The 138,491-nt window shown below is 52.1% G+C and overlaps 6 protein-coding genes and 1 non-coding gene across 33 annotated transcripts; 3 read left to right on the top strand and 4 right to left on the bottom strand.

Moving 5' to 3' along the window:
• The first annotated feature begins 2,306 nt into the window (after positions 1-2,306).
• ZNF512B (zinc finger protein 512B) lies at positions 2,307-32,349 on the top strand. Of its 2 annotated transcripts, none has more exons than XM_051802836.1 (17): positions 2,307-2,444; positions 6,475-6,597; positions 7,592-7,671; positions 8,433-8,561; positions 8,912-9,084; positions 9,249-9,502; positions 10,253-10,324; positions 11,901-12,035; positions 13,240-13,364; positions 15,748-15,840; positions 16,692-16,790; positions 17,515-17,805; positions 18,385-18,576; positions 24,791-24,892; positions 25,882-25,944; positions 27,800-27,898; positions 28,271-32,349. In XM_051802836.1, exons 2-17 carry the CDS (start codon positions 6,477-6,479, stop codon positions 28,562-28,564), a joined length of 2,322 nt encoding a protein of 773 aa, XP_051658796.1. In that variant the 5' UTR covers positions 2,307-2,444; positions 6,475-6,476; the 3' UTR covers positions 28,565-32,349. The 2 variants fall into 2 exon arrangements, with proteins under 2 accessions (XP_051658796.1, XP_051658797.1); XM_051802837.1 differs by having other exon boundaries at positions 2,364-2,444; positions 17,515-17,685.
• A 1,385-nt stretch (positions 32,350-33,734) lies between these two features.
• UCKL1 (uridine-cytidine kinase 1 like 1) lies at positions 33,735-55,883 on the top strand. 3 transcript variants are annotated; one of them, XM_051802702.1, is made up of 15 exons: positions 33,735-33,815; positions 41,327-41,520; positions 42,057-42,163; positions 42,367-42,537; positions 42,786-42,857; positions 44,368-44,557; positions 45,296-45,357; positions 50,542-50,561; positions 52,846-52,944; positions 53,281-53,374; positions 53,673-53,735; positions 54,092-54,214; positions 54,524-54,631; positions 54,796-54,952; positions 55,512-55,883. In XM_051802702.1, exons 1-15 carry the CDS (start codon positions 33,766-33,768, stop codon positions 55,586-55,588), a joined length of 1,587 nt encoding a protein of 528 aa, XP_051658662.1. In that variant the 5' UTR covers positions 33,735-33,765; the 3' UTR covers positions 55,589-55,883. The 3 variants fall into 3 exon arrangements, with proteins under 3 accessions (XP_051658662.1, XP_051658661.1, XP_051658660.1); XM_051802701.1 differs by lacking the exons at positions 33,735-33,815; positions 50,542-50,561 and adding exons at positions 37,361-37,686; positions 46,665-46,681; XM_051802700.1 differs by lacking the exon at positions 33,735-33,815 and adding an exon at positions 37,361-37,686.
• Positions 33,828-37,173, bottom strand: LOC127477784 (uncharacterized). 2 transcript variants are annotated; one of them, XM_051802703.1, is made up of 2 exons: positions 37,077-37,173; positions 33,828-36,281 (listed from the first exon to the last, which is right to left on the bottom strand). In XM_051802703.1, the coding sequence occupies exon 2, from the start codon at positions 35,419-35,421 to the stop codon at positions 34,276-34,278; it is 1,146 nt and encodes a 381-aa protein (XP_051658663.1). In that variant the 5' UTR covers positions 35,422-36,281; positions 37,077-37,173; the 3' UTR covers positions 33,828-34,275. The 2 variants fall into 2 exon arrangements, with proteins under 2 accessions (XP_051658663.1, XP_051658664.1); XM_051802704.1 differs by having other exon boundaries at positions 37,106-37,120.
• An 8,195-nt stretch (positions 55,884-64,078) lies between the features above and the next one.
• On the top strand, positions 64,079-65,783 carry LOC127477785 (translation initiation factor IF-2-like). Its single transcript, XM_051802705.1, has 2 exons — positions 64,079-64,766; positions 65,219-65,783. Exons 1-2 carry the CDS (start codon positions 64,146-64,148, stop codon positions 65,633-65,635), a joined length of 1,038 nt encoding a protein of 345 aa, XP_051658665.1. The 5' UTR covers positions 64,079-64,145; the 3' UTR covers positions 65,636-65,783.
• Positions 65,784-67,693: 1,910 nt separating this feature from the next.
• On the bottom strand, positions 67,694-99,687 carry DNAJC5 (DnaJ heat shock protein family (Hsp40) member C5). 9 transcript variants are annotated; one of them, XM_051802660.1, is made up of 7 exons: positions 99,033-99,401; positions 91,314-91,407; positions 83,873-83,935; positions 78,921-79,057; positions 76,413-76,626; positions 75,184-75,355; positions 67,694-74,465 (listed from the first exon to the last, which is right to left on the bottom strand). In XM_051802660.1, exons 4-7 carry the CDS (start codon positions 79,025-79,027, stop codon positions 74,362-74,364), a joined length of 597 nt encoding a protein of 198 aa, XP_051658620.1. In that variant the 5' UTR covers positions 79,028-79,057; positions 83,873-83,935; positions 91,314-91,407; positions 99,033-99,401; the 3' UTR covers positions 67,694-74,361. The 9 variants fall into 9 exon arrangements, with proteins under 9 accessions (XP_051658620.1, XP_051658621.1, XP_051658618.1 ...); XM_051802661.1 differs by having other exon boundaries at positions 91,336-91,410; XM_051802658.1 differs by having other exon boundaries at positions 91,314-91,410.
• A 309-nt stretch (positions 99,688-99,996) lies between these two features.
• TRNAE-CUC (transfer RNA glutamic acid (anticodon CUC)) lies at positions 99,997-100,068 on the bottom strand. The gene has a single exon. It is a non-coding gene; the product is annotated as a tRNA-Glu (tRNA).
• Positions 100,069-102,809: 2,741 nt separating this feature from the next.
• Positions 102,810-118,836, bottom strand: TPD52L2 (TPD52 like 2). 15 transcript variants are annotated; one of them, XM_051802671.1, is made up of 10 exons: positions 118,650-118,821; positions 118,101-118,213; positions 116,782-116,930; positions 115,899-115,958; positions 114,366-114,425; positions 110,415-110,516; positions 106,541-106,567; positions 106,119-106,160; positions 104,788-104,836; positions 102,810-104,574 (listed from the first exon to the last, which is right to left on the bottom strand). In XM_051802671.1, exons 1-10 carry the CDS (start codon positions 118,666-118,668, stop codon positions 104,479-104,481), a joined length of 717 nt encoding a protein of 238 aa, XP_051658631.1. In that variant the 5' UTR covers positions 118,669-118,821; the 3' UTR covers positions 102,810-104,478. The 15 variants fall into 15 exon arrangements, with proteins under 15 accessions (XP_051658631.1, XP_051658630.1, XP_051658632.1 ...); XM_051802670.1 differs by having other exon boundaries at positions 118,101-118,240; positions 118,650-118,819; XM_051802674.1 differs by lacking the exon at positions 102,810-104,574 and adding an exon at positions 104,583-104,706 and having other exon boundaries at positions 118,101-118,240; positions 118,650-118,836.
• Positions 118,837-138,491: the final 19,655 nt, after the last annotated feature.

A 138,491-nucleotide genomic window follows, 5' to 3' on the forward strand; every position in this document is an offset into this window, starting at 1 on the left:
CCAGGTGTCTTTACCAGTCAGAATTGACCCTTGTCAGGGGTACCTGAGATCACTGCTGGGTCAGTGTGGGAGTCATTGTGCTGGCTGCATCCCAGCAGGCATGGGGCAGCTCCAAGGAGACCTTCTGTTCAACGCCACCACAAGAGGCTGGAGAAGCAATGTCAGCAGTGTGTGTAGGATGGCAGCACCTCGCTGATCCTGGCTGTGTAATTGTTTTTTCCCCTATCTCCTCTTCCTGGGGTCTGTATCAATTTAATTTACATGCTTAATGGCTTGGACTGCTTCATCCCTGCTGCCAACCACCTTCTACAGTATTTACAGCCACAGTCTCTGACGGGCTGCTGCTCCTTGGCCTCCTCCTGCCTCGAGTGGTGGGAACAGTGGGAATGGTGGCCCAGGGGCCAAAGCACTGGGGAATCACTGTGTGGCCCCCTCCTCAGCACCGTGCTGGCCTGTGAAGGTGAGCTCTCATCCACAACCCGCCTCTGCAACAAAGCCACGATGCAAGAGGAGATGTGATGGTTTCCTGTTAGCACGTGGAGGAAAGCAGCGCTGCTGCCTCTGCTGCTCTTCCTCCTCCTCCTCCTCCTGCCCGTCCCAGCACAGCTCTGCATGTGAAACAAAGCACTCCTCAGCATCTGCTCAACATTTGCTGTTCTTTTCAAGTCCATTCTTTGGCCCCCTTTGCTCAGTAGAGCCTGAAAATAGCATCAGTGGGTGCCTTCATATTGCATTATTTCAGAGTTTCTTACCCATGGCCAGCCACCCTCCCTGCCCCTGCATAATCCCAGGGTGGCCAGGCTCCCCCATCTCCTCTCACCCTCATCCCATTCCTGGAGATGCAAAATTGTGCTTTATGGACGCAGAAAATGAACATGGTGGCACTTCTGCACTCGTGTGTCTGGAGCAGCTGTCAGGAGGCTGCAGAGATAAGCGATGGGTGATAGGCACTGTCCACAGCGAGGAGAAGACCTCGAAGGTGCTGCCTGGTCCCAGTGGGCATATGGAGCTGGGGAATAGCCCCCCCCAGCCAGCTAAGCTTTCTGGGCAGGCAGCTCCCTGGCTGGGAAGCGAAGCTGCCTCGGATATGCCTCATTTTATACAAAGAAGGTGGGTTGTGCCTGTCCCTCCCACCCCGCTGAGCACCCTCCGCTCCACCGATAATCATACCTAGCAATTACAGCAAGCTTTCCCTGCTCTCTGCAGACATTAATTAAGCTCTTTCCCCGCAATGGAGACAAAGAGGGGAAAACCGCGGGGAAACTCCCGACTTGGGTTGGGCTTTTTTGTTTGCACGATGGTGCCACAGGGCCTCCCAGTTCCTGGCAGCACCACAGAAGCCACGAGCTGGCGATGTCAAGCAGGGTGGCCCTGGAAGCAGTGGTTGCTCTGGGTTTTGCTCTCACCTGGCAAAATTTGTGGGTTTTTCCCACATTCTGGGCTATTGCTGGGTCCTGGTGCGGCTGTTTATTCCCAGTGCTAGTAACCGAAGCTGGCTCTGCCCTGTGGTACCTACCTGTGTGCCATTGGCTCTGCAGGGGCGACACCCCAAGCCTGAGAGCTGGGAAAGGCAGAGCGTCCCATGGGCATCAAGACAGCCTCGCACCTAGCATCATTCCCAAGGGCTGGGTTGGTTTTGCAAGGGACCTGGAGCACCGCAGGGTTAGATGGATTGATGGGTGGTGAGAACACTCTCCCTTGCACCTCGGAGGGCAGGACGATGGGCAGGACACCCTGGAGGGGAAGGCGACAGGCAGGGCATTGCCAGCACTCTGGAAGGCAAGATGATGGGCAGGATGTCCTGGAGGAGAGGATAACGGGCAGGGCAGCTTGCTGAGCAGCACAACAGGCAGGTCAGCCTGCCTGCACCCTGAAGAACAGGATAACGGGCAGGGTATCCCGCCTACAACCTGGAGGGCAGGACATCAGGCAGGACACCCCGGATGGGGAGATGACAGCCAGGACACTCACTGCCTGCACCCCGGAGGGTGCGACACCCCGGAGCAGGGGATGGCAGGCCGGCACCCTGCCCGCATCCCGCACGGGCAGCGCAGCGCTGCCCTGCCCGCACCGGGGTCCGCCCGCACCTGCGCAAGTCAGGGCGGCCCGGGGAGCGCTGCCCCGTCCCGCCCTCCCGCTGCCGCTGCCGCTGCCGGTGCCGGTGCCGGTGCCGCTCCCGGAGCCAGGCGAGGCCGGCGCGGGCCGGCGGCGGAGCGGGGCGCGGGGCGGGCCGGGCCGGGCCGGGCGGGGCGGGGAGCGCGCATGAGCCGCGGCGGCGGCGGCGAGGGGCGGGCGGGAGCGCGGCAGCGGAGCGCGGCGCCGCCGCGGGTGTGGGCGCGCCGGGAGCCCCGCACGGCGGCCCGGGGGCGGCGGGCGGCACCGCCTGGCCGGCCGGGGGGCGCGCCGGCCCCTGCGCGCCCCGCACCGCGGCCCGGCCCGCCGAGGTAAGCACCGAGCGGCCCCCGGCCCGCCCGGCCCCGCGGCGGGGACCCCCCGCGCCCCGCTCCGCTCCGCTCCGCTCCACCCGCCGCCGCGTCGCCATTTTGCCGCTCTCTCTTCCCCTCCCGGAGCGCGGCCCGGCCGGGCCCGGCCCTCCCGTCCCTCTCCGTGTCGGCCCCGCTGGGCCCGGCCCGCGGGGGAGCCCCGGCCGCCTCCCGGGGATGGGGCAAGGGCCCGGGGGGTGACAGGCCCGGGCAGTCGTGACAGCGGGGAGGGGCTGGTAGGGGACGCGGGTGGCACGGCCGGGGCGGGAGGTGACAGGACAGAGGTCCCCGCGCCCCGGAGGTGACAGCGGCGCCGGGCAGAGCTCCCCGTGCCTCGGAGGTGACAGCGGCGCCGGGCAGAGCTCCTCACGCCCACTGACCCCCGGACAGGGGACACCCCAGTCCCCCCAGGCACGGCGAGGGTTCATTGTCTGCCAGGCACGTGCGGGTTCTTTTCCCTTCGTGTCAGTGCCCGGGGACACGGAGGAGACGGATGGGATAACGTGCCTCGAACAGAAACTTTATACGCTCAGAAAGCCTCGTCTGCGCCTGGTCACAGCCATGTGCGGCAGGAGTGGCGGCTGCGGGTGAGGCAATTCCCTCCTGGAGAGCCTCGGGGTGTCAGTCGGTGTAGGTGATGGGGATGGGATGCTCTGTGTCCCTCCGGAGCTACCCGGCCGTCAGCCGTGCCCAGGGAGGCAGCGGCTGGCAGGGCTTCACCTGCCACATGCTTCCCTCCCGGGGAAACCTCCAGCAAGGGTGATTGCGCTCCCTCCCTAGGAAGCCTCTCCCACCGCTTCCTTGTCTTTGTTCCCTGGAAGTTTTTCCCAGCGACTCCAGTTCTGCCTGGAGTTCACGGGAGAGAGCACAGCTCCTCTGACAGCAACAGGAATGGCAGTGCCCTTTGGCATCCGTTGTCTGCGCTGGCCTCATTGCGTCTCTGCTGGCACATGGCTTGTGCCAGGGCAGCAGCTCCCTTGCGTTTTGGCATTCCCTGCACTGGAACTGTTGGTAAATTATTGATGATAAGTGGAGTGGACCAATGGGTGACCAGGCGGTTGGTGCATGACACGGTGCCTCTGTGGGGATGGGACTGGGGCGGGAGTCCCGGCAGGAGAACTTGCGGTCAGGACTCGTGGGTGATGTTCCCCCTGGCAGCCATAAGGATGTCGTGGGACTGTAAGAGGATCACAGCCGTCCCTGGCTGCGTGCATGCTCCTGTGGGCCTGATCCAAAGGCAGGCATTTCTCCATGGAATTATTTCCGCTTTCCTGCTTTATGCCCAATTTTCAGGCTGTGCCCAGCCCTCAAAGCCTGACAGCTCTGCAGGAGGGATTTGTCACAGTGGGAAAAAACCTGTTGGGACTGCCACTGGCTGGGATGTGGCTGTCCCTTGTCACATCCCACAGAGAAGCTCATGGCCGTGCCGGCCAGGCTGGGCTGCTGGTGGCTTTGGAACAGTGCCTTTGGTTCCCAGACTCCACTCCCCCTTCCCACAGCCATGGGTTTCCTCCTCACCCTTGCTCCTAGCAGTGCCAATTTGACCTCTACTCATCCTGCACTGGCTTCTGTGTTGATAGAGGGTTTTTTTATGTGGAGCTGGATTGGGATGCTTCAAAAATATTGCCACAAACTTCTAAAAAGTTACCTAAAAAGAGCTGGAGGCTTCGTAAGATGCTACCAGTCCCAACCTTCCCGCACCATATCCCAGCCCTGCTAATGGCTAGGATGTGCCAATACCTTCTCTTTCCGTTACCAGCAAAAGGGTTCTCACTTTTGGTGAGAAAAACCTTAAGGAAAGCGTGGAAGGGCACGGGCTGTTGCCCATTTCGGTGTGTGTTACTCAAAAATGAGTGAGAAGTTTGGATATTACAAAAAAACCCCACAATGGCTTTTGCTGATTTTTGCTCTCTTGCTCTGGGACAATTCCTCTGTGATCCCTGGGGTTGTATCGGTGGCCGAGGAGCAGAGTTTGACTCTTCCTAAATGGTTTATAGGATTTTTATCTTTCATTTAATCAAAAACCAAGAGGGGGAAAAATTCAAAGAAGTATTTGGTGTGGAAAAACAAAATATTCAGAACCCCTTAAGCTGGGCAGAGAGGGTCTCTTTGAGGGGATGGATGTTTTAAGGGGAATGAGAAGCGTCCAGCTGCTGGAGCTGGGCTGAGCTGGGCACTTTGGACATTTTGGGAAGGGAGTGTTGGTGTGATGCTCAGTGGTGTGTGGTGCCACAGGGTGTTTGGGGTGCAGGAGGTGGGCCATCAGCAGGGTCTGCCCTGCCTGTCACATCTTGCATGTCACCTTGAGCTGCCCAGCAAGGTGGGCACAGAGGTTTTGTGCTCCGTCACCCACTGCATTTTGGCACTAGGATAAAGGTGTCCCTGGATGCATAAAGTTTCAGCTGTGCGGGTTTCCCCTTGGTTTTCACCTGTTTTGAGCACAGAGATCTTGTCTTCAGCTTTCAGTTCTCTGGTCTTTTGTGAGTCTCTTTTTTTCCCCTGTTTTCTTTGAGCAACTTGATTAAGGATTGCTTTGAGGTGCCAGGAGGCAGCATGGGAAGGAAGGGGACTGGCATGTTTATCCCTGGAGAACTGGGGACAGTAGCAGTGCCCACATTAGTAGGAGTGGAGCAATGATTTGGGAAGGGGCTGCAGGGAACCCTCTCTTTGCCTGCTCCAGGAAGGAGCCGCTGGCAGTCAGGCTGCAGCTCCTTCCCAGCTCTCCCACTGAAAGAGCCCAAATTAGCTGAATCAACGATGCCCATGTTCAGCACCAAATGCCACAGAACCTGTTGCCAAGGCTGGAATTTCTCACTTGATCGGATTAACCTTTGTGTCCATGCAACCAACCACATACGTGTCACCAGCTGAGCTTTTGCCAGTTCTCTTCTCAGAGCATGTGGGATGCATGCGATGTGCAGTCCCTGATCCCACACGGAAAGTCCCTGGGGGCACCTCAGAAAGAGCTGCTGGACCCTCATGTCCCACTTGGTGGCATGGCTGGCAATCTGGCTATGCAGGAGATGCTCCCCTATTCCTCTGGGCATGAGAACAGGTGGAATGAGTCTGGATGCTCTGGGAATCGACTCTGTTGAGTTAAATGACGCTGAACATGATCTTGTGGGAGGAACTGGGAGTGACAACTCAAATCCATGTTTTGAAAAAGCCTGTGGGTGAGCATCAGCATCACGTCCCAGCCAGGGTATCAAGGCTGTAGTGGTCTGGGCAATCGCTTCCCAAGGAGCTGATGCTCTCATTGTGAAGGTGTGGAGAACTTCTTTCCCCCAAATCCTTATGTGGCATCTCCCGGTGCAGCCCCCATCCTCTGACATGTCTTTGCTTGTGCTGTCGGGAAGGGAAGAAAGAACCTGAAGCCAGAGACAAAGGCAGTCATTCCGTGGGCTTCTTCCTGGCACCACCAAACGGAGGGGTGTCTTGCTGCCACTTCCTTCAGGAGCGAGAGTGGGCCTTCTGCGATAATTCCTGATGTTCATTATTTATAGAGAAGCCAAATTGAATTATTAATACAGAAAATTCAGATAACATTAACAATTCTCAGTTTATAACGGTTTCCCATTAATAAGGAAAATTGGAAATTTATCACTACATCTGTTCATTAAAACTCACTATTTTTTTTTTTTTGTGCTTTTGGTGTCTTAAATGAAAGCAGAGAAATAAACGAAGAGGGAAGGCCATTTATTCACTACTTCTCTGGGCAAAGTCAGCCCATAATTTTTAATAAAGTCTTTGCTGTTGTACGTGGAGGGGAAGCCAGGCTGTAATGAAAGCGGCTTTCCAGCCATGTCTGTGGCTTTCCTTGACCGTAGAACAAATACTCAGAAGCACGTCTCATTTCTTCTCTTTGTGGGAATCTTCAAGCTGCGTGATAGTTTGCTTGTTTCCCTCCCTCCCCAGCAGCTCTCCTTGCTTTCACCATGTGTTGTTCCCGGCTCCGAGGAGTGAATTTTAACGCCTCCCCTGCTTCTTTCAGAGATGGCGGATTCCTATACCTGCAAAGGTGGAAAGAAAGCTGCAGGCTCTAACAAACCTGCTGCCAGCAAAGAAAGCAGGACAGAGACAAGGATAAACCCACCAGCAGAGCTGCCCAAGCTGGGTAAGGAACTGGTTTGTGCTTTCTATGGAGGCAGATGGGGCGGAGGGGATGAACCCAGTGGCAGGGGTTGGGAAGTGGCTGCCAAAACAAGGGGGTGTGGATGCACTGGGTCTTGGGGTGTCTCTTTCTCACTTTGACCCACCAGCAAGAGCTGTGCTGGCCAAAAAAGCCCCAGGTCCTGGGATCTGTAGGGAGCTGGTCCTTGGGAGCGGGAGAGGAGGGATGGAGGTGGTCTCTCCCTTCGGAGAGGCGTGTGTCTGGCTTAACGAGATGGGTGTCTCGCCGCCTATTTATCGTGTTGGTAGCTAAGTGTTACATCAAAGGATGGAAAGGCTTAAATGAGTTCAGACCATCTGCTGCCTCCCGTGTCGCGGCCCCCGGGATGGAGGCTTGCGAGCGTATGAGCCCCGGGGGACCCTCACGCTAAGGGCTGTCACGCTGATGGATGGCTGATTTCTCTATCCAGGAATCTCCAGGCTCAAGGAGATTTTTTTTTCTTCTGTCTGTTTATTCTGGGCAGATCCCCTCTGCAAGAGGCTCTCACTGCCTTTACCTTGCTAACAGCAGCCCCAGACACCGAGGGGTGCCTGCACCGCAGGAGAGGGTTGGACCCCAGCGATGTATCTCAGACCAGGCTCCCAGAATCAGTGGCCTTGTGGGGAAATGCATGTGCCCTAAATGTTTCCCAGATGCCACTCTTACCTTGAGGGGATTGAAGCCATAATTACTAGCAGAGGAGGATAATTTATTGCTAAGGGGAATGAACTCCAGCTGTCCATAGCGTGAACGCGCCTGTGTTCAGGAGAGCGTTTTTCCCTGTGCCACATCTTATCAGCACTTCAGTTGCAGAGGAGCTGGCCTTGCCTTCCAAAAGGGAATCTCCATCCTTGCCAGGGCAGGGAGTGGCAGCCCAGAGCTGAGGGCTGGGCACCAGGATTGCCAGGACAGCAGCTCCTCCAGCACGGCTGGTGATGTGTGCTCCATCTGTTTGCAGAAAATGCGACCAGTGACAAAACTGAAGGCAGGAAGAAAGGACGACCCAAGGCCGAGAATCAGGCACTGAAAGACATCCCTGTAAGACCCCTCCCCACCCCAGTGCCCCTCCCTGCTTTGCTCCCTCTGACTTACCCTGCACCGCATGCTCCAGCCAGCCCCACTCTGGGGTTAAACCTGCCTTCCTGGTGGTTTAATCTTCAGAGCAGCCTTGTCTTGGGCTGAGCAAGATCTTGTCCCCTCAACCCCTCCATGCAGGCATCCTCCAAAACAATGGTTAGAGAATGGTACTTCCCTCCAGCCTCACCTTCCCAGGGCCATGCCCAGGTGAGCCACATCCTGTCACAACCGTGTCAGATTTGGCTAATGATCCAACAGCAATGGCAAAGGGGTGATTTATTCCCTGCAGGGTTGTGCAGTTTAATTCCTGCCCGTTAGCATGGACAACACACAGAGCAGTTTGTCATGAGAGCACGGGCATGGGGTGATTTACAGACTAGATGAAATGTGGGGTGATTAAATCACCCGGGCGACTTCAGGCCTGATTTATTCCCCAGCCTGGCAGGGAGTGTGTGTGTGCTCTGGGAGGCACAGCAAGGTAAATCCCTGGGAGGAATCATTAGCCTGTAGAGCCTGCAGCATCTATCCCAGCACCTCTCACTGGGAGCATCACTGCACTGAAACACACCCCTGGGTCCACTTTGTGGCTATGTTGTGGGAAGGGATTGGATGTGAATGGTCAGAGGTCCCATGTGCCCTCCAGGCCCCCTTGGGATACACTGGTACACAGCTGGGCACACGGTGCTCTGAACTCAGCTGTCTCTTGTCTCTCCTGTTCCCAGCTCCCCCTGATGAATCAGTGGAAGGATGAATTCAAAGCCCACTCCAGGGTGAAATGTCCCAATTCAGGCTGCTGGCTGGAGTTCCCCAGCATTTATGGCTTGAAGTACCACTATCAGCGCTGCCAAGGGGTAAGCAGACCAGAGAACTGCCTGTCCTTTCCAGTGACCAGCTCTTCCATTACCATCTGCAGGCCAAAGCCACTCTCAGGCCTTAAAACCCAGGAGAAATGTGAGGTTAAAATGGGGAAATGGGGAGGGCAGAGATGGGCCAGGAGCAGTTCATGAGGTATGTACAAGAAGGACTGGGGTCCCTGCGGCTCAGCGTGAGGTCTGGCCCAGGGGGACTGTGGACCCTTGATAACTGTTTGGAGGGGCAGAAGGGTATTGCACAGGGTTTGTGTTCGTGTCCATGCCAGAAAAAGCCTGTCTCTTTTATGATCTAGCATCCGTGCTCACCTACCTCTCCCTGCTCTGCACAGGGTGCGATCTCGGAGAAGCTGACCTACTCGTGCTCGTACTGTGAAGCTGCCTTCACCTCCAAAACCCAGCTGGAAAAGCATCGGCTCTGGAATCACTTGGACCGGCCAGTGCCAACCAGCAAAGCAGAAAACAAAGTGCCCAAGGCCATTGGGAAGAGCAGTGGAAAGAAAAGGTGCCAGGCTGTGGCTGGGCTGCATGGCAGTGGCATAGGGATGGCTGGGAGAAGGGGAACGTGCCTGCCTCCGTTCCTATGACCTGGGCTGGAGAGGGGGGAGAGGTCTCAGGACACTTGTCTAACGACCCCTCTTTAAACAAGTCTTCTGTGCTTTGCCCTAGAGCTGCTGAGAGTTCAGCTTGCCCCACCATCCATCCCAAACAGCCAAAGACGGAAAAAGCTGTGGCCCAGGAGCACACGGAGAATGGCGAGTGCCCGGCGGAGAGCCGGGAGAGCAAGGAGTTCCAGATCGCAGCGGCCGAGGCGATGGCGGCCGCCACCCCCACGGCCAAGTCCTCGAGCGGGAAGGACGCCGGGCAGCAGCGGGGCAGCCAGGCCTCGCTGCAGGAGGAAGACCCCGAGAGGATGAAGCACAGTAAGATTAGAGCCCGGGGCTACGCTGGCTCGGGAGCCCAAAGAAGTGTCCCACAGGAAGGGGCTCTGCTCCTGCCAACACTGCTGCAAGTACCTCTCTGAATCCAAGAGAGATCCAAGTCTTGATTTAACATCCTGATAGTTTCCCCTCACCTCAGCCCCAGTTTCCTGCAGTTTTACTGGGAGTTGAAACCTGGTTGTAGCTGTGGTAGAGATTATTCCTATAGGACCTGTGAGACTGGAAATGGATTGGATTCCTGGCCACATAGCAAGCTGCCATGTCAGCCTGTCTATCTTCACTGCATGTGGCAGGTTAAAGCAGGATGGTTCGGATAAACTCATTTTCCTTGAAGGATTGGAACAGCGTGAGGAAGCTCACTCTGTCCAGGGCCACTGCAGAGCTGGCAGACAGGGCCATGGTTGTCCCCATCACTGCATGGGGTTCCAGTGCTTGCAGCACCAAAGCAAACCACCACAGCCACTGTGGCTGCTGAGGTGTGGAAACTGCGTGGCTTTCAGCACTAGACAGAGCCACCACTTCCACTCATTGAACTAACCCTAAATAACACAGTTATCCTGGTTTTAGGGGGTGGGAAGCAGCAACCTGTTGGTGTTTGGTAGGTGGGTGCTTCATCCTGATCCACTCCCGACACAGAGTGTGTGCTCACTCCATGCCCCAGAACTGATGAATCCCCCTGGCAGTACAGTTATTTGACCAAATCTCTCTCTCTGCTTCTCTCTTTTGAGTCAGGAAGGAAACAGAAAACTCCTAAGAAGTTTACGGGGGAGCAGCCATCCATCTCGGGGACATTTGGACTGAAAGGTAATACAGGGACAACTCTGGTCAGCTGTAGGGTTGTACCTTCTCCCTGGGGCATTGCAGGGAAGCCCCTTCTCCAAGAACCCTCCCTGTGGTGGAGCCAGATGGAGCTTGAGGATATCACACTGGGAAAGCTGGTGCTTTCTACCATAAGAGTATCATAAAGAGAGTGGAAGGCAGCAGCAGAGCTGGGACTGATAACAACCCTGTCTGCTCTGTTCTGGAGCCTGGCGCTAGGAAATGAGGCAAGAGAGAGGAAAGGATCCAGGAATGTTCAGCTGTAACACAAGAGTAACGAGCTGCTGACACAAGCGAGATATGAGAAACATCGTTTCATCATCGTCCCACCATCCTGGGATGTCGCAGTGTTTCCAGTGGCATCGGGAAGGATTTCTGCTGCGTAGAAAGGCTGGTGACGCACCCACCCCTCAGACACCATCCCCACTGCTGGTCGCCCACATTGAAGGGAATGAATCCAAGGGAGAAGAGACGTGTGTTGCTGGGATGTTTTCTGAGAGGGAGCTCAGGAATTTGCTGCTGCAGCCTGACAAAGCAAGAGCAAGTGGGACTGTGGTCATGCTCCAGCAGGGCTGGGAAGGAGGGGGAAATCCTGGAGCATCCCTGGTACGAGTGCAACTGGATTTAGTCTGGCTATGAAATACGTTCAGTCAGGGAAATAAAAAGCGGATTTCCAGGCACTGTGGGAGGCAGCACCTTCCAGTACAAGGCACTCGGGGGAGAGGCACTAATGGCTTTGAAGGAATTAAACACCAACAAGCAGGCTGGATGTGGTCTCTGTGATTTCCTTTCCCCTGGCTCCTGGGAAGTCTGGGCTTGTTTCCCTTAACTTCCCCGCAGAGGCACTGCCATAGATTGAAATGTCTGCGGTAGGTTCCTGGAGAACAAGGTGCCTCCATGACCTGCTGCCTCAGGTGGAGAGTGAAGAAGGGGCACGTGTTCCCCTGTGCCCCCCATGTTAGATGTGACAGTCACTTCCCAAAGACAAGGGTGCCCCAGCCCATCATGGGGTGCTGTCTCCATTCAGACCCTGGGTTTTCAGGAGGATGTGGACCCTCGTGGGGCAAGTGTGGATCTGACCCTGTCACTAACCACGTTGCCTCCAGCACCTTCTGTGGAAGCGCAGGCACAGGGCTGAACTGCACATGGATTTGGGGGGGGTGGACCCAGGGGAGTTAAACAGCTTTTCCAGTGCAGGAGCATCAGCAGGAACATCACTTTTATATCCTGAATTTGCTGTTCTAGTTCCCCCCTCCAGTTTCCTGCAAAACACCCTATTCCCTCCTCCCTGGCCTGTCTGCCTGGCTAAAGGCCTCCTACCTCACTTTGCCATGGTGTTTCCATAATTCCTAAACTGACTGGGTTGGGGGAAATGATGCTATTTATAAAACACCACGATCTGTTAGGATATTGCTTGTCATAATCATGGACCTGACCGTGCAGCCTTGGCAGACCTACAGCCAGCTCAGTGTCCCTGGGTTAGAGATTTTTTACCTGCTAAATGCAAGTTGCTCTGAAGGTATTAAAGCAAGTACTGAAGAAGCATCCTCTTTCTCTACAGGTCTTGTCAAAGCAGAGGACAAGGCAAAAGCCCACCGAGCCAAGAAGTTGGAGGGAAACACCAGTATGGAGGAGCTGAAAAAGAAATCTCCAGGAGTTGCTGTGAAGAAGGAAACTGCTGTGCACCTACCAGCAGGTGAGGCTGGAGGGTACAAAGCACAGGCAGCAGCTTTGTGTGCAGCTTAGCTGCTTTCACGTGCTCTGCTCAGTCCCCACCTTCACCTGCAGCTCATGGTCCCTGCACCCCTCCTGGCCCAGCGGGTTGTTTGCTAGGCCAGTTTTCTAGCAGGTTTGCCAGGAGAAGCAGCACAAAATCAGAAGTAGGAGCACACTTTTGAAGCGCAGCACAGATGTGGGAACGGCCACTGCTCCTAAAACATTAATGCAGGCACAGTTTACATCCTGAGGGGCACCTTACCTTCGCTTCGCTGCCAGGTCAGCGCGATGGAAGTGCTGGGAGTTGAGAGCCAAGTTCCAGCTGGTTGCACTGTGACCACAGTTTGGGTCAGCATGTGGGATGATGGCATTTTTCTAACATCATCCCCATGAATGACACCAGTGCATAGCTCTAGGAATGATTGCTCCTTCTCTGAGATGCAGCCTACATCCCAGGCACAGGTTGCTTGCTTTCCCTGGGAGCTCTGACAGCAGGAGGAACGCAGGATGTGCAAGATAAACACAGCTGCAGTGCCTTACACTGCTTTCAAATTCAAATAAACGACTCTCTGATCTCACAGCCGTGCAAGAGCATCCAAATAAACAGACTTGGTGGATTTTATTCAGCCCAGGCTTCCCTTGCTGGAAGCCCAGCGCTGTTTTGCTGAGAACGCGACGTGAACTCTGGACCTGGGAGCAGGTTTTGGCCTCATGAATCTCTTATTTTAAGCTTTTTTTAAGCTGGCCACAGTCATTAAAATAAACAGATGCCTGGAAGCCAGCAGTCCCCTAGCTACCTCCATGTCTGCCGGGAAGAGGATTGCCAGGGAAGTTTTCCAGGCACACGTCCGGATGGAGCCAAGACGCTCACCTTTGTTTCGCTCCCTCTAATTGTTTCATTTGGCAGGGGGAAGTTATTGCAAGCAGGGCAAGATCAGGTGGCCAGGGGCATTATCCTTTTTTAACTCCCGGTGTGCAGGATACCAGCAGGGTTGGAAAGGTGAACCTCTTTTTCCCAGGTCAGCAGGTCTGGTAACTCCATGTGAAGTCACCCAGTGACCCAGTTTGCTCAGGCAGCTGCAGGAGTGTGGGGCAGGGAGAGCTTTTCAGCTTACCAAATCAAGGCTTAGACAGGGCAGTCCTCTGCCCAGCCAGTGTTACACCTCTCTCCTCTCCCTTTCCAGCAAACCCGGAGGACCAGTGGCAGCGGGAGATCAGCGAGAAGGGGGAAGTCTCCTGTCCAACCTGCAGTGTTATAACCAGGAAAACTATTGTGGGGCTCAAAAAGCACATGGATGTCTGCCAGAAAGTAAGGCCTTGCTTTATTCAATCAAACACACGGATTTTGGAGAGGAACGGATGTGTACATGTGCCATTCATGTGCATTGCTGCTCCTAAAACCAGTTCAGGGCTGTGTTTGGTAGAACACTTGCTGGTCAAGTTCAGATTGCTGGCTGCCTTGCATCAATTCAGAGGGATTTGGACACTGATTCTCAGCAATCCTGAATCCTTCTGTGGTCTGGGCCCCTGGCCCCAGTGTCTCTAGCAGAGTTAGGTATTTCTAGTAGCTAAACAAATAGTTTTAAGGCTGGAGGGATTGTTGGGATTGTCTCTAATCTGGCCTCCTCCAGAGCTCTGGCTGTGGGGTTTCACTGTGTGCTGTGCAGGCCAGATAAATTGTGGTTGCATGAGAGCATGTCTTGGGGAGACTTCGAGCCTGGATGTGCTCAGGCAGGCTGTCAGGATGCAGGAGTTCAGTAATGATACAGTGAAAAATTGTCTCTCTGCCACACCACCATCCATCAGAGCGCAGGATTACGTCTTCATCCGTCACCTGGTGCGGTGCAGAGCCGTCGCCACAGAAAGCCAACGTGGGATCGATGCCTCCTGCTTTGAAAATATATGGCTGGGCTTTGATTCCACATTCATTTTCTGTAAATGCTTCCCCAGCCTTTGCTTCACTATTTATATAGCAGTGGGAGGCTGCTCTCCCTTTCAAACCCTGCACTAGAGTGATGCTGGGCAGAATCCTGCCTGTTCTGATATGCTCCTGGCCTCAGCAGAGTGGAGATCTTGACTGTCGCTGGTCACACCTGCCCTGTGGAGCATCTCCCAAGCCAAGTTGGCTCCATGTGGGATGCATGGCTGGATGACCTGCCGAGCATGGCTCTGCTGGAGCAGTCAGTGGTGTCTTCCCTGCAAATAGACCAGCAGGTGTTCAGCCAAGGAATCAGGGCTCCAGCCCTTGGAGGGAGTGTTCTGTCACCCTCCTGGGAGGGACAGTCCTTGCCGGGGCTGGCTGTGCTGCTCAGGCAGCTGGGATGCTCTCAGAATCCCAGCCCAGGCAGGACAGTCCCCAAGCTTCAGGTGTGTAACCACAGGTCCAGCTTGAAGCATTCCATCCCTGAAATGAACCTGTGGCATGTCCTTAGTGAGGCCGCACTGCTACAGGCACATCAGAAGCCACCCTGGAGTGCAGGCATCCTCTGGGCTTGCTCTCTGCTTTAATGACTGGTAATGGGGAAAGGATGTGCAGGATCCCAAAACTCTTATAAAAAATGAAAATTGGTTTATCTGTTTGTTGCTTGTCACCAAGCAGTGTCTACCTGTTTCCTTTGGTTTTGGAAAGGAAATAAAGGATGGGGAGGGTTGCAACATGCTTGGGCCTGAAAGAGACAAGGGCAGGTATATTCTCCTGGTGTCCTAGGTGGGAGGGCTTGTTGGAATGTGGACATAGCATGTGCTAAATTGCTGACCAGAAGAGTAAACCCCAAATTGACTGTCATTGGCATCTGATGGGTCAGGGAGCTGTTAGTGTCCACCTTGTTAGGATCAAGTGCTTGGGTCTGGAACAAGATTGACTGCTGGGAGCACAGGTACCAGTGAGTCACTCCCAGCTGGCTGCAGTGAGTTTATTCTTCATTTCCCCAGAGCTCCAGGATTAGGAGGGATTTGCAGCTCTGTCTTCATTCTCTCTTCAGCTTTCAGTCCAGGCTTGTTTGAAGGGGAAGTGGTGAAGGTGAAGCACCAGGCGGGAGAAGCAGGAATGCCATCCAGACACTGGCTCCTTGTCATTCACCTCCTCAGTCAGTAAATTCTGGTCCCTGCCCCAGCAAAAGTCAAGATCTGTTCATGCAGTCTGCAAGTGCCCCTTGTAGCTCAGGGTGTGCAGATAATGCATCTCCCCAGGCACTCAAGAGGCCGAGTTGGGTCAAACAGCAGAGCAGTATGAGGTAGGAAGGATTCTGCTCAGATTAAGTCCATCATTTCATGCAGCCCAGGCACCCAGAAAGTGCACTGCACACCAGCATCTGTCTTAGTTAACAGGGCTGCAGAGCACAGTCCGCTGACATATTGGTAGATCAAAGCTTCTTCTCTTTCCTAACCCTTTAACAGGAAGACCAAGACACCAGGTCCAGATGTTTCCAGCCAGTGAGGCTTTAAATCTACATCCAAAGTGGAATGTTTTCCAAAAATTGGGGCATATGGGTTTGATAACAATATGCAGGACAACAGAGAGAAAGCTTGGACCTGCAGGAAGGGATGGGGAGGCTGTGTTGGCTGCTGGGTCCCACCACTGGGTATTGCTGCAGCAACAGCCACCCACAGGGTTGTTCACAGGCAGCAGCAGCCCTTGGGAGGATGAAGGGTGGGCTGTGGCCTCCCTGGTGACATGTCTTTAATTCCTTCAGCTGCAGGATGCCTTGAAGTGTCAGCACTGCAAAAAGCAGTTCAAGTCTAAAGCTGGGCTGAATTACCACACCATGGCTGAACACGTCAGCAAGGTAGGGGAGGTGGGCTGTGCTTGTCTCGTGCCTTGTTTCTCCATGCAGATGCAGAAGATGAAGCCATTGGCAGTCCTATTTCCATGATCTTTGTAAAGGAGGCATCACAGCACCATCTTTACAGCATTTCACACACTGCTCAGCCCAGACAGCGGCCTTCCCCCTTCCCTGCCAAGCAAAGCTTTCCCTTCCCTGGTAGTGAGTTAGGCTCATGTTGATTTTGATAAGTAGAGCAGAAGACTGAAAAAATAAAACAGGATTTCAGATCCCAGCATGGGGGAAGATTCGGTGAGTACGGTGAGGTGGATTTTGAGTGGCAAAGCTCTGCCTCCAAAACCGTGCCCACAAATCTGGGACTGATGGGTTCTGCCTTGCACGAATCTCAAAATCTGGTCTTTAGCTCTCCACCGTGCGTGGGAGAAGCAGCCACAAAATTTATCATTAATAAAATTTTGCAGGCATCAGTTTAGATGCTGTTCTAAAAATCTGGTCGTGTGCATCTCCGGGATACCAGGGCAAGGCATAACCACATATTTACAAGTCCCATGCTTACCAGTTGTGACTTGTCTTTTACCTGTGCCATAATCTCCTGCTCTTCAGTTTGGCTGGTGAATCCTCCGTGCAGGAACTGCTCCTGGGTTTCTCAGCTGACCCTTTGGGTGTAAACACAGGAAAAGCAGGAGCAGATCCACCGCATAACAGCAAAGCAGTGGAAGATCCAGCTCTCCTCAGGAGAGGTTCCCTCCGGCCCAGGGCAGCTCCTGGGAGGCAGGGGTTTACCACCCACTCCTGGCACAGAGGACATGAATAAATGGTTGACTCTGTTGCTTCTGTTACTTCCTTGTTTCCAGCCTGTTCCTGTGGAAACCACTGGACTTGGTGAACAGGAAGAGCGGGAAAGGCTGAGGAAAGTGCTAAAGCAGATGGGAAAACTGAAATGCCCCAATGAGGTACGAGAAAGATTCCTGTTTCTCGTTCTTTGAGAAGGTGGAAGGAGTGAGTCCTGTGCAGAGGGGGACATGGCATTCTCCAGAGGGACATGCGCTCTCCAGGCATCCCTTGGCACATGCTCGACATTTCCACCTTAGCTCAGCCATTCCAGTCCCCATCCCCCTGGCTCTGGGTGCTCTGGCGACAGGCCAGCCTGGCAGGAGGGTGGGCACAGGGCAGGCTGAGGAGCACTGGAGAGCAGGCTCTGCCTCCTGAAGTCAGGAAGGGGCACAGCCGGCACTGTCCCGGGCACAGCATAAAACCAAAGCAAACCACTCCGAAAACAGTGCCAAGCTGGTTGCAGACAAGTCACGAACAGGTAAGGGGGGGTGTGTGGCAGAGGTTTGTCCCGTGGATGCTTTGCTCTCCGTGAAGGCAGTGCCTCCTCAATGCCTTCCCCTCCCGCTGCCCACCATGTGTCTGTCTGGAGAGCTCTGTCCATGTGGTGGGGGCAGGGAGTGCCAGGGGCAGAGGCTGCTTCCCCCATCCCTCCAGGGCACTGTTATGTGTCTTTGGGGATTGTCAAATCCCCCATCACTCGGATGGGATGGGTTGGTGAATCCACTCTGCAGAGCGGGCTCCTCAGGAATATTCCTTCTTGGAGCAACAGCATCCCAACCTTTTGGAAATGGGCACATGAAGCCCCAGCCCTCCTTAACCTTTCCCTTCTCCCCATCTCCATAGGGCTGCGTGGCCAACTTCTCCAGCCTGATGGGTTACCAGTACCACCAGAAGCGGTGTGGGAAGCAGCTCACTGAGGCCGACAAGCCTGTTTTCAGCTGTCCACACTGCAGCAAGAAGTACAAATCCAAGGCTGGCCACGACTACCATGTGCGGTCAGAACACACGGCCTCGGTGAGCCCCCCGGATGCTTCCGCAGCCCGAGGAGCCGGGCCACCTCCCCCTGGGGGGGACTGCAGAGCTGCTGTGGAGCCCGTGGGCAGGACAGAGCCGGGCAGGGCCGGGCCGGGCAAGGCAGGTGCAGACGTCGGGCTGATGTTGTTTTGTCCCTCACATCACCACACACGTGTTGTACCCTGCGATGTTGGGGGGAACAGGCTGGAGGCCCCTCTGCCCCTCCAGAAAGGCAGGATGCTGTCTTTACAGGAGCGGAGCAATCCTCAGTGTTCTCTTTCCCCAGTGCCCACTGGGCTGTGCTCCAGCCCACCCTGCATCCGTGCTCTGCAGGGAAAAAAAACAGAGCTCAGGCCACTCCCTCACAAGCACCAGCTGCTTGCCAGCGCTGGGGTGGCAGAATCTGTCCCTGGGGAGCATCTCTTTCTGTTCTGTTGATCCCTCCTGACAGTGCATCCAACGCTAATCACTTCCTAACTCTAATAACTGGAGACATTTACACACGCGGGACACAGTCGGTCTGTCTCCTGGCTGGCTGCTGGGCTGAGGGGGTGGGTGCTCCCTTCATTCCAGTGCTCTGGCACAGAGACACAAAGCAGGTCTGGAAACACACAGCCCAAATCCCAGCATCCCCATCCTGGGGCCGGAGAGCTCGCCTGTTCTCTTGTCATGCCCTTCCTGACTCTGTCTCTCTTGCAGCCTCCGGAGGAGCCAGAGGTGAAGCAGGAGCCTGCTCCCATAGAAGATTTCGAGAGGACCCCGAGCGGCCGCATCCGTCGGACGTCAGCCCAAGTAGCCGTCTTTCACCTCCAGGAGATAGCGGAGGATGAGCTCGCCAGGGATTGGACCAAGCGGAGGATGAAGGATGACCTGGTGCCTGAAACGAAGCGGGTGAGCAGCCTTTAGTTCTCCTTTTGTTTGTACACAGAGATCCCGGGATGCTAGCCTGGCCCCAGCTGCACATGGAGATCCTGGGATGATTGCCTGGCCCCAGCTGTACACAGAGATCCCAGGATGATTGCCTGGCCCCAGATGGCTGAGGGCTCACGTGTCTCCCTTGCTGTGTCTTAAATTAATTAGCTGTGATGGCAGATTTATTGCTGAAGAGCCCACCCAGCACAGGCTGAGCCCCTGTGGTCTGGAGGCTCCCAGCTGCAGACAGCTTTGCCCTTTCCCACTGGGTGGAATGGAGCAAAGGGTGGTGCTTTGGGGAGAAATCAGAGTCCAGCCCAGAGGATGTTGTTTGTGGAGCAGGGTCAGTTCTGGTCCGTGCTGGCAGCCAAGAGGAGCATGTGAAGAGAGCAGAGATCGAACCTGAAATGATCTCTCTTGCACTGTCAGAGAGCAAAGATGCTCCAGGCAGAATTCCCTCCCTTCACATCTCTTCCTTAACTTCTGGGAGATGCTTTTCTGGAGGTGAAGGGCCTGCAGCATCCCAGAGCAGTGCTGCTGCGAGCAGAGGAAGGTGGAGAGTGGAGGCAGGGCTGAGCTGAGCTCCAGCAGCGATGCACTCGTGGCCCGATGCTGTGGGGTCTGCATGGGGCTCCAGGAGGTTTGAGCTTTGTGTAGGCATTGGTTAAACCAAACCTCCCTCGTGGCTATAGGAAGAAGTGATTATTCCTGGGAGCATCCCAAAGCTGAAATTCCCTCCAGGTGCACTCCTTCTGGACTGTAAAAGGAATGAAGCAGCAGCAAATCGTAAGCCTTTTCAGTGTAAAAGAGGAAAAAAGAGAGGGAACCGGAGTATTTTCGTCTGCCAGAACTCGATGCAGAGCCATCTTGCAAGTCTCTGTTTGAGCTGCAGCCTGTTTCCTGAGCAGGCAACTTTGCAGTTGGGTGCCAGGTCTATTCCTTGCTCTGAACAGTTGGGTATCTCTTGTCCAGAGCTCCAAAATTCACGCTGTGCAGAATATTGGGCACATTGCAAAGATGGGAGTGAGGATCAGAGGGCATCAGGAGAGCATAGTCCTGCAGAGACCCAGAGGAGCTCAGCCTGGCTCAGATCCCAGTCTGCACGTGGCAGGCAGCTGGAAAACCAGCACAGAAACAAACCAGCAGCTTCTTTACCCACCTTGGCATCCTGGTGAGGCACTGGCACAGAAGGGGATCCAACCACAGTGCTACCACAGAGCAGAGCTGGGGGTTCTAGGGCCAGAACTGGTTGCAAAGTTTTTATTTCCCCACTGCTTGGTGTTGCCATTGTTGGTTTCCAGATGACTTCAGCTGCAATGCATTTGTAACATAAAAAAATCAAGCCCAAAGTAGCTGTTTCATTTCAAATACTGCATGAGGAGAGGTGTGCTGCTCTCTTCTCCCCCCTCCAGCCTCAGCTCTTTTGTTCCTCTCTTTCCTTTTGGAATTGCTTCCCTTACTCATGACTTTGGATATTTTCTGTTTGAATTGAAGGAGCAGCCAGGACCCCAGGCCTGGACAAGGGACACATGTTCAGGCTGACATACAAAGGCATCGTAAAGGTCTCAGCACTGCTGTAATTGCTCCATGAAATGCTGGTGGGGTTTTTTTATGAGACATCTCTTGTGTTCAGAGTCTAATTGTTTGAGTTTAACTGAGCCCCATCTTGGTGCTAAAAAGCAAGGAATTGCTGTGAGGTTGGCAGAAGCAGTTTTGCATTGAGGATGGGCAAGGGGGGAGTTGGATCAGCTCCCAGGTGACAAAACAAGGATCGGGATCTCAGGCCCTGCATGAAATCCTCCATGGATTTTGGAGGAAATCAGTGCAGTGGGTGAATACATACGTAGCTGTGTGTGTGCCTGTGGGTACATCTTGCAGTGGCTGTCACGTTCCCTTGACAACACTCCATAATCTGCTCAGTCTATGACATTTTTTCTCGACGAGCAGTGCTGGAAGGAGGTGGGAGGCAGGTTCTGCCTGGGGAGGCTGGTGGGAACTTGCTGACTTCAGCACGCTCTGTGTTGCTCTGCTGAGCCGTCTCGCATTGCTCAGGACCCCTCTGGGTTTACAAGTTGCTTCAGTTCAGGGCATGGAGAAAACCTCCCAGCTGTGAACGCCTCAAACATGCCACCAAGTGCCCAGTCTGACCCTGTTACAGCCCCGAACAGCCCTTCCCTCAGAAGTGCCTTTAGCTGTGCTGGCAGGACAGCCCTGTGCCATGTGGGAGGCTTAGAGCAGCAGGCAGTGTCCCCATGTCCCCATGCCACTGCCCCACCGAGCGTGTGTGGTGTCTGTCCCCGAGGGAGCTGACAGCCCACAGCCACCGGAGCAGCAGGAAGAAAAACACCAGTTCACCGTGACCAGCGTGGCAGGACTGATGGGAAATGGTGGAATTCCCAGAAGAGCCGCCACACCGCCACCTCTTCTTCCCTCTGAGCCTTACCCAGCCATTGGGAGTATGCTACTGGGTCTGCAGACCCCCTCAGTGGACCTGGGGAGAGGTGGAAAGTCAGGGATTGGCAGCAGATTTCAGCTGCTCCTGCCTCTTGTCAGCAAGCCCTGGGGATTTCCGGGATTCCTGAGGGACAGATGAGTCCCAGCTCTGATCTGTAACCAGTGGTGGATGGATACACCCAAACGATGCAGCTCCATCCCTGAACTCTTTGAGTTCCACACCAGCGGTCCCAGCAGTCAACATGGATTCCAAGGAAGCTGATGAAGAAAGCCACCCCTCCTCTCCATCCCTTCTCCAGGCAGCAAAACTTTTTCCCAGGGGAAGGCACAGCTCCTCAGCAAGCTGATGGGATACAGAGGTTTGCAGCCTTCAGCAGGCACAGCCCCACTGCAGCCCCTGTGCTGTGGCCACGTGGCAGCTGGTCCCAGCCGGGGAGAGGGACGCTGGGTCTGGATCCCGTTGGTGGCCCATGGTGGGACGCATTCGCCTTTCCCCGGGAGAATGGATTCCTTCACACCAAAGCAATGGCATTAGAATAAACGATTGCTGCTCGATCCCAGGCCCTGCGCTGCCTTCGGTCTGCGCTAACCAAATCCAGCATTTCTAAATATACACTGGAGTCTTATTTTCTCGCTCCGATCTTTATTTGCCTCCGGATAAGCTGAAACAGATGGGGTGTTTCACAACAGCCGCTTGCTGGGCTTGTCAGATGGGGAAGGGCACACCCCTGCTGCTTTTCTGGGAAAAATCCCCTCTGCAGAATCTCCGTGAAGATGCTGCCGACCCTCTGACCTTCCTCTGGCCTTTGCTGCCTGTGGGCAGCCTTGGGGCTGCCACAGAAGGAGTGAGAGGCTGCAGGGAACACCCAGCTTGGTGGCATAGGCAGGCAACAGTGGGCTCTGGGGATCTAGTGGGAGATAAGAAACAACCTCCTCGAGCAGAGGGAAGAGGAGGCAAGAGGGAAGAAAATGCCATGGAAATCCCACTGTTTCATGGTGTGATGCCTTCCTGGTGGTGTTACTTGCTTCGAGGTGCTGGAGATGGTGTTGGGCTCCTGCAGCCCAGGCAGCCACGATCCTGCACAGGGAGGGATGCAGAGCTCCTCTGTGGGATGCAAGAACACCCCATTCACCTCCCCAGGGCTCAGGATGTGGTGCTGTTACGGGGCTGAGGGCAGCCGTGGATGCTGCACATCCCCATGGAGCCTGGATGCTGCGGGGTGCCAGGGGTTCAGAGCGAAGGACTGCTGTGGGCCAGTCATAAAACTAAAGGGGAAAAGGCTTGAGGTTTTATACTGGAACCAGGATAAATTCCGGAGCAGAAGAGGCTGGCTTGGGTTTATCCCCCAAAACAATGGCCCTGCGATCTGGGCGGGAGCCAGGCTGAGCCCTGCAGACTCGTGTCACTGGTGGGCCAAACCGGATCCCAGCTCCAGCTGCGGGGCCGAGTCCGCCCTTCCTCCCCTTGCTCGGCAGCGCTGGCGTGGTGTGACCCTCCTGTGGGACCTGGCTGCCATCCAACACCCTTGGGTGCATTTTGGCTTCACCTCCAAGACAGCATCACCCACAGCTTCCATGGGGCCCTGGGAGAGCCGTGCCTCGTGCTGGGGACCTGGGTGAGGCTTCCAGGGGCACTCCTTGGCTGAGACATCCCACATGGTTCTCATTTACTGTGATATATTTTGGGGAAGGGGAGAGCTGTCTAAGGAGCAGAGAGGATTGAAATATGAAAGTTAATTAAATAAAACCGTCAGTCAAAGAAAACAAACCTTCCCAGCCCAGCATCCTTCGACTGTTCAGAAGAGATGGGCTGCAGCCAAAACCAGTTGTAGTCGTTTAATGATTTGGCCATGAAGATTTTCACTTACAGGCTGTTTGAGGAAAATAAATGGAAAAGAAAAAAAATATAAAATATTCCATGCCTGGGGCTCCCTCTTAATAGAGACATAAAGATGACTTTGACATTCCCAGAACCGCAGCGCCCCAGGAAGACATGGGATTTGCATGTTATTGTGCAGGGCTGTTGGAGGAGAGCAGGGAGGGATTTTTCTCTGGAGTGGGAAAGCAGAGCAGCAGAGTCCACATCTCTGAACATCCCCCCTCGCCTCCTCCCCGGGGACGTGCGGAGGGAGAGGTTGTTGCTGGGGCTGTGTGCGGTTACCATTAATGTTTGCTCATTCATGGGATTGATTGGGTTTTAATTATGGAGGCTGTTTGGCATCCCGGCTCTCAGTATCAATGGCTGAAAGGGACTCCTGTGTTCTCCCCTGGAGGTGACATTGCCTCCCCCGGGTGGGGGACCAAGCGCTTGGTAGATGCACCATCCCAGAGCTTCAAAGAGCTCTGTTGGCATCTCCCCCAGCCGCGAAGCACGACAGAATAGCAGCACGCTGGGGCTCGGGGGAGTTTTCCACATCCACATCCGTCTGTACCAGCGTTCGCGGCGCCGTTTCGCAAGGCCCTGTGCCCCTGCCCCTCTCATGGAGCCCAGCACTCCACGGGCTCCCTGCTCCGGCCGTGCCCTGCCACGTGCCAAGGGGAAGGCAGCAGGGGCACATGGATCACTCCAATTTGAGCGGAAATGAGCGGTTGGCATCTGAGCCCTCCACATCCCAAGCTTCCCTTTGCAGGGAGGTTTGGGAACAGCTGGGGGGAGCTGGACAAAGGCAGATTTGCAACTTTATCAGCATGTTCAGGAAAAGTCACAGCTGGAAAAGAAATCCAGCCAGCTTCCCGCTGCCTCTGAACCACCAGCCCCGGGTCCTCAGGGAACCTTTTAAAAACAGCTCCTGGGTTTGCACCTCTGCGAGCACTGTTTGGCTCTGCGTCCTCTCCATCCAGGGATGCAGCCATGGCCCATGCTCAGAGGTGCCCATGGAGAGTGGCACGTGCTCAGGTACCTACACCTGCACCGTGTCATCTGCGGGCTCACCCAGCACTCTCCCACTTGGGGCAAGTTTGGGGCTTGAGACCCAAACAACATCCATTGGCTCTGGCAGCGCTCACCGGGGTGGGCTGGGAGTCGTGCTGTCATGGCTGTGCAGGCTGGTGTCCCCTGCAGACCTTGGCACGGTGGCACAGTGTCAGGCAGGGACCAACCCCACAGGTAGGGCCAGGCACAGCGGCCAGGAGGCCCAGAGATGCCCGGAGCTGCAGCCTTGACTTGTGCTGAACATGCAGAACTGGGGTTGGGAAGGCCAACCCGCTATGCTAACCCTCAAAGTCGTTAATAAAGTGGTAATTAAAAGCACTTGGAAGGAGGAGCCCTGCCAGAAGGAGAGGCAGAGGCACAAGAGCCTTTCATTGTTTGACGAGTTGTGCCCATTCATCCATGGAAGGCAGCCATGGAGGCTCCTGGCATCGTCCCCTCTGCCCAGTGTGCAGGGTTGTTTATTCCCCTGGTTATGAAACACGGCAGAAGGGCTGTGCCGACACCGTGCACCGAAAACGCCGGGTCTGGGCCTGGCCCTGGTGCCAGCCATAGACCTGAGAGCAGGAGCAGGAGCCTCCCCTCTCCTGTTTGCTGGGGACTCCTCACTGGTGGCACAGCAGAGGGCAGAGCCACCCCCATGGTCTGCAGTGCCCGGGGAGGGGAATGGCATCTCCGGGGGAAGCCTCACAAGTAGTTTTCAGCTCCGATTCACTTCGGATGGGGACAAGACCCGTGTGAAGAGGCAGGATTCCACCACAGACCAGGCTGGGGTGTGCAGCTCTGCTAATCCTCTGCTATTGTTCACAGCTCAATTACACCCGACCAGGGCTTCCAAAGCTCAATCCCAGGCTGCTGGAAAACTGGAAGAACGAAGTGAAGGAGAAGGGCCGCATCAACTGTCCCAACAATGTAAGGACTGTCTCTGTTCTGCCACAGGCCGGCTGGTCTCAGTCTGCAGGAGGAAGGGGGAGTTTCAGGGGCAGAAACCCACCAAAGCAGGTTCTCATTGGGCCTCAGATGACAGTGATATTCAGACACTCATTTCACCTCCTTTCCCTGGGCTTGCTGCCGTGCCTCATTAAAGCATGTCCCACCTTTGGGATCCTCCTGGTGTGCTCACCCTTGGGGACTGGGCCACTCTTGGGCTGATGGTTCAGCATTGCCCAGTTCAGGCTCTGGAGCTGCCTTTGGAAAGCAAGGCTCCAGACGGAGCAAAGGCTGTGCATCCTGTGCTCAGGAGCCTTTTAATGCAGAGAACCTGCTTTTCCCAGAGTTGAGCTGGGCTGGATTTAAGCCAAGCTTTTTAAAGCCTTGCGACAGGCAGCAACCTCAGGGCATGGTGCAGGCACTTCATCTCTCTGTGAAACACAGTCTTGGCCTGAGCTGGCAGGGAGGTGAACCCCACCCTGGTGCTGGGCCTGGATTTATCATCCCAAACAAAGCCTTGCTAATGGGAGTTCTGAAGGAGGCTGTTCCCACAAGGCCGGGGGAGCCGGGCTGGCTAATTAATGTCATACACAGGCACTTGAAAAAGACGTTGCTCAGAAACTGGTCATGCTGCTGCCCGGGTGATTTGTCCTCTCTGTTAAGCCTCCACTGTGGCTCCAAGAACTCCTGTAGCCCAGCAGGACCTCCCGACAGCTCACAAATGTACCGTTTTCCACGGAGACATTTAGGGGAGACGTTTTTCAGCCTGTTGCAGAGGGATGTGGCCACATGACTCCCATTAGCACTAATAGGAAACGTGTGACCAGAGCCCTCGGCGCCTCGCAGAGCATTAACCTCACACTGCTCAGCCTGGACCGGTGGCTGTGCTGGCTCAGCAGGCTCCTGGCCCTGGCTCAGAGGAAGGCAGATGAGGGGGATCGTGTCTAACCCTGCTTTGTTTCTTCCTGCAGTTCTGTGAAGCCATTTACTCCAGCGTCTCGGGGCTGAAAGCTCACCTGGCCAACTGCAACAAGGTAGGTCCCTCCTTTTACACCCTGGTCTCAGAGGTGTCTTTGGGGTTTGGTTTTCTCTTCCTCCCCAGCTGCTTTGGAAGGGACAGGCCAAGGGACAATGCACAGGTTAAAGGATGGTGGCCACTGGCAGGGCTGGCCAGGCAGTGCTGCTCGCAGTGAGTTGTCAGCAGGCAGATGGAGGCAGAGAGGCTGGAGCAGAGCAGATGGGATGGAGGGGATGTAGCTGCCATCCCAACTGTGAAGCAGAGGTCCCATAACACAAACATCTCCCTCAAGAGCCCAGGCCTCTAACACATGGAGTGTCTCAGGGACACAGCAGTGGGACCAAGCCATCCTGCCTCGTGTCCCCCCATCCCTCAGTAGCCCTTGCCCAGCTGGTTCCTGCAGCCCCCAAATCATTCATGAGCCCTCGACTACCCAACACTGCTGTTGCAGTGCCTCCTGGGATGAGCTGAGGCTGGAAGAGGTGGCCGGTCCATGCAGAGACCAATGCCCTCCTGCCTGAGGGAGCAGCCCTGAGCTCCAGTGGCCTGCAGCTGCCACAGGGGAGGGATTGGGAGCTCAGCGTAGGTCCCTCAAATTGGAACCAAGTAAGAGCTGCTAAAGCTTTATACCCCGAAACATTTCCAGCTGCAGCTTCCATTGAATGGAGCTTCCAGGAGGCAGCTCCAATCCATATCCCATGGTTATTAAAAACACCAACTCCTGCTCTCCTCCAGCACTAGCTGGAACAGCAGCCCTTAATGAGATCATTTAGAAAATGGGCTGCAGAGATCCAGCAGGAGAAGCTGGATTTATGCAGGATAAAAGAGCAAACACGGGAGACTGGGGCAGCTCCTTTGCTGTCCAAGAGAAAATGGAGCTGGTTTCTGGCTGGTTCCATGCACAGGAAGCAGCCAGGATCTGCATGAGCATTTCCATGAACTACAGAGCTGCACACTCGGTATCTGGCACAGCTGGGGCTGGGTGCTGGGGGTCAGCACTGGGGGAATTGCTGCTCTGTGGCCCCCACACTGCCATCAGTTGGATTCTTCCCCTTACTGAGGATTTAGTTTGGATACATGTGCCACCAAATTGGGCATAAATAAATCACTACCCTTCCAGAGCTGACCTGTGATTCCTACTGTAAAATCCTGCAGAACTGGTTGCAATATGTCAAGCCTTAGTGAGAATGGAGGCTGCTCCCAGGCAGCACCTCATCCTCAGTGGGGATTGATGCACCAAGATGATTTTGCACGAGTATTCCTGAAGCCAGTCTGTAGTGGGGCCAGCCCTGCCCTCTCCTGAAATGAGAGACCCATCTAACTCCAGATTTACGGCTACAGAGAAATTCCCAGGGAGGAAATATATTGCCTGGAGGGGCCCATCCATAACCCCCTCGTCAAGAGAGAGCACATTATCTCCCGCATGCCGTGACCTGCAGCAGAGCCGGGAGATCCGTCATCCCACCAGGGCTCTGTTGACAGGAATCCAGCAGTCACTGTGGCTCTTTGACAGCGTAAAAGGAAAATTAGGTGAGTGTTGGACATAAATCTGATGGTGGTTCAGTCCCGGGAGATCACAGATCTGTTGACAGTGAGGACACAGGGCAGTGGCCCCATCAGCCCCAGGACACACCTGATGTCGCTGGTGTTGCTGGGGACACACAGGCTGCAGCACGGGCTGAAGATCAGAGAGAAGATGTGGCTGTGAGCTCCTGGCCTGGCACCGAGGCCAGCAGAGATCTGGTGCTTTAGACACGAGTGTTTATTTTGTGTCACTTTGAGGTCACAGGGGACTCAGGGCCGGGCTGGGGCCGGTGAGGCCACCCCTCTGGGCCACTTTTGGCTCTGCAGGAGGCTGCTCTGTCTTGCAGGGAGACCACTTGGTGGGCAAGTACCGCTGCCTCCTGTGCCAGAAGGAGTTCAGCTCCGAGAGCGGCGTCAAGTACCACATCATCAAGGCTCACTCAGAGGTAAGGAAGCAGCTGGAGCTGGGCTGGGATGGTCCCTGCTCCGAAGTGCCCATCCTTGGGCTGTCCCTCTCCATCCATCCATCCATCTATCCATCCATCCATCCATCTATCCATCCATCCATCCATCCATCCATGTCTGCCAAGAGCAGAGCTCAGCAGCAGCTCCCAGCAGCATCAGTGATGCTGTGACAGCCTGGGGGGGGGTGTTCCTTCCTATCCCCCTTGGTGTCCCCAAAACCCCCAGGCTGAGCACTTTGTCCTGGGGAGGTGATGCCTGCGGGGTGTGGGGCGGCCCCAGCTCGGGTTGTGTGTGCTGGTGCCAGTGCCTGGCCCCTGGACAGTCACTAACCCCGTGTCACCCCACGGACACAGAACTGGTTCCGAACCTCCTCAGAGGCCAGCCGGAAAAAGAAAAACAGGGAACAGCTTTCTTCCAGCAAAGAGGAGAAAAAGAAAAGCACAAACGGGAAGAAAAGAGGGAGGAAACCCAAGGAGAGGCCTCCAGAAATGTCTCCAAAGGGCAAAGAAAGCGTGGCAGCAAAGACTAATCACAAGAAAACCCTCGAGCACTGGGAAGGCTCCCGGGGCAGCCCCGAGGGGGATGAGCATGTCCCCAAGCCCCCAGGCCAGCGGAAGGGAGGAGCCAGCAAGATGCCTGAGAAATGAGCAGCTCAGAGACTCATGTCCAAGGATTCGTTTACAGCCCAGGGTAACAGGGTGGGGGTCTCTCCCGGTTTTATGTCCTCTCCTTCCCATTCCACCTCCCTTCCCCCCACCCTCCTCACCCTCTTTTTACAAAAAGAAAGGAAAAAAAGAAAAAAAAAAGACAGAAAATACCAATTAACCACTTTAAACAAGTCACGGACCTTGTTTCACACTGGAAAACAAACAGGATCAAGGAAGCTGGACCGTTCCTCACCCCCTGCCTCTGTACATACCCCTCGGTGGGACCCCGCTGCCTCCTCCAGCCCGTGATTCCCCTCCCCTGCGCCAAACTGGTGACTCTTGAGTGAAAGAGAAGTGCAATAGCAGCGGGTCCCGTGGATGGGGACCCTCTGCCAGCAGCTGCGTGCCGGGGCAGGGAGCTGCCTGCCTGCCTGGCAGCCTCCAGTGGGCCCCAGCCTTCCAGCTCCAGGGCAATGTTTCCAAAGATGTTTGACCTGGTCGGGCAGAGGGTCCAGCAGTGGATGCCGGGGGGGTCGGCAGCACTTTCCCTGCTGCCTCAGGTCGAGGGTTAGGGTTTGGCAGGGATCGGCTCCGTGGGGTGTCGGCTTTGCAGGGTTTGTCTCAGCAGCGCAGGCAGAGGAGGGAACAGGGAACGTGGGCACGGAGTGTGACCAGGGCTGGGGGTACGGGGGGCGAGAGCGGGAGGTGGAACTGGTCGGGTTGGAGAGTTTAATGGAAGGTTGGGGGAATGTTGTGGGCACCGTGGAGCGGGGCAGTGCGACCAAGGAGGGGGCGCAATGAGGGAGCTGTGCTCGGATTGTGTTTGCAAACGCAGCTGGCAGTGCCGGGGTCAGGGGGAGATGGCAGCCATCAACCTGCCCCCCCAGCCTGGGGGGGCATCCAAGGGTGGTTGAGAGTCCCATTGGCTCTATCCAATCACACTAAAGGGAGGAATGGGGTCTCGGTTCCCCAGTTGCAGCCGTGGGAGGTGTGTGATGGGGACAGGGGTAGCATCAAGTGACAATCACGGGTCCTGCTTTGGGGTGAGCCCGGCCGCTGCCCAGGCACCTCCCACTCCCCTCGTCCCTCGGGGCCGGGAGCCCCTGTAGGGGGAGTTCCTGCTCCCAAAGATGCATCTGAGCCCCCGATCATCCCCCTCGGGATGGGAGGTCCCTGTGGTGCCGTCCCTGCTTGTGCTCTTCCCCCCGGGCTCTTCTTTGCACCTGTGCTGACACGGTCATCACACCTCGCTCCAGCCCAGAGGGAACCCTCCCTGGACCAGGACGTATCCGTCTCCAGACAAAACCAGGCTACCTCGGTCCTTGGGAAACAGGCACGTTTCCTCTCGGTAACAGAACAGAAAACCTTAATTCAAATTTTTTCCCTATGAAGAGCCAGGAAAGTGGCATCGGAGCTTCTGCTATTGCTTTAATCAGTTCAAACCTCAATCCTCGCTTTCCCAGGAGTCGCTGCTCCTTGCTGCCCGCTAGAGGCTTGGTATCATTCCCTGGCTTCGAGCAGCGGCTCAGTCATAATTTTAACATCCTCCACTGGCAGGTTATTCCAGCCGGGCAGGGAGGGGGGATGGTGGTGGCTGAAGCCAGGGCTTCTCGGGGAGCCCGGTCTCCTGCTCTGTCCACGGCTCCAGCCCCTGGATCCACACTGCATTGCCCGGCGAGCTGGGCACGTGCCTGCGGATGAGGGAACGTGCTGGAGCGCTGCTGGCTGCGCCGGGCCTCGAGGCAATTAGTGAGAAAGCTTAATTAGTCACTGCGGCGCGGCCTGGTCGCTGCTTGCTCTTCACTGGATCTGTGTTTGGATGCTGTCACCGGGGCAGATCCTGCCTCCCCGGGGAAGGGGGAGAGCTCCAGGAGGTGTAGGATGTGTGTGCGTGGAGCTGCTCGCTCTTTGTCACGACAGGGACGTTGGGGTGCTGTCCTGGCAGTGGTGTTCTCTGGTGCTGAGCCCGTGTGCCCTTGTCAAAGCCACAATGGCTGGGAGGGCAGTGACCCCCCCTCATCCCAAGAGGGCATTTGGGAGGCACGCTGGGGCTGCTGGGGAGGCCAGCAGCAGCAGGAAGGGGACAGCGGGCAGAGATGGGGACCTGGCACAGAAATCTCTGCAAAGGGGCAGAGGGAGCCACTGCATCCCAAAATCATGTCCCACCACCGAAGAAAGCCCTCGGGAAAGCTTCATGTCCTGACCCAGGGAGGGGTGACCCAGGTGGCCCAGACTGCTGGCTCAGATGGTCACCACACAATCCCCACCGCCTCCCCCCGGGCAGAGCCCAGGGCTCCATTCTCATTAATGTGCAATTAATTGGCTTCTCGTCGATTAAATTAAGAGGCAGCACTGTGCTGCATCTGGGGGGAGCCCTGGGAGCTGCTCAGGGCGAGGGAGACCCAGGAAGGGGCCGGCTTGGGGAGTTGTCAGGGAGTCCACATCAAAACCCAGTGTCTGCTTCCTTGACGAGAGTGTCTGCAAAGAAGCATCCTGAGAGGAGCAGGGACAGCTGTGGTGACCTCACAGAGTGACACCAGCCTGGAGGGGACCCAAGAGACCATCTGGGATCTTAGGGTCAGCAGTAGGAGCAGCAGTCCTGGTGCTGTCCCTGTCACCCTCAGACCTGGGAAACACACACAGCCCCGGTGAGGGGAGCACTGTGGTCAGTTGGGAATTTCCATGAGAAAATGAAATCTTCAAGGGTTTTTTTTTCCCCTTAAAAGGTGTTTTCCCCACTAGTCATCACTCAGAGAGGAACATGTTCCCCCACTTTCTCCATGAGACATCCTTAACTCTCCTGCTTGTCCAGGGAAGGTTCCAGAGCGATGCTGGGACTCCAGCAGCTGCCAGCGAGTGGGCAGGGCTGAGTGACACCACAGTGGCATTGCTGAGGCCAGCAGGTTGTGCCCCTTCAGGTGCTCCCAGTGAGGCAGCACCAGCTGGGAAACCACCTGGATCCAGAGGGATGGGCAGAGGCTGCAGGACCAGATGGGGGGACAAGGTGTCCTGTCCCTTTCTATCCCCTCATCTGCAAGGTTTGGGAGTTTTGTCACCCTGGGGACAGTGACACTGTGGTCCCACACCTCTGCTGTTGTGGAAACCCACCATCCCGTCACCCGTGTCCCCAAGGAAAGGGCTAAACCTCTGTGGGAGCAGGGATGGACTGCAACCCCATGGGAAGACCTCATGGAAAGCTACAGTCACGGGGGGCTGCTGTGGCTGAGGAACCCCTGGCACTGACACCACACCCCGGTGAGGGTGGGTGTGCTGTGCTGGCTCCAGGCGGGAAGGGAGGGCCAAATCCAGCCACTGTGGATGGAGCTGCCTGGGCCTGGAGCATCTCTCACACCCAGGAGCCTTGGGAGCGTTTTGTTCTTTTCTTTCTCTCCTCGTGACACCCATCCCACGGCATATCCGAATGTTTCTCGTCGATGCCAGTTATTAGTGCATAAGTGTATTTTGGGGAAAAAATGAAAACATTAAAAAAAAAAATAGGAAAAAAAAAAGAATTTTCAATTTATCACTTGTAACCATATATATAAATATATAAATATATATATTAAAAAGTGTTTATTTGCAAAAAATAAAATCGTTTTAACGGTAAACTATCTTATAATAAACTCCCGATTTGTGACGATCTGTTCTTTTGTTAATCATTGACAAATCCTCAGTTGGAGAGTACTGTCCGAGCAGCTCCGAGCAGCTGAGCCCCTGCGGAGGCGCTCCCTGTACTGTATGTATGAAACAGCTGTATCGAATAAATGGTTATTGATTTTTTATTAGCACTGCTGTCATCGTTATTTGGCAGTTCGGAGGGAGGGTTGGACATGGGATCCGATGGGTTCGGATTTGTCCTTCCTGAGGGGACCTCCCCGTCCACTGGGGTTTGAGCGCATGGTCCCTGGCCCAGGGGTGCGCCCAAAACCAGAATGGGAAGGCTGGGGAGAGTGAGGACTAGGGATGCTTCCTGCACCAGCACTTGGCACAGCCGGCAATCCTGGTGACAGGAGGATCTCCAGAGCCAGAGGATCCCCAGTGCCCACAGCCCAGTGCCCAGCTGCCCACAACTCCCCTGTTTTAGGAGTAGAAATCCCCCTAAAGCTGCTCCCAATCCACCCATGCCATCAGCAGGGTCCAGTGTCTCCCAGCCCCAGGGTCTGCATCCAGCCCAGGACCTCTCCTCCCTAGGGAGCTCTGCAGGACCCAGGCCCCACCTCCCCGTCCTCCCAGCGTGGGAATAAATGCTCTTCTGCTCCCTAATGGTTTTATTGGCACCGAACCCAAGTCAGGGACAGATTTAGACTGATCTCCCTGCTGGCTGAGAATCCAGCCTTTCCCCATGGATGCTCTCAGCTCCCCAAAGGCGGGATGTGCACCCCAGAAGCAGCACTTGCCATGCCCCAAACATGTGGTACCACAAACCTCTGCTCTGGGGGACCCCAGACACAAGATGGGAGCACAATGCCAAGGAAAACCTGGGACCCCCACAGGGCTGGGGTCCCCCCAGCTTCTCCACTCCCCTGTGACCAGGTCAGGGCCTGGGACCACCCAAATCCTGCTGCCCCCAGTTCTGCTGGCAGCAATAAGGGGTGGGGGGAAAGGGGAGGGGGGTTTGCTTGGGCATGGGGTGCAGAGCTGCCCCACAGCACTCACCCATGATAACAGCACTTATTGCATCCCACAGCACCCACCCATGCCCAAAACACCCACCTGCACCCACTCGTGCCCACAGCAGCCATTCGTACCCAAAGCACCCACCCTCCTCACTCCACGGCACCCACTCGTCCCCAAACCACCCACCTGCACCCCACAAACCCCCCCTTTGTGCCCTACAGCGCCCAGCCACGCCGAGATCACCCTGCAGTGCTCACCTGCACCCCACAGCTCCCACCCATGACCACAGCACCCACCTGTGCTGCAACACCCACCTGCATCCCACAGTGCCCACCTACCCCCCCAGCACCAACTCATGCCCAGAGCACCCACCCACACCCCGCATCACCCACCTCTACCCCACGCTACCCACCTACCGCCCCCCACAGCACCCACCCGTGCTCCCACCACCGCACATCACCCCAAATCACTCCCCGCTCCCCCCTTCCCGCTCCCTCCCGGTCCCGCACTACAATTCCCGGGCATCCCCGCGCCAGCGCCGCCCCCGCCGCTCCCCGCCCGCTCCCGCCTCTCCCCGCAGCGCCATGGCCGCGGCCCCGGTGCCCGAGGGGGCTCCGGTGGAACCGCACGACAGGTAAGATCCCGCATTCTTTCCCCCGGGATAATCCCTCCGGGACGGACCGGCACCGCAGTGCCCGGAGCCGCCGGTTCCCCGTTCCCGCCGCGTCCGGGGCGTTGCGGTGCCGGTCCCGTCCCCCACGATGCCACTTCCGCGAGTGGGGCCTCCCCGAGCCCATCGCACCATTAAAACCCTTCGCCCTTCCCACCAACCACTATTTTTTCCCACCCCCACCTTATCCCTTCTTTATTTTCGTCCCCCCCCCCTTTTTTTTTCTTCGCGTGATCACCTTTCTCCTTATTTCCCTTATTTTATGGGTTTTGCCCTTAATTTCCCAGCAGATAAACCACAGCTCCCATTTTCCAAGCTTGCTGGTACATGCATCCCCTCCATCAAGCACGAGGAGTGGGACAACCTAAACTTTTACACCCAAAAACCCCATCCAGGGCAATTCTGACAACACACACACTCTCTCTCATGTTTTCCCTCCATTTTCCACCCCCTTTTCTATCTCAATCCTCAGGGGTTGAGGAGACTGACTGCTCCCAAACATCAAATGCCTGGGAATTGGATTTGGAGTATCAAATGATGTGTGGCAAATGATGTGGTAAAGCTTATAGGGATGGAACATCCCTGCATCCCTAGTTGTAGGGTACCAACACCCCACCACACCAACCGACTGACCCCAGAGTGAGTGCCAAACCATCCCGCGTGTTCCAGGAGCTAAATCCACTGCTGGCAGCTGCCTGTGCCTTTCCTGTGAGTCAGTGGTGGGTAGCAGGGAGGATGAGGATGAGGATGGGAGGAAGGAGCCTCCCCGAGTCGTGCCAACCAAGCGAGGGATGAGTAACTGGGTTGTGTAACAGAGCCCCTTCCACCGCGGCTCCCGCTCGGTATAAATAGCAGCAGATAATTGAGTTTGAAGAGGGAAATGTTTGTCCTTTTGTGGTGAGGGAGCAGAGACTGTAATGGAGCTGGAAGGAAGCGTGTGTGTGTGTGGAATTGCTGGGATGAACCATCTGGCTCTGGGTGGCTCTGGCCAGGGCAGAGGTTGGTACGAGGCTGGGTAAACGTGATGGGTTTGCAGGATGTGCATGGATATGGCACGGCATGGGCACGGCACGGCGTGACCACCAGGCAGTGTCTTGGTGCCCCTGGATCCCCACTGGCAGTGGGGTGGCAGGCAGGTTCCTCCATCCCATGACCGGGTTCCTCCATCCCGTGTGCGAGTCCCTCCATCCTCTGGGCAGGCTCCTCCATCCCACGGCTGAGGTCCTCCATCCCTCGGGCAGGTTTCTCCATCCCCTGGACTTGTTATTCCATCCCTTGGGTGGGTTTCTCCATCACATGGGTGGGTTCCTCCATCCCCTGGGATGGTTCCCCAGACAGGCAAGGCCCATCCAAGGGCTGATATACATAGATCCAGCCCAACAAAGCCCAGCTCAGTGATGGAGGAAGCAGGTTTGGCCTCCACGCTCCTGCAGGTGCTGCTTGCAGGGTGGGATCTGGGAGCAGGACCCTCTCCCAGGAACAGGCATCCCTCTGTTTTGGGCTTGGTGTGTCCACATCTCTTGCACCTATCCAGTGACAATATGCATGACCAAACCAGGAAAAGCCACATGCAATCCAGCTTCCATCTTTAAATCCTATGGGAAACCCATCGCTGGGAGGGAAAGGGGATCCTGGTCTTTGTGTCTGGTTTCCTCTTCCTCACAATTTTAAGTCCAGCTCTTGAAGGCTGATTAGAGGAGGGATTTGCGCTTAAAAATCATCTAGAAGGAAAAAAGGCCAAAACCAGGGACTTTTGGCCTGTGTGAGAGCTCAGCAACCGTGAGGGGACTTGGGAAGCAGAGGAGATTTGCAGAGGAGCGTGTGCCAGGAGGAAGGCTCTGTCGCTGCCGAGGTTTGGAGGCAGTGCAGGCGATTCCTGTCCCACCTGGGAATCTGGGATGTTGAGTGGGATGCTGGGAGAGTTGCTCCTGTCACTGGGACATTTTAACAAAGGCAGGAAAAGTGGCAGCAGGAGCGTGCGATAAGGAACAATATCCCTGGGCGAGGGCTCCTCGCGCCGCGTCCCCCGTCCCTTTGCTTTTTTGCTTCTTTAATGAGAAGGAACAGAAATGGCTCCGGAAGAGAATTTTATTTTTAAACTTCTGAGAGAGCTTTTACAGCAAGAGGAGAGTCTGGGCAGAGATCAGAGGTGGAAAAGTTCCTTTGATCATCGCTCGCTTCCCTGATGTCGGGGCAGCAGCTGCGGCTCACACTGGGGACAGGTTACCCCAAAACCCTCCTGTCCCTGTCCCCTGCTTCAGGACCAGCCCCTCATCCCTGGTTCCCATCAGGTCTCCATCTTTTGGGGCAATGATCTCTGCAGGTTCTGTTGGTGAGCAGGAGCAGGAGGGGGCTGATGCCCCCCTTGTTCAGGAGGGGTTTGCTGAGGACACTGGAATGCAGTGTGTGACCCCTGCTTCTGGCATAGCCCTGGTGGCTCCAGAAGATGGAGGAGGGGGAAAGAGTCTTTTTCCACTTCTGGCCCCACCTCCAGGTGTTGGTGCTAAGCAAGAGGGAGCACCCACCCCAGACCCCCTCAGCTTAGAGGCCGAGGTCCCATCTCGGGAGGCTGGAGTCTCACTTGGTGACCATGGAACATCATTGGGATGCTCCATGTCCCTGGCAGAACCTGGCTGCCCTCAAGGTGTCCTCTGCCACCTTCTTCCTTCCTCAGCAGCCAGGGGTGGTGGGGTGGGGGCTGCTCTGCCCCAGCCCCTGCACACCAGGGCTGGCTGGGATCCCCCTCCTGTGGTGCCAAACATCTCCCACTCTTGGCATATGTCTTGCCTGTCAGAGGGTGCCTGGCCGGCCAGCCAGCCCAGGGGGGGCAAGGGGCAGCTGGCAGGGGGTGCTGAGGGAGCGGATGGCCGGGCACAGCAGCCAGCAGGACGTTATTCTTAGCTGCCCGCAGCTCCAGGGTGTTGAGTTTCACCCACTTGTTTACTTCAGGGCTGAGGGGACAGTGAGGGGCAGCTCTCGGGGAGCTGAGTGACCAGGGGTGGGGAACAGCTGGACCCCCACCGATGGGAGCTCCGGGAGGGGGATGAGTCTTGCCCCAAAAAGCCGGGCACAGCCAGCAGCCCCCTGGCCCTGAGCCCCAGCTGCTCCACCAGCTGCACGTGGGGTGCTGTCTGGGTACCCCCTCCATCCCTGCCCTGGGGCCATCCCCTCCTGCCCCCCTGCAGACCCCTCCCCACCAGTGTCAGGAGCCCACTGGGGACTCACCAGTGCCCGTGGATGTGGATGTCACTCACCAGGTGCCCTCCCTGCTGAGCCCCCTCGTCCAGGGCGGTCAGACACCCCCGGTCCTGGGGAGCAGAGGCGCCGGGGGCTGGTGTTTATTGCGTGTGCTGGGGGCGGTGAGGGGAGGTGTCACTTCATCCCCGACCCCCCCGCTTTTTTTTTAATCAAGCCAGTGCTATTAATATCAGGTAATGAACGTGATCTGGAGGTTAAGCTATCCTCTTATGCTGCTGACCGCTGCGCAGCTCCCAGACGCAGACACTCCCCCGGCTCTGCTCGCTTCTCCTGCCTCCATCTTCCAGCCCCCTGGATCTGCCGGGGGTCTGTGTCAGCCCGGCCTCTCGGGACCCCGCAGTCCCAGTGCCGGGGGGGTTGCTCCGTGCATGGCTCCGAGCCCCGAGGCTCGCCCGGCTGCCTTCCCACCCTGGTAGTACCAGAGATTGGGGACAGGAGCCGAGGTGCAGGCAGGGACAGGGAGTGACACCCTCTGTCCAGGACCACCCCCAGCTCGGCGGTGGGGGGAGATGAGCAGCCCCCCAGCCTTCTCCAGCGTCCGCATCTCAGGCTGCTGGGCCCTCGGGCCGGATGGCGGGTGAGTTTTGCCTCATTTTTGAGTGCATTTTACTGGTTTTCACCTGTTTGCTTGCTGGAGCGAACCCTCAGTGGCCGCAGTCCCAGTCTCCCAGCTCCAGTTCCCATCTTCGTGATGACTGAGGGTTATGAGAGTGCAGGCAGCAGCCTGGAAAAGATCAGTTTCCCGTGGGACATGGCTGTGGCCAGCTGGGAGCCTCAGCAGGCTCAGGGGGCTGCTGGGGGGTCCTGAGGGCTGGGAGCTCAGTCGGTGGGTTGTTTACTGGGTGCAGAGCCCAGGACGTGCTCTCCTGTCCACTGCCAAGTTCAGGTTTGGGGCTGTGCCATCTTTCCTTGCTGCTGTAGGCGCTGCTGGGACCTGCTGCCTTTCTCAACCTGGCCCACCAGGGATCCAGGGTGGTCAGGGCTCTCTGAAGGCAGCGGAATGCAGAGAGCTGAGCACAGGGCACAGGGCTGGGGATGGGAGCACAGTGGGGAAGGAGAGAGGTGCCTCTCACACCTCAGTAAATCCATGCTTGGACTAAGCAGGAGCAAAATGCTTCCTTCATTAGTGCTGGCACAGCAGCAGGGCTGGAGAGCCCTTGTGGGGAGCAGACCCCCTCCACCAGGCTTCCTCGAGGAGGCTCCAACGAGGATGCACCAGCTGCAGGGAAGGCAGAGCATCCCCAAAAGCTGGGGACAGCCTGTGGAGAGGCCTTCCAGGTAGGCTTGACAGGAGAGGGGTTACCAAGCCAGAGTAATGTTTCCTTTCCTATTTGCCTGGCTGTGGTACTGAGCTGCTGAACCCCAGCAATCCACAGCACTGAAGAGGGTCCATGTGGGACAAGGAATGGCATGGACTCCAGCTCTAAACAGGGTCCCATTCTCTCAGGGCTCTGCAGGTCAGGACATTGTGGGGGCTTCATCACTGCTACAGGAAATTTTAAAAGGGGATAGGGAAGAACGGCCAGCGGAGATGGCTTGGATCAGCCATCCCTTTGGAGCTGGGAAGAGCCCCTTTCTGGCAAAGGCAGAAGTGAAAAACATCTACAAATCTTGAAGTGTAACATTAGGAGAAAAGGCATGACCTTTGGAGAGCTCTGGGACAGCCCCGCAGACCGCCCCACAGCCCTCCTTCTCCCACATAAATCATGGGAAACGTGGATTTGAGAGCTGTAGAATATCTGCCTCCTGTACAGGCACCAACAGTGTAGATGTTATCGATAGAAATGTGTAGAATTTTGGTGAAAGCCCAGAAATATTTGGATGAGATGAGGCAAAGCACCAACTCTTGGAACAGGATTAAAGTGCTGCATCCCAGAGCAGCCCCAGGTGTGTGTGAGGGGCTCTGTTCCTCTCCCAGGGGTGCATGTCCCTGCATCCCACAGGAATGTCCCCTCTGTGCCAACACCCTGGTGTGCTGTGGGCACCCAGGAGAGCAGAGGGGAGGGGTGACACTTGGGAAAACAGGATGGAGCTGTGGCCATTGCCTGTAATTCTGGGCACTGCCACAGCCATCAGGGTCCAAAGCTCCCTGTCCCTGACAGGAGCTGGATGATGTCGATGCTGGTCAGAGGCACCGGTAGCAGAGGTGAGCCTTGCTCTGAAAAACAGAGCTTTGCCCAACTCAGAGTCACTTTGGGAATGATGGCCTAGGTCAGGATCTGTGAGCAGGCACAGCAAAACTTGTCAGTGTGTGACCCCAAGGAGCAGAGCATCCCGACAGGCTCGCCTGTCGCATGGAGACCGACGTGCATTCCCAGAGGAAAACCAGCCGAGCAGCCCACGGCGCAGCGCCAGTGGCAGAGCTCTGGAGTAACCACAGTCCCAGGAGAGGGACCAGGATGCGGATGAAAGGAACCGCTTTATTTTTCTGGTAAACAACTGTGGGTTTGTCATCTCTGCTCTTATCAAGCCAAAGTGACTTTGTTCATGCACCAACACCGCCGGCTGCTTGTCAGCCCCACTCTGGCAATAGCACCACTGGGAGAGGAGACCCATATATCCCATCTGGGTTTGCTGCTCCTGGTGGACAGAACCATTTTGGTAGACACCCCAGAAGGTTTCCTGATGGGTCTCACTTCCTGAGGTTGCTTTTTAAAAGTGATAGTTGGGGTGTTCCTGGCTCCCGGTTGAGCTAGAACCCACTTGGAGCTGGCTGTGTGTGCTGATGGCCTCTGGCAGGGGATGGGGTATTGATGGCTTGAGGCTCTTGTGGGACACTCTGTGGGTGCACACCTTCAGGTAGGTGTCGGTGGGAGAGGTCTTGGTGCAGGGGCAGGAGCTGCAACCTGCCTTTTGTTAGCAGGAGTTCAGCAAAGTCAGGCAGATCCCTGTCTCCTTGCCCACTCCGCAGGGATGTGCCAGTGCAGGAGGTAGGGATGGTTTCCTGGGGGGGTCCTGCCATGCCCAGGGGGTTTGCCAGGGCGATCCCCACTGTGCCCAGCAGGTTTGCTGTGTCACTTCACGCACAGATGACCAGTCTGAAATTTTGATCTTTATCTAAAATTGTTCTAAAAGGGGCTCAGGGAGGGAAGGGAATTAACCTTCATACCAAAACAGCTTAAAATCGACCCAAAATCTGTAAAGCCCTGCAGTTTAAGCCCTTTCAAAAGCAAACCATAATAGAGCAGCAGCAAAGCCCTCCTGGCTCGGCTGGGCTGTACCAAATAGTGCTGGTTTGGAGCCATTGGTGCCCAGATCTCTTGGTTTCCCTTCCAGCCCAGTCATGGCTGAGGAGAAGAGCAGCCTGAGCAGGGAGGAACCCTTTGCACCTTCTCCCAGGGAACAGACATCCCTCTGAGGTGGCGGAGCACAAGCAGGGAAGAGAGGGCACTGGTATAAATAATCCTCCCCGTGCCCATGCTGGCTGGGCAGTGGCTGTAGCTTATCTCCTGGCCAGAGGCCACTTATCATTTCCCAGCCACTGCTCTCCCGCTGCCAAGCTGGAAAGGGCTCAGGAGGGTGTGTTGTTCCTCTCCCTCCCCGGGGCTGCGGGGCTGTGGTGGGAGGGTAGATAAGGGAGAGGAGCCTGCTCCAGGGCTCCAGGTGAGCTCAGAGCTCACCCAGCTCCCAAGGCAAAGCTGATGCCAACATCTTGGCAGTCCCACTGCCTGGCTCTGCCCAGCTCACAGGCTTGTCCCCAGGGGCTTCAGGACAAAGGAGTGGGAGAACTAGAGCTTGAGTTGGAGTGCAGTGCTCAGAGTGGGGAGAGGAATGGAACTGGGGGTGGAGGGGATGAGGGCAGTTTAGCTGTAGCCCGTGTGTTTGACTTCTATCCCCAAGAAAGGTCCCTTGGCACATCAGAATGGGTTGTTGTCCTCTGTAACACACCCCTCTGTGTTTTGAGAGCTCAGTGGGTGGTTTATTTCACACAGACCTTCCCCAGGCAGCAGGACTTTAGGGAGGAAGGTTTGCATTGAGCCTGTTCCACGTTAAAACTGCTCCTGTGTAAGAGTTCCTCAGGGTTGGCCATGGCCCGGGGTCACAGAGGTGTGGGTGCTGGTAGTGATGCAGCAGGGCTGTGGCTGCCTCTCCCCCTCTTCCATTGCATCCTTCATCCATGTGCTGTGGGATCCCCTCAGGACCCTGCTCCCGCACACCGGGAACGCGTGTCCTTCCCTGCTCCCAGTAACTGCGCTCCTTCCTCTCGCCGTCCCCAGTAACAGCAGTGCTGAATCCCTGGACCGGCTGTATCCCACGGTGGGCTCCACCAAGCCCCCCCGGAAGCGGACCACCAGCCAGTGCAAGTCTGAGCCCCCACTGCTGCGGACCAGCAAGAGGACCATCTACACAGCAGGCCGGCCACCGTGGTACAACGAGCACGGGACACAGTCCAAGGAGGCCTTCGTCATAGGTAGGACACCTCTGCACTGCCCAGGCAGCATCGCTGCCACCTGCCCTGTGGGTCTCCAGGAGATCGTGGGGGGATTCCTGCCATATCGCCTCCTTGGAATTTTGAGGTTGGCTCCAGCCCGAACAGGAGCAGGGAGAGTCCCCTTGGTTAGCCCAGTATTGACTGTGTGGGCTGAAACCAAGAGTGTGCAGAGGGGCTGGTGGATTGCAGCAGACCGGAGTCTTTGTTGTTCCCTCAACTCCTGTTGCCTGGGCTGTCACGAGTTCCCAGGGATTTAGTCTGGGCTGGTTCCCATGCCAGCTCTCACCATGTTACACAACCATCTAGTGAAGGGTTTCCCAGCTTTTGCTGGGCATGTTGCTGGCAGTTCCAGTACATGCCACTTGACTTTTTCAAGGATAATCTCTTGGAGTGCCTATAATTTCCTTCTTTGAAGGTTCCTCCAGCTTAGTGCAACAGTGCAGGACCTGGGCTCCAGCCTGTGGTGGGAAAGGCTGTACCCGGGGTTGATGACTCCATTCCCTTTTCCCTGGCAGGCCTGGGAGGAGGCAGCGCCTCTGGGAAGACCACAGTGGCCACCATGATCATTGAGGCTCTTGATGTCCCATGGGTGGTTCTGCTGTCCATGGACTCCTTCTACAAGGTGAGGCTACACATGGCCCTGGCCAGGCTCCTCAGGCTGCCATGGCCCTTGGCATAACCCTTGGGTGGTGGGGCCCTGACACAGGTTGCCCAGAGAAACTGTAGCTGCCCCATCTCTGGAAGCGTTCAAGGGAAGAGGTGACTGGGCACAGCACTGGGGAGGGAAGTGCACGGCCACGTGCCCTAAGCTCTGCTCTGTGGCAGGTGCTGACCAAGCAGCAGCAGGAGCAGGCAGCCAGCAATGACTTCAACTTTGACCACCCCGATGCCTTTGACTTTGACCTCATCATCGCCACCCTCAAGAAGCTGAAGCAAGGCAAGAGTGTCAAGATCCCCATCTATGACTTTACCACCCACAGCCGCAAGAAGGAATGGGTATGGGACACTGAGGGGGGTGGGACAAGGTGGGGGACGGCCAAGGCAGGGGAGAGGGAGCCAACTGCACCCCTCCAGCCCCTGCCCTTTGCAGTCAGATCTGTGCTGTTGCCCTCTGCCCTGTGCCTGGCTCAGGGAGCATTTTTGGGTGAACTGTCGCAGTCACTCACAACCCAGAGAGGTTCCCTGGGACGAGGCATCTCTGAACAGATGTTCTGTGCTTAACCACATCTGTTTTGACTCCACAGAAAACCCTGTATGGCGCCAATGTGATTATCTTTGAAGGCATCATGGCATTCGCAGACAAGGAGCTCCTGAAGGTGAGGAAGGATTTCTAAGCAGTTCTGGCAGGAGATGGTGGGAAGATGCTTTCTCCTGAGGTCCAGCAGGAGGGAGGTGACCTTCCTTTCCAGGTTATACCAGCTGCTGTAGAACTTCCCTGTGCAGGAGAAATAGGCTTTGACTCTGCAGCAGCAGGGGAAGAGCCCTGGCAGAGGTCAAATGTTTCAGTAAATACCTCGATCTCAGCCATTTGTGCCCAGGAACCAGGAGCTGTGCTGAGTGGTGACCTGGTTCCTGGCAGTGCTGATGCATAAATACAACTAGAAATAGCTCACCTCCACACTGCTGCAGCTTGCATAGCCAGAGGCAAAGTCTGCTGAACTTCTAGTGCACAAACCTGGTGTTCCTAGCACGGACTCATCCAGCGGTTCAGGCTTTCTTGGGAATTATTTGGACACATCACAGAATGGTTTAGGTTGGAAGGAATGTTAAAAGAACATACAGTTCCACCCCCCTGCTATAGGCAGGGACACCTTTCACGAGACCAAGTTGATCCAAGCCCCATCCAACCTGGCCTTGAACACTTCCGAGCATGAGGCAGTCACAGCTTCTCTGGGCAACCTGTGTCAGCACCTCACCACCCTCACAGAGAAGAATTTCCTCCTAATCTCTAATGTAACCCTGCCTTCTGTCAGTTTGAAGCCATTCCCCCTTGTCCTGTCACTCCAGGCCCTTGTCCAAAGTCCCTCTCCAGCTCTCTTGGACCCTCTTTAGGCACTGAAAAGAGCTCTAAGGTCTCCTCAGAGCCTTCTCTTCTCCAGACTGAACAGCCCCAGCTCTCAGCCTGTCTCCATAGCAGAGGTGCCCCAGCCCTCAGAGCTTCTTCACAGCCCTGACAAATGCTCCATCAGACAGTGAGCCATGCACAGACTTAGCCAAGCGCTGTCTAAAAAGTTCTCTCCCCTGCCAAACAAGGCTTGGGTTGCACTTTTCTGGAGCAAGGATGACCTCCAGTGGACAGCTGAGTGAATCCCCCAGGAAACTTTCCTCAGCATCCCTGCTCCTGCCTCTTGCAAGTAAGGGCAGAGTCATGCACTGCCCTTCTGTGCTTTGCTCCTTTCCAGTGTTAATTCCCTGCCTATAGAAGGGGCTTGGAATGAGATGATCTTTAAAGTTCCTTCCAACCTAAACCATCCCAGGATTCTATGATTAAGAAGCCAGTGCTCCTGGGTGGACCCTGTTGGTCAGTGTTGTGGGCAGTAACTCCTTTTGTCTCCTTGCTCCTAAATAAGATCCAACCAGTGTGTTGGAGCTGGTCAGTAGCGGGGACAGGGTTTGGAGCAGGACAGGTCTCAGAGGGCACAAGAGTAACGGGCAGGTGGCAGCAAGGGACTCACTGGAGCACCAGCCAGCTTCCAAGGAAAAGCTCCTCCAAAGCTGGAGCAGAGCCGGGCACTGTTAAACATGAGCTGTGCTGAGCACGGGGGGAAGGTGGGTTGAGTCACACACCTGGCCCAGTGGGGTTTGTTCCCTCCCCTCCCACTTCAGCTGCTGGATCTGAAGATCTTCGTGGACACAGACTCGGACATCCGCCTGGTGCGCCGCCTGCGCAGGGACATCAGCGAGCGCGGCCGGGACATCGAGGGTGTCATCAAACAGTACAACAAGTTTGTCAAGCCCGCCTTCGACCAGTACATCCAGCCCACCATGCGCCTCGCAGACATCGTCGTCCCCCGAGGTACCTGCCCAGGGCTGGCCTGACAGGCAGTCCCTCAGAGACCCCGTCCCTCTGCCCTCAGCTCTGCTGGCCAGTCCACCCCCCTCCAGCTGGCGAGGGCAGAGTGGCTGTCCCATGCCAAAGCAAAGGTCCCTCCAGCCAAGTGTCTCCAAACACTGGTCAAACACAGGTTCCATGGGGAAAGTCTGGGCTTTTCCCTCAGCCAGCCTCCTGCCCTGCCACGTCCTGGCAGCACAGCGATTGAAGAGCTGGAGGTGACTTGTAGATATCCAGTAACAGATTATTGAATAAGGGTTTAATAAAAGCAGGAATGTCTCCTGCTTTGCTAGGAAAGGGTTCTTTGGGGAAGCAGGGGCACAGTGTGGTTTTGAGCACAGTGGGGAATTTGAGGAAGAAACGTGGAAGAAAATTGGTCCTGACCAAGGTGACTCCTTTTTCTGGTATTAATTGACAAAAGGAAAGGGCCTCAAGTTGAACCAGAGGAGTTTCAGATTGGGTATCGGGGAGAATTTCTTCACCAAAAGTGCTGTTAAGCCCTGGCACAGGCTTCCCAGGGCAGTGGTGGAGTCACTATCCCTGGAGGGATTTAAAAGATGTGTAGTTTTGGCACTCGGGGACATAATTTAATGGTGGGCTTGGCAGTGCTGAGGGAGCGGTTGGACTTGATGATCTTAGGGAGCTTTTCCAACCTTCACAATTCTGTGATTCTATAATTCTTTTGCTTTTGGTTCACTCCAGGGAGTGGAAACACCGTGGCCATCGACCTGATTGTTCAGCACGTCCACAGCCAGCTGGAAGAGGTAAGAGATGCTGGGTGGTGAGGAAGGTTCACAGCCTTGGCTGGCAGCGGTGGCATTGCTGGGAGCTGTGCTCTGGGTGCCCAGGTGGGAATGGCCTGGCTTCCTTTGTGCTCCAGGTGTGGGAGTCCCTGTGAGCTCCTCCCAACCCTCTGCCTCACTCCAGTGAAGGAAACTGCCTTGTCCCTGTGTTCTGATTAGTCATGGCTCCTCTGCCAGCTGCGTCCAGCAGCAAATTCCTTCCCTGCCTGGGAGAGCACATCATCAGGGGACAAATCAACCATCCTTCTGTCATCCAAGAGATGTGCCCCCTTGCCTGCAGCCCTCCAGGGGCAGCATCACCCCAAACCCTCCACTCCTTCAGCTCTTGGGCTTCTCCTCTTCCCCTCTGTGCAGATGCTGCTGCACAAGTCTTTCCAGTCAGGAGTCCACTTTTCCACTTCTGTGACCCTGGATTTCAAAACCCAAAGTCTTATCAGTGTTTGAGCCTTGATCCAGACACATGCTCCATCACTTCCCCACCACTGGCTTTAACAAGTCTTCTCCCTTGTCCCAGGCCAGTCCTGACTGGTGGTTTGTGACCCTGTGATCAGCTGATGCCGTTGTGTGTTGCTGTCACCGAGCAGCACAGCCTCCTCCCACCCCACAGCTGTAGCTTTAGTGATATTTCAGTCATGGAGATGCTCAGAGCGATCTCCTGGGAGGTGGAAGAACCGTGACCTGGAGATGGATGCGCCTCAAAGTAAAGGGCTTGATTCCTTCAAGTCTTTTGGAGGTCTCAGGTGGCAGGAGCTGCTTGGCCTTGGGATGGGAGCCGGCACACCACAGCATCCTGCTTCCCACGCCTGCTCAGGAGGGACCACTCTTGAGCAAAGGTGTCTTGGCAAGTTCCCCCTCCTGGAGCACCTGACTGCCTGGATTCACAGCATTAAGCTCTAGGAGGTTGGGAATGTGGTTGGTCACAGGAGGAAGGATCAGAGCCCTGGCATTGGTGCTACCACTGGGCTGAGGAGCGCACCCAGCCATGGGGCACAGTCCAGGGGAGGGGAATGTCTGTTTTCCCCCAGCCCCTGAGATCCAGCCGAGGAGTATCATGGCAAACCCAGCAGCTCCCGTGGGTTCCGCTGCGAGCCAGACAAAGGGTTGGCTTGGGGGAGGCTTTCACAGACTTGGGGAGGGGAAGAGGGGTAAAAGGCTACATATGAATGCAGGAAAATATTCCTATTTTTCCTTTTTTTTTGTCTTGAAACGACCCTGGTGTTGACAATGCTTAATACCGGTTGCATTGTGTCTTTGTGTTGCTGCCGCAGCGTGAACTCAGTGTCAGGTAAGAGCCCTCACTCTGTCCTGTCTGTGCAGCCGAGGCATTTCCAATGCCAGGCACTGCTTGGCCTCACCCTGACCTGCAGCGGGACTGACAGCTCGTGTAGCACACGGCCTTGTCACGCTCAAAGGTGACAAAAGGCCACCTTGTCCTTGGCTTTGGGATAGCAGGGACAAGGCTACTCCCCAGGGATGTACCACCAGCTGGAGCACAGATCCCTGAAGCTGGGGCAGGGCCAGGTTTGTAGCTGGGGACCCCCAGTCTCTGCAAGAGGGGAGGCTTTGCACCCTGAGATGCTCTTTTATTTCTCTTCATCCTCTAAGATGAACGATTTTCAGAGCAACTCTCCATCCCTGATGATTAAACATCATTATACATAAATTATTAGATTAGCCAAAGCATCTTAAAAATAAATAAAAAAATTGGTGGAGAGTGACATTTTACTTGGGCAGATGGTGATAGGACAAGGGGGAACCACTGTAAACTAAAGGAAGAGAGACTTAGATTGGATATTAGGAAGAAATTCTTCCCTGTGAGGGTAGTGAGGTGCTGGCATGGGTTGCCCAGAGAAGCTCTGGATGCCCCATCCCTGAAAGTGTCCAAGGCCAGGTTGGACAGGGCTTGGAGCAACCTGGACTAGTGGAAGGTCTGAGGGTTGGAATGAGATGAGCTTTAAGGTTCCTTCCAACCCAAACCATTCTGTGATCTTGAGGGTGGTGGGAGCCCTGGACCCCTCACCACACACAAGTGCTGTGCCTGATGGCACCCAAAGGAGCGTAGCAGCTTCACATCACCAGAGGTACCCCCTTTCCCACTGCACCCAGAGGCTGTACAGCCACTGCTGGAGGACTGAGAAAATCCTGCTGCCCAACTCCAGTAGGATTTCTGATTTCTAGGTGTCTGCAGGTAGACGTTATGACATATATGTTGATTTACTTAACCTCTTCAGCATGTGCCTCCAGATTGGATTTTGGCTCTCTTCCTTCCATTAAGGCTTTCAGGTATTTTTGTAGGAAGCAGAGGGAATGCATTACTGCAAATGGGTTTCCATTTAGATCTCCATCATTGTATGGAGATGCATAACTCAAGTAGCCCTAAAATTTACCTTTGGCATACAATGTGCTTTTAAAATACCTGAGATGAACAGGCAAGAGGCCCTGCCTTACTTATTTCTGCTTCAGCCAGTCATTTCTGGACTAGGGCAAGTGGATGTTTTATTTTATTTCTCTTTGCTTGTGTAACACCCTGGGGCCTGACATTTCCATACAGACACCTAAGCTTCCCTCTGTGTCTGGAGGTCCAGGTGGGAAGATGCTGTTTAGTATGGAGAGAAATCTGTTACTTTAAAATATGGCAGGAATAACATTAGCAAAGGCACTAATGTGTGTGTGGGGAGGTGTATATGTGTGTGTATATATACATATAAAATTATATGTATATACACAAATAAAATTTTATATATATATATATATATATATATATATACACACACATATGCACAAATAAAATTTCCTTTCTCTCCAGGGAAAGGGGCACTCAGTACAGGTGATCTTTTTCTGCACCTTAAAAATCAGGTATTTAATATATCCATAGAGTATTAATAGTTTTATGAAAGCAAGTTTGGAAAGGTAACCCTGACCTCCAGAAACAGCTCTGTGATCATGACAGCCACAGCCAGTTTTATGTTCCGTTTGAGGCTCGTGGTTTCCATTTATGCCTTTGACGTAAAATCTGGAAAAAAATTCCTGCAAAAGCCCAAATATGTTCCACTGCTGGAACCTCAGTGCTTTACTGCCACTGCTGTTTCCCCCAGCCCCTCTGTGGCTCTGCAAGAGGAACCAGGTGGATGGAGAGACACAACGAGCGAGATGTGCCTGGCGAATATGGGCTTTTCATCACAAACAATTCCCCATCCTCTTGTCTGGAATGACTTCTTCTAAATGTCACGGTTGTTGTTCTGATGTCACCACTGTTTGCTGGCGGTGGGGACGCAGGGAGGGCTTTGTGCTGGGAGGATAAAACCTGGATGCTCAGATCTGGCCCCAGTCCGAGGTGCTTCTGGAGGCTGTGCTCCAGGGATGCCTTTTCTGACCGAGGGGCTGGCTGGGACAGGCAGGGAGTGCCTTTCCCCCATCAGATGGGTGAATTCTGGTGAGTTTAAAGGAAGTGGTGGCTTCCTTGGACCTACAAGGCTTGTTTTCATCCTATAACCGCTGGCTGCTGAGGAGCTTCATTGCCTTCCCAGTTATTCCCTCAGAATACAGGTCAGACCTTAGCATCCTTGCTGCTGGGGTATTTCTTGTCCAGCTTCCCCTGTGGAACTGTGCATGTGCTGGAGAGGTAATTCCATACCAGCACTCCCATTCTATCCATGCCCAGGTGGGTGTTTCTCCTGCTACCTGGTAGCAGGATTTGGAGCAGCCAGCCCATGCCCTCCAAGGCACAGTGCTCCCAGACCAGCCTGTTCTCCATCCCTCCTGCCACACTCTCAGCATCCAGCCCTGTTCCCAGATCCAGCACTCTTTCCAGCCGATTCCCCTCACCAATCAATATTCCCCACCCCCGAGGTCCCGATCAGCTTGGCGTGCCCTTTGCCAATTGTGTCTTTAAATATCAACCCGTGGCGCAGTTTAATAGCCCTTGTTTGAAATGTCAGCACTGAAAGGCAGCCGTGTACGTGTTTGAAATGCCTTGACTGCATCAGCTCCTTTGTAGCTGGATGTCTCTTGTCTGCTTCCTGCTCGATAGCATGTTCCACAAAGAGCTGAGGATGTTCCCTGAAGCCTTCCTGGGAGATGGTCACCCCTTTCTCTCTCTCTCTTTCTTTCTTTTTCTTTCCGGGGTTTTTTTTTTTCCCCTTTAAAGCTTTTGTTCTGAGGGGGAAAAATTGTTTCCAAAATAAGACATTTTCTTGACGTGCTCATGGCTGCTCGTCTGGATGTTCCGTCACAGTCCTGCCTGGCAGGAAGGGACAGGAGGCATCAATGCTCCCTCCTTCCCTCCTGGGATGAGCAGGGGGTGGCATGGGTGGTGGGGTGGCTGCCAGAGGGGCTGAGCTCTCCCCTCAGCCTGCAGCCCTTCTCCAGGCATGGTGAGCCCAGGGCAGGTCCAGGTGAGCCCGGGGGAAGGAAGATCTTCCCAGCGGGCAGTGATGTTCAGTTCAGAGGTGGGTTTCTCCCCATGTTCCCAGTGCTCTTGGCTTTCCAGGCTCTCCAAGGCTTGAGCAGATAATCTCTTCAGCATGCAGGAGGGGGACACCCCTGTGAGCCCACAAGCAGTTTGCCTGGGAGCAGGGCAGGCTGGATGAAGGTTTTTCAGATTGGACAGAGGTTTTTGGTTTTGAGTGCCTGCACTTGCTCTGGGATTGCAGCGGAGCCCTGAGTGAGGGCTGGGCATGAGCCCTGGAAATTTTAAAGGCCAGGCTGGATGGGGCTTGGAGCAGCCTGGTCTAGTGGACCTGCTCATGGCAGGGAGGGTGGAACAAGATTATCTTTAAGGTCCCTTCCCACCCAAACCATTCTGGGATTCTATGGTTCTATGCCCCTCCAGGCTCCAAGGGCCTCTGTTGCAGTGTGGTATTACCCAGGACAAAAGTGGGACCATATCTCTGGAGCAGTGGAGCCAGTGCTGTGAAGAGCAGCAGTGACATGACTTGGTCACAAAGGGAGGAGCACTGGTTCTGCATGGTGATGGCCTGGGCACCAGGCAGGTCCAAGAGTCGTTGATCAATTAGGGGATTTTTTCCCCCTTTGACTAATGAGAGTGCTTTCTCCTCTGTTCCATGTCCTGTTTGTCCCTCTCCCCTTAAACTCTCATGTCTCCTGTCTTGTCTCCCCTGAACATCCCTCCCACCGGGTGACCAGAGGAAGCTGCGCTGGGATATGTGAGGAGACAAACGCTTATGGCAGTGTTTTGGTTGTGACACTAATGGCGGGGAGTGGGCAAGGGCTGTGCAGGGTGAGCCGCCTCACTAACCCGGGCTGGGGGTCTTGGGGCAGACAGCTCATAGGGTCCTGCTTTGCTGGGGCTGTGTGGACCAAACAGGGGTGGAGGCACTTGAGAGAGCAGCTTTATCCCAAAAATGGGACCTGTTCCCCCAGAAAGTACTATAGGGACCCCCACAGCACTGACTGGCTTTCAAGCAGGATGGCATCCAGACCTCCCTGTCCCTGCACTGCGTGGGTGTCACAGGAAGGTGCAGAAAACTCGGTGACAGAATGCTGACAGCATTTCCTGGGGGCCTGTTGACAGCTCAGAGTTCAGGGGCGGTGTTCCCACCGCTCACGGAGCTTGGAGCACTCACTGGTATCTGCAGCAGGGAGCAGGAGCCGGGCTCACACCAGGGCAGGAAAGGGGCTGCCCATCCCACTGGCATGGCAGAATGCTGGTACATAGACCTGGCAGTGATGGAGGGGAGAGGTGCCAGTGGCAAGCTCATTCCTGTGCCCCTGGGTCACCTGGGCAAACCCAGCGGGGGCCATGAACAGGTATGTGGCTCTGTGTTGGGGGTCCCATCTCTGCCCCCCTAAAGCAGGCAAACAGGCAGCCCCTGTGCAGGCACCATCTGCCCAAAGCAGGGCTCATGCCCTCACCCACCGTGTGGGCACCCTGGGGGGCAGGAGGGGTTTAGGCAGGGCTTTTCCCCCAGGATCTGTTCCCAGACCAGGTCTGGCAGGAGGAGGGAAGGGAGGACTGTGGGGGCAGAGCTGTGGGTGCTGCTGGCAGCACAGCCCTGGCGTGAGAGTGGCTCTGACAGCAGCAAATCCGCGGGACAGTGACTAATGGGGTGAGCTCGCTTCACTGACAGCAGGCCCGGGGCCTTGAGGGCTGCTTGTCCCAAACCAGTGATGGGCTCTGCAGGCAGCAGGTGAGCCCACGATGGGACCACAACCCATCCATGCTCCCCACATGGCTGCCAGCTGTCCTGGCTCTCCGGAGCACTCCCTGCATGGGGGCTCCTGGCTGCTACACAGGACTGGAGCTGGCAAAAGCAAGAAGGAGCCCTTAAGTACCCACAGGCCTCAGGAATGTCTCGTTTGGTGTTGGTTGGCCAAGACCAAGAGATGGCTTTGTGGATGGAGGCCTCAAGTTGCCTAGCTCTGCCCTCCTCCATGCCTACCCATCTTCTCTGTCCTCCTCTCTGCTTGCGTGCCTCTCTGTGCCATTAATCCAGGTTTCTGCTTGATTTCAAATCTTAATCATGCGATGCTTTCGTTTGCTCTCTTCTCCACCTCCCCAACATCTCTCTGACTGGGATGCAGCTGCTGGCACGTGTGTGATCTGACGTGTGGCTTTCGGACCCCAGCCTTCCTCCCAGACAAAGTTGCTTGTCCATCCTGCCCAGCCTTGTGGAAGCCAAATGTGTCCTTCCTCTCATTACTGCTGCTCTCACAGGGAGAGGTGACTAATGGGGCTCCATTGTGCGCTTCTCCAGGAATGGTGTTCCCTTGATCCAAGAATAGCTCCCAACCCTGTTTGTTATGTGGAATGAGTCACACAGAACCATTCCTGTCCAGCCATAAAGTCTTGAAGCTGTTCCCAATTTGGAATGGGCAAGGTACTCTCTAAAATGGTCACGTTCCAGCACGTTCCAGTGCAACACCTGGCCCTTGTAGGACAGAGACAACCACAAGAGCCCCTCCTCACCCCATGAGTCCAGGATCCATCACCAAATAAGACTCCAGAACAGGAAAAGGTTTTGAGGTTATTTTCCACTTTCTTCCCAACCAGTGAAAATCAAGATGGGCCAACCACCTTCAGAGAAGCTGTGGCTGCCCCATACCTGGAAGTGTTCAAGGCCAGGTTGGACAGGGCTTGGAGAAACCTGTTCTAGTGGAAAGTGTTCCTGCCCATGGCAGGGGGCTGGAACGAGATGATCTTTAAAGTCCCTTCCAACTCAAACTATTCTATCAACCACGGGTCAGCTGCCCAGCAGGTCCTTGGGCTGCGAGGTCCCACTTACTCCAGTGCTCCCCATTCATGGGAGCAGGTCCCTTTGCCATGGCAGGGGACCAGGCAGGGCTGGCTGCTCGCTCGGCTCAGCTGGATGGGCTTGGTGTGCGTTTGCAGTGTGAGATGACATCTGGGAGGATGGCTCTGGCCGTGTGCTGTGCTCCAGCCTTCGGGCAGCCTTCCCCAGACCTTCTGACCGTGTGTTTGGTTTTCAGGGCCGCCCTGGCCTCTGCCCACCAGTGCCACCCCCTTCCTCAGACCCTCAGTGTGCTGAAGAGCACCCCTCAGGTGAGGGGCATGCACACCATCATCAGGTAAAGCCCCTACCACGGCTCCCAGGGTGGGATGGGGCTCAGCTGCCACTGGGGTGGGCTTGGTTGTCTTTGGGCTCCCCAGTCCTACTTCTACCTGTCCTCACAGCCTGGAGACACAAGGCAGGGGTGGTGGCCCCTGCATCGAGGAGCTGTGCAGTTAGTGCTCAGTGGTCTTGCCAACAATTTTATGCTTTTTACCTTAAAACCGACACCACGGTTCCAGGCTCAGATGGTGCAAATGAGCCAGAGAGGAGCAGGGGCTGCCTCTGAACTCTGCCAGCATCTCCAGGGGCACACTTTGGTCCACAGCTGATGCTACCTTTCCCTTCCCTCTAGAAACAAAGAGACCAGCAGAGACGAGTTCATTTTCTACTCCAAGAGGCTGATGCGGTTGCTGATTGAGCACGCGCTCTCCCTGCTCCCATTCCAGGTGGGTTCAGGGCTATAGATGCTGGGTTTCCTCTCTAGTTTCTAACCCAAAACTGCTGGGGAGCCAGGACAGTCCTGGTAGTGCTCCTCCAACCTTCCCCATAGATCAGCCCTTTCCTCTGGATTAAAAAGCACCAGGGCTCCCTGAAGCTGTGCAGTGATGGTGTGGCCATGGGTGACAGCTCTTTGTCCTGCCTTGGTGTCCAAGGGTCCAGCCCAGCCCATGGCTGGGTGACTTCAGGGCTCCTCTGAGAGCTGTGTCAGAGCTGCTGGTAACACTTCTCACGTGGTTTTTGTAGAGTTGCACAGTCCAGACCCCTCAAGGACACGATTATGAAGGGAGGACATACAGCGGGAAGCAGGTAAGTGGAAGCCAAAGCACTACTGAGACCTGCCCTATGGCGGTTCACTGGAAGCCCTGTGGGTACAGGGAAGGACCCCCCTGGCTGCCATCAGGCTGGGTTTGGTGCCTGCTGTCATGAGTGTGACATCCTGGACCATTGGGTCAGGCATGTCAGTGACCAAGAGTGCCATCAGCACTGTGCCACTCGTGCCCTCCAAATGGGAGGCAGCCTGGGCTGGGAGCGGCACACCCTCTTGGAAGGGATGTGCTTTGGGGTTACCCATTAGAGTCCCCTGCTGCCAAGACCCAGTGCCATGTGGGGTGGGGGTGGTGGCAGCTCCTACACCGTGTGACCACCCCGGCTGTGTGCTGCAGATCACCGGGGTGTCCATCCTGCGCGCGGGAGAGACCATGGAGCCGGCGCTGCGCGCGGTGTGCAAGGACGTCCGCATCGGCACCATCCTCATCCAGACCAACTGCAACACGGGCGAGCCAGAGGTAGAGCCTGGGGCTGCCCAGGACATCTGGTGTTAACCTGCACATGCTGGGTGACTCAGGTGTTTTCTGAGAGCTCTTCAGTGATCCTGGAGTCCATCTTGGCAAGGGTTGAGTGCTTTGAAAGCTGCTCAGGTGGGCTTTGCCAGCAGGCTTGTACACACAGGGGCTGCTTTGCTGCCCGAGTGTTTGCGCTGGCTCCGAGCTGACAGCCTGGGTCCCAGGGATAGAGATGAATGAGGGAGCGAGAGAAGTGCTCGGGTTGCTCCATTCACCTGCAGCCTCTAAGCTGCTCTCTCATCCTCTACCCAGCTCCACTACCTGCGTCTGCCGAAGGATATCAGCGAAGACCACGTCATCCTGATGGACTGCACGGTCTCCACGGGTGCCGCAGCCATGATGGCAGTGCGGGTGCTGCTGGTATGCAGGGGGGTGGGCGGGTGGCTGGCTCCAGAACAACCTGCAAAGCACCAACTGAGGTGCTGTGTCTGGAACTGGCTCCTCCGTGGGAAGGATGGTGTTAGGGCACACGGTACAGGCTGGGGTGACTCTGACCCTGAGCTGTCCCTGTGCATTTCCTGTAGGATCATGATGTCCCAGAGGACAAGATCTTCCTCCTCTCCCTGCTTATGGCAGAGATGGGTGTCCACTCGGTTGCCTATGCGTTCCCCCGGGTGAAGATCATCACCACAGCTGTGGACAAGAAGGTGAATGACCTTTTCCGGATAATCCCTGGCATTGGTGAGTATCTGAGTAGGAATAACCTGTGGCGGGAGGATTTTTGGTGCTTCTGGTGGGGAGAGGTGAAGCCCTGGTTGTCAGTTTAGGTCTGGCCTTATTTTACCTGGGGACCCACTGCCCCTCCTGGGCCCTGCTGCCACATAGGTGGGATTGACATGCTGGCTCTGAGAGCTGCCAAGCAGCTATTCCCTTTTAAGCATCAGGTGCCATACCACATAGCATGAGCCTCCTCCCGCCCCAGATGGAGAAGTCTGGCTGGGACAGCTAGAACAGCCCTGTGCCCACCTCCTTCCCTAAGTTGCCACCTTCTACAAGTTCACCCAAAACAAGCTCAGCGTGTTCTTCTGTCCTCACCTCTGCTGTGCCAGGAGACACCCTTCTACCGGCTGCTAAACCAGCCTCCAGGCTGCTCCAGTTTTGCTGCCACTCAAGTTTCCGTGCTGTTCAAGCTGTCAGATAAACCTGCTTCTGTCCCCTTGCCTGCTGGGATGAGGACAGGCAGGAGGATGGGTCCCAGGGCTCCTGCAATGCTGCCCTCTGACTCTCTCTCTCCCCACAGGGAATTTTGGCGATCGGTACTTTGGGACAGACGCTCCTCCCGACTGGAGCGACGATGAGGACGCTCTTAGCACTTAGCTGGATGTGGAGGTGCCACTGGCACCAGGCAGCTTCAGCACCGCACCTTAACCCCTCTGTCCAGTGCAGAATTCTCCTTCCTCTCACCAAGCATAGATATTTTTTTCAAACCTTACATCGGAGATCTAGGGCGTATTTTTTCAAAGAAACATAAATCCTAGTTTGACTTTATGGACAGTCGTGTGTCCCAGCATAGAGCAGAGTTAATTTATTTTAATTTAAATATTTGCCTATATAACTTATTGGAGATATTTTATAAAGGACAATAATAAATTTTTTCTCTGGTTTTCTTGAACGGAGCCATTCTTTGTAAATTCCCATGGGCCCCCAGTAGGATTTGTGTCCCTCTGGAACTACTGTCCTGAGAGAGGAAGATGCCATGAGGAGTGGTGGGAGGTCGAGAATACCACGCTCCTGATCCAAGGAAAGACTTGGTGGCGGAAGAGAGGGAATTCCTACTGTCTGCAAGGAGACTGAAGGCTGGATATTAGGAAACAGTTCTTCCCCCAGAGGGTGGTCAGGCACTAGAACAGGTCACGGCACCAAGTCTACCAGAGCTCAGGAAGCATTTGGACAATGGTCTCAGGCACATGGTGGAATTGTTGGGGCTGTCCTGTGCAGGGTCAGGAGTCTGGACTCAATAATCCTTGTGAGTCCCTTCCAATTTAGGAGATTCTGTGAAGTTCAGCTTGGATCACATCACACTCCAGCTGAAGAAGCACCAAGTCCCTGTTTGAGTTCAGCAACTGAAGTGAAACAAGCTCACCCCAAGCCCAGCTCTTGCTGAATCAGAGCTGCTCAAGATGTGGTGAGGAGCAGGTCACGTATTGGTCCCAGGACTCTCTGAGCAGAGCTGGGTGACCCTGGTGGAAGGGGAGCAGACCAGCCCCGTGAGGGGGGTTCAACCTGAGGAGGCTATGACCCCTCCAGCGCATTTTTCTTTCCTGCAGGATTCAAAGTACCCATGCAATATCTTTGTGCAGGAGATAAATGTGCCAAGAGGAGGAAACCTAATTCTCATCTGAGCATCCCAGGCTCAGAGCTGGCTTCTGAGGGATCAGGGAAGGCAGCCAGGTGCTGCTGGCACCTCGGATCTGGGAGGGAGATGGTCTACCAGGCCCTCACCAAAATGGAGAGTCACCTGGTGATCACTCAGTGTGGGCTTGGGTGTGATGAGCCTGAAATAACCGCCACTGTTCTGCGGCACATTCTGTAAATTCTCAACTAGATTTAAAAGAAAACACACACCCGAGTTCCTGCCTGCACTTGGTGAAAGAAGGAGCCCCCAGCTAAAAGCCACACTCAGAGCCAGCACTGACACTTGATTAATACCTTCTAAAAATAGGTCCTTGTGTGGGTGGAAGGAGAGCTCGTGAGCACAAACACGGGAGGACAGGCAGGCATGGGGTGGTTTTGGCTGGGTCAGCAAGTGAGCAGTGGTGGGACAAGGCACATGGTGACACAATGTCACCATGTCCATGGAGGAACATATCTGGACCCAGAGTCCTTCCTCTGGGCTGCAACTGCCAGTGCAGGAGCTTGGTGCTGGAGGAGCCTGGTGGCATCTTCCTAGACCATGCTCAGTGCCATGAATGAATGCCACTGTCATCCTTTGTGCATAAAGCTCCAGCAGACCTTGTTTGAGCAGAACCGTGGGTGTCCTTCAGGGAGACAGGAGCATGTGTGGGTGTAGAGCTCGGTTTGTCCCCAGAGTCCACTCTTGGGGTGTAGATCATGGAATCCCAAAATAGTTTGGGTTGGAAGGGACCTTAAAGCTCATCTCATTCCAACCCCCTGCCATAGGAAGGGACACCTTCCACTAGACCAGGTTGTTCCAAGCCACATCCAACCTGGCCTTGAACACTTCCAGGAATGAGGGAGCCACATGTCACTTACTGTCACTGCCACTGGCAAACACGGCACCTTCCCTCCCCTCCCGCCCCAAGGGCTGCTCCTGCCACTGGAAAACGTGGAGCCATCCCTCCCTTCCTGCCCTGCTCGAAGCAGCCGTGGCTGATTCATCAGCAAACACTGTGGCCGGTGGCTTCCACCCCGGGTGGCCGCCTCGCCGCCGCCCTTGCCCTCACGCCATGACGCCATCTTGGATCCGTCGCCCTCCCTGTCAGCCCGCCATGTTCCTCTCCCTCACCCCACCATTACCGGCGCTAACAGACCGAATTTATTTTGTTCGCAACAAACTGCTGGTAGCAAACACCACGTCGGAAACTGTGTGGGTGGTGGGCGGCTCCCTCCCTCCCTCCCTCCCTCCCTCTCTCCACCTGTGCCTCGCTGCCCCCTCAGCTGGAGGCAGCGTTCCACCCCCGGCCATGCCGGCCATGGGCTGGGGCGGTGAAACAGAACAAAAAGCGCTCTTTTTTTTTTTTTTCCAAGATATTGATCTAAGATGTTCTGAGAAGTACAGGCCGTGAGGCTGTGCCACAGCAGGGTGGGGGATGCAGCTCCTCATCAGCCCAAACCGCCTCGCAAGGGTCACGCTATGATTTAAGTGGAAAAAAGGGCAAACGTGGTGGGTTTTGAGCCCAGCCAAGCCCAGCACTCCACAGACCCTGACCAGGACAGACACACACCGCTCCAGATCCCACCTGCTGCTGACCAGCCCAACCAGGAGCATGTGGCACACAGGGACACCATACAGGGACACCATGGTCACCCTCCCCACTGCCTCCTTCATAACATGGGGACACTTGGGAAAGGGGCTGAAAAAAAAAAGAAAAAAAATCCCTTTTTTCTCATTGCAACCCATGCTTCCATCTGTCCAATTAAAGCAGCCCGAAAAAAAAAATAAAGCCCGAAAGTATTTGATTTATTGCTATCGCAAGGATACCATGGGCTCAGATGCATCCCCCTGCCATCACTGGGGTCCCACCTCCCATGGCAGGATCCCTGCTCTCAGCAACACCTGCAGCTCCCAACCATCATTAGGGTCCTACCTAGGACCCCCACTCTCAGCAGCCCCCTGCCATCATTGGGGTCCCACATCCCCCACCAGGACCCCCACTCTCGACAGCACCAGGACTGCCTGTGCTTGATTTCCTGCCTGGCATGCAGAGTGACCCAAACCCTGACTGGTCTGACCCATGGCAGAGCCTCTTGAGCACCATCCCCTCATCACCAAAAATAGATCCGAGCAGTTAAACAAAAAAACAAAAAAAAACCAAAAAAAACCAACAAAAAACAAACAAACAAACAAACAAACAAAAAAAAAAAAAAAAAAAAAAAAAAAAAAAAAAAAAAAAAAACCAACAGACAAAAAAGGCGAACAATGTCTGCTTGACCATCAAAGAGCAACCACAGTCATTTCGAGGCAGGAACACCTGAGAAGAGGACTTTCGGGTTCTGTTTTCTCTTTCTGCAGCAGATGTGCTGAGTTTTCTCTGAAACAGATGAAATCTCTCCTTGCCCGAGGTGACCGTACAAGGAGCTTCAGTGCTGGCAGCTGCTCCACTTGTGGGCTTGGTGGGGCTGGAAAGAAGCCCAGGGATCAATGGGTCAGAAGAAACGACTCATTTTCCTTTTGAACTTGTTACCTGCTTGTTTCTCATTTGGGCAGAAAGAGGCAAAACTTGTGGGCTGACACCTGGGTGCTCACCCCAATACTCATCCGAGAACTCGGCAATTCATTGCAGGAGTGGGCTGTGGGGTCAAGGCCACCTCCTTGGCCTGAGTTTGCGTGAGCAACATGCTGCAGCTCTCTGGACCTGGCATCTCCAGCCCACAGCTCTGTAGGAAACAATCTTAGCCAATTGTTAAAATAATGCAGAATTTCCATGTATTATGGACAAGAAGACTTGCTGCAAAGAATGGCTGTTGGCATCAAACACTCTGCTCTGCTCACAGAGGCAGGTTTTCAAAAGTCAGTATCGAAACAGGGATGGAAAACGGAGTATTTTGAAGCTGTTGTATGAGGAGTGTCATGCACAGTGATCATGCAAGCTGATATATCCAACACGCTACACACAAACGTGTTTACCTGGTGCTACTGGAAAATTTTTCAGCAGCACCTTCATACTGTCTGCTGCTTAGAGAGATCCTTGGCCAAGCTCACTCACCAAAGAGGCATTTATAAACACCCAAGACATTTAAAAGACTTTATTTGACCTCAGTTCCTTTGGACAAGGACCTGGAGTGACAGGACAAGTGAGAACAGCTCCAAACTGACAGAGGGCAGGGTTAGGTGGGATATGGGGAAGACCTTCTTCCCTGTGAAGGTGGTGAGGCACTGACACAGGTCACCTAGAGAAGCTGTGGCTGTCCCATCCCTGGAAGTGTTCAAGGCCAGGTTGGACAGGGCTCAGGGCAACCTGGTCTAGTAGAAGGTGCCCCTCCCCATGACAACAAATTTCCAGTTAACATTTGTTGAATCACAAAATCTGAAAATGGTTTGGGTTGGAAGGGACCTTTAAGCTCATCTCATTCTAACCCTCTTCCATGGGGTTGTGCCCCTCCAGACCAAGAGACATCACTTCAGATGGACCTGGATCCTTTGACAGCACCCGTATTTTCACAGCAGGCAGTTTTCCACCTTTTTCTTCGCTCTCCTCTGTTCTACAGCCAAAATGACTCTTCTGCACACACCAAGGATAACGAAAGATAAAAATAAATGGCTCCCCTCCAGATCTGCTCTCTTGCTGGGCTTGGCCACACTGGAGGATCTGCTGTCTGAGCTGGAGTGGCTTTAGGGTGGAATGGGATGCAGACAACTCCACAGCTCCTGGTCAGGACAGGATAGAGCTTTGCCTTGTAAGTGCGTTCAGAGAAGCAGCATTTAGAAAACACTTTTTTGATGGGTGGGGTGGGAAGGAGAGTCTTCTTGTTGAACTGAGGAGCAGGACCTCTCCACCCCTCAGGGATAGGGAGAGGGAAGCCAGAGCAGCCGGACTGGGCATTGGAGGATGGTCTGCAGCTCCCACACCCAGGGCATCCCTCCTCACCTCCCTCTCCATCTAACAGCACTTTCTCATTTTCAAATGAGTCAAGAGAACCACTAAAACACAGAGTAGTGTTGGGGTTTCTTTCTTTGCCTCACTTCTCTCTGCCGCCCTGCCTGTCCAGCGTGTAATGGAAATTTTACCACAGTCACTCGATGAGCAAACAGGAAGCCAACAGAGAGCGTGGCAGCTCGCTGTGGCCCAGCTCAGCTCAGCAGGGTGACAAGGAAGGCCATAAAAGCCAGCAGGGGGGTGGCAGCGGGATCAGAGTGAGCCAGAGGCGCCAAGGCTGGCAGCAGAGCAGGGGAGCTGGTTCTGGGTTCGCAGGTAAGGCAGGCGCTGCCCTGAACCTTCTTTTTCTCCTTCTTCAAATGATTCCCGATAATTTTGGAGAGTACTTTCCACTGTTTGCTTGGGGCCAGTTGGGAGGATTCTGCCACTACCTTATTCTCTGTCCCAAACTCACTAAAATTTCACCTTGCTCTGAGAAACTAATTCTATTTGGGTTTTTCCTCTTCTTTTTCATCTTTCCAAGCCCATAATACAAAGCTTAAAACTCCCCAAAGCCACTCAGATTTCCAGCGGAGGTACTGGAGAAGGTAAAGCTGGGCTGTAGTCACACAAAACTCGTGCTCCTGCCAGAAAGATTTTTCTTCCCTTTGCTCCCAGGAAAATCCAGAGTCACTCCGTTGAATAGTCTTGGCACTGTGGGGGTTACCCAGAGCTGCATCTGGCTCAGTGTACACCACACACATGGGTGTTAGGACCCAAATGAAGCAAGAAATCTAGAAAGGGACTGAAAATGGATCACAGTTTTCCTTCCTCTGTGTCTTTTGCTGACAGCTTTCCAGGCTGGCTCACTCCTTGCATGTAGCTTGTCAGTGACAAACTGGGAAAACCTTTCCTTTTGATTTTCTGCTTAGTGCACTCATTTTGATTGATGAGCTTTTAACACTCATTTTTCCATACAACTCCCTGAAAGGAGGTTGTAGCCAGGTGGGGGTCGGTGCCTTCTCCAGGGAAAAAAGTGACAGGACGAGAAGAAACAGCCTTAAATTGCACTTGCCAAGGTTTAGCTTGGATATTACAGACATTTCTTCACCAAAGCAGTCGTCCAACACTGGAAGAGGGCTGGACCTGCCCAGAGCAGTGGTGGGGTCGCCATCCCTAGAGGGATTTAAAAGTGTGGATGTGGCACTTTAGGATGTGGTTTAGTGGTGGGCTTGGCAGTGCTGGGGGAATGGTTGAACTCAGTGATCTTAAAGGGCTTTTCCAACCCAAAGGGTTCTGTGATTCCATGATTCCATGGGAGCATGAGGGGCGATATGAGGAGGATTGGGTAGGTCCCACAGATAACACCACCATAAAACCAGAGTCAAGGGGCTGCTTCTCTGCTGTCTCCTCTAAATCCCTCAGAGATTGGAAGGTCTGGGCAAGCACACAGTGCAGGGCACAAGGCACATGGCTGGGGGTTTGGCGGCTGCCTCGGCGAGGGGCACCTCGAGGACTGTCTAACCTGAGAATGGTGAAACATCAGGGTCAATCTCAGGTTCGTCAGCCCATGAGATGCCTTCTCCAGAGCGGGACGGGCAGCGCCGGCCCCCACCGGCCCCGTGGCTGCTCATGGGGAAGCACATGTGGAAGCACAGCAGGGAGCAGGGAGGCACCAGAGCTTCATCTGCACCCTGGCACGGCTGTCTGTGAGGATGGGGAAGGACCAGGGCTCGTGTCAGCTCCCCAGGGAGAAAAGGGAGGAAAGTGGCCAGCAAATCCCACCTGTTCCTCAGGAGAAGCTGCTGGAAGCTCGGCCGCACATTAGTGCCAAAGCTGTCACAGTCGGTGACACAGCAGCTGCCACGTGCAAGTTGCTGTTCATGAGAGAGAAGGCTCCAAGTATTAAAAATACCTAATTAGGAACCTCTTCGATTCCCACCCCGATCTGTGCCTCTGTGCGCCAGTGAGCACAGCCCAGGGGTGAGTTTGGCATCCCTGAAAGCATCATTAACACGTCGCCCCTCACACTCCTGACTAGAGGAAGAGACAGTTACAGCCCCAAAAGTGACGATAATGAATCCCCAGGCAGCACACAGGGCCTGTCAGTGCTGGATGTGTCAGTAATTTATGAAGGGAGCACAAAAATATAGCTTTTTTTTTTTTTTTAATTTTCCAAGCTGAGTTTCCTAAATAAAACACGAGTACAAGACACACTTGTCGCAATCAGTCTTTCCTACAATGAAGTGACTAATCCTAAAGATAAACGGTCTGAAGAGTTACCAGCCCCAGTGCAGGCCATGGGGTAAGGGATGAACTGAGCTGCCTCCCTCTGTGTCTGCTCCTGGCCATGTGGATGCCAGTGCAGGAGCAGCAATCCCTGCCTACAGCCACTGGCTCACTCCTTTCAAACCAAGGTGGCCCCCAAAGCCCCACGGGTGATTCCAGGCAGGGGAGCACCAGCACCCACCAAGTCCTGACCTGACTTCAAGGTGATTCAAAACCATTCCAGGAGCCCCCATGAGCAGCTGGGTAGCACAGGGAAGGCAGCTCCATTCCCCTGCACTGGGATCCAGCTGCTGGCAGAGCCTTCTCCTGGAGTTCCTTCTCCTCCTGGGATTTTGGGGGTCTCATTTGCCCTCAGCCCCCAGCGGGTCTGGGGGATGCCCTGGGAGCTGCAGGCAGGGCCCCTGGCAGGAGAGCAGGGCCAGGCTCAGCACCGGTGTCAGGGTGGGGGCCAGCACGGGGTCAGGTGTGGGGGACAGGGGGGAGAAGCGGGCTCAGGTGGAACACTGGAAATGACAGCGGATCTCAATGATTCAGTGAAGAAAAGGACTGACAAAGCTCACAAAGCTCACAAAGCCAGCGGGAGGCAGCTGCTCCCCCACCCCCTTCCCTCCCAGTGCTCGCTCTGCTGCTGCTGGAGTTATTCTGCAATTGGGGGGGCACAGGAGACCCCCCCACTTGTCACATCCACAGAGCCCCTGAGCCCTTCCCAGTGACCCTCAGAACGTGGCAGAGCCCTTGTTTTTTTGGGTGGCTCCTGCCATGGAGAAGGATGGGGGGGTTCTTGCCATTCATTCAAGTTCTACTTAATGTGGGTTTGTTTGGTTTTTCCCCTTCTCTTGAAATGTTTGTTCCTCATGAGGGGATTTTAATTTTAGATACAGCAGTGCTTCTGCAAAGAGAAGTGATTTCTGAGCTCCAAGGGCCAGGTGATGGAGGTGCCGTCAGGGAGGGAGGGAAAGGCAAATGAATCCCTTGTGTAGTTCCCTTGGATTCTGGGAGGCATCCCAAAGTGTGTGTCTGTGATGGGATCAGGCCAGGGGAAGAACATGCCTTTGTACTGTGCCAAAGAGGGGCAATTGTGCTCCAGAAGTGCATTTCACTTCTGCAGTGAAGTTTTCATCCGTGTGAGAGCCGGAGAGGGATCACTGGGAGGAGCCGGGAAGGAGTCAGAGCTGCCTTTCCCAAACAACTGCCAGAGGAGCCATCAGGAAAACTTTCCTGCGACATGAAAGGCTGTAGAGCTCAAGGTCGAGCTCACACACACTGCTGTGCCCCAGTGTGCCCCTCTGCCGTGGGCACACGTGACTCTGAGGGGACCAGGGGTCTCCATGGGGGTGTCCAGGGCCCAAGTGCCAGGAAACACATCCTGGTGCGATGTGGGAGCGTGGGGCTCAGCCAGCTGGTCCTGCTGCACCCCCAGTCGCCCCTGTCGCACACAGAGGGCCTGTCATGCACACACATGTACTCACACACATAACCCCTCACCTCTCCCACGCCCCCGGGCTCCCCTCCCACCTCCTGAACCCCCCCCACCGCCGACACGCACAGCAACACCCCTCAGACCATTTGTACCCTCTTGCATGCACACCCCACACACCCGCACGGCCCCCCAAAACAATCACCCCACGCACCCCCAGACTCACACGCCCATGAACACCCGTGTCCCCTTCCCAGACTCTCCCTCTCTTTCATCCCACGTATCCCCGTGTCCCCCCAGACTCTCACCCCCACGCACTCCTGTGTACCCCCAAGTGCTCCTCCAGACTCTCCGCCCCTCCACCCCCCGCATGCCCGACTGCCCCCCGTGTCCCACCGGCTGTCCCCCCGTTCAGCACCGCGGACAGATCCCGGCCCCGCTCCCATCACGTGGCTCCCACCGCCCCTATATAACGCGGTGCGGGCGGCGCGGAGCGGCGCGTCCTGCGGGAGGAGCGGAGCGGAGGAGAGCGGTGAGACACGCACCGGGAACCGGGACAGCCACCGCCCCGGGAGCCCCGGCCCGAGGAGGAGGGTCCCGACCCCGGGAATGTCCGGTCCCGGGGAGAGGACGGTCCCATCCCGGGGTGGGGGAGGGTGTCCCGTCGCAGGGGGTTCGCAGGTCCTGGGGGGTCCCATCCCAGCTGCCGCGTGTGTCTCATGCCTGGAGGGGTGTCCCATCCCGGGAGAAAGGGTGGGTGGGCCCCAGCCTGCGTGGGGGGTCCTGTCCCCAGAAGGATCCTGTCCCAGCGACGGGGGGCGGAGTTCCCATCGGAGGGGGTGGGGGTCCCGTCCCGGGGGGCTCCATCCCCAGGGGATCTCATCCCTGGGGTGGGGGTCCCCCATGGGGTGAAGCCCCTGGAGTGACCCCTAACCGCAGCAGGGGGATGTGGGGGGCCGGGGTGTGGGGGGGCTGGCCTTACAGGCATCTGGCCCCGGAGTGGCTGCGATGCGGGTCAGGATGATTTCGGCTGCCTCCGTCCTCGTCCTGCTCTTCCTGCCCTCGGAGACCTGCTCACCCCTGCAGTGGCCCCGGGGTCCATCCCGCAGGCTCACCCTGGCCCCCCAAGCCACCTGGGAGCCCTGGATGGGCGCCCCGCGACCCTCGGTCCCTGCCGCCCATCCCCTGCCCCAAAGACTGTGTCAGCTCCACGGGGCAGAGCCCACCCCGGCCCCCCGAGCCCCGCGGGCGCTGCAAACCGGCAAGAGGCGAGACGGCAAACCCAACTCGTTGGATCTCACCTTCCACCTCCTGCGCGAGTTCCTGGAGATGTCCCGGGAGGAGAGACTGGCCCAGAAGGCACTCAGCAATAAGCTCTTGCTGCAGAGTATAGGAAAATGAGGGACGGTCGCTGAAGGGGGGGAATGAAGGAGATCGACCCCACAGCGAGACGCCACGGCACAGCGGAGAACGGGGGGAATGCCGGGGGCTGCAGCCGGGCCCAGGGAGCCCCCGCCTTGCCTGGCAGGGTCCCTGTCACTGCGTCCCGCGTGTCACTGTTGTGCATTAAAGTCACCCTCGTACCTGCCCTGCTGTTGTACTTTTATGCATCCTCCTCCCGTCATGAACCTATCACCAAACCAGGTCTCCCCCCAAACACCGGAGCAATCCCAGATGTATCCCTGGGTGAAAAGCAACAGCATAAAGAGCTCCGAGCGGTGCGGCTTGTGCCTCCCCGGCTGGGAGCTGCACCCCGGGACCCAGCCAGGGCTTCTCCTCCTCCAGTATACCTGTGAACGGCTCAGAGAGCCGCCGCTTCCCGGCTTCGCAGCAAGTCTGCACCTTGCCGTGTCGCAGCTGGGAATTTGGGACAAGGTTTGAGGTTGGCAGCACTCAGAGGAAGATGAGCATTCATGTAAAGCATCGGCAGCAAGAGCACTGCAGGCCCCCCAAGGGGTCCTTGTCCCCTCCCTCCCCACTCTGTGTCCTCTCTGGGGCACGGACACACACACCCCTCCCCGGCGGCTCAATCCCCCTCCCGCAATCACAGCCCCGTGCTCGGAACGGCTGTTCCCACCCCAGCCTGTGCAGGGTCTGCTGCTGGGCACAACGCGGCTGAAGGGGGTCTGGGAGGGCTCCCAGGCACTGACTGTCACTGTGGAAGGAGGGAAAGTGTCCTGGGGCCCTCTGCAAACAGGGGGTAGCTCGACATCCCCTCTCCACGGCCAGCTCGGCCATCCCAGCCCTGGCTGACTTACTGGGGTGGGCACAGGGATGCACAGGACCTCCAATACCCTGGGGGTATTGGAGAGGGGACAGTGAGGGAGTGGAGACTTGTGGGGTTAGGACAGAAATCATGATAAGGATCAGACCATGCCAAGATGGGAGCACAGGGAAGCGGGAAGGAGCACATGCCTAAGTTGAGCAGCTTGGGCTTGGCTTTGTGACACAAACCTGGCCTGACCCTGCACCCCACACCTGCCTCTCCAGAGGGGCTGCTCTGCCCCAGCACCTTTTCCAAGTGAGGCCACAGCAGCTCACAGCCAATGAGCCAAACACTGGCTGGACCGCTCCAGCATCCTCCACCCACTGCATCATGCACTTCCTTAGCACCTCCAGGCGAAATTTTGCTCCCGTGATCCCCAAGAGCACGTCACAGAATTCCAGAATGGTTTGGGTTGGAAAGAACCTTAAAGCTCATCTCATTCCATCACCCTGCCATGGAACCCTCCACTAGACCCATCCGACCAGACAACCCCAAACTTAAACAGGATGATTTTTTGCTCACCTCCATCAAACATGGAACTCATCTTTCCAAAATGAACGATCGTAGTGAAGCTGTGCAGGTCAGAACAGATGCTGGTGCCACCCCCAGCAGGAGCAGCCCTGCATTCCCCCAGGCCTGGGTGGCTGGATGAGTCTGTGCTGCCTTGGCTCCCACCTTGGCTTCCATCAGTCTTGTAGCACCCTCAGCACATCTTCTGCTCGTCTTTGCTTCAGTCTCTCTGCTGGCGACACCAGGAGCAAAACCACTGTCCAATAACCTGAGCTTCTCCAAAAAAGGGTATTTTTACCACAGTCAGTCAGACATCTCCCACCCCCAGCCCTGAAACAATTTCCCACCCCACCTGACAACTCTAACCTGCACTTATACCCCAAATACCTGCCAGACTCTTGCACCACATGAAGATCTTTGGCTTTTAAGGCTCAGAACCAGCTGGGACCCTATGGCAGGTGCAGGAGGGGCAGAGGGGAGCAACTACACTCCCTGCCCCAGGGACTCTGCACCCAACCCCACACAGTGTGCCCATCCCGGGGACAGGTGACCTCTCCCCTCTCCCCTCCAGCCCCTCCGTGTCCCACAGTCCCTCCCTCTCGCACCAACTTCCAGGGTGCAAATGTGGAAAGAAAAAGCCGGTGGGCATTTCTGCATTGAAAACATTTATTTTACAACAGTGGTTTCCGATAACTTAGCAATCTTTATTTTAGTTTATATTCGGACATACAAGACACAAATTACCATGCTAAAACAGAAAATAATTCCTTCTGCCGTCGCTGCGGGTATGTACAGGAGCTCAGTAGTATCGAGTGTTACAATCCACAAAGTTCAGACAGCCACGTCTACTTACAGACAACTCAAAGTATGGTCCTTTAGTAACATAACAAAATAGATATATGTCTATATTATAATTGCTTCTCAGATGCATTTATACTTCGATTGTGGTGGGTTTGGGTTTTTTGTTTGTTGTTTTTTTTTTTTTTTTACTATTTTTTCCTTTTTTAAAGATGGGCTCCCCCTACCCCCACCCCCCACCCGAGTTGAAGTGCAGTGCAAACGCAGACGCGCCTCTCCCGGCGCCCTCAGCTCCCGCCGGCTTCCTAAGGAGGCCGGGACAACCAAACCCCATGAGGAATTACACAGTTCAGGGCCTTGCTCACATGCAAAATGAACATAAACCGCCTGGGATGTCAGCAGTGACACCAACCAACCCATCCACACCCCGCCCCAGCCTGGCGGGCGACAGTGGGATGAGAGGGAGGAAGGAATGACAGCGACTGGCTCAGCATCCAGCAAGGAAACAGCGCGTTTGGAATTGGCAAACTCGGAGTTCATCAACCATGATGGACACAAACAGAACTTCAGAGGTGCCAGCAGTAAAAATCTCCCCAGTATTCCCCCATTTCTGCTGTGAAGCAGGAACCCCCGGTGTGCTGCATGTCAGGAACAGCCCCTGGAAGGAACGGCCTGAGGAGGAGGAGGAGGAGGAGGGCGGCAGCAGCTCCACCCAGCATGTGTAGAGGGGATGTGGTGGGACTCACAGGTACATTGGCCACAACTGTTGTGCCTTCACATGGATCACTGCCAGCTTCAGGTTTAGGAATTTCAGTAACTCCAAGTCCTTATGGAACCAACGTGCAAGCGGAGGGACTGTGCCCGGCCGTGCAAACACACCACACTGCTCACGTGGGAACTCACCCGAGCAGAGCGTGGGGAGCAGAAGGTGCTTCTCCCACTTGTGTGACCCATTTATTTATACAACAGGCTCCGTGTCCTCAGCAGTCCCTTGACCCTATGGGTCTGGTTTGGGTTTCCCTGCAGCTGAGAGGAAAGAAGCACAAAAGAGGAACACACCTTCCACTTGTCTGGCTGAGTTCAGAGCAGTACTTTGAGCCAAATTTCACATTTTTATCACCAAATTAAAACCAGCAGCAAGTCCTAGGTGCACACCTGTTGTATAAATATATACATATGTGCATATATACATACATACACACGCGTGATGCTGCAGCCCACAGCCCTCAGCACAGGGTGGACCTTGCTCTGTGAGCTCACCCAGCCCCGCTCCGGGGAGTCCAACGTGGTGAAAACTAGGGAAAAACCCCAAATCAATGTGTTCTATCACAGCTCCAGTGATGAGCACATCGACCACATCTGAACACCCCACGGACCAGCTGCACGAGTCCAAGTCACTCCAGAGCTGCCCCTGTGCCCTCTGCCAGGTCTCCCTTCTCTCCTCCAAAGGAAAGCTGGAGATGGCAAAGGGGGCCAGGACAAGGGGCAGCTCATGGAATTCAAGCAGATTCTTAAATTTTTGGAATGGTTTGACAAGCAACCGCTCACAGACTGCAAGAGCACACCCACAGGGCTGGCTGTGGGGAGACGGAGCAGAGAAGACAATGGCACTCGGGAATGAACAGCCAGTTTATATAAGAGCTTCCTCTATACATATACATATATATATATATATATATATATATATAACCACCAGAAATTTCCAGCATCTATCCTTTTAATACCAAAATCAACTGTGCATGTAACATTGGCATAATGAAAGTTTGTCTTCCAGATTTCTGGCATTTGGCTTGTGCAAACATCAAGGACAGCCAGGTTCCTTCCCGCGGCTTCTCCTCGTAAAGAAAGCATCTTCTTAGAAGGACACGGGAATTGCAGTCTTGCCGAGTCCCAGATAGTCCCAGTAAGTCTCCCAAGGCAGTTCATGGAGCAGACAATGGATCTTGTGGGAGCTGAACACTGACAAATTTCCTGCCACCTGGTGAGCTACCGGTTATGATTCTTTTGAGAGATTTTAAGCAGCTGTTGGTGCAATGAGACACTACAAACTAGATGATTTCCACTAGAACACAGAGAAGCGGCACCAGATGATGAAGCATGTGAAGTTTATACCAACCTGACACTACAAACACGAGTACTGGGGGGTTACAGCTCAGTGCTCCGAGATTAACGCGCATTTAAACACCATCCGGAATTATTAACACGAGGTGGGGGCTGCAAACGCCGCCCTGACCACCCTGCTGGGGTCACCTGTTAAACATGATGCCAAGATACAGGTACACTGGGTACAAAAAACCTGCAGCACAAATCTCCTAAATTATCCAGAAATGGCAAAAGACTGAAGGGCACAGGGACAGACGAAGGGCACAAAGTAGGTGAGAGAAGCAGGTGCCTCTCTCACGGAGTGTGTGTGGTACAAACGCCCTGGTACAGCCCCCCAAAGTGCACTGGTGTCCCGCCACACCACACAATCGTCTCGTGGATGGGACAGGAATAGCTTTTCCATCAGGCTCCTGCCCTGGTTACACCTGTGTGAGGGTGTTTCCAGGCTGACAGGATGGGGGTTGGAGAGTTGCACTGCCCTGACCGCAGCCCTGCTGCAGGACTGGGTGTTTCTGTGCCCAAGCACTCCTCAGTTCTGCTCCTCCAAACCTCCAAGAGCATCCCACTGTAAGAACACTAGGAGTGCTAATATCTAAAGCAGTTTAAAAAGCTTACAAATCTAAAAAGAAGACTAAAAAGGGAACATTTCTCTAAAACGTCACTGCATGGGACCAGCAGAAACCGACACCCTACGGGACGCCACTGAGGCTTACATAAATTTATATACAGATAAATATTTAAGAGTTTCCTACAAAAATCACTAACAAAATGAGACTGGCATTTAAGGGCTGCAATGCCCCTCCAGTACAGTGCATTGGGGATGCCCCCATCCCCAGGGAGGACGGGCAGGGCAGATCCAGCACCTCCTTCTCCAGCAGTTCCACACACCGGGAGGGACAGACAGCACCCGAGTGCTCTCGGCAGCAGCTTTCCCTCCTCAGCCTAAGCTAGGAATGACTCTCCATGCAACACAGCTCAAGGATAAAGTCAGTGGTCCTGAACACCAGCTCTCCAGATAGGATTCATCCTGATGGAGCTACAAGTGCTAAGGAAATCAGTGCTGGAGAGGTTGGAGGAGCTGGACGGAGCTGGTGGAACGACTGAAAACGGAGGGCTCAGGCAACTCGTACAAATGATACAACTTTAAAGAAACAAATAAATAAATAAAATCCAAGCTCAAGTTTTGATTCTGGCAAGATGTTGGACAGAGATGGACAGTGCTCAGGTTTGATTTTGGAGGGAAACATTCTGCACTAAGCCAGGTCAGGGACGCAGTGCTGGGACACTGCAGCTCCACCTGCCCAAGCTCAGACCTCCTGTCTGAGCTACTCCACCAGATTTTAAAACACGATTCCCAATATAACTTTACATTTACTAGGATTCCACTTGGTCATTTTTAAGTGTAACTCATGTTAGAGCCCAGGGTACTCTTGTACCTTCCCTCCAAGAGGGGAAAAGTGGGCATTAATCTACTTATCTTCCAATTACATGATTTTGGCTTTAAAGGAGGAATGTTTAAATCGCTTCCTTACAGAGTTCAAGAACTTCATTAATACACAACAATCCTAAAGTCAAGAGATTAGACAGTAACACTGGCGAACTTTAAACAGCTTCAAAAAACATGAATATTCATGTAGAATTATGTTTTTCCATCATTCTCTGTAAATGGGATCTTAGAGTAGTTTCCCTTGGAGCATCTAACATCACTCTGGCACGTAACAGACTAATTTCCTGTTCACACACCACCCACAGACAACTGACAGGAAAGCAGTCTCTCTCCAAACTCATCCCTTGCTAAGCAAAGAACTAAAACTGTAGATTTATCTTGGATGTCATCTTTCCCCATGGATAATGGTGCTGCCTCTGGTCCTCACACTTGTGCTGCCCACACTTTGGTTCATCAGGAGCCTGCAGAGCGACTCCAGGTGTATCCCACACCTCCTTGGAGCCACAATGGAAACAGCCCAGAGGGGTTAAGAAATAAGAGGATTATTCCAAATTAACAGCAACAACCAGCCCCCAGCAGGTGGGGCAAAGCTGCTCCACAACAACCAGCTTTGTGTTACCACCGAGAGGAACGCGGGGACAGGGACTGTAACTCCCTTCCCCATTCACCAGCTCTCTCCAATCAGCCACACTCATTTACAAAGCCAAAAATCCCCAACACCTTAGTTTTTTTTACCAAGAACACAATTTGCACGGTCAAGGGCGATTTTAACCAGCGAGTGTTTAGGGACAAAGCCTACAGATATCCAAGCATATTCCAGCCTGCGATTCTACATCAAGAACAGGCTTCAGGCAAAATCTACAAGGACCATCAAAAGTTGGGTGTAAGCCTAAAATCTGCTTTTCCTTCCATGGGGTCAAACAAAGACATTAATTAAATAAGGACCTCAAGCCAAATCATACTCAAATGTCCTCAAGGCCACCTAAGACAGAAAAAGTTAAAAGTATCTTGCAGTAAACTACCACATTTCAGGTCTAAAAGGACCTCAGGCAAGGAAGAAATGACTTAAGGAGTGTGCTACTGAAATCAAGCCATTAGTTAGAAGTCATGGGGTTTTTCTGGAATTTTGGGGGCCTGATGTAGTACCAAAAGCATGTTGATCTGCACCAAGCTCCCATGCAGGCAAACGTGCTTCTACCAGCAGCCACAGCGAAGTCTGAGTGTGCAAACATCCCTCACTGAGCACTGAGACCGTGTTAAGAACATTTTCTCCTATCCAGCTTGTTTAACAGGGTTTCACGGTGGATTTTATGTGTTACATCACTGCTGCTCACGCAAAGACAGAGGGAAAATATATTCCAAATGCTTCTCTGGCAGGAGAGTCCCCATCCTATCCTGGCGGTTTTCCTACAGACCAACAGAGCTTTACGCTGCTCCCAGGTAACCCCTGGAGCAGCAGATACAGTGGGAAGGTGCCAACAGCCCCTCCACAGAAAGAGGGGGAAAAACAAAATAGAGAAACGGGGGTGCAAAGGACAGCAGAGTGATAAAAAGCAGAATGATAAAAACTAACGAGGCCGTAATTACCCGCTCAAAGTGCCAAGTGTGGGTTCTCTGTAGCTGTTCTAGATCCTGATTCTGTATCCTCTAAAGCAGGATTACTGACAACAAAATACACCAGCAACTCAGCAGCTGCCTAAAATACCTTTTTAACAGTTAAATTCAATAAACCATGGTTTACTAGAGTAGAATTTGGACTTGATTTGGTTTCAAAATAGAACAGGAAACCTTTCAGTGGTTTCCACATAGTTGTTCTGAGGAAAAGAAAAACACTGGTGTAAACAAATCTAAATGCAAGACAATGTGCAAATTATACAATATAAACACAAAGAAAGGTGGCTTGTTCTTAAAAATCCATTTAAGTACTCCACAAAGGCGTTCATGAGAAAATTAAAGGGTTAGTGTATTACAAAAGCTTTAAAAAAAGACAGGTAATACCCCATTTGTCTACTAAAATCTCAAATTATCAGAACAAATTTTTACAAACCAATTTTTTAAAACACTTCTGATGTTGCCTGCATTTTACTCACTTCCTCAGTGAGAGCCAATCAACCAGTTTCACTTTAAGATTCTCATGCATTCAGAAACAAAGCTGCACTATTTGGTCTTTAGCATTTCAGGAAAACAACTGAACTCAAACCAAAACAGAATTGTGCTTGGAGTTAAAATCTCACTGCCACCACCACAGGAGCCCATTCCCAGTTGGTTTTGGTTCCATTGTCACTGGAGATCGCCTCACGCACAGTGAGCTGTTCAATTTACTGTTCAAAGATTGGCATCTCTCCCTTTTTATGTTTCAAGGTAGATTTATTTAAGCTGAAAACCAGCATTAGAGAGGACTCCAGCTCTGCAGGACTGGCATTTTTTGGTTCTTGGCTTTGTAAACTTGCTTAGATAAAAACGCAGGAATAGGAGGAATGAAAGACTCGGTTTGTTGCACTCAAATGAAAATCCTCAACTTTTAAAGGTCTTTGAGAGCTCAGCTGTACAGAAGAACAGTGACTTCTGTGACGGTTTTTGAACCTAATTTTTAGGCCAGTACTGCTGCTTAAAATGCAGAATGTCTCCATCGCACTGATATTGTGACAACTCAATACTTTACACCACAGACATTGAACATAACTCCATACATGCTATACAAAAAAAAAAACAAACAGGGAAATAAAAACCAAAAGAAAGGAAAACAAATAAGACCGTAGCTAAACTGCTTTAAATACTGCATGCTACAGCACTTCACGTATCATCGAGATACGACACTGAAAGGTGACAAAAGGCTGAAGGGATTACAAAATATTTTCGGCAGGTTGGAAAGCTGCCTTCTTACTGTGGCAGAATTATTCCCCCTCCCCATTCTCTACTTCTAATGTTCATGATTCTAGTGTTGAGTTGGCCATGTATTTATTTTTTTTTTTTTATCCATTCTAATGACAGTGTTTCCTTAACTTAATTAAATCCATCAGTGTGGTAGCTGGGGTGAGAGTCAGCTGTGAGCTGGGTTGTCTCTGTGGCTGATGCTGGCTGTATCACAATAGGTGCGTCTGAGGCCTCTGAAAAGGGAAGACAAAAGGCTTAGGACACCAAGGAACAAACACAGCACTGTATGTTTTGGTAAGCACAAGTCACATCTCCCTGCAACGCTCTGATAACACAGTTTCACGCTGCTCTGAGAGTGTGATGTTAATTCCCTGATTTTCAGTGCACACACAGCGTTCGACTCAAGTCTACATGTGTAATATTTATCATATTTCCTTCTCCCTGTAAGGGCAGCTGACCCTCACCCACCTTCAGCAGTGCCCATTAAAAATGTCATCAGAGCTTACACAAGGCTCTACAATTTTTTTTAACTATTGGTTTAATTATACAGAAAGAGCTTTATACCTGAACAGTGTCAGACAGAGCTACCGGGGCAGCAGTGCCAACTCCTGATGCAGTTCGAGCTGCCTTGACGCCCCCAACCTTTGGGGTACAAGAGCCCCTTTCTACAATCACACATCTGGCCCATATGTTACCCCCAGAGATGTGGAAGGAAGATGAATGATGGTCACTGACTGCTCTGAAGTTGATCCCATCAAGTTCAGTGAAGACCCTCTGGGAGTTTTCAGCAACTCTATATCCGGTGTCAGCGTCACCCACATAGTGCCACAAACACTCCCTGCTCATCACCCACACCCCAAGACCTGTGCTGATCCCTCCACCAGCTCACTGATGGGACTGGCAGGGACTGATGCTTATCTCAGACATCCAGCAGCAGCAGTTTTCACCTACCCCTTTCATCTGACTGCAACTGTGCCTCCAAGTCCTCTGGTGAGACATAGTATTCCTGCTCTTCGCCTTCGGGAGGTTTCGGTTTACACTTCCCACAGCAACAATTACAGCAGCAGCACAGACAGCAGCAGCAGTAGCAGGCTGTGATGAGCCCACAGAACACAAACAAGGCCTGCAAGGGATAGAAAACACAGAAACAGTCGTAACCTGTGCCTACTGCACCGTGACCATGGAGTCTGTGAGACTTGGATATGGAACCAGAGAGCAAAAACACAGCAGTGCAGAGACAGAACTCACCAGCTACAGCTTTATTACCTCATCAACAAGAAAGATTTAAAACTATGTGCAAAACTATGGCTCTCCCCATTTTACATGGAGGTGAATACTGACAACCTGGTTTGCTTGAAGAATTCCTACAATTTAGATTAAGTGGACTATTTATTCTGCTGCATCTGGAAGAACATACAGTCTTAGACTATATCTGTATTAAAATCCAGAGGCACAACAGTTCAGAACAGACTGTAGCTTGCATTAATATCCCTGATACAGACTGACCTGTGCTGGCTGATGCACAGGTCATGATGTACCTTCAGCAGGGACTTGGACCAGCCCAAGGCTGTGGACGTGGCTGGGAGCTCAGGGCACTGAGGTTTGATGCTCCCAGTATGAGCAAGGCAGCTCCAAGAGAGCCAGGTCTGCTGGGTGCTTATCACAGTGACAACGGGGCTAAATTAAAGTCTCCCTGTAGGTCACTGTACAATTGTTTGAAAAAAATGATTTTACAGATATCAAACCAGCACAGTGATATAACTATTCCCTTACTTAGGGGAATCAAGAGAGGGAGGCAATGCTGGCAAAGGGTAGAAAAATGCACCCATGCAATGAAATGTAAGCAGACTTCTCCTGTGTGAGCTCAAGTTCACAGTCAGGACTCATTTTGCAAAACTATTTTGCAGATATTACCAGAGAATACCCCCCCAGATCCTCATCACTTTTAATTCCACAAGAATGGAAGCTTCAATTAGTAACATAAGTCTTTGTATTAGGTCTGCATCACCAAAAGATCATAGAAAAACACTTCTGAACCAGAGATCACAGTGCAGGAAGAGGGTTAATTACCAGGTGTCAGAAACACAGCAAATTTCCAAAAACCAAAACCAGTTATCAAATGGAGCTCTTACAGAGCTTTCAGTGCCAACCCAGAATAACTTCCCTGCCCTTTTATTTACCTTTGCCCACCAGCTGGACAGCACGAAGTATGTGTTCACATTTTCTTCACCAAACTGCTCTGCTACATAGAGCCCCAGAGACCCATACTTATCGTAAATGTTCCTCTTTGTGGCATCGGTCAATATTGCGTGGGCATTATTGATCTCTTTAAATTTTTCCGCCGCCTCTGGGTTATCAGGGTTTTTATCAGGATGATATTTCAATGCCAGTTTCCTGCAGAAAGGAAAAAAAAAAAAAGAGATCGTTATAGATTAAAAACTGGGATTTGGGTTCCTGTTTTTTTTTTTTTATTTAGTTTTTTTTTTAATTCCGTAGCCTGCCACGCAAGGGAGACTTTCATGTTTCCTTCATCTGTGATTCAACTTCCCTGATGATTCTTCCTTGGATGACAACAAAGGGCTACAGCAGTGTCTAGCTTAGCTCACAGGATTGACTTCAGACTGTTGGATTTGACCCTCAGAAATCCAACAGAAAAAAAAAAAGACACTGAAGAAAAGTAGTTGTGCTTTTTTTTTTTTACCCTCAGCTCCAGCAATTTCCACCAGTAAGTTTTGCTCCTGCTACAGCAAAAAACCACACCACGAATCTAAGGTATAGCACCAAAGAGTAAATAGAAGCTGCTTGAACAGTGTCTGAACTGCTGCTTCTGCAGTGTCTGAACACAAAAATAGAACAGACGATCACTTGTGGTTAATTCACCAATTCCTGTGCAGGAACAAAGTACTTTTCAGTTCAAGGTTTGCTAGAATAGAAAACGCTTCGGAGTTTCGAGATATCAGGAAATCACAACGTACACCTCCCCTAATCAGGCCAGATCTCTTACAACTAACAAAAAAATCAGATTAAGCATTGATAAATGTGCTAGTTCTCACATGGCCCAGACTATTTACAGAAACCAGCAGAAATTACTGGGCAAGCACCTCCTTAGAAACAGAAAATATGTGCTCCCCGGTACAAAAATGACACGGAACTCTGGGCTGCCTCTTCTCCACCACAAAAGGTTCTTGTACCACAAAGTCACACCTTTGAGAAACACAAGAGGAGCCTGCAGAGGATTCCACACCAGCTTTGCAGTGGGGCAATGTTTAGACAGAACATAAAATAAAGATGTGCCTTGGATGTGCCTGCAAGTATCTCACAGCATGTGAAAAACTGAATGGCCCCTGGAACAGTCCCACTGCACACGATGCTGCTCAGGGGAAAAACGTCCATGGCTGCCACTTGTGCCCCAGCCTCAGGGAGGGCTGAAATAATCACAGCTTTTATAATTACAGGGAACTTCTATAAACCTGGAAAGGGTTTAATCAGGTTGCAATAGATAAATAATTTTCATTTCCCATTTCCTACACATACACAAACCCCAGAGCCCCCAGGCCGGCAAAGGATGTTCAGATTGAAGATTGTAAAGGAGCAGCAGAGGAAACAAGATGAGATGAAGGTTCAGGTAAGTATGAAGCAGCTACAGTTCACCCCAGGACCTTGTGGGGCTGTTCCTCCAAAGGAAAAACTTGCAGTCTTTTCCCCAAGAAGGTAAGATTATTTTCCAGTTGCTTGATTCAAACTTCCACTTGAAATTTTTAGGAACATACAGCTATTTTTTGAGAATCTGGGGACCCAGCTTATTCCTAGACTTCACTATGTCGTTGCCATTGGTATTACAAATGTAACTTTGAAAGGGAAGAAGTTTTGGTAAAAGTTGAAGACAAAGAAAACAATTTTGCTAAAGAATATCCTCATGGAAAGGTGATGCTGACCCCTAGTGTAATTCCATCCACATTGCCACTTGTCACAGAGCAGCAATTGCATTTAAGTAGATTTTTTGGGAATGTGGAATGCAAGGATGTTACAGAACTCTTTTTTTTGTTGTTTTTATTTGGTCAGGGAATATGGAAAGGGAGGATGTTGCAGAACACTTTTTCCGTTATTAGCTGATCAATATGAAGCCATTTCATGTGTCCAACTCTTTACAAAAAGAAATAAAGAAAAAAATCCTCTTTTAAACTAGTAACTCCACAAAGAATAGGGAATTTTGAAAGGAATTTTAGGAAAAAGTAAGTGTTGCTACTCGGTTTACATCCTTATTTGCATCTTTAATCTATACCTCACTCGAGTGGAAATGATGGACAAAAAGGCAGTTCTGCCTATCTGTGCTCCCTCTAAACCAGACACAAAGCTGCCTAACAGGAAGAGTTTAACTCTGACCACACTGTCTTAAAATTCTATTCAACTTTAAACAGACCTTTCAGAATGACACTGCATATTTGAGAATTTAGCTCACAAATTTAGATGGAAATTGAGAATTTAGATGGAAAAATTTAAAAGCCTAAGCACATTTTCACGCCAAGTTTTGCAAGAAGCAACCAAGTTTTCACCTGTTTTTCTAACATATTTTTCTTGCAAAAGGTCTAAATATACCAGCTCAGGCCCCTGTGTAAATAGACCATCTGTTGAATACTGAAATAAAGCCATCTGTGCTACTGGGACAGGTGTAAAACTCGAACTTTTACCTGTAAGACTTTTTGATATCATCTGAAGTGGCATTTTTGTCCAGCCCCAGCACGTGGTATAGGGATTCCCCAGAGGTAGAGAGCGAGCGTTGCCTCTGGTCTGCCATCTTGTGCTAACCTGAGGAGAGAACCGGCCCCTGCCAAAACAATAAGATTAAAAAATGCTTAAACAAAGAATAAAACAGATCTCATGAATCAAAACATCCTTAAAACCAGGGTTTGCATGTGAAAATTCAGTTTTTATAAGGTTTAAATGTGCTCTGAATGGCTCTTCACACATGTGGAAGGTAAAAAGTTACAAAACTCAGTGAATTACCAGTGAAAACAACTACTACATTTTCAGCACAACACCAGGCATCCCGAATCAACACTGTGTATATTCAACTCTTCTTTCCAAAAAGCCCAAATCAACAGCTGAGGTACAGCTATAGCTATGTACTGCATAACACATCCCTAAAGATACTTCTTAATATTCAGATTAAGAAAGAAGATTATTTGTGGTAATATCTACAAAAACAATGAATTAGATTTTAACAAAAAAACCCAAACCTCCCCACACCTCCCAAACTCCAATCCCCCATCTTATCACTGACACCAGGTCAAACAGAATCCTTAGGACAAGTCCAGTGTGCCCAGGCCTGTGCATCCCATGAGGACAGATGGAGATCTCCCCTCTTGTAATTTAAAGTTCAGGATCCAATATTTAACATGCATTCTAGTTAAACCCATGCTACTTGAACATGGATTAACCTCCTGCTCTACATCCAAACACAGCAGACCCCAGAGGTGTCCCCTGTGCCATGGCAGGGACAGATCTGGTTATGTCCCCTCCCATCCTGAGGAGATCAGCTTTGCTGTTCTTTAGCTGCAGAACTGCAGCCAGGATGAGCATCCAAGAAAAGACTATTGGCTATTTTTGGATTATGTCATTACAATTAGCCTACACCAGATTATGCAGCCTTTGAAAAAGATATTTAAAGCACCAGACTTTGCTAAATTAACCCTATGTCTTATATAACAAACTTAATAACTCCAGCTTTCCCAAGGCTGGCTGAAAGCAACGCTCTCAGACATCCCCCCCTGTGCTGCCTGGGTGGAGCTGTGACCTCACACCTCACAGAACCACAGCTCTGCTTCTACCAACAGATGGGAATTGTCCCACCCACACAAGGGTGACCAGGTGACAAGGATGTGGACAGACATGTTACCACTGTCTTGTTCGGCTCAGACCCTGCTGCTCATTCTCTCCCACATTTGGCCTCTCCAACTCCACATTCATTTAACACTCTGCTCCACATCCAGTTGTTTTAACTGGAATACACCACCTAAACCAAATTCTCATCTAATCTCCTTCAAGAAGTCTTTGGCAATTCTACCAAGTTTAATACAAACCAGCCTAATAGGAAGATATAAATTATTACTATTGATAATAAAAGGTCTAAACTCTAATGCTCTGGCTAAGAATTCAAACTGCACCCCAAATCTGGAAGGTGAATGTGTGGATAAGGAGAGAATTTTCTTTTCAAGGACACTGTTCAGTACCAAAAGTTCTCCGTATGGGAGGAAATTACTGAGTGCTGCAAGACACAATACAAACAACTCACTTATTCAGGCATAATCTGATTCAGTGAAAGGAAAAGCATATTTCAGGAATGAAACCCCACACCCGGGCACACAGCAGGCACAACCCTCCAGGCCAGCCTTTTCCCACTGGGAGCCTCCCAGCCCCCTCCATCCCGGAGCTGAGGTCAAAGACCGATGATCCTGACATCTCTCTGGTAATCTATCTAATCACACCAGCCTGCTCCCACTGCTGTCCTGGCCCCCTGCACAGCTCCTGCTGCTCCACGACCATCACTTCACACCCTCCTGGGCACCTCTCTGCAGCTCCATCACACCACTCCCCCACCAGCAGCCCCCAGTCAAGGAGTGTCTGTCACTACTGCTCTTGGACAGGGACCTCTGAAGTCGGAAGGAAGGGAAAAAAGCATCCTGATTGGAATCTTACATGTTAGTTAGCCCTCCCAAAGAAGATATTGCTTCAAATGGGAGCTTCCAGGGCATTACAGCATTTGTGCTGTTTAAAGTCTGCAGCTCTGTTTAAGCACAACAAGCTTCCTGTAACATCAATCCAACATGCCCTTGGTGACAGAAGCTGCAGATCACAGCCATACACCCTGTTCCGATTAACAAAATCTCCACTGCTAAATTAGGGCAAATTTGTTTAATAAAAATGAATTCAGTTTGACCCAGGTGGTATCTATCAGTCTGCAGGCACAGGAAGACAATTCCACACTGCTGCATCCTTAATTGCTTCCATCTGAACAGTCCAGGGGATCCACAGCTCGGTGTAACGGGGTGTTAGCACTTATTTCTCCAAACTGGTGTGAAATGCACACCTCGAGCTTGGCAGGAGAGTGGAGGACAAGGTGGTGATGGGAATTCATCTGGGAAGCTTGTTATTTAAGGGAAAAGAGGAGTATTATTACCAGGAATGCAACCTTTGGCTTTTTTAAATACGAAACAGACAATAAAGGTGCAAGTTATTTAAGTTCCAAGTGCTTCATAAACCGGGGTATCATCTCTCCTGCTGTTTTCACACGTGGCTCTAATTCACAATCCTGAAAGCTGCCCTGTGTTTTTAAAAACAGTTGTGTTCAGCAGCAAGAAGCCATCTGCTCCCTGCTCTGTATTCTAACCAAGCTGGATGCCCTGAAGAGGCTTCTCTGGGAAGGCTCTGGAGAAAGGTAATCTCCTGGATTAACCAGCAGAGTGTTTAACTATCTGTGTACCAAAATATCCTGCCTTAGTCAGCTTTACCACAACAGGCAGCTGCTTCCACAGCAGGACCAGGTAAATATAACTGGTACTACCTCACTGAGAAGACTCAGGTTAAACCTGAGAGGTTTTTATGGAAGCCAGCCTTAACATTCTAAATACATCTATGTCAGTTCAATCTTACAAAGACTAATTTTCTTTTCAGCTTCCCAAAAGAATCCCATCAAGGTTCATGAAACCAGTAATACTTTAGTTTCTGCCAAGACTGCTGACTCTTTTGGAAGTTGTATTTAACTCATTAAAATGGCAAAGTGTTACTACAGCCAAGAAAAAAAAATGAACAGTTCTCTACCAGTTTAGGGAATTAAATACTCACAGAGCATCCCAAAGAATGCCTGCACTGAAAAGGGTGACAACAGATCCAGTGGCCAGAAGAAGAGAGGGAGGACAAACTCCACCTGACCTGCTACAAGATGCTGCAAAGAATTTCACTGGAAGGGGGCAGCAAGGGGGATATCAATTTTTCCAAGAAAACATGTGGAGCTGTGCAACAGGGCTGTGGGTGGAGGTACCAGCACTGGTCACTCAAGGGAGAATTTGCTTGAAACAACACCGAACAGCCACTGTTAAATCTCTGCTAGGAAGAACTACCCTGAAATGAAGGGATGGAGGGCTAATTCCATGAACAACATCCACAATATTTCAGTGCCATTAGCCTCTGGAAGCAGACTAACAGCAGTACTTCTCATTTCACTCCGAGGCTGAAGCATTGAGCAACAAACCTCTGGAAACTGTGAAGTACCACATTGCCTGAAATACCACTTTTCCCACCTCCACACGTGTAAGTCACACAGGCACAGCAGCTCCCTTGAATTTCCTCGCTGGAGGAATGACTGCTTCAGGAAGGAGTTGTGGCTGCTCAGCTCCACTGATCAAAATCAGAAGGGGCAGAGGAAACCAAACAATGTGAACTTTAAAAATACTACTAGAGCAGGACATTGGTGCACACTCTTCACCAGAATTCTAATTTTTTTAATGTCTGTATATTCATCAGTCTAAATTCCTAAAAAACCAAATAAAATCACACCATGAATGTCTGTGCCAATGCACAGACCTGTACACATGTGCTGCTCACAGCATTGCAGTGAACTATCCTCAGTGTGGGGAATCTGGCTGTCAACAGCTGTTCCAGAAAGTGAAATCCCACTGTAAAGGAGAAAATCCACCTCCTCCTGACAAGGTAAGTGATACTCACCCACTGGACACAGGATAAGGGGAGGTCATTAACGTTAATGGATATTCTCCTTTGCAAAGGAGTTTGGTTGAACCCAGAACAAAACAGCCTCCCAGTCTTCCAAAACATCACCAGTAACATGGAGAATAAAGAAATCCCCAAAAGGGACATATAAGAAGCAGGAGAAATGACACAGACTCAAAGCCCTGCTGGGAGTGCTGGGCAGGAGGAGGTGGCTTTTCAGCCCTGCACGTGTCTGTAACACAAACTACCAGTAATGCTGTCAAACCCTCTGCAATTACAGCTTTAAGAGCATATCAGTAGATGATTAAAGAGTCCAGCTTGGAAACAATGTTTTGCCAGCTCTTACAAAAATTATGTCTAGTTGATGCTTTATTTTAGAACTTTAGGAAGCACTGGAGTATTTTAGGAAAGATTTGTATTCCACAAAGCCTTGCTGCTAACTGACTATGTGGTAAAATATAATGTCAGTTAAAGTTGTGATTCCAGCTTTTCAAAGATTTGCAGAGCAGAAAATTAACTACCGGCATTAATCTTTAACTGAATTATTCTATCTCAACCAGCATTCATTAGTAAAATTCTAAATAAAAACACTGAGCCAGAGAACACTTCAGTAAATATTGATTTATCACAAAAAAGGAAAAAGCACCACTGGCCTCCACATCCTGTCCATCTGTCTCAGAGTCATTTAGAGTCGTTCTCACAATCTGGTATTTTTCAAGAGTGAAAAAAAACATTTGTAAAGGGGAGAGGAGAGAAGCATATACAAGATTGTGTTACCACTAAAAATATGAGGTGTTTTAGGTTTGGCTTCCTGAGGTACTAAGAGATTTCTATAGGAAACTTTGAACTTTGTTTCCTCAGCGATATTTTGCATTTAAATGAGAAGCTACAAGAAATAAAGAAATCCAGAACTTACCTGGTGTCTAGTTCGAGTATTCTAAGTGGTAACAGCCTTCACACACTTCTAAAACTGAATCTCCTAAAGACAAAACAAAAGCAAAGTAAATTGTTCACCAACTCTTAGGCTGAGGGTTCATTGAAAAATTATCATCACATTACTGGACAGTAAAAACACACAAGTGTTTCATCAATATTTATACACAGTAAGTCCCCACAATGTAAATACTTGTCTTTAAACTGTCAGTGACAAATATTTAAAAGCATAGATTAGAGGGCTCTATGCTTTTATCTGTAGCTTCAGTCTCTTTCCCCCAATTTTTCACCACTTGAAAGAAACACACCCAGGTGCACAGAAAACCTAATAAACATTATCGGTTTAAGACTTTGGGCTTTTTCAACTTAGGCCTTTGTGAAATACCTGTGCTGGAAACAAGAGAGGCGCGTTTTTCAAGTCTTGACAATGTGCCATGTTAGAGAGGGACTGCTAAAGCAGCTTAGCTCACACAGCAGACCCCAAGCTCCGGCACTGGAGCAGCCGGCACAGAGCCTGCTCTGAGGAGCAGCACCAGCTCCTTCTGCCAGGACAGATTTCCATCAAGGAAACAGAGGTTTCATTCCATTCACATTCCCCCATCCTGAAGCAGATCACTCAAGGCAGAAACAAGTCTCATTTCAATGTACAAGGAGGGAGAGAACCTGAGATGACCCAACAACACATGCTCAGTCTTTCAGCGGTCAAGGCAAAGTCAGACAGATCACTCCAGATCAGGGATCACATGGAAATAAGAGAGTAAGTGGAGAAGAGGAGCCTAGGAAATGCTATATGATGCTGTGGAAAAAATTTAAGGAAAAAATCACTGCAACAGATTAAAATATCTTTCCTATTAAGCAGGTACAGGACACATCTAAACCCTCATCATCAATCCCAAAGTCACTTGTGCATTGAATGGCTGAACAATAAACCTCATGAGTGGAACTTCAGAGCAGCTTTTTCCTGGCAAGTCATCACTTCACCATCATCTAAACCCTTTCAACAGCTTCCAAACAACAAGTTCTGAATGCACTCAAGAAATAAACTCCCCATTGAATTAATAATTAGGCCTTTCACACACTGGAAGGTTTTAGTGTGGTGAACAGAGATGTTGGGAATACACCCAGTGAGCTGCTGGCATTGCTGCCCACAGCAGTTGTTTGGTGCCATCTGTAAGAAGCTGCTTGATCCAGCAGCACATCACTAAGTGGGTATGAATGAACCAACCAACAACTCAGTAATCAGCTTACTGTTAATGGATCTGTTTAGTTCCTTTATAGGTACTGGCAAAGGACTTTTCCTGAAAAACGAAAGGCAGAGAGTTAAAATTCCCCACTCAGAGTGTGTGCAATACTAGAGGGTGGACTACCTCTCCAAGGAAAAACAACCTGTTTTGTGAAGCTATAAAAGCTCCCATGTTTCCTGCCCACTGCTTCCTTCACTGCAAAGCAAGCCACAAAAGGAATATTTTTTAAGCATCTACAGAAAGCTGCAGATGGTTAATGGGGTTGGCAACCAGAATTATGGCTTCATACCTAGATGAAGAACATCTTTAATTGTACCACTGATTCTGTTTCAAACAGCAACCTTAGATGTTTGACAGCCAAACTGAGAACCAGCTAAATTATGTTCAATTTATGGATGTACACAGATAGAAATATAGGAGTGGAACAGAAGAAAAAAAGCAAAGTTCAAATGTACTTAGGAGACAAATATACTTTGACAAAATGAACTATCCTACTAAAGTCAGAATTTGGCATGTAATAGCATAAAAAACATACAATGATCTGTGAACAGAAGGTTCAAACACAAGATTCTGGCCCAGGCCTCATCGAAACTTCATCAGCAGAAAAGATCATTTTTTACAGCACATATACATATATAATAACCATCCACATACAGAACTCAAGATATATATAGCAAAGTATTATCTTAATCTGGATGCAAGCAGCCATACTTCTTCAGTCTTTCAGCTATGCCAATACATTTCTCTAAGAGCAGGCAGCCTGATTTACAGCTGAAAATAATCAAACAAGACAAAAATATACTCCAAAGGAAACTACTTCTTATAAAATCAAAGTACATGAGAAACCCGTGCCAGCTACTCCGCATCCTGCCTTCCCCAGCGCATCCTCCCTGCCAGCTCTGAGCCAGCCCAGCACTTCATCCCCAGGGTTCACTCCCTTGCTTTCTGTTGCAACTGGCAATTCCAATTTAGTGACTCAGGAATGTTTTGATCTCCCCATCCAATCTCATTATTCAGGAGGCCAGATCCACTGACCCAGAGCTCTACATAATACCCTGCTTGTAATTACTTGTAAATATCCCCCCTCCTTATTACATGATATTCACAAGCCAAATAAAAGCAGAGAAAATGAAAGGGCAGATGAGGGAAAAGAAAGGGAAGCATTCGAAATCAACATCAAGTGCATGGCACCCAGTTCAACAACACACACGTACAGGAAAAAAGTCTGGGAAAGGGAACACACAATTGTTTAAGCAGAAAACGCAGATGTAAGCACGAAAATGAGAAGAAAAAGATTAAAGAATGATGAAGATAAGATAACAAACACAAGCAAAGCTACACAAATGCAAATTAAATTCAGCCACACATTAAAACTGTGGTTAAGTTTTGAAACACCAACGAAGAAATTCGCTTAGGAAGGCTGCGTGTTCTTGCAACCATTTTGCTCAGACCAAAACCAGCTCTTCCACCCTTATTTCTCCTGCAAATTTGAATCCAATTTATCTAATACTGTATTTTCCCCACACACTGGAACCATAAATAGTGCTCAGCACCTTTCCCTCCCATAACCAAGAGACAGATTCTCCCTTTTCCTTCCAGAAATCAGACATGTTCGCAGACCTATTTGACCAAAAGTGTGTTTCTTGTCTCCCCAAACCTGACAGATGCTGGAAAACCATTTTTATTGAATAATTCCAGTGACAGAACTGTCCTCATCCTGCTCCATATGTTGTTAACAGACAGAGAGAAGCACCTTCAGGATACTTTCCCTCATAATCCATCTCTGCCATGTACAGGAGCTGTATCACAGTTAGCAAATATTTAAACAAATGCTGCTGCAATTAAGGCAAATAAAATAAATCAATATACAAAACAGGAACTCCCAAGTGTTTATTTTCACATCCTTACCTGCTCACATCACTTGCAAAATGAACCAGCATTGGAAAAACAACAGGACAAAGCTGAAGGCAAAGCAACCTGGCTAACAAAAGTGCTTGCAGAAAATCACTACTGCTTCAAAGCACCTTTCTTCTCCCTGTAGCTGTCTTGAAATAGTGATTTTTAACTTATTAATTGAATCACTAACATTTACTATTTTGTTAAAGCATCCAAGAGTGTGTTTTGGTGTTGCTTATATTTTTATATCACAGCACAAAAGCCTTTCAGCTACATTTTGCTATTCAGTTTGTGGCCTTTTTGCTAAAGGTCACGTGAGAAATTTCATATCCATAAAAACATTGTTTTAACATATAAGCCCTGATGGAAAGCTAACTGAGTATCCAGGGAATTAAATTAAGTGCATAGATCTTTCTCTCAGAAATAAAAAAGAACTTCACTATGTCCAAATCCATCTGCCTTGGGAAGAGAGGACAGGTTTCCAACAGTGAAAGTAAAAACTTTATTAAATTCTCATAAGCATGAGGGGGTTTTTAAAAAATAGAAACACAGAGCTTTAAAATAAATGAAATCTGGAACAATATCATTTTTCTGATAAATTCAAGCCTAAATTGATGTAACCTCCACCACTGATAAGTGTGAGAGAGGTTACACTGAAATTTGTGACAAACTTAACTACAGTGACACAGTGTTGTTTCTCTAATGAGCTTAGCAGATTAAAATGTGGCCATTTAAGTCTGATTGACCAGCCTGTTACAAAGACTTGTGACCTTGTACCCTATACAAGAGTAAGATTCAAACCTGCTAAAGGAAGTTTTCCATATTAGGGGTGAAAAATGTGAAGTATTAGATTTGCATTTTCTATCCTCTCTCGTCAACTAAAATAATTACTCTAAAAACCTGGGGGGTTTAGTGGATTCCCTACTTAGGATTTCATTGCTCCTATTTAATCCTTCAGCAATTTAAATTATTGTTTATGGTATTACAGTAAGTGCAACTGCACTGTCACAAACTGCACATGGCTATAAAAAACCTGTGTCTGCTTACTCAGTTATTTAAAAATTTAGAAAAAAATCAGCAGTTCTGTTTCCTTGGCTCATTATTACTCTTAATTTTCCCTCTCTATAAATTGTGTTTGAATCAGTGTAACTACTCACAGCAAGTTCACTAGAATAAATCAGCAAACCCACAACATTCCCTGCTGTGGGTAAAGTAATGCTGATGCCAATTCTTCTGGAGAAGAAATATTTTAAACTTCTTCAAAAGCACCAGTGCAGATATAAAGCTCCATTTGTGCCAGGTGTGTTTTATAAACTGTATCAATTTTTTAAAAATCATATTGATAATGGTTATACGGATACAGTCTAACCTTTAAAATATAGAAAAGGTCTTGGAACAAGCATTTGGGTTTGCTCACATAAAAACAGGATTTATGCTATTATGTCACACCTGTAGGTAAGACAACTAAAGGCTTTTAGACAGAAATAAAAGAAAAAAATGTCTATTGTCTCTTGTGACAAAAGGTTGAGAAAACTGGATCAACTGTCAAAATGAGAACCTCTTGGCAGCCTGTCACAAACAGAGAGTTTGAGAGACAACGCTGGTCCAAGCTGCCCCTTTTTACAGCACAGGCAGCTCTTGCCTGGCAGAAAAGAAGGAATAAAGGTGAGGTTACAGAGTACAACTAAAAAAAGCCAGATAAGCAGTCTGAGAGGCAAAAGGAACAGGCAGGAACACATCTTTCAAATTACAAGTTGGTTGGCAAAGGGCAAGAAGAAGATTTATCTGAAATTAACTCAGAAGGGCAGGGGAAGGTGGTTCCCTCTGTGCTCATCAACAGCAGCAGGAGATGGAGGGGGAAGAAATTCGGTCCTGTTTTTCTTTTCCTATCAGTTGTGAGGCAAATGAAAAGGTAAATGAGGGTTTTCCCCTCCTCAAAATTTAAATAATGTAATGCTATGGATTTACAAACTGCAAAACATAGACTAAAATTATTTTATACCTAATTTGGTGTTGAAATTGCTGTGTTGTCAAATAAACACTCTTGGCAGTTTCAATCATGAACAGGTTTTGGCAAAGACTTTGAAATGAAGAGTTTATTTTAACGGGTAAAAAAGCAAAAAGGAAGAGCAGGTTGTACCAACAGCAGAAGTCAATGCACAGACCTCCACCCTGATCTAAAATGATCCACTCTGGTGTTTCCCTTTTGAGAAACTTTACCTGTTTTCAAGTTACTAATCTCTGTCATTCAGTTGTTTAATGGTTGTCTCTTGCCCCACCAAGCACACAAATCTTTTGCTTAAAAAGTTATGAATAAAAAGACAAAATAAGCAGAATTTATAATGAATTTGTATTTTCCAGAAATAACCACCCACCCAGCTCAGGAACAGAGAAGTTAAAACACTACCAGGAACCCCATGTCATCGCCTCTGTAATGTCAGAGCCTTTCCATTTCACAGGGTAATTAAGTTTTAGTAATCTAAAATACACATTTTACTCTAAAAATTAAGCTTATTTATTTATTAATACAGGCAGAAAGTAGACTTTTCCCCTGATTTACTTTTACCTCATGTATCCAATCAGGTCCTCCCAGCCTAAGATGATGGATAATTATTCAATCAACACTTGTATCTTCTCAGTTAAATTCCAAAGGCTTTAGTTCCAGAGATAATTTCTTTTGCGAAGTTAAAAAATTAAGCGTAACTAAAGATCCTCTCTTCTCCTATGGCTTAGCTGTATTTCCCCAGTTTTTGTGGAGGGTGGGGAGGAGACTTCACTATTTCATTATTTCACTTCCTCACAGAAACTGACAGAAAAAAAAGAACATTTTCGTTTCCTTCTGTCAAAACAAAACAAAACAAAACAAACAAAACAAAACAAAACAAAAAAACCAACAAACAACAGAAAACATGGGCTTCTAACATACGTCCTTTATTACATCATAAAGTGCTGCAGGAGAGCTGTACTGGTGACCAATCACTGTGCCAGTGGTCATGCCTAGTAAGGACATCCCTGCACCAATAACTAGGAGTTTTAATCACAACCTGCTCTATCCAAGAGGTTCCCACTGGCACAGTCCCTCCTGCAGGTCCTTGGTGGCAAAGCACTGATTGTCACCATTCCCTGTTGGTCAAACGCCACAAACACAGCAGGACACCACTCCTGCAGCTGAGAAAAATACACCAGGACACGTAATCAGTGCTGGAAAAGATATTTTAGGCTTGAGAAAAACAGCCAAAGACCTCAAATAAAAACAAACCCAACAAAAGGCCACCAGGAGTAAGTGGTGCCCTGATTACAAAGGGGGCACAGACAAAACCACTGTGAGGGGGGAGCACAAACCCAAACACACCAAGTCTCCCCTGAGACCATCTCCAGGCTCCAGGTGAACACCTGCCCAGAACTCAGCTGACACAGAAAGCAGGAATTGCTTTTTCCACGGCCTGAATCAAGGACAACACTCCCCCAGCAACCACCAGACCTCACCACGTACCCCACAATCCTGTAAATCACAAATATCCCTGCACATGGAGCAGCAGAACAGGCCTAAAAACTGCAAGTGAAATGGCAAGCTATCATTTAGTTTAATTTCCTAAACTAACTGATGCAAACAAATATATATGTATTTTGGACATGGAAGACACTTTTCATACCACAGGTTCCTTCTCCCTGGATGGTGTCAGGTGTTACAGGAAATGGTTTAAAAGCCACAAGGAGATGAGTTTCAAACCTGCCCCATTCAAAGCCCTGGCCCCTGGGCATTCAGAAGCATGAAAGGAGTTAAGACTTCAGAATTCCACCATAAAATCTCAACTGACCAGCTCAGCTTTTACTTGTTTTGGCAGGAAAATACAACCGAGTTCCTTTTGAAGGCTGGGTAATGCTGGCAGTGATGCCTTCACTGCAAATATTTCTGTTCCTTCACAGGTGAATTAAACCAGAGCCCATGTCCAGGGGGCACCTTGGGATAGAGAACACATTTATTCCCTAGTGATCCCAAAGTTTTGAGGAAAGCCACTATGAATGCACTGCTAATGTCACAGTATTCTTATAATGTCCCCAGAATGCATTACCCAGTACACATCCCATATGTTGGAGTCAGCTCTTCTGGTTACAAATACCCAAACAAATCCCAGGGCTGGATTAAAAGTGGTTTTAATTTAAACTGGCATCTTCTTACAGGAGACAAACTCTTTGGTATTTTCTAAGTATACAGCGTGGTTCCACCAACAAAAAGATTTATTTCATACTACTCCTCCACAAACCATAACGACGTTTATTTACCCTGTGCTCTCACTCTGCATACATTTAATCTGCAGACTGCCTGATGAATTGTGTCCTCAGTTCCTCCATTCAGTCTGGCAACAGTATTTCATGGCTGCTTAAAAAAGAAAAAAAAAAAAAAGGCAGTTTATAATTTAGAAATAATAAGGAAACTAAGAATGTATTTGTCCTACTGATTTCCCCACCAACTCACTAGTGATTTAACAAGAAAAGACACGGCTTGAATTTCAGACCATAGACTTAATTTGCAAACCTGACACTTCAGGAAAAACCATGTTCCAGACTTTAATTGTAACTGAGTTTTCTAACATAACTGGGTGAGAAATAGAAGACATATAGTTTTTATACCCTTAGTTTTCAGACAGGAATCACATTTCAGACAGCTTAGAACAAAAAGGCCACTATTACACTGGGGCATAATTTAATCACTGCCATTCCCAAGGCCTTTCAGTTCCAGCACAAAGTATAGAATTATCACATTTAGGCCTTTTCCCAGCTAAATAAGTGAGAATAATGTCACAAACCCCATAGTTTTTGTGACTGTGACACTTTTATTCCTCCCTGTGATCTTCACTAACACCAGAGTGTGACTGCCTCCTCCCTCTGCCTGTACCCCTGATGTGATGCCATCAGTCCAGTGTTAAACCAGTGTCATTCCTAAACATGTTCCCTAAAGCACGAGGATGTCCTCCTGGAAACCCTTAACAGGAACAAAATTAGTTGTAAAATAACACCTTTCCTCATTCAGGGTTTTTTTAAAATAGTATTTTATACATCCACACATTTAAACAGCCTCAAAATAGCAAGGAAGAGTGAAAGTCATAACAGATAATTTTTAACACGCAGGAGGGAGTCCCTGGGCTTTATAAGGGAGATGTCAAACAGAATAAGTCATGGGAAGAAATGTGGTTTTAAGAAACCGGGGTAAGGAGTTGTGCATTACAAAACAACTAAAGAAAATGCTGGGTTTTCATCATCCAGGATGTTTCATCCAAAATACATTCCAGTCCAGGCCCAAGAGTAAAGTCATGTTGGCTGCTGTCCCCGTTATCCAAACCACTCAGTGAAACAGGGAGGTAGGCCTGGGAAATTATACTGTGCACCTTCCAAATACCTTCTGATTAACTCTGATTGCCTGGTTTTCCTAAGGTAATTGTGAATAGCAAATGCTGTGCCAAAGCAAAATTTAAAAGGGCAACAAGAATGAAACCAGCGAGTGTGGAAATCAGGAACTTTTTAGGAAAAGAAAGAGTGAGACACCTCTTAAGGAAGGTAAATATTTTCACTAATTACTGTCCAGACAAAAATATTTCCGTTGAATAGGTATTTATTTCCCTCTCTGACGAAAAGGTCTGCTCCAAGTCAGAATATTATTTCCCAGCATTACCTTTAGGGCCTTCAGAAGAAGGACTGACTGACCAGTGACTTGTCAAACCAAACCCCAAAAAATGATAAAACAAGTTTTCTGAAGAAAAGACAAGTTTCAGACCCTATTTTTCTTTCACTACTCAGACCAGGACAGCTCCAAGACACACATAAGAATTGTACATGTGTGGAAAGCAGGGACCCTGCGTGACAGAGTTCATTAGTTATCAGATGGAAAATATTCCTAAAATTCTCAAAGAACAGCAACTGAGAATGAACCTGGAATTAATCCATTCACTGCTCTAAGCAGTAACTGAATCCAGTTTTTAAACTCAGTTTAGAAGAGGAATGTCTCTGGCTATAGCTTCCAAGAAACAGGTCACCTCAGATTTCAGTGGAGGGACAGTTTTGTGGTCCTTTCCCTCCTCCTCAAGGAGCAGCAGATGAGGAGATTTTGGGGGGTGCTGGGAAGAACCAACAGGATCTCAACAGTCACTCTAAACCTCTTCCAGAGCTCACAGTACCCACCAAGGTCCCCTGTCCAAAACACCATGTACATTGAGTCATGTGAGGTGTATTGGATGGGTCCAGTTTTTCAGATCAAAGCTGTCATCAGTCCCTGGTGGACCTGAACTAGAGCAGATCTTAAAAAAAAAAAAAAACAACCAGCAGTGCTTCAATTCCCTGTGCAGATACCAGATGACTTCACAGGGATCCCATATGCCCTCTGTGAAAGCACATGAACACTCATTAATTTTATTCCCCTTCTACCCACTTTTATCACAACATCACATGTCTCCCTAAGACTCTGAACAGGATCTTGCACATCCCATTTTGTCCACTCATCCCCCTTCTTGTATGTCAAAATACCAGAAGCAGGAGCACCAGCTTCCATGCTGACCTCAGAACTACAGAGAAGCAAAGAAAAATTAAGATATTCCTTAACGTATTTTTAACAACAATCCCTCAGGAAATGCTGGAAGCAACCTGAAATTATAAATATCCCACCTGATACGGCTCAGCCTTGGTAGAACAAATTACCTGCATTTGGCATATTCGAGATTATTGCAGATATTGTCACTTGTAGCTGCCCACAACAACATCTGGAGTTTGGCTTCCAAGTCCCTCCTCTCTATGAGCAGCTTGAAACCTAATTATGTTTTTCCAGTAAATGTCCTTAAATCTTATGCCATGAGAAGCAGATTCTTAAGGTAAATTCTCCAACAATGGACCCAGGCAAAGGCCAACATAAATTAAACTGCTACAATATTACCATCAGAGCAACAGAAAATCCTGCTAAGATATAAAACATGTAATGACGGATGGAAGAGAAAAAGAATGTTTTCATCTGAAGTACAGAAAAAAAACTGAAGACATAAAAGGGGAAATGCAAAGAGAAAACCTCTGTGAGTTTCTGCTTTTTGGAACTGTAATAGGTCACTGCAATGACATCAGCAAACTTTGGGCTTCTCCCACTCCCACTGTAAAACATTAGCAATCTAGAGGTTCTGTATATTCACTTTTTTCTGCAGCTTGTTCCTTAGAAGTTGCAAAGGTTCCAGAATCCCTGACACCAAACACAACTTCAGTTGTGCCAAGGAAGGACTGTGAAGATCCCTGGGACCAAAGCAGAAGCAGGATGGTGTAAGTGCTCCTAGAGCATTTAACTGTGTAGAGCACTTTAACTGCATAAAAGCAGTTAAAACCAGTTCCTGGCAGATATATAAAAATATATTCTCAGAGGGAAGAGGAAGCCCAGAAGGCAGGAGGGGGAAGCATGGGGTGCTGGTGGATCTCTGGTTTGTGCTCTCCTATCACTGATCTTAGATACTGCCTGTCTCTGCAAACAGATCCACAGAACTATTCACTTGCACCACTCATTGGTCATAAGCCACGAAAATACCAGTTAATGAACACAGACTTATGTCACAAAACTCAAAAAAAAAAAAAAGGTTCATTAGTGGTGCTTTAGTAAGAAGTAACCAAATGCCACTGGGTTTTTTCTTTGCACAACCATTCACCCAACAAAGTTTAGATCACAGTACTGAAGCATATTAAAAATAATTAAAAAAAAAGTCTCAATCTTTCATTGAGAAACTCTATTCTCATTACAAAACCCTTGAGCACATTATGAAAGAGGAGATGGCAGCTGGTAATTTAAGTTAATTTTGGCCTAGAGGACCATTCTGTTTGCACCTCTGTGCACCACAAACCTTCAACTTCCTCCTTCCAACACTTGCACAAGAAGATGAGAAACTTGCACCCAGAAGAAAAATGTACTCAAATTTTACTGAATTTGGCCCTACAACACACTGGCACTGAAAGCACTTCAGCAATACTGAAAGAGGCAGAAAAGGACTTTGAAAGGCACATTTCAGTGCAATGCAGATATATGGTAAGTGCAGTTAGGAAGAATTGCCAAGATATAAGAAATTTGAACATATGCTAAAATAGTTTTATTCATGTTCTCCCAATAAAAAATGATGCATCACCAATGCATTAAAACCCTAAAATCAATGCCAATAATTATTATTAACTACTCTATGCACAAAAAATGGTAACCCTTTTTGATGGTTACTATCACTTCACAAAAACATTCACGCAATCTTTTGAGGCACTTTCATTTTGAACACAGTTCTTCCTATCAGTTTACATGGCCTCAACTAGGAAGCAAAGTGCCTTTGAAGGTAAAACATGCACTTTCCAATAACTGTGCTTTGTTTTTATTGATTAAGAAAATATTTTCACTGAGCTTCTAAAGAAAATCCTAAGATATAGTACCATTCAAACTTCTTTCTTTCAAGACTAAAGGCAGCCACTGGCTAATTAACCAGCATCAACATGGAGTAGTTGATATAGTAACAAAACTACAAGAATGAATAACACATTAAAACAGTGGTAGGAATTAACAGTTTTTAAAGGATTATAAGCATTGGCCACCTGCTGACAGCACACCAGGTACACCCAGGTCACTCCTCAATTTCCTTTTTATTCTCCAATCTTTGCTTTTGCAAATGTCCATCAGTCATTAAATCATCCTGGATGTGTGGAAGAGCTTTGATAGCCAGGGCAAGTAGCTAGAGAGCTAAATATGCAAAAAAATATTTACATGGACACTTCTAAACCAATATTGCTCACTTCAAATTACTTCAGTTACTGGAGCACCTGGAGAACAACCTCTTCAGGCTAAAAGAAACAGCACAAAGCTTCACTTGGGTCCTGGGGGTTACTGATGTTCCTCATCCCTCCCTCTGGATTCTGCCACGACCCATCTGTGCCATGGCCCAGGTGGCCACACCTGAGGCAGGGGATGGGCTCACTGCAGGACTCTGTGCCATCTGCTGCCAAGGTGGGGGTCACCTCACAGAAACCCAGCGACTGCCAAACCACACTCCTGCTCCTGGGAAATGTCTTTTCCTCAGGTCAGTGGAGAGCGACAGAAGAGCCACATCTTCCCAGGCAGAGGCAAAGTCAAACAAAGAGCACTTGCACAGCTCGAGAGCAAACAGTGAAGGAAATCAGTTACTTTATTAAAATTATCTTAAATTAATCCCCCTGTTTGTGGTTTGACAGGAGAGCAGTGAAGACAGCACCAGATGCCAGTTTGCACACTCTGGGGAGGGTACTGGACTGCTCAGTCCAGGTATGAGCTCTGCAGAAAATTTCTGCCAACCCTATCCCAAACATAACAAAAAAATATTTTGATTTGGTTATCAACATTGACAAGACTTAAAAAAGATGAAAAACTGGCAAACTGATCAAAAGAGACAAATACAGCAAATACCAGAGGCCAGTTACAGCAGTTATTGTAAGTCAAGTCATTTAATGGACAGACAGGATTTGCTGAAGCCCCTTCCAGCCCTCAGTTGTGCCTACTTTTCCAGAAAGGATATTCTCACAACTGAGTTCATAAATTCAAAAAAAAAAAAAAATAAAAAGAGTCAGATCAGCAACTTTGTATTTAACCTAAAACATGATTTCTTAAGTAATCTGGTTAGGCTTCCATTAATATTCGCTATCACACTCCTCAAACACAGACAAAAATTCTTCTTGAAGCTCACCAAGAGAAGAAAGGCAATACCTAATGGCATCATTGCTGACAACCACCAACCTAATGCACAGCCTGAGCGAGGCCAAGGCTCTCAGCATCGACATTCCTGAACCTGACAGGTTCCATGAACCTGACAATGCTGTCAGGTTTGGGTTGGAAGGGACCTTAAAGCTCATCTCATGTCCCTGGGCAGGGACACCTTCCACTAGACCAGGTTGCTTCAAGACACATCCAACCTGGCCTTGAACACTTCCAGGGATAAGGCGGCCACAGGTTCTCTGGGTAACCTCTGCCAGGGCCTCCCCACCCTCACAGGGAAGGATTTCTTCCCAATATCCAATCTAACCCTGGCCTCTATCAGCGTGAAGTCATTTCCCCTCGTTCTGTCACTCCAGGCCCTTGTCCAAAGTCCCTCTCCGGCTCTCCTGGAGGCCCTTTAGGCACTGGAAGGGGCTCTAAGGTCTCCTCAGAGCCTCCTCTTCTCCAAGCTGAACATTCCCAGCTCTCCCAGCCTGTCTCCAGAGCAGAGGGGCTCCAGCCCTCAGAGCATCTCCGTGGCCTCCTCTGGACTCACTCCACCATGAAGGTCCTTAAGTCATGCTTTGGGACCGCTCCACATTTTCCAAAGTACGACAATCCAAACGCCCCTGCTGATTCCATGGATGCCTTCCCCCGGCCTGGTGAGAATGATGCAAAAAGGTTGCCCGTGCTGTATTCCAGCCCCTGCTTTGATCCTCCTCTGCAGAGCAAGCCTCTGGCAGGCTCCAACCATCTTGGGAAACTTCCCAGTGCAGCCAGGTCAGTGACGGTGCCACCCCAGCCACAAACCACATCGACCGCCTGCGATCCACTGAAAACCGGGACACGCTACAACGGAGCAGGAGGCGGATCACTGGACGCTCAGGAAAGACTGAAAGAGTGGTTATACTTCCTGGGAATAATCAACATGGATTACAGTCTACACTGGGAGACGAAATACACTCCAAAACGTTACTTTTTCAGACACTCACTGATAAAAGATGGTTAAATATAGCACAGGGACACCCTGCGAAGTGGGGGAATCTTCCACCAGTGCTTTGAACCTCCAGCCTGCAATTTATCAATACAACACATCCAAAATTTAGGAGGAAAACGACCATGTTGCAGCAACTCTCATTTAAATGCTACAGACAATGCCTGAGCTGAAATAAAGGAGGGAAAGAAGTATTTATTTACGCTTATAGAAAGCTGTTTGGCTGAAAATCCCATCTCCCAACCCAGGGTTCTCCACAAAGCAGGTTCTGCACTGCCAGCATCACGACAAATTTCTCCAAAGCCCTTTCAGCATGGCAAGAAAACCACAGGAAGCTGCCCAATAAAAATAAACCTTTTTTCATCCTACACTCTATATATTAAAGTCAATTTCTCTTCCACTCCAGCTTCTGCTTCCCATCTTTCCTCCCTCCCAGAGCACAGCACACTTGATTTATTAGAGCTAATTCATTAAAGCAAATGAATTTGGCATCTATTTCCCAGGATCCCTTAGTCAGATGATTCTATAATTTTCTATCAAAAGCAAACAAAAACGCAAACACTGATCCTGAGCAGCCTGAAACCAACAGATGCCCGAGAACCCAAAAGCACCTCTACAGAAATCGCAGTCAAAAGAATAAATTCCACTTCAAGGTGGCTGCTACAATTCGAGAACTTAAATAGGTCCAATCCTGACGCATTTCCAAAGGAAATCCTTGCGGCTCTGCATACTTTGGAGAGCTTAATTTACCCAGAGAAATGGGTGAACCACCACGGCTCAGCCACTGGGTGAATGCGGCCTGCAAGTTTTTGCTTCAATAGCAGCAAACTAAGACAGTCTCCAAACACACACACACATCATTTCCCTTTCCTGACGATAAACTGGCATGAGGCAAACACCAGCAGGGAGAATTAGATTATTTCACACTGCTCTGAGACGATGTACCAAATATATAGCCTTTTTTTTTTTTTTTTAAGCTTTATCGCAGCACAGACAGCTCAACAGCAACACCTCACCATGCGTGAAAATTAATAACTCCGTAAAAACGAAACCTAGAAAAGATAAAAACATTTGGCTTTCCCTCCTGTGTCAGACGGGGTGGCCTTCACCTCGCTCCCCAGGGAGCGCCGGCTCCATCGGCGCCTCCACTCCAGCAATAAACTCAAGGCTTTGATGTCACCCGTGGTGTAACAGCCAGGTATTGATACAGCACAAAAGCAGGAGCGAGGCGCTATCAGGGAATTCTGCTGTCTCCGTTCTGTCCAGTTGCATTCCCCATCTCCGGAATTACCTGACCGGAATTCTTAATGTGAGAGCCAGGAGACACCGCACGAATAAACTGAATTATGCTGCCTTCGCAAGTTTCTCGTCATAAAGGCTGGATTTGCTGCCCCGCCACTGGTACGTCATTCATTAAGCACCTCATCACCCGAGCGGCCACAAATTATTTCGCCAAAAATTAGGCAGAACAATGTAAGGAACGGGAAAGGGAAAATCACCGCGGCTGTTGGAGCGAGCCAGGGTGAATCACAGCTCCCACACACACAGATGACTTTCATTAGGAATTCACCTTCCCAAGGCCTTTTGTTTGGGGTTTTTCCCCCCCTGCTCCGAGGCCGGGGGGGGGAAGGTGGCAGGCCCTGCACCGCCACCGGGGAACGGGGTGGGGGGTTCCCGGGTCGGGGATGCTCGGCGGGCGATGCCCCCCGGGCAGGGAGATACCGGCGAGCAGGGAGACAGCGGCGGGCACATCCCACCCTCCCCAGTCCTTCCCCCCCCTCCTTCCTCCGCCACCACCAGCTCCATCTTGGCCTCCGCCCGCGGCCCGGCCCCGCCGCGCTCACCTGCGGCCCGCGGGCGGGCGGGGGCCGCGCAGCCCCGGGGGCGGGAGGGCGGGGGCGGCCCCGCGGGGGGCGGGGGCGGCTCCTCGAGGGCCTCGCGCGGGGCCCGGTCGCGGCGGCCGCGCGCGCTCCGCCCTCAGCGCCGGTGCCGCCGCCGCCGCCGCCAGACACCGACCGGGACCCGGCCACGGCAGGGGGCGGCGCCGGCGCACTGCGCATGCGCGCCCCCGGCACGCAGCGCCCCCGCCGGGCGCGGGCACGAGGCCGCGGCCCCGCGGGTTTGGGGAGGGTGGGAGGGGGTGAAAGCAGGGGGGGGAAAAGGGGGGCTGAGGATCGCGCGCGGGGGGGGATCCCGATGGGAATGACGAGCGGGGGAAAGGTGGAAAAGGGGGATGAATGCGGCAAAAAAAGAACTTCCCTGACCGGGAATCGAACCCGGGCCGCGGCGGTGAGAGCGCCGAATCCTAACCACTAGACCACCAGGGAGTGATATGAGGATAAATTACTCGCTGCAGTTCAGACGCTGCCGCCGCGGCCGGATATGGACACTGATACCGAGAGTGCGGCAGAACCGGGAGCCACGGCGGCACAGGGACCGGGAGCCGGGATACAGGGACCGGGGGCTGCAGTGCTGGGACCGGGGGCAGGGGCTGCGCTACAAGGGTCGAGGGGCTGTGGCACGGGAACCGAGGGCTGCGGTGGGACGGGGGGCTACAGCGGCACAGGAATCAGGCTCTGTGACACAGGGACCGGGGGCTGCGGTGAAAGTGTCGGGGGGCTGTGACACAGGGACCGGGGGCTGTGACGCACCACAGGAGCCGGTGATGGCGGTACAGGGACAGGGAGCCGTGGCACGGGGATTTGTGGGGCTGGGAGCAGAGACACAGGGGCTCCGGTGGGGCCGGGGCCCGCAGCGGCACAGGGGACGTGCCCAGCACATCGCCCGTGTGCCGCAGGCCTGGGGGTTCACTGCCTTTGTGGTGCTGACCAGACTCTCAGCCCAGTGCCCACCCACCGCCCCCTGGTTCTACATATGGTTTGGGCATCACCTTCACCCCCTGCCCTGCTCCAGAGGGTCCCATCCTGACATCCCACTGGCCCTTCCGGGCACCAGGAGCTCAGCACAGAGCCGGTTCCCTTTAGTGAACAAAAGAGTGCTTACAATTAGAGCAAAACAGGATTTTTTAAGCTCGTGAGTCTGTTTTTCCCAGTTGCTCAACTTTCCTGGCGCTCCTGGCTGTTCCCCAGGGAAGGTGGTCGTTTCCCACTGTTGGGTAAAAGCCTGACTTCCAGCCATCCAGAGCAGGTGACCTGAGTGCCAGTGCAGGGACACTCATTCCAGTTATCCCTCCCGTAGCTCCAGCATGGCCCTGCTGGCATTTGTGGCCTCTCGGTGCAGCCCTAATGGCCTTTCCCGTCTGCTGCCTCTGACTCACATTTTTAAGAAATGAACAACGATGGATCCCATTTGCCAACAGAGTCATCACCGTGAATCATGCACCCATACCCTCTCCTTGCTCCATCCAGCTCCATCCCTAGCCCAGCTCCAGCACGATGCTCCAGAGGACTCTTGTGACCTCTCCTCTTCTGGAACACCAACTACTTGAGGGGCTCCCCAGCACTGACCTTGCACGGAGTCTTTGCCCAAGAAGAGATGCTGAGCCCATCCCAGCACCAACAGGGATACAGCAACTGGGTCCAGGCTGGCAGCCCAGGGCTGGTGCTTGGCTCTGGACACTACCTGCTCACAGTCAGGGATGAGCACAGGATCCCACTGATGGAGTGGTTGTGCAACCCCTCTCACAAGCCTAAATGTCAAATTCCTTAAAAAATGTTGGTTGCTGTTAAGGCTGAGGGTCGGGACATAGTGCTAGCAGGGAAAAGTGGCTCCTTCCAGCTTTTTGCAATTGATTACTTTTTGATTCTCCTGTTTATTTGCTTGTCCCACTTTGTGGGATGGAGCAATACGGCTTCCCCCACCTTTGACACTCTGGATGATGCGCCTACACCTCACACTCCTCTGCCCAAACTGTCCCATCTTTGGGCATAGGTGCTCACCCTCCCATTTACAGTGATTTCCTTCTGATGGCTCTGGAATTCCAATGCCCTGCACTGGACTTTCCCAAACTCTCCTTTCCTTCCCAGCCACAAAGGAACACAGGGGTTTGCACCCACAAGAGCTGCCAGGAGCACACTTACAAGCCAGAAAGTGACAGAAACCCTGCCAGGCCTGTAACCAGGAAGGGAAGGTTTGATTATCCTTCCTGCAAAACACTCGAGATTCCTTGCTGGAAGGGACTGGGGAGGTGGAAAACATCCCTGTGCCCCTGGGGCTCTCACAGCTCCAGCTCGGCAGCCTGGGCATTCCTGGCAGTGTCTCTCCTCCAGGATCAGATCTTGTACCAACCCCTCTGCTCTTCACCCCAGTTGCAGAGATGTAGTTTTACGTACTGAAGTCAAGTAGTAAAAAGACTCCCAACCTTCAAAACAAACACCCAAACCCCACAAAACCAAACCCAAGCCCTCACCTCCAAGCACGTGCCTCAAGCCTAGCCAGGCATCCTTCCTCTGAAAACAGCACACTGAGGATCTCTGCTGACCTCTCTCACAACATAGTTGCCTGCTCTCTGCTGCCCTTTTAAACTTGAGAGAGAGCAGCTCCCAGCTCCAGCCATCAATCCACTGCTCCCCCTGTGCCGTGTTGTTTGACTGCCAGAGCTTCCATGGAGGCGACGGATTCCCTGAGGTATCACGCCGGGAAGCCGCGCCAGCACCACAGCTGCAGCTTTTCCACATTAGAAGTTTCTCCAGGCTCAGCTCCCACTGCCAAGGTTACTGCTGGGACTGCAGTCCCACGCTCCCAGCTCAGGAAGCTCGAGGAAGCTCAGGAAGCTCGAGGTTCACCTGCAGCACCAGTGGCAAAGGGATGGAGCTTGGGGCTCCCCAGCCCAGGGCACAGGCACGGCTAGGGAACCAGCTTGGGAACCATGTCCTGCATCTTGACAAGGAAACATCAGACTGTAAATATTATTTAGTATACATTCCTTCATGAGAAAGCATCTGGAGAGCTGACAGACAACGAGTCAGAGGGATAGAATGGAATATTTCAGTTGTTTCTTGCCTCAGGCTGCTGCAGGCAGTCGGTATTTACTTGACAAGTTCATAACAAGCACCCAAGAGCAGAGGTCGATGCTGTTAGACAGAAGAAGACAACGACATTCACCCCATTTTCTCCCAAAGGAATCCTTTATTGACAAGTTTCCTCAATCTTTATCTTAAAGAGAAACAGTTCCATACCCAAGCTCCCGCAGTCCCCGTTTCACTGGCTCCGTTCCTCGCAGGGAGGCCAGTTCCAGTCAAACAAGGAGCGCCAGTGAACGACACTCTACACTCCACCTATGGCCTAGTACATCTGCCCACTAACATTTCATCCCCAGGTCTGCAGAGGGAGGGGAGCAGGGGTGGGGGAAATGGAGATTAATCAAATCAGTGTCAAAACTTGCTTCTCTAAAGGGTCAGAGACAGTTCAGTCCCTCCCGGGTGATAAACCACTAAAACTACCCAGATATGTACATAAGTCTAAAGACCTGAGTAAGTCCCACTTCGCCTCTAAGGCACAGATTTGCTCACTCTAGGTATTTCTATGTGGAGGCACTAGAATAAGATCAGGCCTCTAGAAGAAAACTTGGAATTTGTCAGCTCCTGAGCAATGAAGTTGGACATCAAAAGAGCAAAACATCCAGTCCCTGGGGGGACTGAGGGAGCTCCGTGACTCTCTGCCAGTTATGTAAACCAAAATTAGAGCTGGGGCTTTCAACTGAGAAACCCATCCAGTCACAGCCAGATGTACCAGCTGGAGGAGCCCTCGGAGAGCAGAGTCGAGTCCCTCCAATGGTATCCATATTCCAGCCTCCAGAAATTCCTCCTCCGAGAACGAAGGCATAAGCTGAGAAGGGAGAAGCAAGTTTCATACACTCGGGAAACAGAGTGCACCACTGAATTTAACACAAGAACTGGCTTTATAAGCATGCTGCTATGACTGCATGATGCAAAACTCCAGTGCTCAACAACCAGCTTTGGAAACCTTGCAGTCTTCTCTACAGAAAACAAATCATCAACAAGTAAAGCGTAAGTGATGTAAGGCTTGCAATTCAGCTTCAGAGTCCAAGGGAGCATCGCCCTAATATGATGCCAAAGCTTTTTTTTTTTTTTTTTTTTTGTCTGTTTTTAAGCTTTATTTCTTTAAAGTTCATTGCATTTAAAAATAAAGATTCTTAGTTTTGTTAAAGCTAGAGCATTAGTGTAACAACGAGGCAGCTGCTAAGTGAAGTTTCCCTTTTGGGAGCTCAGAAAAAAAAAGAAATCAACTGTTTACCCCGTTTACCAGGCTGCTCCAATGAGAGCCAGAGAAAACAGTAACAGGAGAAGCCTGGGAGCATCCAGAGTAGCTGCATGGCATGTCCCACACAGAGAATGGAGCCAGAAGCTAAAGCTAAGGTGCTTTAGCATGTATTTGGCTTCTCCAGTAACTGCTCTCCTTGTGCTTCTCAGGGCCACGATCTGCTCCAAGCTATGTCAGACAAGGGGAAACTGTTTTTATCTATAGCAGTTGCATTTCTGAGCTACTTTAAGGAAACTCCAGCTTACACGCTCTCCCAAAAGGACAGCAGTGATACATTTAATCTACAAACTTTAGTGTAAAATATTATTTGTGTACAAAACTTTGCATTCTCTTTATTTGACTTGGATCCAGCAGCAGTGTCTATGAATGAAGGATGGATCTCTCCTGACTGGCTCTCAGCCCCTTCTTGGATCGGCATGTTGTTGCTGTGGTGAAGGTTTGGGAGGGAGGGGGCTCTTCCAGTTGTGCACAGCCGTGCAAAGCCACATCCAGGTCTAGAAAGGAGCGTTGTCTTGTGGAGACTTGTCCCCAGCTCCCGAGGGGGAGTGCAGGCCATCAGTGCTGTTTTCCCTGCTGCCCACCACTCGGTTCTGGAAGGAGAGAAGAGAGTGAGGATAACAAGAAACCAGCACTGGGAATACCAAGTCAATTCCCCCCTGTCGAGGTCACCTACTGTAGCCAAGACTTCACATATCTGAGAGGCCATTTGCCCGAATACTAGTCTACAAGAAAAACATTGCAGAAATTAAAGTTTCTGCACAAGGTTTCATACTGTGGGTTTACAAGACAAAGCAGACTGTTACCTTTATGGTCCCAACTCTATCTTCAAAGGACTTGAAGGTTGCAGAATTCCTTGAAGAAAGAAGAGGGGGGGAAAAAAAATCAAAACAACAAATCAAGGCAAGTTAGCTCTTAACCATATCAAATGGCACAGCGTGACTGGGCTCTGTGGCTGTTCCCCTGCAGTGACACCAGTACCCAGAACACTTCCAGCTCCTCACAGCCTTTGGCACAAATCTCTCGGGCACACCAGTCAAGAACACCACATACAAACTCTGGAGGAAAACATTTACACCACATGCAATCCACTCAATTGCTCAAGCTAGAATCTTGAGGGAAACAAGTCCTAGTTCACTGGGGAATCAAGGCACGGTAAGCAGAGAAGAAATCAGCTCTTAGTTTTACAAGGCTTCCAACTAAAAACATTTTGTTTTAAATAATGGAAAGGGAAAGCTGAGAAGAGTTTAAAACAAAGGCTTCAGCTTCCCATATCACATCCCGTGGGCGGGAAGGGGAAGGGCCACATGCCTGCACCTATCAGCAGTTTTATTTCTACAGGAGTGATCATTTACATCAGGAAATGCTCATGAAAACCACAGTGTAATAAATTAATCAGAGCATTTTATATTTCTAGCAAAGAAAACCAGGTCAATTGTTTGACAACCCAACAAGCTGCTTTCTCTTGGCAAAGGATTTCAGGGAGAGCTCTGTACTGAGCTTCCAGACCAGGCAATTACTCATAGTGCTGCTCCCCCGGGCCAGGCTGCAGGAGCGCTGGGAGATGACTCGTCTCATCTCAGTTATTTTTGTTCCAAGGAATCGCTTTATATTTGCAGCCATAAAATAACCTCCCTTGATCTGGAATGAGAATGAACAGAGAGAGTTTCTGTGGGCCTTGTCCAGCCCTGGCAGTCATTTCTCCTGCAAGGAGACCACCACCTAAGGCACCACGAGGGCAGGCTGAGAAGGGCACTGAGGTCCCAGGCTGGAGACAGAGGGTTCTAGTTAGGATTCATCTTAGTATTAGCAATGGCCATGTTGTACATTGTGAGAGAACTGTAATCCTGCCCTTCAGGGACCCCTGAAAGCTGCAAATTTCAATCGGACTTTGGTAAAGGTGCAACACTGTGCTTAGTTCAAGAACAACACGTGCTAATTAACCATAAGAGATACCGGGTAAAACCCCCCCCCAAAACAGTCAAACTGCAGGCTGTGGTTAATCCATGCTCGGAGCAGGGGTCTGCTCGAGAAGAGAACCAGTTGTACAAGTCAGAACAAAAACCCCAGCAGCAATGGAGGCAGCTGTACCACCCCCCAGCCCCAGGCAGCAGACACAGGTACAGTGCTACGTTACCTCATGGCTGGCATACTTATGGAGTGGCGAATGGAGTAACTGCTGCTCGGAAGCATTTGGAATAAGGAGGGAAAAGTTAATGACAATTTCCCACTGACACCGTGCAAAAGCAGCATAACCCTGGCTCTGAAGCACTCACTGTCCACACACAGGCTGCTGTGGACAACCCAAGTGGTAAGAGTCAGCCCTCTCTCCCCTTATTTAACAGTTGCAGCTCAGAATTTCGTTTTCCAGATACAGGACAGTAAGTATTTAACTGCAACTGCGATACAAAAGTCAATCCCAGGGCATTGGTCTGTGGTAGATTTCTCAATCTGTGTCAAAAGTGTAGGCGAGGCTTAAATATCCAGCTTCCCCTTTAAGGTCTGCAAGGGCCTGGCACAGAAACAAATGCTCTTTTAGAGCCTTGAAGGGTATCTTACCTAAGGGAATGCGAGATGGAGTGAGCCCTGGGAGAGGCCACGGGCAGCAGAGAGAAAAGGGAAGCAACAGTCAGAAACTTGTGCAGAGCTAAACACTAAACGCAGGGACACAGTCACGGAATCATGGGACAGCAAAGTCAACTACTCAGGAGAAAACCTCTCAAAATAAACCACAGAAGCAAGCAAAAAACCAATGCTTTTCATTGACTCAAGGCAAGCAGAGATATTTTTCAAAGAGCAATAACAGCACCTCCAGCAACTTAGAGCCAGGGTGCTGGGGAGGGGAAGGAGTGGGTGTGCAACAGCAAAACAAAACATTTTTCCTATTCCTATCCATTGCTTTCACATGTTTGTTTTAAGCATTTTTTTTTCTAAACTGAAGATTTTACCAAGCACCAGCTAAACTGGTAGAGATACCTCCTTCCCCCGAATCCCCCCATGGTCTCTCATACAAAGACAGCATTGCTTGGACTTCTGATGAGAACTTGTCTAAGGGCAACCTGCAATGGATACCTGCACGTTATCTTGCCAAGCCTGAAAATCATAAAGTTACAGCTCAGAGAACGAATGCACTGCAGCCTAATAAAGATAAGATTAAAGGTATCATGTTTACTCCATAACCTGGTTGCTCATTTTTAGGTTGGGATTCTGCAATGCAGCAGCACCTCAGAACAACAGACCGGGGTTTTCTACTTCTATTAGTAAGATTACCAGGATGCTCTAAAGGAGCTTCTCCTGCCAGAGCAGTGTTTTATTCCACTTAAATATAACTATAACTTTTGTCTCTGCTGCAGGAAGCAGCCATGGCAAGCTGGATGTGAAGTACTTGGCAAGGAGCACAAGGGTTTTTCCTGACAGCCAGAGTGAAGATGTTGGGCTTTGTGGTTTCATTTCCCTATGCATCCAAGTCAGTTCTTTGGCAGGGCAGACTCCTTGAAATGCTGCCTTTGCATGTGAAATAAATTAACTTTCTACTTACTGTTGCTTAAAGGAGAACAACATAGATAACACATCCATGCACCAAGCTGCTCTGTAAGCAATACCACAAGCAACTGGTTCGCTTGTTCAGTATCTTGGCCTGGACCTTCCAGTAACCCTTTTCCTCCTTCCACAAGGATTTCAAGTTTGCATTGATTCAGGAATTTGCAGGTACTTTTGGGATCAGGCTAACATTTCATAATTAATTCGCTTGTAGCATTACATACAGCAGCAAAGTTCATCAGACAACGTGAAGTGCATTGGTGGACACAAACCCACGCAGCAACAAAAAGAAAACACTCCAATTTTGCAGTTTACTGGAATCAGTAAAATGCAGGAACAAAATGTCTAAAAGCCAATTTACTTTTTAACTGTAGATGGAGATAACAGAATAGGCTGAACCGGCCAAGATTTGAAAAAATCCAACCCACTAAGGTACATTTTCTCCCCTCAATCCAACAGAGCATTAATGCAGTAAGCACACGGTTACAACATGAACTTCACAAGGTCTCCTTACAATCCACACCCAGAACATCTAAAATTATTTTGACCAGAATACAGCAACCCTAAAGATTTAACCCAGGGGCACGTTGCTTGTATATAAGAACATTTTGGCCCAAGCATTTTTAATGGAATTACGCCCACGCCCTCGGTGCAGCCGAGGCTCTGTCCCATTCATCAAGCCTTCCTTGCATTTATCAACCAGTGAAGGCTGACTAAACAAGGAAATCCCTTCTGTTATCTCAACACTTCCAGTGGTGGAAAATAAACTTGCTTTACAAGTGAATTTGTAGTGCAAGAGGGGAAAAAAACCCCCGAGTACAGTAATGGAGGTTGAAGTGTAGGCTACAAGGCCTGTAATGGAGATTCTCTGGGAGCAGAAATCATCCCACTCGTTCAGAGCAGTGATCACAGCAATACAACAGACTTCACTCCTCATCGGCTCTGATCACATACCAGAACACCAGAGTTTCACCTGGCAAAGGTGAAAAGTGGGACAGTTCCTGCAAAAACTTATGCTCAGAGTTAAACCTCATTCAGAATCAGAAATAGGAAGACTTGGATGCAGCACAGGAGACGGAAGTCTGTTTATATATGCAGAGAAAAACTGAAAGTCTTAAAAAAAAAATCATTACTGTGTTCCCCCACAGGGCCACAAATACAAATCCTGCTGAAATAACTTTGGCAGGGATTCCCAAGTGATAAGACAGAAGCTGCCTCTATTTCATAACACCTCACCCAAGGTATTAGCTATAAAAAGGAATGCAGATGTTTAATTTAGTGACTGATGCCGTGCAAAACCATTGCTGCAAAGGCCTGGCTCGTTCCTAGGCCAGCTGATTACAGGGCCAATTTTCACAGTGACTGTGCCAGGCCAGCTCTGTCACCAGGAGAGCAGCCTGGAGTCCCCTCCCTCCATCATCTGCTCCTGGGATGGCACAAACATCTCTGCAGCTGCATGACCTGCATTCTCCCAGCTAAAAGAAAACAGGCAGGACCAAGCCTGTCAAAACAGCTCCTGCTGATGGCAACACTGGTTCAGGAGTTCCCCGTTTGGTCCCAAAAAAGCACCGTTCCCATCCCTTTGCTGCAACAGCCTGGCCTGACTGCAGAAGCCAGGCACCAAATTTACTTATCAGTTTGGCAAAATGTGTTCCCACCACATCTTGTGCCAGTATCTGCAATCTGCTCTGATTACATGAAAATATCTTCTTCTACCAGACTAGGGAGTTTCCAGGAAAGAATGCTAGAAAGGGTAAGGAGCCAGCTAGTCCTCTGCCAAATTTAGATGTGAGCAACTGAAAACACCAAAAAATACCCTCCAGGAACACAGTAACCAACTCATTGAGGACAGAGTACTATGTGATCAGAGGCCAACAAGTTCTTACCACTCGGATACTCACAGCCACAGTGGAATAGGAAATTCCCTACAAAGAATGACAGCTACCCATTCAATCCAAGGTCTGATACAGCATGTTAAATACAAGCTCTAAGAATCCTTCCTTATTAACCTTGATAGGCTGTATATTCAGAATTAACTCTCAAATCCAGGAAAACATGGTCAAGGGATTCTTCATGAAAAATTTGGATGTTGCCACTAGTGGGGCTCCAGCTTAAAGTCCTGAAGAGCAGGTAAATCACCAATTTTAACCTTGAACTTTGTACAGCTGAGAATATCACAGAGCAAGAACCTCAGCCAGGGGAACCAGCCTCTCTTCCCAATTTGGAGAGGTTTAAATTTGTGGTTACTCCAGTGGTCATCCGCTTAAGATGAATCGAGATAATCACCACCCACAGCAACAAATTTTTAATGTTGTCATAATCTTCTGAATCAATTGGTATTTTCCAACCAACATGATATAACTGTGCCTGGAAGACATGCTGCCCTTTCCCACAGAATGTCAGCACACGGGGCTGGAAACCACATGGAATGCAGCATCCAGACTTTGCCCTGTTTTAAATCATAACAGAGCACAGGAGGGATGACCCCTCTCTAATCTGAAAAAATAACACTGAGAAAACACACCTCCATAATCCAGTAAGGAATGGAAAAGGGAAACTTTAATATTAGTTTTGTACTAATATGACATAAAATCTGCAGAGAAACCATATGACAGTAAAAGGGGGAAGGCTTCTAAAAATGTTCAGGCAGTTCTCCTAAACCAAATCAAACTTAAATGCCTTAGAATAGGCTTTATATCACCAATAACTCTTTGATAAGTGTTTAATCTGTCCTAAACTGCAATGCACAGGGCCACACACAGGGGAGTAGTACATCAACAGCAGTGTGCTGCCAACTAAGCAGAAAAATGAAAATAAGCCTGGTCATTGTCTAAAGTCTCATTCCTGTTTGAAACCAAGATCAAAGCACTGGAGTGCAAACCAGAAATCTTACCTCATGTCACCAAGCTTCCTGCTGATAACAGAACCTACATTGGAAAGGGCTGCTGAAGTCTTCTGTCCCGCCTGGGAAAGGGTTTCCTGGGTCTTCTTGTAACTAAGTAGAAAAAAACATCATAAATTGAACTAGTGGGTCGAATCTGAAAGTGTCCCCCCCAATTTTGAAAAAGGACCCCGTATTAAAGCAAAGAAGCTAGATTAGTGAGCTGCACTGACTTCACTGATTTGCATATATTCAAATATTTGAAGTTTTTAAAAAAGCTGGAAGTGTAGGATTAACCTTTCCATACACTCACTTTACCATTTTGACTGTATGTTCTTAAATCTGACATAAACATTTGCAAAAAAAAGCAAAGCAAAACCAGCTTTCCATGTGGAAGCTGTAACACCACAGCATTGTAGCCCAATAGCTCAACTATCTTTTGGACTTCTTGGGAAAAATAAGTCTAGGAACCTATTCCATATCATCCTTGCAGCCTTGAGGAAGTTACAGCATTTGTTGTTGTGTTAGGTTTTGGAGGAAAGCGGCAAGAGGCAAGACCAGCATCACTATACAGAGAAGAAATGCAGGAATCAGCATTATCTCTACAACTGCAGTTTAGAAATAAATGGTAGAGAAGTTTCCTATCAGTTACCATTAACCACAGTAGGTAAGAAGTCTGACAGCTTGTATTTGTCAGCTGATTATTTGACCTTATACCTGAGATGGAGAAGACAGACACTTGAGAACCTTTGTTTCCCTCAGATGAGACTAATCTCTGGAACAAAGATTCTTTGAGCCACTTTCATTAACTGATTTCTCTCTAAACTGTTCCCCAGTTGGTGATTAACATCTAGATTCATGTCACTCTTGAAACTATAAAGAAAATACTCAGGCTGGAAAACAAGTTCAACATTTTAAGCCACGTTTTCTTATTCCAAATACTTCAGCTTGAGATTATTTTTTTTGCCTGATGAGGACATTTAGGAGAAGGGCATTATAAACAGCCTAAAGTTCTCTCATGCCTGAGCTCCCCTGGCTACAAACACCACAGTGACAGCTGACTTACTCACAGCTCCTTCTCTCCAGACAGAAGTGTGTGGACAGCACCACAGCACCCGAACTGGATTTGAGCAATTCCAACTACAACATGATGGTTTGTTGGGATTTTTTTTTAAGAACCACAGACAAGTATTTCTGAATAACAAATGCACACAAGACTTATGCAGAGCAGGGCAAAACTGCATCAGCTTTTCCTTCTCTCTTCCTGCTCCTAAAAGAGAATTCCTATAACCTACATATTTTTCAGACAAATTCCTCTTGAATCCAGAAGAACCTGCCTTCAGCAGCCAGGCTCCTCCCTGGCTGAGCCCTGTCATGGGATTTGATTTACAGCTGCCTAACAAGTGTGGAAGACCTCGTGCTCACCAAAGTATGCAGTGCTGACTCCGGGTCTGTTGGGCACTCGGGTCCCAGAGCTCAGCACTGGGGAAGGGTTCACAGCCTCAAGGGACACCATCACACCATGCACACGCTGCAAGCTTCCAGGTATTATGTCCAGCTTCAGCAGATAAAGACCAGAGATTTTCCAACTGAATTTTCCACACCTGACAGCAAAATTTCTAATATCATTGAAGATGGAGCACTCAGGTGCTGCTGCTTCTGCCCCAGTTTGCTCCTTCCTCCAGCACAACTGTTTGTGCTGGCACAGCAATCTAGATCAAGGAAACTGCCTGGATTAAACATAAACTTGGAAGAACAAAAAAGCATCAGCTGGATCAGATGGCCAGCCTAGTCCTGCATTCACAGCTCCCACACACACGTACACATCTCTCCACTGCCAGGCAGGAGGCAGAGCCAGGGAGGCACAGGGGGATGAGAAGCTCTAACCCAGAACTGCCACCAGCCACACATGTGGAGCTGCATCTGTGACAGCCAGGGATCAGCTTATACAAGACTTTAATGCAACTTAACTACGCCCAGCCCTGACCTAGAAGTTGCAACTCTCCTCCTGCAAGCACCATGGCCAGGTTTTCCATGGGTTTAAATTCACAAGCACTCACTTTCTTCCCTTAGCACCAGCACAAAGCACAATGGAATAATCCAAATCTGTGAGTAATAAATATAAGCTCTGGTTAATACCCTGCTTTACTAACAGGCAATTGGCTGCAGCACAAGCTGCAGAAATGATCTCTGCCCTGTGCTATTCATCCCGTGGTATTTCAACATTTCATTGCACCCCTCTCCTATAAACCCCACAGGGAAGAGCAAGACCTGCCCCCACAAATCCTCCTTTATCCATTAATAGCAGCTTCCTCTCACTTGCTTTTATACAGCAATCACCATTTGAGCTGTCTGGCTAAAGACACAAACCATCTAAGTCATCTCATGCCCTGGCTACAGTGAAACCGGATCTAGGAACACACTGGGATGGTTTTTGCCCTGTCTATGCAGAGGGCAAGTCTGTGGCCAGGATTTGCCACTACCAGGAAATTCCACAGCACACAAAAGCACTGTGAGGTTGGCAGTTAGGCCCAGTCTCAGTTCAGTCCTCTTAGTTACAATGCAGAGTAGCTCTGAAACAGGAAAGACGATTCATTTGCATAAAAACCCCAAAACGTATGAATCAAACCTCATCCTTGGGCTTCTTGAACTTGCCTCTTTGCACTTGCTGAACTTCAGACTGAGAAGCAGAAATTCTGATTGATTTCTGAAGCACTGCTGGAATTTCACCTCTCAATCCCCCTCACCTCTCCATTTCAATCAGCCTCTACCTTGCCAGCACTGACTGTCGCTGCCTAGTGCCAAAGCAAGCAGGAAAACTAACGTGCCCCAGCTATTCAGGCCCTAAGTGCTCCACAAAAGCACGTTTCCGCCACATTTCTGGTGCTTATGAAGTACAAGGAAACAGATAAAACCAGAAGTTTTCTATTCTAGCAGGCACACCCAGGGAGGAACCCTGATTAAACACCCCTGGACTCAGCCACACTGTCAGCAAGCATAAAAACCAAGGTCATTCTACTTAGCAAGTGAAATACTGACAGTTTACAGCTTCTTAATCTAGAAAACACACAGGGAACGTTGAAAGTAGACCTGCATACTTGAAAGTTTTTTCTGCTACTCCTACTTTTTATCTCTGCTCCTCTTTGAACCATCTTAGGAAGAAAACTGTCTATTCACACACAACGGTGATAACCAGCCAGCCTCAAGGACTGCATTTCATACCCTCTCCAGAGAACAGGAAAAGCTGGCTCCCACTTAAGACCTACCTTACCATGGTTTAAATCAGCTCAGAAAACAGTGACATGACCTACCTGCTCCCACTGCAGCACTGTAAGGGACTGCCCTACATACTGTGGGAAAGGCACAGTAAGAAGGACAAAGGGCAACTTCCTTAATATCCTTCCATAATTTAGTCCAGATGAGAATTTAATTTCAGGCATTTAATAAAAACATGGCTAAAAGAGCTTTGCAGTCAACAACTGGAGTAGAACAGCTGTGAGGTTTAAGCTGGTTGAGTGCATTTGTGGCCCCAAGGTGCCAGAAGAGCTGCCCTGGACACTACAGCTCTATCTGTTCTCATCAGGTATCACAGCAAAAAAAAAAAATCCCCTGTTTTCTGCAGAGCACAAAAAGAGATCAGTTTGGTTATTCCACAGCTTCTCAGCTCAAGGTATAACCTGTGGCACACAGGTCTCACCTACCCAGGGGTTTCAGCTAGTTCCTGGGAGCAGGCAGGAATTTGTGAAGTATCACTTGGACTACAATGAAATAGTCTGAATATTGGCTTGAAGAAAAGCTCCCTCTCCCAGAAGAGGCATTTATTGGGTTAAAAAAGGGAAAGCTGGGAAAGACAAATGTCTAAATAGATCTAGTGAAAGCAGAGGACTGAGAGAAGGGGCACAGCATGTTAGTGGCAGCATTGTCAGGAAGGCAGTTGTTAATGCTGAAGGTTAAGACACTCACGCTTCTGATTGAGTTAATTTTTCATTCCAGTCCTCCAGTGTGCTGCTGGCTGAAAGATATCTACAAACACAATGGAGGTTAGAGGCAGCACCAAGATTCATTGCAGATGCTTCTTTTGATGCTTTCCACATTATTAGTGACTCTTTGCACTTACAGTATCAAGGGCTTTACTTCTCTGACAACAGCTTCAGCCTCTCTGTTACAGCCAGAAGGAAAAGAGCTGTTTGAGAGGCAGGGAGACACCTAAGCCCCAGTTTCTTTTATTTAAGCATGTTCAGACACTGAGCACAAAGAAACAAAGCCTGCAGTTCAGAAGGTGTCAGGAATTGAAAGACTTTGCATCTTCTGCTCCCTTCCTACATGCTGTGGCAGCTCTGGATTAAAAGCACAGAGCAGTGAACTGAGCTCAGGGCCAAAAAACTCTGCCTGCCACACACAAAGCTCTATTTTACCAATACAGCGTGACCTGGACAAACACTCAAAACTTTTGTTTTCTAATATTTAGAAATCATGTTTCTCTACCCACAAAACAGTACCTTAGGGGTTGTGAGAACTAACACTGGGGGTACAAAACGCACACAAGCACTACAGAATGTGGCTGTTCCCAGCTCAGACAGCTCAGAGGTGAGATATCACAGGCAGTTCACATCACTCAGAATTGACTTGCTCCAACTAGACCACTGCCACCTTGCCTAATGATGGGATGCTCCCAATCCACATTTTCCTCTTAGCTAAATCATCATCTCCTTCAACAGAGGACAGAGAGAGAGAAACTTCAGTGCAGAAAACATTAAAGGGCTCCCATAGGTTCAGCTACGAAGCAGGAATCAATGATTCGTGTCTAACATGAACAGAGGTCTAATACAATTAAAGAATATCTTCCAGAAGCAGAAGTATCCAGATGCTCTTTGTCTGCATTTGTCACCTGCTTGGATATACAGAAAAGACTAAAATTCATGGCTTTCTAGTGTTGACACCAGGAAAAGGTTCACACATCAATGCAGAAGATTTCAGAAGCTCATGAACACGCTGGCAGTTGCACAGCCCCTATTTCCAGCTACAGGGAAGCACCTCCAGCCCCTTCCCTCCCAGGTGGCCATACAGAAAGGCAACAGTCAAACCCATTCCTACCACATCTGATGATGAGAAGAGAAACGGTTTCACAGTAAAGATAGAGGTTCACTAATAAGACATCTGATAACACTACACTGACCTACCAATTACCAGCTGAAAGGAAACTGTGGTTAAACTTTTGTCCCCTCTCTTTTTTTTAGATAAAATGTGGTCTGGTAACTGATTGGAATTTTGCTTCTGCAACAGCAAGACCATGAGAGAGTTGATGGCAGTAACATTTACTCATCTCCTCTGCAACTGAGGGATGTTTCTAGCTGGAAGCCAGGCATGCTGGAAGTAACAATCCTGCTTCACCAGGCCTCCAGCTCCCAACCAAGCCCTGATGCCTGCGAGAACAAGGAGCAGCACAAATCGGGGAAGGCAGCAAGGAGGCGATGCTGAGGAGCCCGAGGCACTCACAAGTCAGACTGTGTCACTTTGTCATTCCACTCTCCAAGTTTCTCAGATGTTTTCACATAACTAGAAACAGAAAGTGTTAATGAATATAACTTTAATATTCATTTTTTTTTTAGAAGACAATGACACAGATTTCAGTGACAAAGGAATAACAGAAATGGGGCAGGGATGGAGGAGGGAAGATGAGGAAAAGGGAAAGAATAAACAGTGAGATGAACAGCTCAATGATCTGCTCTGCAGTATCACTGTCAGTAACTCCAAATCCCAGTTAGAGGAGACTTTTTAGCCTGAATGATGCCTCTATGGGCACCCAGAATCCCTGACACCCACTGCAGGGTCAAACTTACCTCTTGGACTCTACTTTTGGGTCTGTCAAGCACAGCAGTGACCGTACCCTTAATACCTGTTCAGGAACAGTCAGTCTCACTTCACACCTTCTTTAGGCAGAAATTACTCTGGCAATGAACACTAATATCACAGATTTTTTTCCTAAGAAATGCAGGCTTTTAATTCAGGTTGTCTGACCCAGGAAACGCTCTGAACTGTGCAGCACAGCTGTGAAACTCCTGGCACTTCCCTTTGAGCCTGAGTTCAGGGCAAGGTAGCAGCTGCCTCTGCCTCAAAAAATGGGCAGAAATGGCCAAACTGGACTGTTTAAGTGATGATCCAGATCTCTAACCCCACGGGAAAGAGCATCCAGCAACAATTTATGCAGATCACACATACAAAAATTCCATTTCCGCAGACAAAAAACAGCAATGATTTTTTTTAAGTGCCTTTTACCCTACATACCCATCAGAGGAGAAGGAAGAGCTCTGAAATACACTGCTGGGAAGTGTCATACATACTCTTATTTAAACACATGTGCATCACAAGCAATACTTACGCGTTGGAGACTTGGACATCGTGCCAGCTTTTGGACAGGTTTTGCTTTAACCCATCCAAGGGAGTCAGACCCAGCTTCCTCTTCAGCTCTCCACAGTGCCTCTCTTTAGCTGCCAGAACTTGCCTGAGAGTACCAATTTCTTCTTCAACCTTAGAGAGAGGCAGAGGTTTGCCTTAAATCACAGTTTAGGAAAACCCTGGAAATTAAGCCAACTTGTAAACATGAATTTTAAAAATTGGGAAGAACGTCAAGTGCACGAAGAGCAATTCAACTTGACATGAACTGTATTGGAATGGGAGGCTTACAGATCAAACTTCAACTGGGAAAACATCCATACAAGTCACTGGAGTGGTGACTTAGCGGCACAGAGATTAACAGAGCCCATTCTTTGTGTTGTAATTTCAACAGCAGATGCAATTCAGCTGCCAAACCTTATGAATTAAGGTTTTATCTTATGATTCTTTTCCTCCGATGTCGTCAAAGCAAGTTTTTTTTCCTCAGAGATCTCTCTTGCAACACTTTCAAAGCACTCTGGAGCTGTTTCCAGGCAGAGAGGGTTCATTTCTACTTAAACTGCAGCTCACCAAGCTCTGTGTGACCACCCAGAGCAGCAAAGTCCTCCTGTGCCAAAATATGCCAGTCAAAGAACCACCATGAGAGTCTCAAATGAAGGAAAGGACAAGAAAGAAAGAGCTGCAATTATCTTCAGCCACGTTTCAGATAGAAATTGTAAACTGACCTTTAAACTCAAAAAGGTGCTCAGACTTTGGGGTATTACAGGACAAAGTCTCAGCTCTTCGAAAGCATATTGGCAACTATTTTAGGTGACTGTAAAGTGTAGTAAATATTTGAGAGAAAAAGGTAGGAAAAAGGCATATTAAGTGCTCCATTGTGTCAGTTTCCTAAGGAAAAACCAGTTTCTTTTGCATAGCATTTGCCTGAAGTGTTTTCCTGCTTCAAGTGGAGCTAAAAGCCTACACCAAGCTCACGGCATCAAAAGCCGTGAGCTTTTCAAGCCCTATTTCCTTCAAGCCCTAAATTAGACTGTTCTGGGAAAGAGCAAACAACACACCAGAGCGTTTGAAGTATCTGCCAGCTTTGTGCCTTTTAACAATTCGCTGAGAGACCCAAAGGTAACACTGCAAAATTAAAAACCAAAAAAGACAACAACAGCAAAAAAAAAAAAAAAAACAAAACAAACCCAAAACAAACCCAGACAACCAACCAAACAAAAAACCAGTCAAACAAAACAACCAGTGCCACTCCTGTGGCTCCTGTTTGTTCCTTCCCAGCAGAACACATCTGGGACCAACCCTTACCTTGGCAAGCTCGGATCTCAGCTCCTCCTCCTCGGCCAGGGTCAATCCCTCGGGCGCAGCGCTCCGGGCCGCGTTGTCCACGGGAACATCTGTCATGGCATCGGCCAGCAGACCTTTGTTGGGAGAGTTAAGGTTGATATCTGTCGCAGACAAGGAGCAGAGGGCACTGAATAAGCGGTCGGCGCGTTATGCAAAGCAGGGGGGCGGCGGGACGGGAGGGGTGCGGGGAAGGGGCCGCGGGGGGAAAGGGGAAGAGAAACCGGAGAGCCCTCCCCTGGAATTTCCTACACGGGCATCTCCCGCAATCCAGGGCAGCGCCGCGGGCATTCCGCGGGCCCGGCACCGGGGGTGGGGACGAGTCCCGGGGAAGGGGGAACGAGTCTCGACGTGGGGAACGAGCCCCGGCCGCTGCCCATCCCCGGGGCCGCTCCCACCGCCGGGGCCGCGCCCCCCCATCACGGCAGCGGCACCTCCCGCCCCCGGGATCCCCCCGGCACAAGGCCGCCGTGTCCCGGAGCGAAGCCCCCCCTTCCCCTCCCCGGGCCGTACCCTGGTTCGCGCTCTCCATGGCAGCGCCCCGGGCCCGTCACAGCCGCCGCCGCCGCCGCCCCCGGTGACGCGCTCAGCGCGCGCCGCCCGCCCGTTCCGGGGAGGGCCGCGGGCACAGCGCGTCACCCGCCGCGTCGCCACGGTGACGGTGACACGTGTGTGTGTCTGTGTGTGTGTGTGTGTGTCTGTGTGTGTGTGTATGTCTGTGTGTCCCCTGTCCCCCCCCGCGACACCGGACACGGGCGGTGACGTCACGGGGGGCAGCGCGGCCGGGCGGTGCCGGCGGTGCCGTGAGCGCGGCCGGAGGGCAGGGGGCAGCACCGGCATGGGATACCGGGACACCGGGATCACCGGGCACGGCCCGGGGCACCGGGCAGCACCGGCATGGGATACCGGGACACCGGGATCACCGGGCACGGCCCGGGGCACCGGGCAGCACCGGCATGGGATACCGGGACACCGGGATCACCGGGCACGGCCCGGGGCACCGGGCAGCACCGGCATGGGATACCGGGACACCGGGATCACCGGGCACGGCCCGGGACACCGGGCAGCACCGCCATGGGATACCGGGACACCGGGATCACCGGGCACGGCCCGGGACACCGGGCAGCACCGCCATGGGATACCGGGACACCGGGATCACCGGGCACGGCCCGGGACACCGGGCAGCACCGGCATGGGATACCAGGGTCAGCGGGAAAGCGGGCACGGCCCGAGCCTCTGGGCAGCACTGGCATGGAACACCGGGCAGCACCAGCATGGGGGTACTGGTGACTGCCCTGCCTGCCCCTGCCCCGGTGCCACCTGCAGCAGCACAGAAGGGGAAGCAGTGGCAGGAGAGGGGGAGTCTGGCCTGTCCCTGCTGCAGGCACAGCTCAGCCCGGGTGACATTCCCTTTGGAGGGACTGGGAGTGGAGCAGGAGCCCAAACTCCCTGGCAGCGCAGCTGCGGTTCCACCTGTGTTTGAGACCTGCATCTGGGCAGGGGGAAGCCCTGGGCTGCTCCACTTTCATTTGTTTTGCAACCCCTCCCTCCCTGGAAACCCCGCTGGGTTGAGGTCTTGTTTCATTTTCAGAGCCTTTTCCCTTCGGTCTCTTTGAGTTGCCGAGGATGAGGCGTGAAAAGGGAAACGAATATAGATGGGGAAATGGAATTTGTCAGAGCCCTTCCCATCAGCACCTTGGCCGCCCAAGCAGAGGGATTGCACCCACAAGCACTGCTGGAAATGCCCTTCCTGGAGCACAGCACATGACCAACATCTGCCTGCTTGGCTGGTTGGCCTGGGAAGGACAGGGAGCCCTTTAACAGCTCAACTTTTTATTGGGGGATTTTTTGAGGGGTTATTGTGAAGTTTGGAGCTTCAATGTATGTCTCATTTTGAAGCTGAGCTCAGTGGAAACCCAGGGAATGGCCAAATGCTGAGCCCATGTGAAAAATCTGGATTTTTCCGAGCTCACCAGAGCCCAGATTCCTGAAAATCTGGCCCCGAGAGGTGGCTGCGGCAGGAGGAGCCGAGAGGGCTGCGGCTTGCAGGGACTGCTGTGGCCTCTGCCAGCTCTGCCAGGCACAAAGCCCATTGCCAAGTCCAACCTCCCTGAACAGCCAGGGATCAGGCTGTGCCTCGTAGGATCGCCCTCCAAAGATCCACTGCTCCAGCAGCTGATTTCCCTCTACCTTCAGGCACTGCCTTTTAATTAAATGCATCATGCTACCAACTTAATCATTCCCCATCCCAAGCCCTTGAAGGGTGTTGGGAAGTGCAGAGCAATCATGCGTTTGGAGAGGGGGAAAAAATAAAATTCTTTCTATGGAGGTCCATTTCTTTAAGATTTGCTATGGCTCTGCTGGGGCTGGGCAGTAATTTGGGGCAAAATGTCTACAGAGGCGTTTTCTCGGCCTGACAGATGCAGTTCTTCACCCTCCATGTCCCCCCGGTTCCCCTTTTGCTGCCGCCGGGATTTTCGCTCGGTTGGGACTTTTTTTTTCTGGCCATTTGCTGGCGAAAGCTGAAATGTCAGACCTGGGGCCAGTTCCCTTCGCTGATGCCCTTCCAGGCGTGTGGAGGCGGGGGTGAGGGAAGGGGCCAACTTTAGTGGGCGGGGGGATGTCTCATTTGTGATGTGAGTGGCATCTCCCTGTGCCCGGGTATCCGTGTCTCTGGAACGCGCATGTCCCCGGGCACCACGTTGTTTTCCAGCCCCGGCAGAGCCAAAGCTACAAATAACTGTTTCCCAGCAAAGCAAGGAATTGCGTGAAGGGCCACGCAGACGGGAAGCAGCACCCGTGGGCGCCCTCGGCGCCGCAGCTCCCGGGATGGGGATGCTCCAGCCAGTACCGACATTCCTCAGTTGCCCGTTCCCGGTGTCCGCGCCGGGCTCGGGCAGGCGCTGCTGCTCCGTGGCTTCGCTGGAAGCCGCCGCGATCTGGGCTCGGTGCCCCCTTTTAAAGCAAGCCCTGACCTAGATTTCCCTGCCCGTGCACAGCCACTGGGCTCTGCTCCCCCGCCGCTCCTCCTTGCGGCTGGAAGGGGCCCAGTGGAGCTTTCGGATCCGCTCTGGGCTCCTGCTCCATACGCCAGTGGCATCCGCCCCGGCGGGAGCGGGGAGCGAGCCTGCGCCGGCTGATAGAGTCCTATCGCCCTTTTCCTGGCCCTCCGCGATTCCCAGGCGCTAACGGAGCATCCCCCGTGCAGGAGGGGCGGGCGGTGGGGATATCTCTGCTCTGCAGATGGGTGCCCAGATGCAGCGCCGATGGCCCACGGCCAGCCCGTTCCCCTCAGGACAGTGCCCCCCGTTCCCATTGGACCCCTGGCATGTCCCACCCCTCGGCCCTGGCCTGGGCTGACACGGGGGATGCAGCATCACCCGGGGGTGCAATGGGAAGGGAGCACAGCTAGATGGCCTTCATCAGAGTGTGTGTGCAGCAGGACCCTGTCTGTCCATCTGTCTGTCCATTCATGTATCTATCTTTCTGTCCTGTCCATCCATCCGTCCATCCATCCACCCATTTGTCCATCCCTCCTTCCTTCCATCCATCCATCCAAATCTCCCCATCAGAGTCAACCCCCACTGGTGGTTGTATCCCCAACCCTTCCTTGGGGAACTGCCACTGCTCCCTGTGACCTGCACCAGCAGCTGCACGGGATAGCATTTACCTGGGCACTGGCAGAGCACACACTGGAGACCACAAAGCAGCATTAAAAACCAGTGTGTGCACCAGCCCCCCACCCACTCCTGCATCCTGGGAAACAAAGGCAGGAGTTAGGAGCTGGGAGCAGGGGACCCCCTGCTGCCCAAGCCCCCCTTGTGTGCCCCCAAAAAGCCCTTTTATTCTTCAGGTGAGACAAATCCTCTTTCCCAGTCCCACAGGTGGGAACAGGAGGTTCCTCTTTCCCCATCCACCACTGGCTCCTGCATGCTGTGGGGCATCACCCCCTGCCCCCCGCTGCTGCCTTCCGCTTTTCTCCAGACCCAAAATAGCCCCCAGATGCCGGTGGGGGGACGCCGGTGGTGACACTTCCTCTTTCTGAGACGGCACTGTGGCTGCTGGGGAAGGTACAGGGACTCCCGAGTGGGGATGAGCCGAGGGGACGTGGGCGCAGCTGCCGGGGCTGACACCAGGTGTGGGTCCAGAGCATCCTCTGCAGATGCCTGGCTCATTGCCAAGACCACCCCAACATCCCCCACCCACCTTGCCATCCCCCTGCCGGTGTGGGGGGCTTGGTGCAGACACTCGGGCCACACGGCTGCATCCCATGGAGCAGCCTGGGCTGAGCTGGAGTCACAGCATCCCCTGGGGTTCCCCATACCCACCTTCCTACCCTGAACAGAAAACTCCACACACCCATGGGCTGCCCGAGGGGTTCCCGCCGAGGTCCCTCTCTTTCCTGGAAAGTATTGGTGATTCCCCAGCCAAAGGCTGGGCTTCCCTGCTGGCAGCTGGAGTCCCCCTGCTCCCACCCCAAAATGCCTTCAGGAGCCATGAGACCAATTCCAGCAGGAGCAAGTCAGACTCTTCTTTGAGGCCAGTTCTGGAGCCTCTCATCACACCCCTCTGCCTGGAAATGGGTCCCTAAATTTCTGCTTCATTTTCCTGGCTCATTTGGCTGCTCTCAGCTCCAAAGCATCTCCTGGGACACCCAGGCACACTGTGCCAGGTGCCTGCACTGACCTGCCGACTGTGGGGTTTCTCTCCAGTCCCCGCCTCGTCACCTCTTGTTTCCACCCTCGTCATGGGGAATTCCCCCAGCAGCAGCTGGGAGGAGGTTGCTCATCTCCACAGTTGCAGCAGAGCCCAGGGAGCCACCAGCGCTGTGGGGAAGGAGGGATTGTCCCACTCCAGCACCCTGTGGCCCATGAACCCCATCTCTGTGGCCAAGAACTCCCCAAGGGGATGCAGGGGCATGTGGGGATGTGGGGTGGAGCTGCTTGTCCCAGGGCTTTCCACTCGCTCCCCGGAATGATGTGCACACCCAGGAGCCTGCACTCCCATGGGGACACGTGCACTCATGGGGGCAAGGGACATGGGCAGCTGAAGGACCCAGTGGGTGACAGAGCCACGTCCCAAAACCGGGACGTTTTGAGCCCTACAGCCTGTCTGGGACACTCTGGGATGCTTCCCGGGGACATGGGGTGCAACATCCACGCTACTGCCGCTGCGGCTGTGACCGGCTCTGGGCGTCAGCTGGCATTCCTGGGAGCAGGGGAAGGATCCGTCCCTCCAGCCCTCCCTCGCACTCCGGAAACGGGCTGGGCAAAACCCCTCCTCCTCCTCCCCCTTCTGCCGGATTCCCGCTGCCCTGCCCAAGGCTGCTCGGGGACCTGCTTCCCACCCCGCTAACCCTGCCCTGGGATCCATCCAGCACCATCTGCCGCTTGGAAGAGCCCTGTTCCCTAAGCTGCTCTAATCCCCGAATCCTATCTGCGCCCCGCAGTCGGTGTGAGCTGCCGGCAACGAGCATCTCCCCGGCATCCGCAGCCCCCGCTCCCGCAGCCCACGGCCACGCTCCCTGCGGCTCTCCTGGCTTTTCCCTGCCCATGATCCTGGGGCTGGTTGGGCGTTGGGTAGGAACCGGCCCAGCCCAGTCCCTGCGCTGCGGGAAAATGGGAAATGCTGAGAGAAACGAGAAGAAAAGCAGTATGTGATGCCCGACACTGCTGCCTCCTGCCCTTCCCTGCCCTGGGAGCGGGGCGAGCTCTGAGCCAGGGCAGGAGGGTGGAGCGCAGGATGCAGCCTGGGATCGGGAGGCAGCAGAGGGGAGAGATCCCCGGGGATCGGGAGCTGGGGGTCAGCTGGCAGGAGAAGAAAGGGAGCGAGGGGCCAGGGAGAGGTGGGAGGGAGATGTGGGGGGTGAGCCCGGGAGTGAAAGAGGCGAACGCGGGAGCAGAGAGACCCGGCGGCTCAGGAAGCCGGGACCGGAGGAATGGGGGGTCGGGGGGGGGTCTCCCCCCGCTCACCCCGCCGAGGAAGCGCAGGGGAGAGCTTCCCGGAGGATGCAGGGCATGGGGGGAGAGGAAGCGCCGGAGACAGCTGCACAACATCTGGCAGCGGCGCGGCCCCCCGGGACCCCGAGGCAGCCGAGCACGGGGGGGCCGAGCCAGCGCGACGCTTCCTGCCACCCCCCCGCTGCCAGATGTGCACCCCGCTCCCCCCGGCCCTGCACCCCCTCCCTTCCTCCCCTCCGGGACGTGCCCAACACCTGCTTCCAGTTCAGTCCCAGTTCGCCGGCGCTCCCAGGACCCCGCGGTCCCCGTAACGCCCAGGGGACACGCGGCCCCGTCACCTCTGGCATCCCCATCCTCTGATGGCCTTCCTGGCTCCCGCGGGTCGGGCTGGGGGGAACTCTCAGTGTGTGTGTCCCCAAACGTCCCCCCTCCGTGGCACTGTGGTGCCCTCGCCCAGAGCCAGACCGGGTGCCCAGCAGCCCCAGCCCCGGCAGAGCAGGGCACAGGGTGCAGGACCACCTTATCCTAGCCAGCAATTCCCACCCAGTCCCTCCTGCCCTCAATCCCTCTGGATGCAGACTGCCCGGGGCAGGGAGCTGCCCATTGCCTGGCCCCGGCAAATAGCTGGGTAAGGTCGAACAGCAAGACAGGATTAGCCGCGGGCAGGGAAAATAGCCTCTCCCTTCAAAAATAGCTTCCTGGGATTAAAAATAGTCAGAGGTCCCAGAGCCGTGGCTGCAGGGGGACACAGGCACCAGCTGGGCCGAGCTGCCTGCTCCCCCACCAGGGGACAATTAGGGGCATTACGGGGAGCTTAGGGCTGCTCAGAGCCATCTGGCCACAGATAGAGCCCCTCGGCACCGTCCCTGTGGCAGGGTCAGGCCCCCCCAGGTGATCCCAGCAAGTCCCATGGTGAGAATGGCCCCCAAATCGTGGTTATCCCCTTCCCAGGACAAGCTGCGTGATGCAGATGACACGCTGGAGGGAAGGGATGGCACCCAGAGGGACCTCGACAGGCTGGAGAGGGTGGCCTGTGTGAACCTCATGAAGTTCAACAAGGACAAGTGCAAGGTGCTGCCCTGGGTCAGGGCAATCCCAAGCACAAATACAGGCTGAGGAAAAAAAGGATCGAGGGCAGCCCTGGGGAGAAGGACTTCGGGGTGTCAGTGGGTGAGAAGCTGGACATGCCCCAGCTGTGGGCACTGGCAGCCCAGAAACCAACCATGTCCTGGGCTGCATCCCCAGCACCGTGGGCAGGAGAGGAGAGGATTCTACCCCCCTGCTCCACTCTGACCAGACCTCACCTGCAGTGCTGCCTCCAGCTCTGGGGCTCCCAACATCAGAAGTACACGGAACTCCTGGAGTGAGTCCAGAGGAGGTCACGGAGATGCTCCAAGGACTGGAACCCCTCTGCTATGGAGAGAGGCTGAGAGAGTTGAGGCTGTTCAGCTTGGGGAAGAGAAGGCTCCAGGAAGACCTTAGAGCATCTTCCAGTACCTAAAGGGGCTCCAAGAGAGCTGGAGAGGGACTTTGGACAAGGGCCTGGAGTGACAGGACAAGGGGGAATGTCTTCACACTGCCAGAGGACAGTGTTAGATTGGATATTAAGAAGAAATTATTCCCTGTGAGGGTGGTGAGGCCCTGGCATAGGTTGCCCAGAGAACCTATGGCTGCCTGGAAGTGTTCAAGATCAGGCTGGATGAGGCTTGGAGCAACCTGGGCTAGTGGAAGGTGTCCCTGCCCACGGCAGGGGGTTGGAACAAGATGAGCTTTAAGGTCCCTTCCAAGCCAAGCCATTCTGTGATTCTGTGAAGTCCCTAGGCATGTTTTGGGCAGTCCCATGGCACAGAGCAGGGTTTTCCCTGTGGGCTGGATGTGGGCAGGTAAAGGTGAAGTCCAGTTTAGAGTTCTGTGGGTGTCCCACGGCATGGGGACTGCCCCACTGCCCCAGATCCCTGGCACTGGAAACCCTGAGCCTGAGGTGATGCTGGGACATGGCCAGGCCCCCCAGATCCCAGCCAGCCCTGGGGGGGACACTCTGTGTCACAGGAAAGTGGCATCAAAGGTGTTCAGCAGCACCTGAGCTGGGAATGTGGTGCTCAGGTTTTCCCTGAAAGCTCCGGCTCAGGCTGAGCCCTGGGTGCTGGCAGCTATGGCCGTGGCACAGTGCTGGCAGGGAGGCAGGGGCCGGCATCACCACCACGTTGGGGACAGAGGCAAAGGTTTCTCGGTGACGAGGGACAAGGACCAAAAGCCAGCGGCGAGCACCGTGTCCCCACACAGCCAGTCCTGTGGGGAGCAGTGGAGGCTGGCTTGACATTTTCACCTCCGCCTCCTGTTTTCTGCTCTCCTCCCACCCAGTGCTTGGAAACGGCTCCTCTTTCTCTCCCTGCTTTTCTTCCCGCATTTCCGCTGGCTGTGGTCTTTGCACATCTCCCGGTGGGAGAAGGAGAGTGGAGAATTCCTCCCACTCCAGTGGGAGGGTGGGGGGTGCAGGGGCTGGTGAGAGTCCCGCAGGTGGAGAGATTTTAGCAGAAGCTGTGCAAGGAATAAATCCTCAGCTCCTGGAGTCCCAGGAGAGGGCGAGTCACCTGGATCATGTCGCTGCAGCCAGAAAGATGTGTGTGGAGTGACAGTGGGGACAGCTGGCAGGGAATGGCAGTGTCCCAGTCTGTAGCGGGGACAGCTGCCCTCGGGGCACAGCAGGGTGGGGGGACCTCTCCGTGCCCCCCGTTATCATCAGTTCTATCCGTTCCACAGCCCCCCTCTGCCCCCGCCAGCATTATCCAGCTGATCCTGCTCGCAGCCTCCCTAAGGCACTTACAGGGGTTAAAAACAGCAACTGTCCCAGCCCTGACCCCAGGGGACCCTCTGAGTCCCCAGCTCCCACGGGGTGCTGGCACTGACCTGAAGCAGGGTGGGCACTGTGGCCATCCCCCCGCGTGGGTGTGTGTCCCACTGCATTCCGGTTGCTCCTGGTCACCCCATCCCTCTCAGATGGGACAGTGGAAGTACATGTGGGGTAACTCCCCCCATCACCCTCTCCCTCCTTTCATGGGTGATGGGTGATATTTATGGGTGCTGGTCTGGGGGGGGCATGGTGGGGGCTGCTCTCTGCTTCAAAGGGGGGAAAGGGGTCCCACAGCACCCAGCCAGTGCCCCCTTCCCAGCGCCCTCCTCTCTGCCTTCCCCAAAATCCAGCCTGAAGGCATGGAGATGAAAGCGGGGTCATGCTGCCCTGCCTGCCCACATCCTTCCCGCACATTCCTCTCCCTCCTTCATCTCTCCGGGGGTGCCCGTCCGCGCTCAGCGCCGTGGCAGCCCAGGCTGGAGGAGACCTTGGCGTTTTCCCCTCTGTTAAAAATAGCCTGAGATTTATTTTCTGGCAGCATGGAAAGCCCCCGGGGCGGCCGAGAGGAAGCAGCCGGGCTGGGGCGGGCTGGGGCAGGCTGGGGCGGCGGGGGGAGAGCGCGGAGGGCAGGAAATAACCCCCGGCAGCGGCTGCCCTGGACGGGGAGAAGGCTCAGATGCGAACAGTGTGTGGTTCATGTGGAAACTCCCAGGACAGCAGCCACAGCTCCGGCCAACTGCCTCTGCCTGCTCCCCATGGCCAAGGTCGGACAGGACTTGGAGCAACCTGGTCTAGTGGAAGGTGCCTCTGCCCATGGCAGGGATTTGGAATGAGGTGACTTTACTGTCAAACCCAAAGCATTCCATGATTATACAGCAGGGCTACAGCCTCCCCCAGACTGCCCACAGCACCCTGACCTCTCTGCCCAAGCCCCTGGGTTTGCCCTGACCCCAACCCCATGTCCCCACACCCTCCACAGCACCATCCTCCCCACCTGCATTACACAGGGGGAGGTGGGATGCTGTGGGATCCCCCAGGATGCCATGGGAGCCCTAGGATGCTGTGAGAGCCCTGGGATGTTGTAAGAGTGCCTGGGATGCTGCAGGAGCCCTGGAATGCTGCAACGCCCAGGATGCTGTCCTCCTGCCTAAAGCAGGATGGGAGGACAGGACTGACCCCACTCCTGACTGGCACTCCCAATGCTGCTGAAGGATCCTGCCCATTCCCTGCCCACACACACCACCCTGGAGCACAGACCCACCAGGTCCCCCAGTTTCCCTCAATTCCTCCTCCCCCAGGATGCCTCCTCTGTGCTGCTGCCCGTCGTGACCTCCCTCTGCTACCCAGGGACCAGTTCCCGTTTCCTGGGGACCTTTTGCTTCTTGTCCCCCTTCCCCAGCCCATTCGTTATCAGCCTCACTATCATTTCCTCCCTGTCCACCCACCTGCTTATTTTAGCTGCTTCTTCCTTCCTCTCAGCTGCTTTCAGAGCAGAGTCCGGCCCCGCTGCCCCCTGGCAGCCCCTCCCCAGCCACGCCACCCCCTGCCCACTCACATCCCCAGTGTCCCCTCAGTACCCTGAACGGGGCCCGGTGGGCGATGCCGGGTGCCGGGTGCTGGGTGTGGGCAGTGTGGGGTGCCAGGACGTGCTGCCATGGGCACAGTTCCCTGCCCACTGGTGGGGCATGGAGGCTCTAATTAAGGCAGGATCTGCTGTCGCTCCTCAGCTAATTGCAGCCTGCGCTGCCCTGCCAGGCTCCCTGGCTCATTGGCCGCTCCCTCCCCGCGCTGCCTGCACTGCCTGGCCTCTGCCTGAACCCTGCCTGCGGGCTCTGCCTGTGCCTGGCCTGCCTCCCCCAGCTGGCAGTGCCTTCTGGAACGCTCCACCCTGCAAACCAGTTTGCAAGGAAGCATCTTCCACCAAGGAAAAACTGATGGGTCACATCCCCTTGCCCTGTCTTGCCCTGCCCGCATTCCTACACCCTGACTGGTGCATCACTGCATCCTGCCTGCATCCCCACATCATCCATCCCAGCACCCCGGGAAGCACCAAGGGCCTCTCCCTCAGCCAACTCTCAGTTGTTAAATCGCATTCCCACTGCAAGACTGTGATGATCCATCACAGGAGGCTTTGAGGAGAGGTTTGGGAGAGCCATCAGCCAGTGCTGACCCTGCCAGGGACACCCCAGGACACCCCCAGCCCCTTTCCCTAGATCCTCTGCACCAACCCCACCCCAGGCCGAGCTTCCAGCAGCACTGTCCTCATTCCTGTTATGTTCTGGAGTGTGGTGGCTGCCAGGGAGTGCTCCCAGCGTGGTGCTGCCAGCAGAGCCAGGAGATGTCCGTAACTCGTTATTTATTTAAAGCTCCATCTTTGTGGGGAGAGCCTGTCCTGCAGGAGGGATCCGGCTGCCAGGGACAGATCCACCTGCCATGGTGGGATCCGGCTGCTGGGGAGGGATCCAGCTGCCAGGAGGGACATTGGCCACCAGACACCCTTGTGGGGGCTTTTCTCCCTGCATTTTCCCCTGCCTGGGGGAGGGTGCAGCCCCCTTTGCAGCCACCTCTCCCCCTGTCTGGCACTGGCTGTCGAGTGGGATGGGGAGCGCAATTCCTGAAATCCCTGCCGTCATCCCGAGCTGGTGAGTGGGGTTTGGCCTCACCACTGCGGTGGCTCAGTCCCTCAGTGGTGACAGGGATGTGTGGCTCGGGCGCTGTTTCCAAGGTAACCCTGGATGAGCTCGGCCTCCGCATCCCTCCATGCCCCCGCATCCCTCTGTGCCCCTGCATCCCTCCATGCCCCCGCACCAAGGAGCCTCCCAGTGCTGCAGGGCCTTGGTTCCTTCAGCCAGGCACCGGCACAGGGATGGGGACAGGGAGGGTACCGACCGCAGGGAGGAGGGATGGGCAAGTGAAGAGGTGCAGAACATCCCTCCCTTCCCCATTCCCAGCACAGCCGTCCCCTGGGCACGGGTGTGTTCAACCTATTCCAGACACAAGACCTCGAGGACCTCGGGGACCAGGTCAGGGTGTTCCTGTCCTCCCTCCTGGAGCACCTCCCAGGCAGAAAACCAGAAATAGGATCTGTGGTTCCCCACCCAACCCTGGGCATGAAGCCATGGCCGTGGGTGGGAGTGCGCCCCAAGTCCCCTGGGACACCCTGGATGAAGTCCCACCCGAGCACCCCCTGCCTGGGCAGGATGGGCCGAGCAGGCAGTGTGGTGGGTGCCAGGAGTCACTGGGAGTCCCATCCTGGGGAGAAGACGGATGGGGTGAGGGACCCAAAGGTGCTGTCCTAGCTGGGACATGCTGGGAGGAGACTGGCTAGGCTGGGAGCCAGTTGGGATAAATCCTGGGGGGTCAGGACCATCTCTCTAGTCCCCACTGTGCCCTGGGCCAGTACAGCAGCACTGAGCCATTCAGCACAGATGGGGATTGCAGCCCCCCACTCACCTCCCCAACCCCCTTGCTCGTGGCCCACTGCCCACTCCACCCCTGGCCCCAGTCCATTCAGGATGAACACCCCCAATTTTCCATTCTCTCTGACTTGTGTTAAACAAATCTTTCAGGGTAGGCAGTCCAGGCTGGAGCAGCCTGGGATGGTCCAGTGGGAATGGCATGAAGGGGCTCAGCAGGGGTGGGATGCTCCAAAGGGAAGCGGAGATGCAGAGATAGTGCCAGACTCATTTCCTCTGCATTGGGAGCCCCAGGGGGGCCATGGGGAGCACGGGAGACCGGCTCCCTGATCCTGGACCACTGGCTGCCGCAAGGAGGGGAAGCATCTCCGCTGCCAGGATGCTGCCAGCCCACCCTGGGCACCATTTCCACCTCAGCCCTCCCTTCTCCATCTGCTCCTGCCAGCTCCTCAGGGCCCTCCTGCACAGGGCCACTGATAGCAGCGATTTCTTATTACAAATATGTTCCGGTCCATCGCCCCCCAGATCTGCATCCCTGGGACTTGTGTGATGAGGAATTCGATTCCTCGCCGTTAATGAGTTTATGCCAGCAAAGGGCTTTGAAGACGTAATGCTCTGTACAGGAGCTGAGCATCATTTTTATTATTGATTTCACTGCCAGCCCCTGAGATGCTGCCGGAGGACACGGACCTCTGGGTAAAACCTCTCTGGGGAGGCAGCAGGGAAGGATGAGCAGAGGAGAAATCCCTTCTGTGTGGACACACATCTCTGCAGTGCTTCCAGCTCTGTGCCCTTCCAAGAGCAAAACCTTTTGTATGCAGTAGGACAGCAAACCTCTCCTTGGGATGGAGAAGGGTTTGTATGGCAAACCCCCACATTGGAGGCAGGGGAAGTGGCCTGAGTTGGCCACTAACAAAATGTCATTGCTGATGGCATCCTGCCACCCTGCTCCAGCCTCAGCCACCCCAGCAAGCCAAGCCCCACGGTCCTGGCACCACACAGGACCCTGAGCCATGAAGGACCTGGAGCAGCCGAGGTCGGGGTCAGGGTGGGGCCGTGGGTTTGGAAGCAGCAGGAAGGGCGGCTGGAGCCTTTTGTCGGCCTTGGTTGGCAGCAACCCCACAAAGGTCCTTGACAGGCCCCGCATGGCCCCGTCCCCACACACCCCTGGGGACTGGCAGCTTCTTTCAGAGCAAACAGGGGGTGAGTGTGCAGCCTCCTCCAGCTGCTGGTCCCCACCAGAGCAGGATGCACCGTGGGTCCTCCACCTGCACCCACCATCACTGCCCTGGGCTGAGCTCGGAGCTGCTGAGATGCTCCACGGACCCCCCGGGCTTTGAAACACCGGGGAGGATTTCCTGCCTGCAAAGGGCACTGCTGTCCCTTGGCCTGGACTGCTCCTGGCCATGAGATTTTCGGGAAACGCCTCCCCAGTTCCCCACTCCTGGGGCCACCCGTGGTCATTTCCCGTGGTGGGAGCTGGTGTGGGTGTGGGGCTCACGACTCCCTCCCAGCACCCAGCTGGGGAAATGCCACGCTGGGAGAAATCACTGGGAACCGCAAAGCCGACGGCTGCAGGAGAAAAAACCCAGCTAATTATCAGCAAGGGAAGGAAGTGGGGAGGGAGATGCTGTGCTGGGGCTGGAGGGTGGGGAGAGGAACCGAACTGCTCCCAGCTCCGCCACTGACTCAGTGGCAGCCCTGGGAAAGCCACCTTGCTCCATGGTTACCAAACACAGACATCCATAACGCCCTTTGGCAATCACACCAGAGCGATCTGACCCTGGGATCAGCATCCCTCTCCCCTGGGTACCACTCCAGAGATGCTCTGGTGGCCCTGGGGGTGGTGGTGAGGCCACACCTGTGACCCAGCATCAGGAGACAGCTGAAAAATGGAGGTTAAGAAAAAAATACAGAAACCAAGTGGAGGCCCACTTCTGCTTCCTGTTTTGGGGTCTCCATCTCCACCATCAGCCACTGCCCAGGGGCTTTAGTTTGGTGAGAGGCCAATGTCACCTTGGTGCTGGGGACACGACTCCTGATGTGCGCCGTTCTCGGAAACGGGGAGTGGGGGATGCCCGGAGCTCCGTCAGTGTTTGGGGGATTTTTGGTGGAGTTCCCGTGGGTCCTTTCTCACGGCTTGCTCCTGCTGTGGGCAGAGCCAGCACTCCAGGCAGCACAGGCAGGCTGCCTGTGGCAGGAGCACCATTGGACAGGTCAAGGCTGAGTTTTGGGGTCTGGGGAGGGAGCCCAACCAGCCAACTGTGGGGCAAAACCTCCTCCCGGGTGCACGGGGGGGCCGGGCAGTGACCCATTTATCAAGGTCACGGCCGTGGGCAGCGCAAAGCAGAGGCGATGTGACTATTTCGGTGAGCTGAGGGAACTTCACTGGCCTGATTCCCATAAATAAAACATGCAGGGAACAGCCCCTGCTCTGTCCTATTAATTCTGGACCCCAGGGGCCTGGCTCTGTGTGCATTCAGCAGCTCAGTGTCGCCTGCTCCACTCCACTCTCCAGAGCCTAGCTGGGCTCAGGAAGGCTTGAAACCCCTTGGTTTCCACAAAACACCGAGTGCGAGTGCTCTGAGGGTACTTTATGGAAAATCCATTTGTTTTCTCAGGCACAGAGAGAGCCGGGAAGGATGCTGGTGTGTGGGTGGGTCAAGCAGCAGAGGACAGCTCCAGTTTGCTGCAGCCCCCAGCCCAGCTCCCTGGTTTCAAGGAGCCAGAGCTGTTTCCACTCGCTGCCCTTCCCCCTGGATAGTGCCCCCCATCACTCCTCTGCCTCCCAGCTCTCCAGGAGCAGCAGCCACGGCTCTCCCACAGCTGGTTTCCCCAGCCCCTCACAGAAGGCATTAGCAGAACAAGGGAGTTTAATTATCTGGGTTTTCTTCTAGGAGGGCATGAACCTGTCTGTCTCTTGAATTTATCAATTGCTGCCAGATTTTATCTCTAGCTTTCAATTTGCTTGTGGCGGTGTTTTCTGCACCGGGGGCACCATGTCAGCAGCTCCCTCCTCGCACAGCATAGACACAGTAAATGATCTCTCTCTTCCCTCCATGGCATCGGGTCCTGGTTGCTTCCTCCAACACCACACCGCATCATCTCCCCACTCATGGGTGCTCACGCTGGATTCACATCCATTGCTGACCATGGCATTGCCCACCCAGCACAGCGGAAAGAAGCTGGAATGACACCAGCGCTGGGAGCGCGTCTCGCCCCGGGGCTCTGCTGATATCCACAGCCCCACCAGTCATACCCAGAGATGAAGGGCCCCCATTTTCAAGTGACTCAGACTCACCCTTCCTTCCTCAGGAAAACCTGTGATCAGATAAAGCCATCAAACTATCTGGTGAGAATAAACACGCTGCATCTGCACGGATGCAGGCGCTGTACCCCCGCTAACCCCGCAGCCTCTGCTGCCCCATCCCTGTCCTTAGGAGAGACACCTCCACCCCCAGGCAGCACAGCAGGGATTGCACACACGTGTGCAAGGCTGGGAGCTGCTCTGCCTTGTGTAACTGTCCTCGCTGGAGGCTGGGAGGATCAATTCCCAACCAGCACCGGGCACAGCATCTCTCCATCCTCCCTCATCCCGCTAAGCTGTGCCCATGCTGCACCAGCAATAAATGCAGGGACAAAGCAAAGGGTGAGCAGAGGAGGAGCAGAGGATGGAGTAGGAAGAGAGAGGGAGGGAAAACATTTAAAAGACCCAGCAATTGCCAGCAGATGGGCACTGCCCCCGCCAAGGTGCCGCACTGGAAGGCGGAGGGGCTGGCGAGAAAAAGAGCAAAGGAAGGTGTGAAGATCTCCCTGAAGATTAAATCAAACCCACACTGTTCTGCTGCTTGTTGAGCCAAGCCTGGGCAGGGAAAACAGCAAGGTTGGGGTTTGGGGTTCTGATCTGGCACAGGGAGGACCCCCCAGATCCCCTCAACTCTCCTCAGTTCCCAGCCCTGCCTGTGGGATGTCAGGGGTGCTCAGGGCCACAGTGTTTTCACCCTACCTGGGGGGTTGCATGATGCTGTGGGGGCCAGGAGCCCATGTCTGGGGGACAGCTCTGCTCCCCTTACCCAAAAAAAGCCTTGGAGGTTGGAGATGCAGGAGTATGGTGCAAGGATGTGGTTGCAGGTGCTGGGGGAGGTTACATCAGCAGCTCCAGCGCTGGCTCCTCTGGGAAAAGCAAGGACAGAGTGGGATCTGAGCAAGGCAGAAGGGAAGCACAACAGGGCTGCTTGAACCAGTGCTGGATCCAGCAGGATTTGGAGCTCAGGGTTTGGTGTGACAATGCAGGAGCAGATAATGTATTACAGGGAACAAACTCCCAGAGGGATAGTAAAAACGAGTGGGTTGGGTTTAGGAAAGAGCTGAAAAGAGAGCACAGACATTTCTGGAGGGGGTTGGAACTAATAAATTCAGGGGGGAAAAAACCAAAGAAGGTATCTGTCTTCTTTGCCCACATCCCTGTGCTACTTCCCAGAAAGCAGGGGCTCTCCTGGGCTTCAGGGCCAGTGATGGTTCTGTCTCTGCTTGGGAGCATCCCTGAGCCTGGGTGTGGGTGCTGGCCCCACCAGCACAGCTCTGGCTGGGACAGGCTCCAGGGCTCATCCAGACTGGAACCCCACACCCCTCTGGGCCGACACCCCCAGCCATGGCCCCAGGCGATGATGGGTTTTGTCCTGCCTAGTCGAGAAGAGGAAACATCTTCCCAGCAGAGGCTGGCTCCAGGAGGGATTTTCCGCTGCCTGTTGGCCATGTGCTGCCTGAGCCAGCTCAGGTGCTGGATCTCCCTGGCTGTAATTTCATCCCTGGGCTCCTGTGACGGCTCTGGCTGGGCGGCACGAGGGAAGTGACCGGGGCGCAGGTCCGAGCCCCGGCCCGGAGCTGCATCCGCCCGACGTTTCCAGCTCAGCCTTATCTGGCAGCTCCCCCTATGATTCCCCATTTTCCTCCTCTCCCCTCCTTTCCCCACCCCACCCCGTGCACCCGGCAGAGTTTCCTGCAGCAGGGCGAGGGCTGGGGGCTGCGGGGTGCCTGGACGGACCCCTCCCTGCTGACCCTGGCTCTGCCCAGATAGGAAATCCTGCGGGAGCTGAAGCCTGGGAACAGCGGCCGAGTCCTCCCTGGGGCTTGGCAGCCCCGGCATTTCAGCTACGGGTCGCACCAGCCAGCTAAGCTTCCCTGGGAAAAGCTGGGGTGAGCAGGGAGACCACCATGAAGTGCCCGTGGTGGACACCCACCACGTAATGTGACATTTATACCAACAAGAGGGGTTTTGCACTTAAGTGAGCCACTTTCCCATTGGGAATGGCAGGAGGTGAGGGCATCAGAGCAGGAAAGTACTGCCCAGTGGGATGCACGGCCACCAGCGTGACCCTGGCAGGAACCAGGGGTGCAGGAACCAGGTGGGTGCTCACAGAAGGCAGTGGTCGTGCAAAATACCATTAACAGCCTTTGAATAGCTCCAAATATAGATTAATTATTGACAGCCTCATCCCTCCTCCAGACAAGTAATTTAATATGAATTCAAATATTGTGCAAAAGCTCCAGCATGGCCCTGCAGGGAACCCCAAAACTGGGGCTGTCTGAGCAGATCCGTGACACTGGAGGTAAAAACACAAGGAAGCATCAGGGCACGAGCAAAATGAAGACAAGCTCTCCATCCCCTCTGAGCTGAGGGGGACGGGAAAGGAGGTGGCTTAATGCTCCCAGAGTGGAATGTCAGCCCAAGCTCCGTATCAACCAGAGCAAAACTTGACTCAGTGTTTAACCCATCTAAACCTCAGCTGTGGCCTGAGTCGTTAGGCAAACCAGCAATTGCCTGCTGAAACCCCAGACCACACTTCCCAGGCTCCAGGAGTTATATCTATATATATTTTAACTGTTGCCTCTGCCTGTTGCCAGCGCGGCTCCGTGACACGCACGGCTGACACGGATTGCACGAAGCCAAGGCCTCGCGTGCAGCCCTGCAATTTTGTTGGGTTCTGGAGAAAACCAACCTTTCAAACAGAGGGTCTTATTTCAGTGAAGTCTCTCTTGAACACTGAATAGTTTGAGGTGCTGTAGTAAAAAGGGTTGAGCTTAACTGAGAGCCAAGTCAGACTTTGAAGGATGCGGGACCACGGGGATGTCCCTGGTGCGTCTACTGTTTCTAAAGGAATGGTGTGAGGCCCTGGTAGTGGCCAGGAAAGGCTGCAGGAGTGAAAGATGGTAATAGTGGAGGAGGAAGGATGAAAATTTATTCAGAATGTGCCAACGTGGTGCTGGGGGTGCCAGGAGAAAGCCTGGCTCAGGCACTGGCTCTTCCTCTTCTATGGGGGTGACAGTCAGTGAGGAACTGCAGAAGGAGATCCAGTTAAAGAGCACTGTCCAATGTGCACAGTGGTGAGCTGCTCCCAATCCATACCTGGGAAAGGAGGAAACCTGGGAAGGGATGAAGTACCAAAACACTGTGATGTAAAATACAGCAGGAAGCAGCTCCAGGAAGACCCCAAGCTCAGAGAAAGGAAAGCAGAGATCCTTTACTTTACAGGTGACTTTGTCAGGGCACAGGGATCTGCTTGAGGTTGGACCAACACCCAAATGATCTGAGGCTTCTGGGTGGGAGTTGGAGGGGCCCCAGGTTGGCTCTGAGCTCCCAATGAGGTCTTCAAGAAGCAGCATTTGGCTGCTGCTGGGCCACTCTTGGGAGGAGAACAGGGGAGGGATGAGACAGAGCCAGGGCAGCAAGTCAAGGACAGTGAGGATGGAGCAGCCAGGAGAAGGTGGGAACAGAGCTTGCTGCACCCTCCTGCGCCCTCTGTGCCGTGGGCCCAGCACCCTTCATCCTTACCATCACCTACAGCCTTGGGGGAACCCAAACGGATACCCTGGAGCTGAGCTCACCCAGGCCACGAGAGGTTGGGAATGGGGGACTGGATTTGGCAGCCTGGATGCTTCTCCACTTGAGAGGCTTTGAAAGGGAATGTATTTTTGGAGCATTCGAGATCAACTGTTTCTGACTCCGGCCAATCCCTTTCAAGAGCAGCACCAAAGGAGGTCAGTGGGATGCGGCTGGTCAAATATTTTGTACATGACCATCATCTCTCACCCCCTCAAGTATTTACAGACCTGAGAGCATTTCCTGCTGTTCCCCCCCGTTGAGTATCTGGTGTCTCTGCTTGCTCCAGCAGGACAGTGCAGTGCGTCCCAGAGCGCGGTGAGGCCTTGAAGGACCACCCCGGCGCTGCCCTTGGGTGCAGAAAACAAAACTAAATCAGCACAATGTGTTTAGTCACACAAACAGCAGAGGGTTTACCCAGCCAGCAGTGAAACACAGCCATGATAATGAGAACAAATCTGTGGGGGTGGTGCTGGTGGGGAGATGGGGTGGAAAGAGGGAGGTTTATTCTCCAGGGGTTTTTTTGTAATCTTCACTCACCATATTTAGTAGGCTTGTGACTTGCCCTTGCTAGATCATGGAGAATTCCCCCAAGTGTTTACTCCCACAACCTAGCAAATGCCTCAATACACATCATGGAAAAAATACAATCGACATCTTCACTCCCACTAGAGAAGGAATTCCGACTTGCCCAGCACAGACTGGGAGTATGAGCCTGTGAGAGAGACAAATACTGCTTCATTAGCTCCCCTCAGATGTGGTTTACTCCTCAAATGACCTGGTCAGGGCTGCACCACCTCCCTCCTTTCCTTCACCTAAGGAACCTCTGACCTTTGGTCAGAGCAGTGGGGACAGGAATGCGGGTCCTTTAACCCTTTCCTCCAACATCCGCCAGCTGCTCTCCATGCGGTTCACAAAGCTGATGGTCCTGGGATTTTCAGAGATCCAGAGATGCTGTGAAGGGCAGGGCCAGAGCTCTGCAAAACAGCTTTCTTCCTGCTGTACCCAGGGAGGCGCAGGGTTTGGTGATGGAAAGCTGTGTCTACCATGTACAGAACATGGAAACAAAAGGGGAATTTCTATGAGCAGAGCTCACAGATCACAGATTGCTCAGGATTACTTTGGCACCCCTATTTCAGAGCACAAAACTTTAGTAGAAAAAAACCCAATAATTAGGCCATTTGGATTTTGTCAATGTGTTCCCAAACTGCCCACATGAAAAGTGCACATGGGAAATCATTTTAATTT

Source organism: Manacus candei, unplaced genomic scaffold (assembly GCF_025592945.1).
Source record: "Manacus candei isolate 608988 ecotype Guabito, Panama unplaced genomic scaffold, ASM2559294v1 h1tg000057l, whole genome shotgun sequence".
Lineage (NCBI taxonomy): Eukaryota > Metazoa > Chordata > Aves > Passeriformes > Pipridae > Manacus > Manacus candei.

What these genes read in the sequence shown, in the direction of transcription:
- DNAJC5 (XM_051802662.1), bottom strand. Translation starts at nt 79,027, where the DNA reads ATGGCAGACCAGAGGCAACGCTCGCTCTCTACCTCTGGGGAATCCCTA. An exon ending in GATATCAAAAAGTCTTACAG is followed by an intron (nt 76,627 to 78,920) that starts GTAAAAGTTCGA and finishes TCCTTTCTGCAG; the next exon opens with GAAACTGGCATTGAAATATC. An exon ending in GTTGCAGTCAGATGAAAGGG is followed by an intron (nt 74,466 to 75,183) that starts GTAGGTGAAAAC and finishes TTCCCTTTTCAG; the next exon opens with AGGCCTCAGACGCACCTATT.
- ZNF512B (XM_051802836.1), top strand. Translation starts at nt 6,477, where the DNA reads ATGGCGGATTCCTATACCTGCAAAGGTGGAAAGAAAGCTGCAGGCTCT. An exon ending in AAGAGCAGTGGAAAGAAAAG is followed by an intron (nt 9,085 to 9,248) that starts GTGCCAGGCTGT and finishes GCTTTGCCCTAG; the next exon opens with AGCTGCTGAGAGTTCAGCTT. An exon ending in TGGTGCCTGAAACGAAGCGG is followed by an intron (nt 18,577 to 24,790) that starts GTGAGCAGCCTT and finishes TATTGTTCACAG; the next exon opens with CTCAATTACACCCGACCAGG.
- LOC127477785 (XM_051802705.1), top strand. Translation starts at nt 64,146, where the DNA reads ATGGGGGTGTCCAGGGCCCAAGTGCCAGGAAACACATCCTGGTGCGAT. An exon ending in GAGCGGAGCGGAGGAGAGCG is followed by an intron (nt 64,767 to 65,218) that starts GTGAGACACGCA and finishes CTGGCCTTACAG; the next exon opens with GCATCTGGCCCCGGAGTGGC.
- UCKL1 (XM_051802700.1), top strand. Translation starts at nt 37,619, where the DNA reads ATGAGCAGCCCCCCAGCCTTCTCCAGCGTCCGCATCTCAGGCTGCTGG. An exon ending in AGACATCGTCGTCCCCCGAG is followed by an intron (nt 44,558 to 45,295) that starts GTACCTGCCCAG and finishes GGTTCACTCCAG; the next exon opens with GGAGTGGAAACACCGTGGCC. An exon ending in TCCACAGCCAGCTGGAAGAG is followed by an intron (nt 45,358 to 50,541) that starts GTAAGAGATGCT and finishes CCGGGTGACCAG; the next exon opens with AGGAAGCTGCGCTGGGATAT.
- TPD52L2 (XM_051802670.1), bottom strand. An exon ending in AAATTAACTCAATCAGAAGC is followed by an intron (nt 110,517 to 114,365) that starts GTGAGTGTCTTA and finishes TTTTCTACTTAG; the next exon opens with TTACAAGAAGACCCAGGAAA. An exon ending in TCCATCTCGCATTCCCTTAG is followed by an intron (nt 106,161 to 106,540) that starts GTAAGATACCCT and finishes GCTTCCGAGCAG; the next exon opens with CAGTTACTCCATTCGCCACT.
- LOC127477784 (XM_051802703.1), bottom strand. Translation starts at nt 35,421, where the DNA reads ATGTGGCTTTTCCTGGTTTGGTCATGCATATTGTCACTGGATAGGTGC.